The sequence below is a fragment of the Stegodyphus dumicola genome, chromosome 6 (genome assembly GCF_044657685.1).
Source record: "Stegodyphus dumicola isolate Sdum_Otavi_A_Nest chromosome 6, ASM4465768v1".
In the NCBI taxonomy this organism is placed as follows: Eukaryota; Metazoa; Arthropoda; class Arachnida; order Araneae; family Eresidae; genus Stegodyphus; species Stegodyphus dumicola.
In genome coordinates this window covers 168,177,745-168,321,923 of record NC_140773.1, presented here as the reverse complement: position 1 = coordinate 168,321,923, position 144,179 = coordinate 168,177,745, and the positions used below count along the sequence as shown (strand labels likewise).

Below are 144,179 nucleotides of genomic sequence, written 5' to 3'. Positions count from 1 at the left end.
AACGTTTTTATCTCCAGCCATAAAAAATGAACAGAATATATCTGAAAGTTGGAGCGAAACAACATTGTTAGACCTTCGAACACAAAATGCAATTCGAAACCTTTTCCTCCCAGGGCAAATCTGAACTGTGTATACTACATTATTTGAAAATGTGTTTGCTAAAGAGCTACGTTTGGTCATCTGTTTCACGTATGTATGCAGTATTATACAACGTAGAGCAAAATAGTGCTTGGAGCTCATTTTTCCTTTAAGTCAACAAATTATAGAATGTTGTGCTCCTGTGCAATAAATTGGAGTTGTACGTTTATATTTCTTGAAAATTTCTTTCTTGGGAGAAATTCGTTATTACATTTTGCGCAAGCAGATCAAGTAACGCAATAACAGAAATTTTGAAAATACAAATATATGCATGCTGAGATACATAAATCACAATGTAGGGTTTATTTTAATTCCCTAATAGTTATTTTTATTTCATGTCTAAAGTTTATTTTAATTAGCATATTGGTGCTTCTGCGAAAATTAGTCCTATACTCTTATATTCTTCTTCAGCCTTCTTCACTAGAGTATGCAAATGGAAGGCATTGTAAAAAGAATAAAAGTCTAAGGACGGAGAATGAGGACTGGCATTTCTAGATGGTCCTAAAGCGTCTTCTTTGGGTTGTTTTCGAAGTGAAATGTATTTTTCTTCGAGTTGGGGAGTTTCTCTTTGCTGTCGGAACTAAGTGATGTCTCATAAAATTTACTGAGCTAGATGCTAGAATAAAAATTAACTTGTCAATCGTATAAAATTTGAATTTACATTGATTATCAAGAGAAAAGAAAGTGATGTTAACTCTCGTCGAGCGTACAGAAAAAAACTAAACTATGACTGCTCAATGTCGACATTTAAGTCGTCGACTGCACATAGAGAACTATTTTTATTACTATTAAATGATCTCTTACAGATTGTAAACGTAGCATTATAAACGTAAACATTAATCAGCTGAGCTTATCTGTAGTGGTTTAAAATTGAAATGTCAATTAATTTTCATTTTCGTACATACATATGTGCATTTTTAAACATAATTTTTTTATGTCGGCAATGTGTTTTGCAATCTGAACCGCTGTCGAGTTTACAGTGCTTTTTTAATTGTTCAAAATGATAAAAAAGACAACCAAAACACTTAAAAACACAAGTTGATTATTGAAGTTCTTTTTACTAAATAAGAAACTATGTATTATTATTTTTGGAATAATATAGTCCATGCAATACACATTTCTTTCAAATCTCCCTTTTTTTTCTACATCATTGTAATGCCCATAACCCGAGAAGGAGAAGGAAAAGCCTAGCCAGCGAAATAATTAGTCCGACGGAGCAGGTGGTTCGTTGGAACGGAAGGAGAAAGGACGAACAAAAAGACGAGGGGGGCGAAGAGGACTTGGCACCCTGGTTGTCGGACGGGACGGTCGGAGTTTTTTTTGGGGGGGGGCGGATGAGAATCGCCATTTTCTTTCGTCATGGAGAGATTTTTTTTTCTCATCCGGCGGAGACCATGCCGGACTTACCTATTCATGCTTGTACATATAATGTATAATAATCAAGAATTGTTTACTTATTAAAGTTTATTGTTAAACAAACAAAAAATGGGTGTCATCTATGCGTCGATCGACGGTGACATGTGTGAAGCAACTGAACCCTACGCTACGGTTTAACACAACGATGCTTATCTGTCTCGGCACGACTACCACAGTCAACTACAATGGTGGCAGCTTTGCGATCAAATGCTTCATCGCAGGGGTGAGTACTGATTTTTTTTAGTTCTCTGTTCGATCGGATGCAGGGTATTTTATTTTTTTGTTTGGGTACGGCTAAAAGGTGCAAGATTGTAAAGCAAACTGTAGGAGAAATTTTATCTGAAGTTAAATTACTTTTCTTTAAGTTTAAAATTATTCTGCGTCAGGATACAAAAGTTTAGGGGTATCATAACACAGGTCAATTGAAATTCTGGTTTTGGAGCTCCGGAAATGGTGGAAGCTCGGTAGAATTTAAGTGTTATATATATATTTTATGTATGTAAACTTTTGTATGTGTTTTTGTCGTATGAATAATTTAGGGAACTGTGTATTTAGTGAAGAGTAATTTTCAGTGATATTTTTTCTTACTGCAAATAGTATTTACGGTTTTATTACTGTTTCATATCAAATGTAAAGTTATTCTGAGGTAAAGTACTAAAATTTGTTAAAAGGATTGTTGTAACATTTAACTGACAGATGTCATTTTTTGTATCAACTCATAAAGTATGTAAAAGCTCAGATAATTGATTAGAGTGCATATATGCTTGTATATTTAAATTTTAGTAGGTAAAATAATTTTTTTAGAATAACTGGTTGATTTTTGAATATCTCTTTTACAAAAATAAGTGGCTGTATTTATACTTTATGACTTATGTTATAGTAATTATCAGTGAAGTTTTTGATTTTATTGCTGTGCATATTGTTTTAATATTTCATTATGGCATATTTAATGAAAGGAAAGAAGGCCGATCTTGTACTTCTGGCCGATGAATTAGGGGAAGTTGTCTCGGATGATTTAAAAATGATCGAATTAAAAAATATCATTCTAGGAAGTAAAAATTATGAAGAGGATGTAGTTAAAGAGCTGTTAACTTCAATCATTTCCGAGAGGAAAGAGAAAGAAAATATAGAGCTAGCCGAGGGGAGATTACGCATAGAAAGCGAACGGATAGCATTAGAAAGATTAAGACTCGAAGCGGAAAACCGGAGTCTAAATTCGGAAGGTCCGGTGGATTCGACAATGAGTCCCAGAGTTAAAAGTTTGGATGAAATTGTGAAAACTATAAAATTGCTGACGGTGAGGGTTCCCGCAGGGTCAGAAGGCTGGAATTATTTTTTTAACAGTTTAGAAAAGGCCCTCGCGAGTGAGAAAGTAGCGGATAATTTAAAATCTAAGGTGTTAATGTGTTTGTTAGGAGACAAAGCTGCGCATCTTTTAACTTATTTAGAGGAAGAACAGTACGAGGATTACGAGGCTTTGAAAACCATAGTGCTTCGGGAATATGAACCTTCACCTAAGACTTGTTTAGAAAATTTTAAGCGGGCTAAAAGGAACCCGGAGGAAAATTTTACTCAGTTTGCTACAAGATTAAATTCTATGTGGAGTTATTACTGCAAATTGAGGGGAGCGACGGATCTGGAAACTGTCAATCAGTTAGTAGTTGCGGACAGATTAATGGAAACGCTCGATACGGAAACTGCTACTCATATTGGTATTAAGCAAGGTGAAAATTGGTGGAAACCAAAGGAGTTAGCGAGAGAATGCGATATGTTTTTTCGGCAACCGGGAAATCTTACGCTAAGGGTTATAGGAAAGAGAATGATATTAAAGAGGGATTATCACCAGAGAGGATTAAAGTAAAGCCAAAAGAAAGCTATAAACTTGGTCCAGAGAAGCAGGCTTCAACAGTGTCAAATAGAGGCAAAATAAACTCTCCTCAGAAAAATTTCGCATGTTACAAATGCGGGTCAAGAGAACATTTTAAGCGTGATTGCCCTCAAAATAAAAATACGAAGGACAAATTTGCGAAAGGGAACAGAGCAAGTGCAGTAGATAGTGGAGAGGTTATCGAAACTCAAGAGAACAGAGTTATTGTTGCCAAAGCGGGACATTTTGGAAAGGAAATTTCTAGACAATCAATCGAAGAGGAGTTATGCAAATTGGATAGAGTGCAGGTTAGTGTAAACGGTCGGATAATTAATGGATTAATTGATTCTGGCAGTGAGATAACGGTTGTAAAGGAAAGTATAATTCCAAATTTTAGATCTGGAAGCGGATCGGCAATTTATTTGAAGGGGATTTTTGGACCGCCGAGAAGGTGTGAGTTAGTAAAATTACCTTTAGCACTAATTAATGGAAAGGGTACAAATGTGCATCAGGAGATACTTTGCGCGGTGGCGAAATCTTTAGTTGAAGATGTTTTATTACCCCCACAGGTGTTATATATGTTACGGGACGAAAACACTTGTAAATATCGACAGTTCAACGGAGAAGAAAGTAGCAGTGGTTTGTTCTACGAATCGAAGGATTCCTCGAACGTGGGAGAGGCAGAAACACCTCAGGGTGAGTTATAAACGGAGATTCAAAGCCACGTAGCTGCTATCCCAGATGTCGGAGCGCCCTTAGTGGAGAAAACAACTAATTTATCTCAGACAGCGGAGTTTCGTCAGCAACAAAAAGAATGCACTGACTTATCTAAGATGTGAGAAAGAGCGAAAACGGATAAAGGAAATTATTTTGTGAGGGACGGTTTTCTTTTTCATCGGGTCAAGATTTTGGGACAGAGTGCAGAGCAATTAGTTGTTCCTAAATGCAGAAGGAATGAAATTCTAGAGCTCGCGCATGCATCAGTGTTTGGAGGACACATGGGAATAAAAAAAACATTAGAGAGGATTCGTTATTCCTTTTATTGGGAAAACGTGAAAAGAGATGTCCAGGAATTTTGAGAATCATGTGAAAGTTGTCAATTAACAAAGCCAGTGAAAGTGAAGGACAGAGCGCCAATTACTCCAGTAGCAAGACCAGGGTTACCTTTTCAGGTTGTCAATGTAGATTTAATCGGACCTATAGATCCTCCTAGTTCGAAGGGGCATAAATATATTTTGTGCTTGGTGGACCAGCATACTAGATGGGCCGAGGCAGTGCCATTAACCAGTCTGACGGCAAAGACTACCTGCGACGCGTTGCTGCAGATTTTTTCCAGGACCGGAATTCCTAATGTGATAGCGTCAGATAATGGTACCAATTTTAACGCAGACTTAACACGGGAATTTGAGAAAAGATTAGGATCCAGTCCGAGATTTTCGACACCCATGTACCCTCAGTCAAATGGTTTAGTCGAAAGGTTTAATCAGACTTTGAAACGTATGTTGCATCATATTATTAGAGAGGAAGGTCGAGCTTGGCATGTCCAAATACCTTACGCATTATGGGCATATAGGGAAATACCTAACAGTACTACAGGGGTATCACCTTTCCAACTAGTGTATGGTAGACCCCCACAAGGACCGTTATCTATTTTAAAATCTACATGGTTAGGGGAGCATGACGAATTAAAATTCGATCTGAAGCCAATTCATAAATATTTGCAAGATTTGAAGGAGCGGTTGAAACGTGCTGCTGAGCAAGCTGATCTTACGAGTGAAATCCAACAAGGTAGGATGGCGCAGTATTATAATTTGCGCTCTTCGAGTAAAACTTTTGAAATAGGAGATAGGGTTGTAGTCCTCATACCTGATTCAAGCAACAGGTTATATGCTCGTTGGCAGGGTCCTGCAGTGATAAAGGAAAGAAAAAACCCACACTCTTTTTTAGTAGAATTGGCTGACGGGAGCATTAAGCATGTACATCAAAATAAAATAAGGAAATTCATTGTGCGGTCAAATGCAATCAATGTAATGTTTGACGGGGAAGAGTTCGGGGAGGTAGACAATATTCCCTCTACTTTAGACCAGGATAGTAGTTTTGAAAGCAGGTTAAATAATCTAAGTACCACTAATCTTAACAACAAGCAGATTAATGATCTAAAACTACTGTTGAGAAAGTACAAGAACTTATTTTTGAGACATGTTCAACCTGCTAGAGTAGGACAACATAAGATTGATATTATGCCTGGAGCAGACAGAAAAAAACCTCATTGTTATGGCATTCCAATGGCATATCGCAAAGAGGTGGACAAACAAGTCAAGGAACTTCTAGAGCTGGGTCTCATTGAACCGTCGGAAGCGGACATAGCCCACCCGGTTGTGTGTGTGGTCAAGAAAGACGCGACAATCAGGATGTGCGTTGATTTCAGGGCATTGAATTCGATTACTAAAGTGCCGGCATTTCCTATGAAGGATATGCATGAATTAATATATGTGGCTGGGCATTCAAAATGGCTATCAAGTTTAGATATGTGCAGAGGATACTGGCAAATCGGAATGGAGGAATCAAGTAAACCACTGACAGCGTTTTCAACTCACAACGGGACGTTTCAGTGGAACGTCATGCCGTTTGGTTTGGCAGGAGCGTCAGGTACCTTTCAAAGAAAAATGAATAAGGTTCTTTTCCAGTACAGCGATTTCGCCCAAGCATATATAGACGATATTATAATTTTTTCAAACACGTTTGAAGAACACCTGAAGCATCTAGAAACGATCCTTAAGATACTGGAACAGTTAAAATTTTCTGTCAGGCTCAGTAAGTGTGATTTTGCAGCTAAGGAAATAGATTACCTAGGACATAAGATAGGAAACGGCAAACACGGCCCAGATCCTAGTAAGATTGCAGCAATTAAAGTGCTAGAAAGGCCCACGAATAAAAAGGGAGTCCGTTCGGTATTAGGTCTCATGGGATTTTATCGCTCATATATCCCGAACTATGCCGAGATAGCTGGAACTTTGACGGATTTGACGAAAAAGAATGCGCCGAATAATGTACGGTGGGGTCAAGTTGAAGACGCGGCTTTCCAGAAGTTGAAAGATATGCTGTGTCAGGTGACGTCTCTGACCACGCCTGACTTTAATTTTCCATTTCAGGTGCATTCTGATGCATCAGATGTGGCCGTCGGTTGTTGTCTAACTCAGAGAGATGCACAAGGGCATTTTAAACCAATAGCTTTTGCATCCCAAAAATTTTCTGGGGCTCAAAAGAATTGGGCAGCCATAGAAAAGGAGGCCTGGGCAGTGTTATTCGGGCTCAAGAAATTTGATAAGTGGATTTTCGGGGGGACGGTGGAAATCATTACGGACCATAATCCTTTGAAATATCTCACTGAAATTACACCTAGGAGTCCAAAATTAACGCGTTGGGCTCTCTCTTTGCAAAGATGGAATTTAAAAATCACTTATCGTCCAGGAGTACAACATCGAGCCGCAGATGCATTGTCACGATTGGTGTGAATAATAGTAATATTTTTTTTAAAGAAAGGAACCACAGATATTCAGAAGTTCTTAATTCTTGTCCTTAAAATACTTTTCGAGATAACTTGTTTAAATGATGTTGGTAAACAAAAAAAATGTTTGTCTAATGTAGAATGTATTTATGCAGTTAGGTTTAGTGTAATATTTGTATTTGTTAAACGAAAAAAACATGGTAAGAAGACTTTTGTATCCTGATCAGAGTTTGGTTTTTAAGTACCCCCTGCACCTGGTCGGGTAGGGGGCTGAAAAATTTCAGTATCCATGTCAGCCATCAGGAACTTTGACATTTTGTATGAAATCAAGTGTGTCAACTAATAAACCTCTGAACTCTAATTCTGACGAATTCGGAATTGATTAGGATGAACGCTGGGTTTTGTATCTAATGAACTCTACATTATTTCTAATGAACGCTGAACGGTTCGGTTGAACCTGTTGTGAAAATTAGCCTTTAAGAGGCAAATCTTCATCTTGGTGGGGGCGTGTAATGCCCATAACCCGAGAAGGAGAAGGAAAAGCCTAGCCAGCGAAATAATTAGTCCGACGGAGCAGGTGGTTCGTTGGAACGGAAGGAGAAAGGACGAACAAAAAGACGAGGGGGGCGAAGAGGACTTGGCACCCTGGTTGTCGGACGGGACGGTCGGAGTTTTTTTTGGGGGGGGCGGATGAGAATCGCCATTTTCTTTCGTCATGGAGAGATTTTTTTTTTCTCATCCGGCGGAGACCATGCCGGACTTACCTATTCATGCTTGTACATATAATGTATAATAATCAAGAATTGTTTACTTATTAAAGTTTATTGTTAAACAAACAAAAAATGGGTGTCATCTATGCGTCGATCGACGGTGACATGTGTGAAGCAACTGAACCCTACGCTACGGTTTAACACAACGATGCTTATCTGTCTCGGCACGACTACCACAGTCAACTACAATCATTTTTTTCTTGGCCTTTCTGAATCGTATTAACCAAGATGCTGATATTATTCCTAAAACTAGGAATAACAACTAAAGCAGCAATAAATAATAACTAAAGTAGGCAATTCAGGCCTTAAAACTCATTCATTTCATAAAGTATTACAACTAATATTAAAGCAGTTCACAGAATGCAGATTCTAAAGTTACATCATAAAAATAAGGCTTACATGCGTTATTATATCCTATTGATAAACGTATTCGAATATTAAGATTCAAAACTTTATAAAAATAAACCATTATTTGTTTACAAAATAAAAGTCTTAAAACATAAGTTTATTTTAAATTGCTTTAGAAATTTTTGACATCTACAGCTTCAAAACAAAGAATAATTAAATTAATGATTCTGATATTTTCCCGCATTTTCAGATACTGGATGAGATGCATTCCAATGACTTCAGAGATCACGTTAATTTATATATAGCTAATGTAAGCAAATAAAGTCATCATTCTTCTTCTCCTCTTGCGGAATGTATTTCATTAGCATTTTTGCTAGTTGTCAATTCGTATAAACATTGTGAATAGACATGCTGGAAGATCAAAGTAATTAAATAAATATTTGAAACTCCAAGCAGTAACAGTTTTTGCAAGTGTTTCAATCGATATATAAACAATATAGCGAACATAGAAAAAGTATGGCAACATTTAACACTCTGTAAAGATGAACATTGAGCAAGTGACTACGTGCATGGCACACATTTTCGTCTTTTCTGATGTAAAAGGTAGTAAAATTCTGACGAAATTTCGTCTCTCAAGCTTGAACAACTGATTGTTTTTACTTCATGGAAAATGAATTTAACCCTATATGTAAACTAATTACTTGTTGTTATCAATGTGGAGTGCGTGAAAACATGGGAATGTTCATACAGAATGTTACTTGGATTAAGCCTAAATTTAAGTTTATGAAAGAAGAAAGCAATGTTATTTAAAATTTTTATTTATTAATTTAAAAAGCGATGTTATTTAATACATACCCAATTGCATTAATACTACCGAGCTAAAATTTTGAATTTAATTATTAATAAAACCAGTTCAGGCTTTTTTGAAAATTGCATACTATCCCACTTGTATTTTGCTTTATTGAAATTTATAATTAAAAACAAGGTGCTATTAATTCATGTTTGTAGTTATTGCATATACCATTTGCTTCGTTCTTAGTTCGTTGAATGATCAGTAGTATTTTTACAGCTGTTAATGCAATGATCAGAGTTTCACAAAACTTTGAACCTAATGTACATTAAAACGTGTATGGTTCAATGGTTCCATTTCTATAATGTTTCAATGGTTACATGTTTCTATAAATGAATGCAATCATAGAATTAATCAATCGCATGAATATTTTAAAATCTGCAAGCTGTTGTCGCGTTTTGGCCATAAGATTCTTAATTTATGGTTTAAATTTACATCAGTCTCTTGTTTATCAACGTAATAAATTGAGCAATTTAAAAACATTATATAGATTTCTCATTATTATTGTTATCTGTATTTAATATATTGGATTGTACTACACATAACGTATTAAAAGAAATGAATTCCAAGCAACATTTTTTAAATAATTTTTGCAGGTATTGCTAATAAATTATTTATAAATATCGTTTACACTGATATTCAAAGTACCTTAACTGATAAATTTTATAACTTGTACTATCAATGCAATTAATGAAATAACTTTCTAATGTCACATTTACGTATTTCGGTTATGTAAAAATTCTTTGCTTTCGTATAGGAAGGATTTCATAGTATTATTCTATAACAATTTATTTACTGGACAAATAAATATTTAAACAATTTACATTGAATCGCAGTGAAAGAAGCAGTAATTAATAAGGATGAAGAAACGTATTCTGGGATTTTAATCCATTTAACACTTCATGACAAAAATTCCTTGCTGTTTATGAACGTGTAATGGTTAAATAAAAGCCGAATCTTAGACAATTATTCAAGATTTTTCTTTCAACCGAGTAAATATAACGAAAGTTCATTATATTATGAACAAAACTTTGTTAATGACAGTCTTTAATAAAAAATTTTATGTAAAATTTAAAAAAATTGCCATAAAGCCCCTTTCTCTTAACACTTATTTTCGCCTTAAAAATTCCAGCTATAATGTAATTTATTCTTAAAACTTTTATTTAAAACTTTCTTTCTTTTCCCCATGAAACTTATTACTTATTTACATTTACATAAATGACATCTTTACTTTACTTTTACTTCTTAGATTTTTTCTACATTTCGTCCTTTTTTATTTTATATTCTCCATATTACTGAAAGATTTCTATGAGCATACAGAAATTAAATATTCCTTCTTTATTTCTGAGTGTGGATAGCTGTACTTCAGATTTAAAAATTTAGCTGTTAATAAATCTGAAAAAAAAAAAAAAAAAAAAAAAAAAAAAAAAAAAAAAAACCACGTGAATTTTTATTATACGGTCTCTTCTTATATAGATGTCATTAAAAATAATATTAAAGACATAACACTACAGAGAGCAAAAAACGGGGAAACACTGGTAATTGAACGACGGATTTCATTTGATATTCTCTCTCGGAATCACTGCGCTACAAGCATATATTAGAAAATGCCTTAAAATCTTCTTTATTCTTTAGATAAATGCATATTGTTTCATTAGTGTTAGAAGCACCTCCAGACGAAATAGTGGTTCATGAGTTAAACCGTTGAGTTGGCTCCCGACCCAAGTTAATCCGTGAGAATTTAGTTACCAACACAGCAGATGTAAGTCAATATCACTGATGTCAATTACTATCTGCTAGACCACAGCCTCGAGTCTAGTCTGACAGATCAGGCGACATTTCTTCAGTCAATTAAACATAGATTGAACCATATACACAGATTAGATATACATAGATTAAAATCTGAATAACATGTAAATGACATTATGAAATGTGCGATTACTAAATGTAAGTGAAGGATGTGTATGTTACACAGAATCTGCATGTGTTACATGTAAAGCAAAGAATAGACAGGCATATATAATACTCAGAATACATTAATACACAAACACTAGTACTACTAATTACAAATACAACTATTAAATGTAAATGCAGACAAAGGAATTCAACTTCGAGTAGTTTCGTACAGTAGACATAATGCATAAGTTACCATGTGATACAAATACTGGGTAGGCATATATAACATCGAGATACATAAATACATAAACACTGTTATTACTGATAACAAATGCAAATACTAAATAGAAACCCCGAAAAGAAGTTCACATATTTCCGTACACTTGGCATATTTTTGGCACAGTCATTTATTATAGCTTTCATTCGTTAGTGAAGCTAACTATCATACAGAAGGGCATAAGTCTGAATATCGGAGAAGGCATGCACCGGTTTACGCATACAGTATCTGTATGGCAACGGGGCACCGAAAATACATAGCTAGCCGACGTTTTCTCGAGATGTTGGGGGGAGACCCTCGGACCATATTCCCACGGGTGTACTCTCTCGGAATTCAGTTTAGACTGAACCTAAAGAGTTAGGAAGGCCCGCCGATGGACGCACAGGTGTCGGCCTTCCTTCAACTTGTACCTGCACTGTTTGAAGCTAAATAAATAATATCTTTTGTCGGTTAATGTGTTATATGTATTTCTGTTCATCTTATTTAACTCTTCGGAATTCTATATTCTTCAGAGAAATCAATAATAAAAAATAATGAAGCAAAAGTCGGTCTTTTCAAATGTTGATTTAAAACGTTCAGTCGAACAATTGGTTTTTACTTCATGGCAGTGTGTTGTTACACAATTCTATTTCGTCAAACAGTTCTTCTCAAAGAAAATTACAGTTCGAAACAACTACAACTGCTTATTCACAAAATTTGTGAACCTAAGACTATTTTCTGTTCCCTAAACCGAAGTACCATGTCAAAATTCATTATTTAAATTACAATGAAGAATATATAAAACTGCTTCCAAAAGATTAGAATGAGTTCTACGAACTTTTATAAAGGAAACGTACTGCCATATGAACGCATTAAGCGTTATATAGACATATAAGGTACCTTATCTTATTTAATTAACTAAATTTTACATTTGGATCTTTTCTATTACTTTTTCTTTCCGTTAGCCCTCTCTAGGCTACGAAAGAATTAAGGACTATTTAAAGAAAAAACTCTGAATGTAGATATACAGCATATAGCAGCAATCCTTGCAGCTTTACTGACTATCGCCTTTCTCTGCCTGTTAACATTTCCAGCATTAGCGGTTTGCTAGTCGAAGTTAAAAAAGGGTCATTAAAATTTTGACTCAGCTTATTCATGCTAAATTGAGTAATCTCCGTCTACGATATTTTTCAACAGCTTTGAGTTGATATTAAACAATTATAACCCTATAGGCTTAGAAGGATGTCTATTAAATGCTAAGAATGTTTTCTTCAAATTTTCATATTGTACGGACTTTGTGCTGAAAGATTTTAGATGCATTGCGTGTGTGCGCTTGCCTTCCGTAAAACTCTTAATCTGCTACTACGTGATGATTTTAAGTGAATATGTTTTAATCGTCTTTCTTCAAGAATATTTCATCCGAGCGGTATATAAGACAGAGTGAGCAAGAAAATTTTAACTATGAAGCCTTTCCAGAAATTTTGGAGCAAAATACTTCCACAAGTTGTATTACTAGACATTTACAGTATCCTAAATATGGTTTCCCCAAAATAAAGCTTTTTTTTTTTTTAATTCCAACTAATTTATTTCACTTTTGAGCCAAAATGTTTCAAATATATAACATTGTTGCGTTTGTACGGCTTCGTAATAGATTGAATGCACACAAGTCCGTTGAGAGGTTACTAAAATTTATTTTATTCAAATAAACACTTCAAATCTCTGGAATGTTCCGCAGAAATATTCGTACAGGTGTCCACAGTATCACAGAGTACAATCAGTAGTTACTCTTCAAACTACTATAAACATTAAACATAAAGCAATGCAAAGCGCATCTAAAGAGACAGCTAACCAGGAAATATCACCGGTCTCAGGCTGAACTATCAACTCCCAACAACAATAACTACAAAATAACTAAAAGCAGGTGCTTTCTCTCCGGCCTCATATAATAACAAACCGGCCGCCGAGATATTTCTAATACTTTTTGCTTCTCGAAATTATTGGAAAGCAATATGAGGGTCGAATTACGGTTACAGCTAATATAGTGATCAATTACGTGGGTTGTTTTTTTTTTCAACCTCCGATTGCACAGTATGATGGCCAGGTAAGCGACAGGTGGTTTGGTGTACGTAGTAGGCGACTGCGCATCTCCCCCTTCACACGCTCTGTCACTGGCGTATTCAACACGCCATTTTCTGTTGAGTTGTAGTCACGTAAACATGGCTGTCGCTATTGATTCTCCCGCCAAGTGAGAATTGCTAGCTGTCACTCGTTTCTTGCAGGCAGAAGGGAACAGTGCAGCGGAAATTCATCGAAGAATGAGTCGAGTGTATGGAAACAGCTTTATGAGTGATGGCGTTGTTCGTGAATGGTGTCGAAACTTTAAAGATGGACGAACTGATGTGCATGATGAAGGGAGACAAGGACGCAAGTCTGTCGCTACAGACGACATTGTTCAACGAGTTGACCAAGCGGTTAAGCAAAATCGAAGGTTCACCAAAAGTGAATTATCGATGAAATTTCCGGAAGTTTCAAGATCTTCCCTGTACTCTATCGTTACTGAACAGTTGCGCTAAAGAAAAGTTTGCGCTCGCTGGGTCCCACAGATGTTGACTGACGACCACAAAACTCGCCGAATGGTTACCGCGTTTGAGTTTCTTGACCGTTACAATACTGACGGAGAAGAGTTTTTGAAATCCATTGTGACAGGTGACACATGGGTTCAATATGACACACCCGAAACGAAACGACAATCACAACTATGGATGCACACAACTTCTCCAATGAGACCCACAAAATTCAAACGAACCTTTAACAACCGCAAGGTTATGACAACTGTTTTTGGGACCAAAAAGGTGCGTTGCTTGTGAAGTTTATGCAGCCTTCGTTGTCCTCAGATTTAAATAAATATATAATCTACAGAAAGAAGTTTGTTTTAAATAGCTATGCAAATTCTTTCTTTAGAAGGCAAATATATGTGCTAAAACAAAGTAATAAATAATTATATTTTTTTGGTTATTTGGTTATTAGAAACTTTCTTTCAGTACTTCAAGCATAAGAAATAATAGTTAAAAAACGATTATCTTTACTTCCCTGAATTTATATTATGTAAACTTTCAATCCAGGTCTATTCAGTCTTGAGTACCATCCCAAAATAAAATTTACAAATAGTTAAATATTAATTGCTTTATGCCAATCTATCGAGTAATTATATATTTTTTAAGTTAACCTGTAGTCGTTGAGAATTTGCGCAAATCTTCAAGTAGTAAAATACTTTATAAAGATATCTATCTAGCTATGCTTTTTCAGCTCTCGGCCCGCTCTTTGCAGAACCTGCGGAGAGACAATTTTGAAACTTGCGCCGAAATTGGCAAAACAATTGATGAGCCATTCGGTCAGCATATGCAGCCATAAGGTTGAGGTCATATGGATTAACCACGCTCAACTGGAAATTTAGTTAACCTTGTCAACGGGAGCCACCCGTCCTTCGCTAAACATGTAATGAAATACAATATTTCTAAACAGAAGGAAAACATGTGCAAGATATATAGATGGAAAGAAGACTTGATACAATTATATCTTGATCTTGCTGTTTACCAATGTAGACAGGACCATGCCATATTTTTTACTTGCTCTTAAATACCTGTTAATTTACTAAAATGTTATGATTAATTATTGAAAATAATCATGCCTTCATTTTCAATAATATATGTCATAATTTCTTGAAGTCAAACATACACTTTGTAATGTAGAATAAATATTTCGCTAGGATGTTTGTCGAAAATCCTGGTAGATGTTTCGCTCTAACAATTGAAAAGAATAGACATTGGCAAATATAACGTTTGACATCTGCGCTGGTACTCCGCACCTACATCTTACATTTCTTCTTAATAATGGGTGGAAATAAGAAAGAAACTTTCCACGATTTTTCGCTAATTGTACTAGCAAAAAAAAATTTTTTTTTTTTATTTTTTTATTTTTAGGGATACTCGTGGGAAGTTTCCGTGAATGAATCTTCCTATATCTGCCTCATTTCACCTTCCTTGCAATTTTATTAAAATTTGTTTAGATTTTTTTTCTTGATTGAATGTATCAAAATATAAAGATCAGTCACATATTAAAAACAGAATGTAGATATCGAAAACTTAACAGAAGATGCTAACGTTTCACTTAAATTCAACACATTTTTATAGATTTACTACTTATACATTTATTATTACTATGCATTTTCTTACCATTTTAAAAGATATCTTTTTGAAAGCAATCGCGTTTGACTTGCTATAGAAAATGTATTGTATTAAAACTTTAATATTCTGGAATACACTTCTTTATTGCCATAGAAGCACCAAATGAAAGAAAAAAAATATTATTGAAACAGATTTCGGTTTCATTCCTGAAACTTCAGAAATTCGCTATACCTAATAGATGTTTGGAGAAAGCGTGAAAATCTAAGAAAACCTATATATATATATACATATTTTATTAATTTCTCGAAGTTACTTCCTATTTTATGTACGGTGGATATTGTTAAAACGATCCCGCCCCCCCCTCAAAATAATCTTTGACCTCTATTTTTACTATTTCTTCCAAGTAATCGTACTGTAAATCACTGCCTCTTGTGATATTGTCTGCCTGTCTCTGATATAAATTTTTTCAGAACTTTTATAGGCTGCTTATCGATTTCATTTAAAAAAACGCTGATTTAAGCGGTATATTTCAACAGCTTTTAGGCAAAATATTTTACCGCGAGGTGTTTAAATTGTAAATTTCAGCTCCTTTCGCTTTTATGGCCGAGACTACAGCTTTATGGTTTCGCTTTGGGACAGTTTAAATCAAGGGAAGAGAAGATTATTAAAAGTTTTCTGATTACAAATATTGATTTATTATTTACATGCACGTAGAGTAAATAATGCATTAATTTCATTACAATTAGCATAATTTTATGTTTTAATTATAATTATTTTTCGAATATTCAATAAGTTTAATTGTTTGATCTTTAAATTTATAGAAACAATGACCGCATTCTTGTCATCATTTGAGTTGGTTGCAAACGCTTCAAAATTCACAGTAGGTATAGTGAGGTATTAAAAAGAATATGACTGTATAATACCACAAGTACTTTCGTTCGAGGGTTAAATATACCAAACAAATTTTAATACATAAAATTATATTTTTTTATCAAAGATTCATTTTTTAACAAAGCATAAAGCTATTAAGTTTGGTTTTAAATAGTGTGAAATACAGCAGCCAACGAAGAGCATGTTTCTCAATACAATAAAAAATAACTAAGCATTATTTGAATTTCGGTTCGAAGTAAGATAATTACGCTTATTAAAATTATAAAATTATGCATATTAGAAGTCTCAAAATCATACTAACTGATATATTTGCATATATGTCTTTCGCTCACACAGGTTCATGGAGGTCGCTGTGATCCTGACTGTCCTTCCTGGATCATTTGTTGTATTTTTGATCATACTGATCAGAAATCGATCAACGAAAAGTGTAAATGCTTTATCACAGATATTAAAGTAGATTTAGTTAAAATATTTCATAAATATAGCTTTGATATTTATATCGACTGATTTTACTGTATTAGTTATATGCTTCGCTCTATAGCAGGCTGAAATGTAATAATGAATAAAGAATTATGTTGTCCATTAAGACTCCAAGACCAGTAAAATCGAAAGATAATGCAACTAAGAATATTTCACGGACATTTTATATTATGAGTACGAATAATTAAAATTTTAGGTACTTTGACGGATAGAATATACTGATCAGAGTCACATTAACTGATGAGAGTGTCAGACATCTGAACCAGAGACGAGCAGGACTTGTAGCCAAGCACACCTCTGGGACAGTATGAGTATACATAAGGCAAAAGCTCTTTAGACGGTGGCGCGTACACTTATATTTCCTCCATGTTATAACATGCAGAAGCAGAACTCATCTGAAAAGAGAATGTAACGACGTTCATGCATGTATATGCTTCATCTAGAAGCACCAATGCAGCTACAAACACCTGATCTGTATCATTAACATTAGGCAAAATAAAGGACATCGTGTAGGCTACCTTTACCTTCAAAACGGCATTTTAAAATATGTGCAGATATTTCTTGCTTTATCACAGACCATATTTTTCCGCTGAGACGGTAATGTTATGGGTCATTAGCATGTAGAGTTCCTCATTTTGTAAATGCTAATTTACAGTTGAACGTGAAGAATCTTAAGAACTGATAAGCGAATAATCGCTTGAGTTCGTGTGATTAAAAACAACAAGATGGAAGCGTAAATAACCCTTACAGTTGAACGTGAAAAATCTTAAGAACTGATAAGCGAATAATCGCTTGAGTTCGTGTGATAAAAAACAACAAGATGGAAGCGTAAATAACCCTTTATTATTCAAATAAGTTTTAACAGAACTCCGTCTTGGAGTGTACAATAAAAGCCGACAATTGGACTTGAACTTAAGAGGCTAAGAAGTAAACTAAAACGAATCTAAACTAAAGAGATATAGCCGAAGCTATCAAAGTTTTAACGTATACCTTCTCGGTTCTCAGTAGTTGGCCCCTTAAACACGACATGACTGCGAAGCTATCAAAGACATGACTGCGAAGCTATCAAAGTACGGTCGAGCGTAATAACAGCTTTGAGAGAGAGTAGCCAAAAAGGTGGACGCGCGGCTTATCTGAAACTGTGATTCTCTCTGACTTAGCAAGTAGAACAATTTGGTTAAATACCGCTCTTCCTCATTATGTATTCAAACGTGATTCTAAAACTACGTTCTGGCCGGAAGTAGTAAGTTGAAGTTGAGAACTGGACAGGAAAGAGGTTTAACTCAAAATTTAACTGTTAATAAAATTAACATTATCCTTACAAGCATAAGATGTTTGTCCTCTCGGACACAGGTTCATGGAGGTTGCTGTGATCCTGACTGTCCTTCCTGGATCACTTGTTGTATTTTTGATCATACTGATCAGAAATTGATCAACGAAAAGTGTAATTTAGCATTATAATCATCTATATTTGCGATGTCCTTATATTTTCTGATCAAATTCGGACACATGTTGCTCTGCATATTCTGCCCTATAGGCATACTCTACACTCTAGCAAAACGAACAAGGAAGCACGATTTCCATATGAAAAATCCGTTCTCTTTTCTGATTTTTAATAAAATAATTTTTACTTAAAATGAGGGTAAAACAATTACATTTTAAGAAACTCACATGTAAATAAAATTATAAGATTTAAAACCAAATAAACTCTGAATGCGATAATTATATTAAAATTATGAGGGCTTAAGGAAAATTTCAAAGCTGGAGGAATAAAATGTCGGGAGATTTAGATCGAATTTTTATTCAACGTTTCAATGCCACATAACTCTGTAAAAGATTTACTGACCAATTTAACTGTTATAAGAGCCAATATTTAAATAAAATAATATAAATTTGAAAGATGGGTGAAACTAAAGTTAGAATTTTAATAAAGCATTCAAACGCACGTTGAAGTAGAACATCCGTGAGGATGTTTGTGCGCTATTATATCTTGTCTCAGCTTATTCCACAGTTCCTAAATGACCAATAGCATTTTGTTGTAGACGAACTTCTTGTGAAATAAATTCCCATTCCGGTGTAGCTCTACAAAAACCAGCGGCTGAGCAGTACATTCGCTAAACACTGGTAGTTAGATTCAGGGTTCGTCTCTTCAGCGAACGGGTTGGCTTAGTGGGCGTATTCATGTTTTCTTTTTCACGTGTAAAGTGGATACTAGCCAGGTTTCTTTAAAACGTCCTACACGAACGCATGCCTTCCTTTAGGTAGCCAGGCCCACCAGCGGCCGAGCGGTAATGTCGCTGAACACTGGTAGTTCGGTCCGAGGTTCGAATCCCGCGAACGGGCTGGCTGCATGGGTGTTCTCGTGGTTTTCCCCATGTGTAACGCGTATACGAGCAAGTTTCCCTTAAAACATCCTCCACGAAGGCATCCCTCCTTTAAGGCAGATAGCCCTCGAGTACTTTGCCGTAATCTAATAAGCCAAACCAAAACTTTAGGCAGCCAAACTTGGAATGCTTTCCCCTATTCAAACAAACCAAACCAAAAATTACATTTTTTCGATTGCAAAAAAGCAATAAAGAAAATGTTTGGTAAAATGTGTTCTATCAGAAAGACAAGGAATTATTAGACATAAAAAGAAACTGTGGGTGTTTCATTTGGTTGCGCATAAAAAAATATTTTATGGTAAAAAACGTTTCGCCGTAATTTATATCTTCTAGAATGTTGCCGGAAGCACAGAGAACAAGCGAATTTCGAGGTCACGTTGGACAGTATTTCAGAAAGATCTAGAAATGCTTTATTGTAAATATGTGAACACAGATAAAACATAGGTAAACAAACCACTTCGATTCTGCGAGTAAATAATACAGCATAAGCCTTTCACATAAAAAGTCTTCCTTTCTCCGTGAAGAATAGCTTTCTCTCGTCAGTATCAGCAGCCAGAATTATGGTGGACATTTCTGAAACGCCAAAAGGTTGCTAATGATTTTTATTGCTAGTTTAAAAAAAGGTTTACAACAAAACTGTCCCAAAAAATTAAATGGAGCAAATCGAAGCGAAATCGTCCAAGGAAAATTCCTAACAACATATCAATTACCACAATGTATAATTCTTCTTTGGATAGAATTACAGAGTTCTGAAGATTATACTATGTTTCATATTCACCAACTTTTGCACGATGTTTTTTCCATGCAATGATGTTGATAGCTACTTCCTAGAGTGCGATGGAAATATTTTCTTTCAGATTTTGATTGTAATGCATAAACCATGGGACAATACATTGTCTTAGAAAAAGCAGTATAAAAATTGCCAGAAAAAAGCCTTACTTAGCTTATTTCGTATAACCCGTTTTACGAATTACTTGTTTCCTTGCATTTTCGACAAAAAAATCCAAAGAGGTGTTATAAAACTGTGAAATATACCTAATAAAATTATTTTATACTATTTAATTCTGAAAGTAAACTAAACCAATTTTATTAATGAGTCCAATAATATTTTATTGTAAAACAGATTTTATTTCTGCATATTTTCTATCAAATCAAATGCTTAAGTTTCTTTTCGCTTCACATAAACTGCAGGAAAATGAAACTTCGTGCTTGATCACTTATTTGACTCAAATAATTTTGTATTCCTCAACTTTTTAACAATTGTGTAGACACAATCTTTACAACGGAGCCCTTTTATTCATTAGAGTGTTTTTATGATTATTGGAATGTTTAAAAATTAACTTAGATGTAAACCCTTTTATGAGGTAATAAACAGGACTCAGGCTTCAAATGATACACGCGGGTTCACCCATCTGATGTCAAGCATCACTGTCGTTCAAAATACTTTATTCATTGAGCATATGTTTTAAAACTGCTAGTATTTCTGATGCAGCTCGATTGCAACTTTTGAATTACTAACTGTGGCTAATGGGTTTTCCCGAGAATCTGCATGTTAGTCATCATTAACTGTCTGCCCATTATTTGGTAATATCAATATCTTAATTTCAGTAGATAATTTATCAGAATATACTTTTTTAGTTACACTCACATTATCGTCCTGTGCGTGTGTTTGTGGCTTTATGTGTCTGCCGTATTTCTTACAATTACATTTTTTCGAATGGAAAGGTTTCTTTATCTACGAGAAATGGTCGTACTAGGTACTCACACACGCTGTGAATAAATACTGAAGCCATGGTTATCTACCTCTAGGTCCAAGTACATTCATATAGATTCTTTACAAAATGCAATAAGTATTGCCATATCTAACATCGGGAAAGTGAAATAGAAGCGGTTTTAAAACTTTTAAAACAAACTTTTTGTACACAGTCAAAAGAATATAATAATAATGATATTCTGAATAACAGTTTCCAACATGTGTGTTTGTAGATAATTAAATTAAATTCAACGTATAAAGCAAATCAAAATTTAAACAATCTAGAAGTAAGGTGACAAGCTCGGCAACTATGACATAACTGCCAAGCAACTGTACGTTACCAATTTTTCTGTAGTTTATTTTATTTTCTATTCTTTCTCAGTTTCTTCTCGGGTGGATGGTGTGGGAAGAAAAGGATATACAAACTTAAACAAAGCTAATATTTTAATACCAAACTTAGAGGAATCTTTCCTCCTGTTACTCTAATAGAAAATATTAACCGTGTTAATCTCGAGAAGGATTAGTGTTTCCTAAATATTCAGAAAATTAATGAGAATAAAACAGTTTTGACATTAAAACTTTCTGCCTGTTAAGTAGATATCTTCTATCTAAGCTTGATTTTATCTTTTTACTATATTTTTATTCTCTTACCTTACCTTTTACTCTTTAGTGAATCCGATATCCATTGTCCCTGAAAAATAACCTTATTTTGTTTCCACAACATATTTTTATACAGCATACTCCGCATTTTCATCTTAAGAAAGATCTGAGTTTTGTTTTATAAGTTTGTTGCCAAAACGCCCTTCTCAGTCCGATTTTTGCGCTATAACAATTATATCATCATACATTTTTTCAGTATTTTCTGTTTTATATGAAAATATATATTATTCACATTGTAAATGATAGCCCTCCTTAATTATACGACATCCTGAAATATGAACATAAAGGCATATTAAAAGTGGCCTTCCAATATAATTTCATTGCTCTTCGTAAGGTAGTATGAATGCAGACAATAAATCTCATTCTTAATATGTATATATATTATACGAATTGCCAGGTGACTAACTTTGATCTGCCTTTCATTATTGTAGAATCGGAACTTACTGTCTAGGAATATGATGTTTGTAAACTTACTTCTTAGGTGGCTGTCTAGGGCCTAATAAACTAGTCCGATATATGTAAAACTTGAATATTTAATGAAACATGAATAGTTGCTACAAACTACAAAGTAATTACATACGTAGAAGGAAATAGATGAGATTATTTACAGATGAAGAAAAGGAATCGCCTTTACATTCAAACATCTTTCAATCGCGTCATCGTCTTAATGGCGGAATCGTCTGCCTTCTATCATCGGAAAAGGTAAAAGATTTATTCTCACAGCTTGTCGCGTCATCCGATTATAATGAACGATGCCATCCCACAACTGCTCGTCCGTCCTGATGGAATGCGGCCTCGAATTCTCGTAGCACCGCCATCTACATCTAGGGATCTGAAAAATAAAATTAAAAAAAAAAAAAAGTTTTTAGTGACTATTGAGGGAAAAGTCGTCTTAAATCGTTTATTTCAGCCATCTTCCCTTATCATCTTAACATCCTCAGAAATAACGGCTTTAGCTCTTCTTCAACGTTCGTTCATCTTTAACAGTCTATCTGAATGCATGTATTTCCCAAACACGTCTTCCTTTCATGTTGTCTGGAACAATTCGTCTGGATTCGTCTTCGTATTTACGTCTTCTTAAACATCATCTGGATACGTCTTCTGAATGCGTCGTCTTAGATATCTTCAAGATCCGTCATTCGAATGGGTCTTCTCAAAATCATCTTCTTTAAGCCGTTTTCCTCATTATCAAAGATTTTCGATTTTTTTTCCTGGGTCTTCTGAATCTGCATTTCCGCTTCTTTTTTGTCACCTTCTTTAGTTTCTTTTGTTCCGTCTTTGCTTTCTGCATCAGCGTCGTTTTCATCAGACTTTTTAACTGACTACTGCTTTTCAATCTTCTTTTCTTCTTCGGTGGTCTCTGTACTTTCTTTGTCTCCAGTGGTTTCTTTTGCTTGTCTGTTATCAGATATGTTACTGAAGTTTTTGTAGTAGAATTAACAATTAATTCATCATAAGCTCTGACATGAGACTCTTCTTTAGGAACATGCTTCTTTTGAGAATCTCCTTCTTCTGCGTTTCTCCTCGTTGGCTTCGAAGCTAAATGTATTGTGCTTGAGTTTCCTTTTTGCACTAAATTAAATTCATCTTTAATAGCATCAGTTTCACTTATATCAGAATCTGCATCACTCGGGACGTCGTCAGAATTCACAATCAGGAAATCATTGCCACTTGCTTTGATTGTGGATTAGGTATCCTGCTTGATCACATTCTGTACTGTAACAGGAACTATACTAACAGGATCAGTTTCTAGTTTTGGAAGTAAAAAACCATAATTAATGACTTTTTCAAACCCTTCTTCAGAACCATTTCCATTGCAATGAGCATTTTTTTGCTCTTCAGAATCATTCTCAGATTTCTTGTTTTCTGCGATAAAACAAATATTTGATCTAAATGAAGAACCATCGATTTGGAATTCACCTTCAAATCTCTCTATAGGTTTGTTGCCAAATTCCGTTAACTGTAGATCTGCCGACTTAAATTCAGGAGAACCTATCTTCTTATGTATATCTTCTCGGATTAGCGTTACTTGACTACCAGTATCTATTAAAGCATCAATTTGCAAATTACCCAAATTAACAGTTTTATGCATTTCTTTCTGACAAGTCTGAGTTATTGGAGTAACAGCTTTGGCATCTTGGATATATTTAGATGATGTTTTCGAACAATCTACGGCTTTGTGTCCAAACAAATCGCATTTAAAACACTTAAATCCTTTACTCTTATTGTTACAAAAAATCGACTTATGGCCAAAACTTCCACAAATATAACACCTTGGCTCTTTACTCTTATTGGGTATAGCGCGTGCTTTATTTTGTGAGTTATTACTTGAGCAACCCTTATTCTTCGTATGTGGAACCCGAATTTTCTCATAAATTTTTAATTTCTCTTTGAATTCAGAAATAGTTTTACGCCCGTACAAAACAGTTTTATTACTACTCTGATCTGGTATCCCATTGATTACATAATCAAGAATTGATGAATCATCAACAGAACCGCGGCTGGCTATTTCACGCATGGCAATTAAATATTCGGAAAGTGATTCACCAGGTTTTAAGTGTCGTTTCTGTAACAAATTATGAAGTTGTGCACTGTTTATTTTAGAACCAAATTCAGATAAAAGATTTTCTTTTAATTTGTCCCATGATATTATACTCTTCAAAGACCTAATAAATACTTTAGCAGAACCAGTAAGCAATTTTTTAGCAAACACAATTTTCTGTAATTTCGATAACTTAAATAATTTAAAAGATTCTTCTAAATCACCAATGAAGGATTCAACTGGATATGTATCAGTGCCATTAAATTCAGAAACAGTTTCTAAAATATCACGAAAATGTAAGGAAATATTGCTAGGCATTATAATGTTTTCATCCACTGAGTTATTTATGGGAGGTGATTCTGACCGAACAGAATTAATATCATCATTTTTATCAGACTCATAAACACTTTCGTTTTCAGATAACTCATCATCGTCATCACTTTCGGATTTTAAGAGCTTAAAATCACAAAGACTATTCAATATTAAATCACAGTTTTTATCAGGATTTGAATCATAATTAAGATGTAACAAATTACACACATAAATAAAATCATTTGCAGTAAAAGTTTTAAGTAATTTTTGTTTTGTTTCTTCAATATTAAAATCAGATGGAAAACCACAAAAGTTACGCCATCTAGCTCTATTTTTTCGATCACCCAAAGTTCCAAACACAATTTGATGTAAAAGTTTAATTGACTTAGTAGGCCCAGTCTTTAAAGAATTTGAAATTCTAGGAATAGAATTTAAGGTAGTCATCTTAATTCACAGTATCATAGAACACTATTCTTAGACGAAACAATGTGGAAATAATCGAAACAAAACTCACTTCTCTTATTTTGTAATATTCATAATGCTTCTTCCTAGGCTCATACCGGCCTGAGCGCCCAAATCTGTAGAATCGGAACTTACTGTCTAGGAATATGATGTTTGTAAACTTACTTCTTAGGTGGCTGTCTAGGGGCTAATAAACTAGTCCGATATATGTAAAACTTGAATATTTAATGAAACATGAATAGTTGCTACAAACTACAAAGTAATTACATACGTAGAAGGAAATAGATGAGATTATTTAAAGATGAAGAAAAGGAATCGCCTTTACATTCAAACATCTTTTAATCGCGTCATCGTTTTAATGGCGGAATCGTCTGCCTTCTATCATCGGAAAAGGTAAAAGATTTATTCTCACAGCTTGTCGCGTCATCCGATTATAATGAACGATGCCATCCCACATTATTTTATTTAATTCTGAAAGCAATAAAGAACATTTTTATCAACATTCATATGGATATAAATTTCATTTGAATTCACCTATATTATTTTATTCTCATTTAACGCGCTTAATAAACTTAATTTGACCAAGAGAATTAAAATGAACTGGGAGTACTGATGACTAAGATACATTTTATTTTTCATTTTTATGTTTGTGCTCTTATCTTTCGAAATATCCTTCTTCATTGCTAAAATTTCCTGTCAGATGGTCATTCATCTTCATTATGGTTGACTACATTTTGGGGCATGCTGAGCATGAGAGGATTCGTACCTACCCTCTTGGGTAACTTGCGCTCCCCCTTGACTGTGGTTGCCTTCCTGCTTGACTAGCCAGAGTTTTCCCTTTTGTTTTGTTAGTGGTCTTTCTAGAGCTTCTAGTCCCTTGTTCCTCTAGTCAAAGATAATGGCTTCCTTTCAGCAGTACAACTTGGAATGTAAGCTTTATGCATTTTTTCCCTTTTGCCCTTGGTGATCTTCTTTTAATTCCGCTAGTCCTTTCTCTTCTAGTTCGTTCTTTTTCCACATGATTTCTCACTCTTTCTCTACGTTTCATTTCCTGATGTAACTTCTCTTTTGTCCTAGATTGGTGGGTTATCTCTCCTCTTTCAATCAGATGTCATTTCCACTGTGTTGTTCATTTCGTCTTGTTTTCTGTTTGAATGTGTGCTTTCTTGGGCATGAATAATTCTGCTGAACTTGGTCATATATACAACTTATTTTTAAATTTATGTTTGTGTTTCCATATTGAGATCTTTCAAGACTCAAGTAAATTTTTCAAGCTGCCAGCGTTAGCTCAGAACTATAGCATATGCGATTATATGAGTTCTTTCGTTTTGCATTGAGATTCCTGTCAAAACCTCCTTTCTAAGCTATGTGTTTGCTGAGTTTAGGGTCAACAATATTTAATAGGGATCTTTACCTGAAACAGTATTGCTTCGTGTGATATAAATGCATCAGTTTGATTGTACATATTAAAGTAATAAAATCATTCTCAAACTTATTTTTCTTTCCGTTAAAAAGATTACTATGTGCATGCGTTAAATGTACGAGTGTTATCATTGAATGTTTGCTGAAATTTATAATTATATTAGTCAATTTTTATAAGTTATGGAACACGCTCTATGTACATATGATATGCATGTAAGCATATTCTCACGGGTACTTTTGCTTACCGGTAACTATACTGAATTTACTCCCTTTTTGTAATGAAATTAAAACTTGCTCACCAGTGAAGAATCAAAGAATGAATGCACTAATTAATTCATTTTTTAATTCTGATTTATATATACGTTTCCTAACGGGAAAAAATACAAGCAGAAATTATTTTAAACATCTTGAAAAATGCAATCCGGATTCTTTAAAATGACAATAAACATTTGAAAAAATACATTCGACTTAGTAGTAATCAAATTAAAAAAGAGAAATTGGGAACAATTTTCCAACAGATATACTAGATTAAAACTTATTTGACTTTTCTTGGCCAAAATAATTACCGAATGATTAAATTTTGCTAATTACAATTAAATAAGAAAGTAACATAACACTCATTTAAAAAATTTCTATAGTTAGAACTTTTGTAGAATTGGGCTACAGTAAATGCTTTCGATTACAGATTCTTCTAAGGAACATCTAATATGAAAGCAAATTAAATTACTGAATTTAAAAAAGCGCAGAGAAATTCTGCTTTTTCTGCTGTGACAGTAATTATATATAATATCAAGGGCTTTTTCATTAAAACCAATTGATATTATAAAAGTGTACAATGTGTGTGCCACTAAAACTCAGAACGAGTCTCGGCAAATCAAAATCAAATCGTTTCCTGGTTTTCGCAGTATTAGAAGACCAAGCTACTTTGACTGCTCGTTTGGAGATTGTTTGCCCTAAGGCGTAGGTAATTTTAAGAGATTAGGAGAAAATCGCCTCGCCGTAAAAGGCGAAACTCGTGGAAATACTTATACAGTATGTAATTTGATGAATTTTACATGAAAAATATACTTCAAATTCAAGGGAGCTTAGCGGCTAACCGTCCGAGCTGGGAGTTGCTTCAAGGTGACATCGAGGAGGAGATTCGTCGAGGCCAGTCACGTGGGTGGTCACCCACCCAAAGTACTGACCCCGAGAGGAACCGCTTGAAAAAGAATTTTGCATGTAGGCAAAGTTTTGATATTACGGGTCTTTCAGTAGATAAAAGTTTTTAATTTTCTGTTTCTGCTACTTGCATTAAGTATTGGAATATCTGAAATCCTGTTTTTAGCTTCTCTTTTGTGGTTTTAGAGTTTCTTTTAAGATTAGTGACATCAAATTTTGTAGGAGATCGATGATTCCAGCATCTTTGGAAGTTGACTGCAGGTTTTGGAAGGCTGTATTCATATTATCTTCTGTTAATTTGTTCTGTAGTATATTGCTATAGCTTGATTTCTTGGTAGTGTACGTGATATTTGGTTTAGACAAGTTCAGAAGCGGGAAGTTTTCTGCATTATTTTCTGGTATCCGCGGCCGTGGGAAATACTGAGTTTTTTGAGTGGGTTTCTTAGCGATATTTCTTCTATTTATTTCTGCCATTCTAGTCTGATATCAATGCATCCGGTAAATGAACTTACGTGATTTTGCTTACAAAAACGCATTTATGAGGATCTGTCTTCTTTAGATTGCATTCATTAGTTCTGTGATTTGAACCGCATTTACAGCATCATATGGGATGCTGACATCGATGTTGGGTATGCCCATACCGCTGGTATCGATGTTGGGTATGCCCATACCGCTGGCATTTATAGCACTGTGTTGGGCGTTTTCCGCTGTTTCTATACTTCTGAATTCTTACGTTAAAGCTAAAAATTTTGTTTACGTTGTAGTTGCGTTTCCTTCTTCTGAGTTATCAAGTTCGACAAAGTAAAGGGGTAGTTTTTCAAAAGTTTTTTCTTCTCTTCTGGTAAATTATTTGATTTTGCGGACGGGAAATTTTCTATCAGTTAAATTTTGAAAAATTGCTTCAGTGGAGATGATTTCTGGAATTCCTTTAATGACAACCTTCGTGGTTTTTTCATGACCGAATAAGTAAATGTGGTAATTTCTTTTAAGCTTATCAAACATTGCGGTAATATTTCTATAATCTTCAGCATTTTTTGAGTAAATAAAAATAGAATTTCCTTTTAACTGCGCTTCATATTCTTCACAGCATATGAGTTTAAGTTCACTATCAAGTTCCAGCCAGTTTAAGTTTACTTTAGTAATAACGATCGGAGGGATACTGCTACCTTCAGCCTTTGGGGTAACTTCCGTCCGGTTATCCACAGAAACTTCTGAGGGAAAGTTACTGAAGCGATTGCTCTGCAAAATGTAAGAATTAGTTACGTTTCCTTCGGTAAGTCTAGCTATTTTTCTTGGGTAAGTCCATTCGGAGGAATTTTCGGAAGTTTCAGTATGTTTTCTTTCGCTAACGACATCGTGGTAGAAATTGCAGCAGAATTAAAAAAGTTAATACTCACGTAGCGTATCAGGATGACTACCTCCACGTACCAAAGCTGCCGTCAGAATGTCTAAAAGTCCCTCCAAAAATCGGCCCAAAAAAAGTCCAAAAACTAGTCTCGGTACATTCAAGCGTGTTATATAGTGTAGTAGCCCTCTATGTCCCATCCATGAAGAAGGTTCTCGTTTTTACCTGAAGGGCGTGCTTTTGCAGATATTAACTCTCTGAAAACCGAAGACTTCACTAGCATGTATGTTAAAATACCAAACCCTCCGAAACGATTTCGAGAGTCACAGCAATTTTCTTCCCTCCCCATCTAATAACGCACAAAGACATCAAATGACATCCATTCTACTTCTAACAAATAAAGATAAGAAATAAATCATTTTGGGACAAGCTGTCTGCAATAAACTGATACAATGCATTTGGGAAAACTGCACCTGTTACTTCATACATTAGAGAAGGGAAGAAACTTAACATCTGAATTTTGGTTGTTTAGGGCGGTTGTGGTCGTTTGAATGAATGGCCGCCTGGACCGGTATTGTCTTCAAAGAAATAAGGCCTGGAAATTTCGCTCTCTTGAAATTTTTAGAACAGTCCAAAACATTCGAGAGCATTCCATAACATTACAGAACATCCTGGGACATTCTGGAATGTTCGGAAATATTCTCGAACGTTCAAAAATATTCCAGATCATTGTGAAACATTCCAGAATACTCTCGAATATTGTGGAATTTTCTGAAACAAAATAGACCATTTGAAGACTTTTTTGTATTGGTACGGCTGCACATTGGTAGGGTGTATAAAGCAAGATCCGTCGTGGGTTCGAGCGTCAGTTTCTTTTCAGTGAAGTGCAGTGAGTGAATAGACAAAATCAGCGAAGTGTGAGTAATCAAAGTGATACAGTGACTGAATATAAATCGAAAACAAAGTGTGTAAAGTGTACTTAGTGTATTTCTTAATAAAAATGTTGACTTGATTTACATTTTATAGAATGCCCAAGCGTAAAAGAGGAGGATATCTTGCCAGTTCTGACGCAAAACGGCGAAAAAGCGAAACAGTCGAAGGGTGCGAAACACGTTTACGTTACCAATGAAGGAGAATGAGCACCGTTGAGAAACAGAGAAACCGAAGAACAGCGAAAACGAACGAATTGAAGAATCAAGAATTGCGACACAATCTTAAAATAAAAGACTGCGAACGGAATCCACCCATGAAAATATCAGGCACATATCCTACTGATCAGACAGCCTGCCTCATTGAACTCAACAGTGATTTCTGCAATATAGCCACTACTGAAAACCAACTCATCGACCAAATTTATCCAAACATTGTTCATAACTATACCAATCTGGAGTGGCAACTTCAAAGGGCAATTTTGGCAACAAAAATTAGTATTGTCGACGATATCAACTTAGCGTGTGTCAATGTATTCAAAAGAAAATTCCCAGAGAAGAGTTAATATACAAATCAATTGATACGATGATAAACGTTAAAGAAGATGTTAACTTCCCTAGAGAAATTTTAAACTCTTTGGAAGTACCAGGAATGCCATTACACTGCCTTTGACTGAAAATTGGATTTCCGATAATACTATTCAGAAATCTCAACTCACCAAAACTATGCAATAGAACAAGGATGGTCATCAAACAGCGATCGAATAACATCCTCGAAGACGAACTTATGACTGAAGGACAAAGGATACACAGTATTTATTCCCAGAATACCAGCGATATCTACTGAACTGCAATTCAAATTTGAAAGATTGCAATTTCCAATCAAATTAGGCTACAGTTTTACAATTCACAAAGCGCAAGGACAAATTTTAAAACATTGCAGCATTCAAAGACCTCTGCTTTTCTGATGATCATGCGTAGCTTGCTCTAATGTAGGAAATTCGAAAAATTTGTACATACATACCTCGGATAACAAAATGAAAAATATTGTTTATAAACAAGTATTGTGAACAGATAAAATATGTTTTCAATAAAAATACTTCACCTCTTATATTTTAAAGTTTATTCTTTTATTTGAACTACCACACAATCTCATATCAACTCCCTGAGCGGAGCCAATTAAACCAGCTAGTTAAATTATAATTTCCAAAAGTCTTTTTATAATACTTGCAATACTTTGCTAACAGATGTCCTATATTTTGGATGTTAATCAGCCACTAGTTAATTTTTAAATTAAAAATATTAAATTAAATTTTATCTTGGATTGTATCTTGTTGATGAACGCCTACTTTCGTAAGTATTAAGATATGCCTGCTCACGCAGCTGAATTTTCTTCGCCCACGGGTGTTGGTACTTCCCTAGTACCATTTATTTGAAAATATCTTTGCCTAGTGCACTTTAATGCGATCTACTGGCGATCTTTAGTAGTTAATGACCAGAAAAAATAAGTCATAAGTCAATTGTATCTTGTTAACATTAATGTTCTTAGATATTCCGGAATTAATCAGTCAGTTATAAATTAAGTTTCCACTAAGTGGTATTTTTAATAAATCAAAAGAAGACTTAACTTTTTATAGGATAACATGTAAGTTATAATAATTATTTAGTCATCTACTTAATTTGATTTAACTGATAATTAAGATAGGTCTAGGAAAAAATTACAAGGGGTTTCAGCTGCTACAAAATTAAGAATAGGAATAATAACAGAAGCATGTGCAAACGCTTATACATAATTTACCTCTAAAACATTATTATCTAAAAACATATTTACCTTTTATCACATTCTTCAAAATAATTTAAATAAAGTTGTGACCTGATTAATACGATTATACTTTATAGCAACAAGACACAGTTTATATTTTCTTCTTTTTATCTACTTATACTAAAGTCTTGTCTAATTATTATTGTTTGTCATTTCGAGATATTTATGTTAAAAAGTTTGATGAATACTTTGTTTTCATCAAACTGTTATTATGATTTCAAACTTTATTAAAACTTCTCCGTTTCGCAATCCTCACTAAGAATCAAATCAATTGGTAAAGTATTTAAGTCAAGGTTTTGAATGTTTTAGATATAGAGATTTTATCAGCTTCGTCTGCAGTTTACATTACATCGCTTACCTCTGTCATTTATTTCCCCTGTTTTAGTAATTTCGCTAGCCGACGCTGAAACTAGCCATTAAATTACTGAACCAACTTACGTACAGCACTCTGTGTAGTCTCCGATTAGAATAATTTAGTACTAACTTTGTTATTTTTGATAATTCCAAGTGATGGCATTTATTTCAACGTACAAGTTTTGCTTTCTGTATAGTTAAAGATTTAATAAAAAGGTTGTTTAAACCTTTTTATGGGCTATGTTATAATTTAGATGGAGCGATAACTCACTCAGAACCTAACAGAGTCAGAAGGACTTTGATTTAATTTTTATACGGTAATGCCTATAAATTAAATTATTCATTTTATTGCCAACACAAACATTTTGAGGAAGCAATATTTCTGCGGTTAAAACTCACTGAATCCTTCAAATTATATATATATATATTTTTTGCCTTTTTAACTTAAAAATATAAGAATTTACAGCAGAATTTAGGATTAAAAGAAATGCTGACTTGAAACACCATTATACAATATATAATATTATTACTAAATTGCCTGTAAACATCGGTAAGGCAAAATATGTGCAGACTTCAAATGAATCTTGGGAACTTTTAGTAAGTGCAAAAATGTTGCAGAAAGTCGTCAGTCTTACAAATATTTATACTGCATATATTTCTGACAGCTTCCAAAGAGAGAGATATATATATTTGTCACACAATTCTAATTGAAATTCGCGCTTTCATAGGTCTTTTAGATTTTTGTAACAAGTCATCTCATGTAAATGTGCGGGATCTGTGGGCAACAGCCAGAACCGGCTTGGAAATTTTTCACATAACTATGTCCTACAAACGTTTCCTTTTTTTATCAAGATGTTTACGTTTTGATGACATAGGAACTTGCATCGTCAAGAAAAAATCAGATAAACTTGCACCTATAACAGAGATTTTTGAAATTTTGTGAATAACTGTCAAAAATATTACATTTTACAAATATGTATGAATAAAGAATGTACTGAGTTCACTGCTCCGAGTAACACGTGGAATACATTTCTTGCCGCCAATTGCAACGAAAAAGAGAGGTGCACAACTGCATGTTGTAGCTGTCCCATATACAAAATTTCAACATTCTGCATCTACTCGTTTTCAGCTTTGCGAGACATAAGTATATGTACGTGAGTACAGACGTCACAAAATAACTTTTGTGAACCCATTTTAAATCCATTCTACGATCTGTTTTGGAAAAAAAAGAGTCCTTTATTCTGTCCGCAGGCACGCAAATGTCACGCAAATTATCCTTCAAATTCATTCGGAAGAGGTCATAATGGATATTTTCATTGAAATATGATTCCGAAAATTTTCGTGATTACAATATTTTCTTCACAAAATGTTTCACAAAAATTAACACTTTGAAGTAATTTAAAGCGCAGAATCACACAATGGAAAACTATCTGCATGTCAGATCAGTAAAATTCCAATTTGTGTCCAGATAAGTATATTAAAATAATGCTATAAATGAATTTAACATGTGTCGTACTTTGGAGATATAAAAAATGCATCTTGAATTTCTGAAGTCGGTATCGGATTAAAACATTTTTTATACTCACCCACTGTAAAAATCCAACATATTAAACTTTACCATTGTTAAAATTTTTTTTCTAACTGGTTCTTTTAAGCGAGTTTGAATTAAAAGTCATTGTTCAACCTTTCTTGGAAAAATAAGTATAATTTGTAACTCCCTTTGTTCTTTCATTTTTTTCATTTTCAATTTATATAACCAAATAAACTCATTTTCTAGACTAAACTGCTTAAAAATAACGGTACATTTTTAGCATATTTTTTTCTGTTTATTACAAAATTAACTACTTTTTCTTATTTTTTTTAACATGTCCTACCATACCACGGTCTTGAGTTAATTATGGATTTCATTCCCGGGTATTATGTCTATAAATGCGTATACATCTGGAAAATCATATGAAATGTCCTGGAACTTACATTAGCAGGATACATTTTACTATGGACAAAGTTTCTTGAAGAGAATGCTATACATTTATCCCTATATTCCTGAAATTTAAATTTTGTATACCAAACTGTATCCCTCACTCGACTACTGACAAGGCTTTTATACTGCTATTTAGACTGCTGACAAGATTGTTATGTTCCTGAATAAAATTAACCTGTCATTACTACTAATGCCATTCAGGAATCGATACTAATATTTGTAGAAAATTCATGATATTGTCACAATATTAATTAATATATAAATGCCTTTTAATGAGTGAAGTTTTCTTCAGTGATAAGATAACTCGGTGACAATTTATGTATGCTTTAAATGATCGGAAAACAAAAATAAACACGGTTTCGAGTGAATTTTAGCTTACGGAGAACGGAGTTCTATCTTAATGCTGAATTCTATGCTATGAAAAACGAACGTTTTATGAATAATGACTGCAAATAACTGAACAATGTTCGACTTTCATATTAGCAAAATAATCGGATTAGTGATTCTTATATTTATACATTTTTAAACCAGTCAGTGAAACTTCAGTGCAAAAATAAACATAACTTCAACATGGTAACCATAGCTACATCCCAGTAGGTGCACTGCTAGATTAATGCGCTTAAATTTCTGGAGAAATGAAAAAAGAGTACTTAAAGGAGAAAAAATAGCCTTTCGTTTAGTTTAGGCACGCAATGTTCCGGAATAAAAGACCATAAAAATTGTAAATTGATTGTTTTATCATAAAAGATTTAAGCTCCCAGAATGAAGAAAAATACTTTTAGTTTCATCTGAAACGGTTAAAACAATAAATTGGGCAGAAGTGTAAGCTTCTTTAAATTTGTTTCTCCTATTCGCTATTTTTCATTTATTTTATGAAGCGAAGTAAAGTGCAGTTTTGGCCTTTAGAGACAGTTAATAAATAAGGAAATATTTTTTATATTTCTTTATGAGAAAACTGTTGGTTATTTAGAATCTTTCTACGTCTTCACATAGTATGTTAGAAGGAATTTCCTGAAAATCATCATGAATTTATTATGTGGCGGAAACTGCCCCTTATTTAATTTTGGTTCTTCATAATATAAGATAATAAGTATACCCAAAAGAAAAACTGATTCGTTCTAAATATAAAATTTGCTTTTTGGTTCTTCATAATATAAGATAATAAGTATGCCCAAAAGAAAAACTGATTCGTTCTAAATATAAAATTTGCTTTATAATGTAAAGGTTCCTCAAACAATAATCTTACACAAAATTTTAAGGTTTATAACAAAATCATTAAGGCTCAAATCCAGTCATATGGTTTGACAGTACATCTCTCGGACAGATAGATCTAGTGGGCTTTGAGTAACCTAATAAATTCAGTACCATACAAAATTCCTCACGAAGACACCCCAACACCTAGGGTAGATAGCTGTTGTGTGCCTTGCCTTAAATCACATTAAACACTTAACGTAATTAATGTTAAACTGAGTTTATAACATTCAGTTTTGTTTACGTACGGTATTTTAACCATACGAAGCCATGTATAATACCTGAAATGACGACCAAATTGTATATAGTGTAGGTAATAAACTAACAGAACTTTCCTGTTTGTAGACGTTTTCTGATAGAATTCGTAGAGTTTTCGCAATTTCTGATAATTTTAATTTTTTAATTTTAGTAAACAAATTATTTATCATTTGTATTTTTGTTAAATTGTTAAATTTTTATTTTTGTTAAATGTTTTATTTTTTTTTTGTTTTTGTTTTAATTTTGTTATTCAAAAGAGTGTAAATTTAAGTTAGTTCATTGAGAAATTTCTAACATTGAGAAATTGAGAAACATCTTGATAGGAATATAATCTTAACCAAGCCTTGATTAAGCCTGCTTCAGCCCCACGCACTTTTTAGTTGCGTCAGACTAAGTAAGACAAAATGCAAATTAAGTAAAAGGTATCTATGCTAAAAATACTGCGGAAAAATAATATTAACTGGTTATTTTAATGGCCTGCGAAAATCAGAATGAGTCAGAAGAACATACTCATTATTGACGTTAGACGACATGAAAATAGCATGATTTGAAAATAATCAAACGAATGCATATTTGATTTAACTACTTACAAATAATAAAAATATAGCAGGCTGAGAATTTTATGTGCAGATAATAAATTCGACATATGCACACAAAATATATGTAATGCGAGAAAGCGAAACAATAAATTCATCCTATAAATAGTACACAATTTTACGCTTGTTGTTAAAACAGACCATTAAAGTAATGAATTGAAAAATCGTCACTCATTTGATTCACGACAGTGAACTTAGTCTTTAATAAGCGAAATATTTGCATGCAAGTAAAATGTCGTATAACAGGAAATTCTTTTTAACAAATATTTTGCGCATTAATGTTAATGTTCCATTTTCCAAATTTACACACGGTTAAACGAAAAATATAATTCTTCTTTTAAATTTTGTAACCCATTTAAAAAAAAAAAAAAAAACTGAAGCATTGCAAAGAAAACGTACATATGTGCTGTCAGAAACTTTTATTCTTAAAAACACGGAAGGAGATTTAAAACTGTGTGTCCTGAACAACAATGTAAACAGGTAGGCGGCGAAACAAATCTAAGAGCAAAGCAAAGGGGCTTTTACACCTTGAAATATTTTCCACTTTTTACTGATATAATCTGACAGGTGACACAGTGTGTTTGCCAGCCATGCTTGCAATAACAGAAAGACATATGCGAAGGGTGAATGGAAACATCTGACTTTTGTTAGGTCAAGGTTCTGTGACAAGCATCAGTATTACAATAACTATTTTATAGGCTATAAGCATGCATCTGATGTTCGAAGAGACAGCATTTGAAAGGCGACTTAGCATCTGAAGTTCTTACTTCAAAATACTGACGCTTAACTCCTAAAACATAGCACGTTTTTCTCTACACAACAACACTTACACAGCAACACATACGCACAAGTTTACATACATAAAAATATCACGAAAGTATTAAGTAATTGTAAATCCACTTATTGATAACTAGTTGCAAGCATTTTCTTTAATTTTATCAAAAATTTAATAAAAACTTTCATATTTCAACTCTACTTGTTCTTCACACTTGCTGATTTTTCATAAAAGAAAAGGACTGTCTGTGCATACATTTAATGTCCGATATACACTGTTTAAGTATTGATTCAGGAAAAATCACAAAAATCACGATTTCTTAAAAAAATACGTATAAAATTTAATGAAACTGTCCCACAGTATACAACACATAGTAAGATATAAAATATTAAGACAAGAAATTTCTAGGCAAATATGTTTTTTTTTCTTTTTACAAATGGCGGGCTCTCATCCGGCTTCGGCTTGGCCACTACTAAGGCCAGAAGCGGTAGCCACTTTATTATGGAGGCACCCAATAGGTGGGCCGCCTTTGTCTCTTATGAAGGGACGGACAGTTACAACCATGCCAGGATTCGAAGCCGGCCTCTTTGGTACGCAGTTGGTTCCCATAATCACTATATACCGTCTGGGCGGCATTATGGTGTTATAGAAATTAGCATATGTATAAAATGAACAAATCGGATGTGCCAGTTTGGTACAGGAAAATTACCTTCAATATGGGGAATGATCTTCTCTAGAAGCAATACAACACACTCAGCGATATGCGATGCTGTCAATTATGAAGACTATCAGTTCCGTAGGAAGTGAGAACCATTACTCTTGGGAAATAGTTGCAAGCGTGTAAAGGGTCTTAACAGGAGGATTCAGAGCAGCTACTACAAGGCTACCACAAGGCTACTACAAGGACTACCACAAGGCACTTCGCTTTTACGCACACTAATGCCCATCAATTTTGTTTATTTAGCTTCTGTTTCACGTGAACTGTCAGAGAAAATAGAGCAAAATGACGTGAATAAATTACATTAAAAATATCTGAAACATTTTCATTTACTTTTATACATTAATGCTTTTGTGCTCTTTCCTAATTTACATTATTTTAATAATTCAGCATAAAATATCTGTACTATGCAAAGCATGTATCAACCTCCTGTTCTTGTTACCATTGTTAAAGTTTCAAGGATCCAAAGCTGATATGTGTGTTTGAAGTCGGGAAAGGCTATTGCAAGAATAATTCTCATGTAATTCAATATCTATTGCGTATTAAAATGTGATGTACAGAATTTTGTTGATGACATCGAAAAGTATGATTCATATCACACTATGTTAAATTTAAGTTCCAAACTAGTCTCATCAAAATCACTCAGAATTTATTGTAGATATTGATAACTATGTCAGCAAATGTATCAAGAAGCGAATTCACGCAATTAGTTTTTTTGAATTTTCGGGGGATTTACGGAGACTTTTCCAATATTTAAATTTAATGTGACTATTCAATTAATCCGCGAATTTCCTTAATGTTTTAATTTTTGCTGGGACTGCCGGATTATTTTTTTTTCCATATTTAAATCATTTTAATATTAAATTTCTTTATACTATACGGAAAATTTGATACAACGTAATTCTTAAATGGAGTGATCCCTCGTTTTTTGCGGTTAATGGGGACCAGATCCTTCTGCGAAAGCTAAAAAACCGCGAAGTAGGATTTGCCCCTAGGAAATTTTGTGTATGTGGGTAAAGAATGTATTAAATATGTAAACAGTATTTATACTTTATACATTTAAGCTAAAAATTTTAACAGTACACTTATTTACTTAAACGTGTCAGAGCTAATTAATAAGTCTAATTACAAAACCAATTAACCTTATTCAGTAATAAACATTAATCAACATTGCTTTCTGAGAGAGGCGAAGAGTCTTGTGTTGGTGGCGGAGGAGAGACTTTCACTTGACTCGTAGAAGCTTTAGGCTCACTCGGAGACTCTTCTGCTGGAGGCGCTGACGGTAGAGTCGGGAACTTTACCTTGGAGAGAAACATGGTGATGGATGGTTATCTTTGTTTTTCTTTTCCTTCAAAATTCCACTGTACAAGGACATATCCCCGTCAACGCGACTGCTGAACTCGACAGCTCAAACCATATTGTCGTCAATGTCTTGTGCAAATTGTTGCATCGCTCTTTCTATGTTGCAGAATTGTTGTAGATTCCCCAGGGTAAGGCCACGCTTTTGTTTCTTCTTCGTCTTCCTCTTCGTTTTCTTCCTCACTTGCAGACTTTGCATCTCAAGGGGGTCTTCATCGGTCAGTGGGTCTGAGTGGCAATCGATAAGAGGGCTGATGTCTTCTTTTGCCATATCGACAAATCCTTCATTCCTTATGATGTGAGCCAGCCTCACCGCCTTCTCCACCGCTGAATGATGAACTCCTTCAGGAGTGAAGCCTGGATACTCCTACACCATGTTCGGCCATAATTTCTTCCAGCTAGAATTTATGGTCTCCCTTTTCATGTCCTTTAATACTTGCTGAATATTAGACAAACATGAGGCAATGTCGTAACTGTGCCAGTATGCTTTCAAGGTGAATTCGTCATTGGCATCGTCAATTGCCAAGATAAGGCCCTCCATCATGGTGCGAGTGTAGAGTGCCTTAAAGGCACGAAAGACACCTTGATCCATCAGCTGAATTAGAGATGTAGAGTTGGGGAGCAGAAACTCTATCTGCATACCGTCATATTGCATGGCCTCCTGCACAGTTCGTCAGGAGAAAGACCTTAAAGGGGAGCCCCTTTTCAGCCAGATACAGCTTCACCTGGGGAATGAAGCAATGGAAGAACCATTCAAGGGTCAGAGCTTTCGTTGTCCAGGCCTTGGAGTTATGCATCCAGAACATCAGCAACAGAGTCGTATTTTTGTTTTTAATGCCCGTGAATTTTTGGCTTTATTAATAAGGCCTGGCTTAAGCATAAAACCTGCAGCCCCCATTGCCAGACATGATGACAGTCACACGGTTTTTGTGAACCTTGAAGCCTGGCCATTTCACTTCGTCCTTGTTGTTGTGTGTGTGATTATGGCAAAGCGTCGAGGGCTATCTGCCTAATGAGAGGGATACCTTCGTGGAGGACTTTCTAAGGGAAACTGGCTTGTATACACGTTACACATGGGGAAAACAACCGAAACGCCCATGCAGCCACCCCGTTCACGGGATTCGAACCTCGGACCGAACTACCAGTGTTCAGCGGCTTTACTGCTCGGCCGCTGGTGGGCTCACTTCGTCCTTGAAAAGGAATGTGAAAATCCATGTTGAAAACTTGGCCAAGAATGTAGCCTCCCTTACTGATGAGGTTTGAAAACTCTTCCTCCACGTAACGATAAGCAGCTTCATTGTTAGCAGAGGAAGCCTCACCATACAGAGGCAAGTTTCTTATTTGAAATTTTTCGAACCAGCGTTTGCTGGCTGAAAAGCCTCGTTTTCGAGGAGGAGAATCACTCGTGGCAGCGCTATTACTGGCTTGAGGTTCGTTAGTGACTTCTTCAGCCTCTTCATTGTCGTCATCGGGTCGTAGAGAACTTGTGCCTTTATCCTGATTATATTAGTGTCTAAAATCACTGTCTTTTTCCTAAAATCAGCAATCGACGATGATAGTGAAGCTTCCATTTTCACAATTCTGTTATTATGCGGAGTTACCACACGTTTCGCTTCTTTATTGAAGGTTACTGAAGCAGTTTTGCAGATGTTTGCTTCCTCTTTCTTAGTGTAGATTCATCCGGTAATGACGTGCCACAGATGCATAACTTCTGCCCTCTTTGATCACATCTAAAAGTTTCAGTTTTTCGCTGACGGTCATCATCTTCTTCCTCTTGTGTGCCCCGGAGGAAGCTTTCGCAGGGGTACAGCGTTTAGGCGGCATTATAAGGACTTAATTAATAAAAAACGTTATCGCCAACACAGCACTAAAATACAGTATGCGACACAGTAAACATCATGGACAAAGCTGGCGAGATACAATAAGAGAAATATGCTAGGTGAGACTGCGATGATGCGCAGACAATCAACTCACAGAGATAAATTCATTCGTACTCTCATTGGTCGATGTCGCACCGGAAAACCAATCACGCACCTTTATGAGAGCCCGGTATGTACTCTGAGTCAACTCATCTCTTTGTTTGGCTGTATTTTTTCATTTTTATTTTTTATGAATGTTTTGGAAAACCCCGCGAAGCAATGAAGCCGCGAAACTTGAAGCGCGAAGTGGCGACGGAACTCTGTATATGAAGCAGAACTCACTTCACTTCCTCTTCAAATTATGCGAAATGTTGCCGGAAATACCATTTTTCAATGACATCAAAGAATCTGCCTTATCTGTGGTACAGTGAGCACAGATAAATTGCTTCAAAGGGAAATGATATTTGCCCGTAAGCATCATAATATGATTTTTAATAAACAAAGCTGAGTATACACGAAACGATATCCTTCAAATGAAATCACTGCAATTTTAAAACGGTGCTGACACCATGACAGGTTAATAAATCGTCACATACCTGCAAATTTTATTATTTATAATTGTAGCGTTAATAAGTTAATAAACAGCGTTTACATTAAATATTTTTTTTTGTTTCTAGGCTCCGTTAAGTCTCCTGAATATACTGAGCTATTTTTTAAGGTGCTCTAAGTATTAAATTTGATACATTATTCATATCTCTGACAAAATTAACATTATGTAACAAAGCTATTTATTATTTTGGAGTACGTTTGCAAATCAAGGGCAATTTCAATTTACAATGAGTTTATGAAGGTCAGCGTGAGTCATGGAGTGATTTATCATAAAGCAAGTAGCTTTTGTATATTTAGAACGGATACTTACGTTGTTGAAATCACTATTAAAGGTACACCTTCTGTGTTGCACGGTGTTGTAATAAATGGCTCAATAATTTAAGAGCACCAAATGTTATTCCGTATAAACCAGATAAGTTGAAATGTTATAATAAATGCACCAAATGTTAACCGCAACAACCCAGATGAGTTATAATGTAGTAGTATTAAATTAATGGCGGATAATAAGGCAAAGAAGGAATATTGAGATAACAGTACTAACGCTGTGACGATAATAACCCAATAAGTTAGAATATAATGATAATTTTGTGGTGTGCCTTAATAACCTAATCATTAAGTTAAATGAAAATGACTTACTCAAGTATAGTACCAAAATACTCTCGATACAAAAAACAATTTTATTTTTAAAAGTAATTTATTTATTTTACCTGTGAAAAAACAATTTTATTTCAGTCCTAGAACTACAGAAGAAATTTGGTATTACATGAAATTATGGCTTCAATCACAATGGCTTTCGCGAATTCGTCCACAAGCTACACACATAGAGAAGAAAATGAGACTTGATAATATCACTAAACACAGGCATAATTTTTTATCTCACTTAAGCAAGGTCATTTAGCACATGAAGTGGGCAATAAGTTTCCAGCTGTTCAGAAGATCACTTGAAGCAGTTAAGGAACAGTTGTTGATATGTTCTGACTGCATGTCCCTCATAGGACAATTCTGAATGAAGGTAAATCTATCAACATTGTAATGTTACGCTAATTAATATTGTCAGGCTTGGAGTCCGGAATTCATAGGCGTAGATGCAGAAGAGTATTAACCGTGTATTTTAACAGCACTATCATGTATTTGTACAGGCACGATAAGGATATTTCATAATGAAGCACGAGGAGGAAAACTCCCACGCCCGTCACGCTTCATTTTCGCTTCCACTGAGTAGACTAGAAGGTGAGGCGAATAAAGAGCGAGTATGAGTTCCGAGTTCCAATTTAATCCCGCAATTAGCATGCGGCTATGCATGCTTTTTTCCGGCTGCCTTTCTTTATATTGCTTCTATGAACGCTCCAGGTACTTAATGCATCAGAATCGGTTCGCAGGACAGGCTAGCAGCGGAAAGGTGCGTGATCAGTAGTCACGTGGATGCAGCAAGACGTCGTGTTGGTTAAGAGGTTCCAAGGCGATGGTCTGAAAAAATACATAATTGCATGGCAAAAATACTGTAAGAAGTCAACAAAGTATCATTGAATAATCAATAAAGTATCATAATCAATAAAGTATCATATAATTGCATGGCAAAAATACTGTAAGAAGTCAATAAAGGTCATTAATGACCTCCAACCCACTGTATTTATAGTATCTGTTGCGAAAGTTTGTCGCCACTGTCGAAAAGGTATTCGGATTGAAAAGCGTGAATGCTTGCCATCACACACGGAAGCCAAAGCAATAGTTGTTTTGCTCATAATCTGTGATTTCATACAATGTGTAAGATAATGGTTGTTCTCCAGATGTAATTTGACGGAATATACACGTGGTTACTTGGTGCGTAATGCGCCTAGTTCTCTTTTACTCTCAATATGGGACGTGTCTGTAATTTCACTGATTAGGAGAAGATGCCTGTTCTTTTGCAAGGCGCGTTAGATTCCGCACGTTGCTCTATGGCGCTTAAAAGGAATGTAATTTTATTAGTAATTACCGTAAATCAGAACTTTTTAAATTTACCTAAATGAATATTGATGACATCAATGTCATTAATATTTACAATGAAAACTGGAAAACAAGTTGTCTATCCTAAATGCTTTGATCTTAGTAAAACGAAAGATGAAACCGAAGCAGATTATCTTGGCCTACAAATTTACAATGTCAACACTATTACTTTATTCGAGAAAGGAAGACTTTTCAAGTTCAATACAACTGATTTAATTAATTGGAAATATAATATCTCCGGAAAAGTCATTGCTAACACTCTTATCTCTCAAACAAAAAGATTAAAAAATCTTTAATTACAGCAATGATTTTACGAAAGAGCTTAGTTTATTAATAAAAATACTCAAAAATAACAAAATTCCACTCAATTTCATCAAGCAAAGCTAACAAAGACTAAACCGAATACCCATCGTAAACCGAGTAGTATCTGTATATTCATACCGAATATATATACTTGTAATATTTGCACATATAACTCAAGTTTCAACAAGAATTTATTTAGTGAGCTAAATGTTTCTCAGTAGTGATTTTGAAATTTAATATTTAACTATATACCATATAACGCATACCTCCCGCTTTCTTGGCATGTCTTCGTGGTGTGGTGGTCTGCACGCTAGCTACGTATTCCAGAGGTCCGTAGTTCGATTCCCGGCGGCGAAGGCGTTGCTCATTTTTCACTTCTGCTTCCAAAAACTACACTAATATCTCTACAGTGGAGCCCCAATTAAAAGGGTAGTTGATCATGATTCTCCACACCCAGGATTTGGCAACTGGGTCCCCTAAAAGCCCAGTCGCCCTTTAAAAGGGGGAGTATATAAGGTATTTCTCCCGCCTTCTTGAGATGCCTTGATGGTGTGGTGGTCTGCACGCTGGGCGCGTACTTCCATGGTTGGATTCCAGGCGAAGGCGTTGCTCATTTTTCACTTCTCCTGCTTCCAAAAAATAACGTAATGTCTCTACAACCATATTTGTTTAAGTTAAGAAAATAAAATAAAGTAATAAAAATATGTATCTTGCTCAGTAACTAATGAAAATCTATCGAGAAACAAAGTCCTATTGCCTTGAAATGAATGCGAAAGCATGATCTACTAAAATCAGGGTGCCATCGTGTTGAATATGGTAACAAAGGCATGCCAAGATCAGCTTCAAATCGCAAATAAGACATGAATGTATTTAACTTTCAATTATTTCTTCTTGAGCGTCGAAAATTGATGGTTTTCAGGCGTCCACTCTAAGCAATATTGTCGGTCATGAGGTGAATAAATGACTCATAGGTGAGGCCATTCACAACGACTGCTTGAATTATAAACCTGCCGGTTCTTGGAGAAAATCTAGATGCTTATAGTGAGGAGATTATGTAAAATATTTTAAGTTTTTAATTATAACATTTTAAGATGTACCGAAGATCGTGTACAATGAACAATTTTTGAATTTAATAATTATCTGCTCCTACAATTATTTATCTGTAACTGAACGGCAGTTGAGGACTGTAGCGGAACGTAAATGCTACATCTTTTGTTGTTCTCTCTGCTGCCAAATGGAATTATGTTATCAAATCAAATAAAGTTATTCTTCTTAAATAAACATTACATACTTCAGAAAAATAATTGTATGTATTTATATTATTTATCTTTCGTATTTAAATATATACATACATTTTTAATCTTTCATCCAAAAGAAAAAAAAAAAAAAATTTCTTTTTTTCCCGAAGAAAGTGCGATCACGAAGGTTAAAAGGATACCAAATCTTAAAAAAATATTTTCCACTTTTTTTGGCTCCTTTTATGTGCCTTAATCCATTAATCATCAGTGTCATAACACCGATTATTCATAAAGCTCTCTTAACCAAAATAAATGATAACCAATTATCTGGCAGCCATTATATTCCCTGGCAACGATGCAAAAAGATTAAGCTTCCGCTTATTAGAGAAAAAGGAGAAGCAAGAGTAGGAAATACGGAGGATGATTGAAAGAAAAAGATTAGTATTAAGAATAAAAGTATTCAGAATAGATAAAAATGAGCCGAAGTTTGAATTAAAAGACATTTTATTTGCTATTTTTTATTTTGTTTTCTAATAGTAAATGCGGCATATCTAAATTACGCCAAGCTTTGTTTGCGATGATGCGATACATGTTGCAAATAAATAACTCTATAATCCGCGAAATGCTGCTGAAGATAAATATCTAGTGAACATTATCCTCGTTTCTTATTTCTTGCCTGCTTACATCAAAAAATCATTAGTTAAATTCTAAATGTGGCTCTACGCTGCTGGTAAAATGTTTTTTTTACAATCAGATGCGTAATTAAACGATCAAAGAGATATCATAATTCATAAAATGAATTTTGCTACTTAGTATTGCAATTAATTTGCAACGCAATACTACAGCAATAGAAAGACTTTCAAGAGAGACGTTTTCTCGTTCAAAAGAAGTTTATATAAAGTCGCGAAAATCAAATGGAGTTAGAATCTAATTAAATGTATGGCAATAGTTCTCATTGTGCATTGTATCTGTACATTATATGAAAAATAATTTTACTATCTAAAATCATAGATTACGAAAAAATATATTCCCGGTTTATTCATCCTATTATGAAAGTTACGGGAGCTTCCTACAAATCGCTTTATCCAAATTTCATAGCATAATTCTAATATAGGTATTTTGACACAAAATTTGACTTTTCTGAAATGACATCGCAAAATATTTCCATATTTTGTTATGTCATATCTACGACACAAATTATGCCCAAATGCCAATTTTTTTTTTTTTTTTAAATCGCACAAGCTCTTTCTTAAAAATTAACTCTCAAAATATTAGCTCCTCAATGTTAGTTGAATTCGGTAAATATTTATTAATTTCTATTTTTTTAAACTTACCTGATTCTTCCTTTCATATATCGAATAAATTCCAAATAATATTCGCCGATTTTTCTGATGTATTTTTAAAATTTTTATTTTAAAATAATTATTATAAATTTTTTGAAAAATATTTTGAATTATAATCTATAAATGTTTTATCATCATCTAAAGTAGATGTATTTCTAAGCATAGCTGCAAAAAAGTAGAGTTTTTTCTTCAAACTTTCTGAAGATATACACGAATTTATAAAGTGGCGTGTTTTGAAATTCGGCATATTTGTTGAAAGCGATAACAACATCAAATATGGTGTAGGCACTTTTGCTGTAACCGTAATTTCTTTCTTCTTATTGGTTTCCAGAAATCTCGAGAAGCAGAAAATGCGAGAAATATCTTGCGATGCCGCTTAAAACTATTTAAAGCCGGAGAGAGACATCGCAGCTCAGTTGCTTAGTTACTGTATAAATTTTTATTAATCTGTTATCGGACTTGGGCTTTCAATCTACACTCATGTCCAAAATTATGTTTACATGCATAAATTCACGGATTTCTCAGAGACTATGACTTATAATTTAATGAATTTTCGTGGAATCATACATAACATGATGACACATAAATGCAAAAGAAAAAATTGAAGATCACCTCATATGATATAAAATTGTAGCATGAAACAATAAAAATGGTAATAAAGTGTGACAAAGAGAGTTAAGAAAAAAAGGAATGATTCAGAAAAAGAATTAAGTCTTACGAATTTAATATGGAATATGATCTCCCCTGACTTGTACACACATATCACAACGTGTTTTAAGGCTGGAAATAACGTTGTTAACCACAGTTTGGGGAATTAATCTCCACTCTTCCAGTAATGCCGTCTTCAGAGCATTTACATCTCTAGGAGGAGGATGTATACGTGTAATTGCTCTTCCAAGGTAGTCCCATAAGTTCTCTATCGGGTTAAGGTCAGGAGAGTTTGGTGGCCAAGGTATTCGCTTAATGTCTTCACTTTCAAGGAATTCATCAACGAGGTTTGCTCGATGTGGACGGGCATTATCATCCATAAATAAAAAGTCAGGTCCATATGCACCCCTGAAAAGTCTTACATAAGGATCTAAGACCTCATCTCGATATATCTGGCCTGTCACAGATCCGCTGCTGAACACGTGTAGGGGCGTATGTCCATCGATCATTATTCCACCCCATACCATCACACCTCCACTACCGAAACGGTCACGTTCCACAATGTTCGAAGGATCATTTCGTGTTCTGACTTCCTCCAGATGTAAACACGTTTAGAATCACCAGTTAAACTAAACCGCGACTCATCAGTAAAGAGAAAATGGGACCATTGATGTTCAGTCCAGTTTTGATGTTCTTTACACCAATTAAAGCGATCTCTATTTTTCTGTGAAGACAGTAAAACACATACCCTTGGCTTTCTGGCATAAAGGCCTTTTTCATTAAGCCTTCTGTATATTGTTTGCCGTGATGCAACAGTTCCAGTGGCGGCTGCAAGCTCTGAACTTAACTGGCGAGAAGTAGCCTTTCTGTTACGACGGGTAGTTAATGCCAGATACCGATCTTCAGAAGCAGTTGTCATTCGTTTCCGACCTTGTCCAGGCCTCCTTACAACACTTCTATCATTTTGAAACTGTTTCCATAGCTTAGAAACTGTCTGTCTTGAAATATTCAGACATGTGGCTGTTTCCATGATTGACTGCCCTGCTTCTAAACGGTCGATAATTCGCCACTTTACAGATTCTTCCAAATAATACTTCGAAGCCATAACAAACCGCTTTGAGTCCCTACACACTGAAATCAAACGCTATGTTGCAGAAATTCACTCAAATATTCAGTTTGCGCAAAGCGCTTGATTCACCCTTGGATGACGTAACGCCTAGATTTGCATATCACAAACCGTTTGATTACTTTTGATTGGATAATCCTAATTAGGCTTGGTTTTCACACATTCCCTGCAAATGCGGATCACATTGATTCGATATTTCATTGAATATCATCATTTTTGTGTATGTAAAGATAATTTTGGACATGAGTGTATTACGAACCCGTGCGCACGCAACAATATTTTTCAACCATCACCGGTGCACCGTCAGAAGAAGGTGAAGTAATGTTGAATACAGGAATATTGTACTGCTGGAAAATGTTTAAAGGAATAAAATATATCTTCTCCTCTTGGGTAGGTTTCGAGAGGTTTTTTTGAAAAATCCCTCCTGTATTATTTTTTTTTCTAGCAAGTTTGGCCGGGCTGCATGAGAAAAGAATAGTACATATTTTTCTGTGTTTCATTAATTTTGCTTTGTCATATTTTTTTTTATTGAGACCTCTCGTGTTCTTGCATTTAACGGTTTTATATTGCACTTATTGCATAAAAATATTATTAATTTATAACGTCTTGTATGCTTGGCTATCGGAAGCTGCGCTCGACTTTAGAAGACTGTTTAGTCAATAATCACTAATGTCTTTAAAATACTATAAAGTTAGGAGAAGGGTGTAAAAAAAACGGTTTATTAGCTTAAATAAAGTTTCCCGTAGACGCTAACTCGTGTTTACAGAGAGAAACACTTTTGGATTAATTCAAAAAGGTAATGAATAACTTGAAAATAATGAAGTTAAGTATAGTTTAAAGGTCTTAAAAGGTAACTATCGCGCAAGCTGGCTCTGACTCAAAAGTCGGCGTAAACTTGCTTAATGACAAGGATAGCTCAGAATTGTAACCACAAGAGAATCAAAAGTTAGCAACGTGGCTATCAAGCAGAGAGAACATGCTCTGATTTCACCTTCCAAAACCTTCCCTTAAATACTGACTTCCTTCTACGACATCTGGATACATATTAGTTCGAATTCTGGCAAACTGTGAGTTGAATGCAAAAACGATAGGAAGACTGCGTAAACATAAAATAACTGTTAATTAAATTATATAAATCCCTAGAAATTTAAAAATTATATTAAGCAATTTTTGTGATAATGGGATCCTGATTAGGCAAATTAGTTGCTATCGAGCTCCAGTCGAACCTTTGATTATCATTGACTTGACGTGAACTTTTAAAATAAGCTTATCGATTTTCGGGGTGGGGGGGATTTCGATACCGACCGCGTAGGGAACCTCTGATCCAGATAAGTGATATAAATCTGGCTTAACTCTTCTGAACTGATACTGAGCAGGTTTGTAGCCGTATATGTATCTAGTTCATTAAATGCATTTAGAAGGTAGTGCATTCACCAATAATCTAATCAGTTGCCTTATCAAAATCACTGAAATAGCTAGCATAACCAAGATATATGACTAGATCTTTCGCCCCCGTGAATGTTTGAGCATTCGCCATTAGTTTTGAGTTAGTACAGAATGTGAGTCTGGTAGTCGCGCCAAGACTGGTATTAGTATTTGATTTATTATTCCAAATACTAAGATTCGATGATACATTTTAATTTATGCCTAGCCCGATTCTTTGCCTGTCATCCATAGGAGCTAACCGGAGACTATATATATATATATATCCTTAACATGTTGAAAATAAATTTGACGCCTGGAACCAGCAGAGTATTTTAAGTTATTTTCAGTTTCGGTTATTGACCAAAAGCTGTAGCTTCTTAAGAAATATTTTAGCGTTACTTTTCTATATTATAAATTATATCCTTCTTACGCGATTTTTAATAAAGTAAGGAAAAACAATAAACTTCTAAAGTCGAATTGTGTTATAGCGAACACTTAAATAGTTCAAAAGTCACTTAAATATTCAAGAATTTAAATGATTATTACAGTTTAACACTAAATATGAATACCAAAATTTTGATGCAATCCCAGATTGGTTTGATGATAATGGAGAATATGATATTAATAATAACAATAACAACGATGCCAAAAAAGTTAATACGTACAAAAATAACATAATACGCTACGTTCATAACAATGTAACTCTACAATATAAAAGTTTCTTTGATTAATCAACAATTCATTCACAAGAAGCTGTGTTGGGTTTGTGTGATATTGCTCAAACTTTCTGTAAATAAGTATATTTCTTCTCCTATGCAAACGCATATGCTAAATGGGGTTCTTAAGCACAATTCTTTAAAATCACTGTTTCCATTTGAAAAATTTTGATTTTCTTAAAAATAAACTATTATTTTTTGAAAATAATAAATGCTGTGATTAAAATCGCTCTCAAGCTGCAAGTTTTAAAAGTACTTTTCGTCAGCTTGTTTTTAATAAAGAGTTTTCTGTGTTTAATTTACTAACTTGCGAATTACGAAAATTTTTGACTTTCGAACATATTCTGTTGTATCAACCGGGAATTTAGCACCCGTGTCGAAAACATGTTTCCATATCGGAAAAAAAAAAAAAAAAAGAGAATGTCGAAGGCAAGACTAAGTTCCACTGAAAAGCAATTAAATTCCAGTATCCGTTTCAAAGTATTTATTTTATATATATTATACAAATTTCATTTGTTAAAACATAAGAAGCAAACATTTGATTATGTTGAAATTTATCTCTCAGTCGAGGACAAAAGTAAGCTCTGACGGAGATTGCCAAAACAGTTTCCCTATAAGTAATCCTATATGTATCCTCTTCAGAAATTTTTAGACCAAAAGTATATCAGCTCATAAGCGCTATTCGTCTCGAAACGTCATTTTGCGTCGAATCAGTAAAAGCTTTGGTGAATCACTTTTTCCGGCAACAATTTCCAAAGAACTTAAGTAACGAAGAATCTGTATGAGTGTATGCGTTTCTCGCAATAGCGATTAGGTTTCCTAAAAAACCCCAGTCGCCCTTTAAAAGAGGAAGTATATAAAGTTTTTCTCCCGCTTTCTTAGCATGCCTTCATGGTGTAGTGGTCTGCACGCTGGGCCGGTATTCCAGAGGTCCGCGGTCCTACTTCCGCCGAAGGCGTTGCTAATGTTTCATATCTCCTGCTTCCAAATAACCTAATGCCTCTACAAACTTGACGGAATATACCGCGTACTCCACCATAAGTTGGTGTTATGTGTTGCATTACTGATTTGATATGTGTGGCATTACTTTAAATTAAATTCTTATTATAGTATTTCTATATATATTTCCGTGAAAATAGGTAAAGTTCTATCTCCGGCTTATCACATATAGTCAAAATTTAATATGTTGTCCTCAATGCATCCTATATGCGTCGTATATACATATACGAGTTTTAAATGCCACATCTAAGAAGTTTCGGACAAAAATCATATGTGTTGTTATCTTGAAACTTATCTCACTTGCCTGACATTAACGTTAGAACAAGGAATCGTGGCCAGGAGTGCAAGTTTCCGCCAGTCGTTGGGAAGAGCCTTCAACACCCTACAGGTGACAGTAAGACTTTGCTCAATCCCGTACTCAGTTTTGCCCCGGGGGGGGACGGGTTCGAGGGTCTCCCATCCCACGTCTCCTCCCATCGACCTCTCGAGAGGGCTTTCGACATCTTTGCCGAAGAGACACTATACATTTAAAAATCCATACCTTTCACCGGAATTAGAACCCGGATACTTCGGTACAGCAGTCAGCGTCACTAACCACTATCTCGGTTGGGCAGCATCATAATCTATTTTTTCACATGAATCTGTTCAGGTAAAGTACCACTTGTGGCTGAATAATTTAAATTTAATCCAGTATGCAATATGTTGATTCCAATGATAAAAAAATCTGATGTGTACACCACATGACTTCCTTGTACGGAATATTAAATTATACGCATTTTTTCTTGCATTTCATTTAAACTTATTAGATTGAATTAAATCTACTTCGCCTACAGCGCATAAAACACAATAGAATAAATGCATTCTTTAAAGTTCACAATATTTGTTTACCATAGCGACACTCTGGCGCTAGGTTCACTTAACAGTATTATATTTCGTTCATATTATAACTCATAATGCACAAAATTTATATCGTTTAAAGAATTATCTAATCGTTGCCACATTATTCAAATACTATAATAAAGCTAGAACGATGTATAAAAGAAATTAAGCAAACAAAACAAAAAAGAAACAGTTTTTCACAGACGATTGAGTATTTCTCATTCAATTAATTCAGTTCTCACTTCGCCAGAAGGCAAAAATACATAAAAACTCAAAATATCTATATTAAAAATTACGAAGTAAATCTTAAACACTTATTTCCTCGAAAAAATTCCAGAAAGGATTAAGCATGATTTAATTCGCAATAATAAATGAAGGCGTTATCTTTGTTGTTGCGAAGCTAAGTTTCTCTAGATTGGCAACAAATCCACTATTCTGCTGTTTCAAATGTAAACAAGCAATGGCCGCCATCAAAAACATTATTAGGCTTAGCGGCACTTAAACAACTTTAAAATTGTCGATAATTCTAAACTTTTTGCATACAGATTTACTAAAGGCATAAAAACTTCAACCGGAAGATAAAAACAACATAATTCAATCATTTTTAAAGCAAAAAATGTACAATTTACAAACATATAAGAGTAAAGAATCTGAGATCACTGAGCAGAGTAACAGAGTGGATATATATATAAATATATTTATATACGTTTGGAGCGGCTGATCGCAACCCAAAATACGAGGTGAACATCTACATATTATAGCAGTCCTATATACAAAATGTCAACATCTTGAGGCTACTCGTTTTTGAGTTATGCGAGATAGGTTCGTACGTACGTACATACGTTTGTACAGACGCCACGAAAAATTATCTTCAGAATTCATTTTAAAGCAGTTTTATAATTTTTTTTGGAGCAAAAGAGTCTTTTATTCTGTCCTTACGTACAGATATGACGCAAAAACATCGTTAAATTTTATTCGATAGCGGTCAAATTGGATATTTTTGTTGAAATATGCTGCCTGAAACTTTTCGCGATTACGATACTTCCTTTTTACTTCGTACAAGGAAGTAAAAAGGGCTTAAATAATAAATTTGTAAAATTTTGGCTTAGATTTTAAAATAATATTTCATTAAAATCATTATGCTGCACTTCCAGCTAAACATTAAAAACAGTGTTGGCCATAAATATTACTTCCGGTTTTCCAGTTTTATCCTCAGTTTTTTAACTTAATCATCTTTTTATGTGAAAGCCTTAAAACAGAAAATTTTGGAAATTGAACATAAATATTATCATGTATTAGAAGGACCTTCACTCATATATATGCACACAGAGAGAGACATATTGCTGCATTCTTACAGGTTCGTAATAGACTGAATGCGCGCAGAATTGCTTATAGCTTGATAAAATATATTTTACAAAAAGAAACATTTCACAGATCTGGAACTTTCCACAAAATTGCTTGTACAGCTCTTTACAATATTACAGAGCAAAATCAGTAAATTACACTTCAAATTACTAACACATAATGCAATGGGAAGCATATCTAAAAGGCGAAGCTAATAGGAGATATTTCAGTACTTCGTAGTCGACTCTCAATTAGCAACGGAGAACAGATGCTCTCTGCGGTCTTATATAGTTTCACCCGACCGCCAATAAATATCTAGTCCTTCTCCAAATTACTGGAAGACAAATGAGGGCCAAATAACTGGAGACAAATAAATCAGTTTCAGATAAATTTGATAACATATGGCTGTAATGAAAGATTTCCGCTAAAAAAGTTCTTAATTAATAATGTTAGAGAAAAAAACATAAAAGCAGTGCCTTTAGTGAGAGTAGTAATCACCACCCAAATGTATCATTTTCTGCGAACATTTTGGTAGTTTTCGGGCAAGAAACTTTATGGCCGGAGTACAGAAAGAAATCAGCTTCTTTTGGAACATCCTGTTCATAATGGATGATAGCACTAACAATATGTAGCTGCAGGTGTGAAAAAAGGTAGAATTCCGAAGAAACGATGTCGAGGCTATGTGGTGGGTGTGGCAAAAGATCCCATTCGAGTCCGTTCAGAGTCCACCCCGTCATTGCAGACACATGTGATCTTGCATTAACTTGATGGAACGTTACATTTTTGTGCCGGAACTCAGTTCGATTTTTTACCTTAATAGCAACGGCAATACAGACTAGCATCTCTCTGTCCACATTATTTTCGAGAGTTTTACTTTTTCCAGATACTCTTTGTGGATAATACCACGGGATTCCCACCAGATACAAAGCAGGATCGTTTTCTTAGTCAAATTGCGGTTGCGACGCTGCCGACTGTCTCACCGAGTGCAGACAAACTCCCTTTTCGTCCTGTGTTGTTGAAGTAAATCCACCTTTCATCACAAGTGAAGATCCAGTCCAGAATTGTATCGTTGATAGTCGAGCAGATGTGCAGGTGCGAACACATCTGTCCTTATCTGCTTGAGTCAGTTCATGAGGCACGCAGGGATTGAACTTGTACATCACGTTTATGCGATGAATGGCACTAAAGTCTTAACTCCTCAGCAAGATCTCGAGTGATCCATACTGATCTTCTTTCACAAGTTTTCGCAGGCAGGCCTGATTATCAGCAGTAAGCCAGGCAGAGCGCTGTGCTTCTTGAATGCTTTATTCCTTGTTTTTGAACTTTCGGTTTCAAAACTTCACAGCGTCACATTATACAACATTAGTACCTAAAGCTGTACACATGATTTAGTGACATTCTTTAGCTGACATTTTGCAACAGAACTGGAAGTAAATGATGGTTCTAATCTGGTAGCGAGATAATTTCATTTCAGACACGTCGTACTTAACGATAAATATATTTTTTTCCTTACAGATTTCACAAACACAGTGCTCTAAAGCAAGTCTCTGTTTCAAATGCCAAAAAGCGTTTGATAAAATATGATTAAGCACGCTAACACGAACTGTTTGAGCAGACGATATTTGCGGCCGTGAGAAACTTTCGTTAAAACCTGACAAACACATAATTGTATACTGCATTGAATTAAAAAAGGATTGTGTTTTAATTTGAGCTATTATGAATTTTTAGTTTTTAATATAAAAAATTATGATTTTTAAAATTATACACGTTTTTAAAATTTTTAACTTTACTTCTGCTACATAAATTAATTAGATCAATAAAAGAGATCAGATGTTAATTCGTAAATCTTTTGTACATAAGCCTAAAGACACTTAATTGTTTATAAAACTCGTAAGCTTTTTAAAAAGAAGCAAACTCAAAATATCAGTTTTCAGAAGCTTGCATCATCTTTTCTTCTTTCGCCCTTTTCCTAAGAAAAGACTGTGTAATTGTAGACTTGCATCATCTGCATTTCAGCATAATATTAGTTTTAAAGTTTGTATATAGTGCTTCAATTTTCTTTTGATTCTTGTCGTTCGTCTCTAAGAAAAAATAAAGATGTTCGCATTTTATAGAAAATAATAGTCTACTCCATTTGAATTTTAAATGGTTTTAAATATGGTTTGAAGATTTTTGTTACTTTACAGATAGATTTTCATAAATTATTTTCTATTTATACTCTGTTTCTGAAAACGAACTTCATTCACGAAATTTGTATATTTTTATAATGCTTTTCTCAATGATGTTTTATATAACAAGAATGTAAAATATAACATATGGGCATTGAAATCATCAGATTTTGATAAACTTCCGGATATATTGTTAATAAACGTTATCGTTCAGAAACATGATTGGCAGTCTAGAACATAATTATAAATGACTTTTATAAGGTATCCCACTTCCCTAGCGTGCCTTCGTGGTGTAACGGTAGCACGCTGGGCCGGTATTCCAGAGGTTATTGAGATGGTTCCCTTCCCGGCAAAGGCGGTTGCATATTTTTCATCTTTTCCGCTTACAATTAACCTAATGACTCTACAAGTGGCGCCCGAACTAAAAAAGGATTGTGGATGATGATTTTACGCAACCAGGATTTGGCGACTAGGTCCCCTAAAACCCTATTCGCCCTTTAAAAAGGGGAGTATATAAGGTATTTCTCCCACTTCCCTAGCGTGCCTTCGTGGTGTAACGGTAGCACGCTGGCCGGTATTCCAGAGGCCAGTGGTTCGATTACCGGCGAAGGCGGTTGCATATTTTTCATCTTTTCTGCTTCCAATTAACCTAATGACTCTGTACTTTCACTTCAAATAAAGTTTAAGAATTTGATGCATTTTAGCAGTTTAATGAAGAAAGAAGTCTTGTTAGAAAGTTTATTGTCAACTAGGCCATTTAATTATGTAAACAAATCTGCAATCTCGGAAAATTCATTTCATCGGTCAAAAGATCTCGTAATTAGTTTTAACAACTTTTCAAATTCATTTTCTGTTATATGCGGAAAAACGCATTTCATATATGACATTCAATGATAGAAATCATACTGAGAGATTTGAGGTCATCAAGAAACATATGTTCTGCTTAAATGGCTTATTCCCATCTCATAAAGTATCTGAAAGTAGGTCAAAGACATCTTGTTTGCTATGTAAGCATTTTTGCGAACAGTGGTAACTTATTGCACAGACTAACGAGTAGATTCCACACCCACTTTGGGGCGGCCGATCGGTAAAGTCGCAGAACACTGGTAGTTCGGTCCGAAGTTCGAATCCCGCGAACGGGCTGGCTGCATGGGCGTTTTCGTGGTTTTCCCCATATGTAACGTGTATACGAGCCAGTTTTCCTTACAAAGTCCTCCACGAAGGCATGCCTCCCCCTAGACAGATAGCCCTCGAGCCTTTCCCATAATCACATACACATATTTCCACACACACTTTGACTGAATCGTAAACTAAAAAACGCAAGCGAATGTCAAGGTACTGACGCCCGCTAAATTCTTATAAGATACTTTCTTCATCCTTTCCCAGTGCCTCCGTAGTGTAACTAGAAGCACGACCGACGCATACTCGGGGAGGACCGGAGTTTGAATCTCGACGATAGCATTGCTTCACTGTCCTCATATCGAAAGAATTCTAATGACTCTCTATCATAACGATGACAGGTAAAAAGAGAACAGTTTTGCTCTGTATTGCTATCGTTTGCATTCAAGATTTACGTCAACGTAACCATTCTGTAGTTCGAAGTCTTGACTCAGACATTCACTGCTACCCTATAAGTGTTGAATATGCTAATTTATTGAGATAGAAGAAGCAAAGATTTTTTCTTCTATATATAGGAATTCATGGTTTCATTCTGAATATTAAATCAAAAATAAAAGATGAATCAGACTTAAAAAGCAATTACAAATGGAATTAAGGTTTTTTTATCCACAACATAAATAACGGATATTTGTCTATATAAATTAACTAGCATTTCGTTCATAAAAATTCGTAATATATGTTTAACAGACCCTGAAGTTTATGAGATCAGCTAGATCGGGGATAGTTTATTATCTACCTTATCACGGAGTCTAAATACTTGACAGAATACCACTCGGCTGCAAGTGCAAAATCTGCTAGCGGTCAGTCCCTCAGTGACATTTCCTTGAGGGAGGTGTCATAAAAGAAGTCCTCTTTTCCATCATATTAAGGTTTAGAAAAAAAATTTATGGCTTTAATGAGAACACCGAAAAAATATTTCGACCAAGTGAATGATAAGTTCGAAGTCGATCTTGAAAGATTTCACTGACTCTCTGGTTATAGGCCAACACTCTTCAAACCGTTACGTCTATAACAGCACGTTCCCATACTTAATCAAGCAAATATTTCCTCAAACAACTTTTGATGAAGTAAAAGACTTAAGTCTAGTCTCATTCGTAGTTTTAATCTACTTCTACAAGAAAACGATGTCCTACTGGGTGCTTCAGACTAGACTGAAACGGAATTTTCACAGATAGTTGATCTACTTTGCTTGACTAGTCGAATCAAACTACACAAATGGGATGGTAATATTCCTGAGTTAAATGAAGAGCAGTTCAGATATTATCCCTTTACCATACAGCCGAATGAAAAACTGTGTCATACTTAGGAATGCAGTGAATGCTCACATAATGATTGTTGGTCCTTCAAAATGTTTGTTGAACCTTGAAGGACATACATCAAACGGTGTTGTCGGATATAGATCACATTTACAAAACCATGGGGTTGGTTGGACCAATCATTTCCAAAGCTAAAGTTAAGAATACTTCAAATTTATTGGCACGAAGCACTTATCTGTCCGATATCTCTTGAACGGCATAATTTTGTCTCCAGACGCAAAGGATTTTGAGGTTTTAACGCCCAGCAATTTTTGGACAGACGTCCGCAAACATAATTCCAGAACCAGAAACTCTTATACGGGCAGATAAGAGATTAACATACTGGCAGAGGGGAAGGAAACTGTCCAGCATATATATAGAAGACATGGCACAGCGATTGTATCAACCATCTAGAACAAAGGACTGAATGACAATTCTCTAAAGATAACGTTTTCTCTGGCGCTCTTGCATTGTTGAATGAAGTTAATTTCCCTCCCTACAAATGACCTTTCTGTCAAATAGAAGAAGTAAGTGACCGGATTTCGAATGCAGTGGTGCCTAATTCACACCAAAGAAAAATTATGTTGCAACGAGCTCCCGTTGTTAATTATTATGGTTTCAGCCTGCATGGTCCCTCCAATGGTTCTAGGGATAAAGAGGTCTTTCACTGAGGTCGGAATGTGGAAACGTTTGTTTGTAACGTCTGACGCGTACTCTTCCCTCACTGTACTCCAGATCTAGCAAGATTCATCGGAAAAAACAACTTGTTGGCACAGGACACGCTACGCACTGCTTTGCCGTGCCCACTGAAATCGGAGGCGTCTGTGATTCAGCGACAGAGAAATCCTGCGTACAGGAACTCTTATTCCATAGTACCATTGTACAGAAACCGTAGTTCATGCTGCAGCAAACGGCGACGAACCGTGGAGCTAGACAACCCAACAACCTGTTGCCGTGCTCCAAAGTTGTGCTAACACACGATAGGACGCTGTACGACCCGCCGTCACAGCCATATGGATGAGGTGTCTGTCGTCCCGTGGCGTTGTGCTATTGCATGCCCCACTGCCACAATTTTCCCTTGTTTAGTTCTCCTCTGTCCATTTATTAAAAAAAATATAAAAAAAAAATAAAACACGCATCACTCACTGCTGTGGCATTACGCTGTGTGCAGGCTGAAATTGCTTGATACGAAAATTCACCCTCACGCATACCGACGATGTGGCTGTGTTCCAACTCTGTTAATTGTCAGTTTGGCACCCTCCGTTGTTGACGAGGGATATTTATCACTAATTATACGTTCGCAGCAGACTGAGAACGACAAAGAGATGTCAACGCAACTTTACAGTTCTTTATATACATGAAACAAGCGTTCGGTTCTCATTCCACGCATGCGCAGTCGCTTTGTAATTCTATTCATTTGCATGCCTTACCTTACTTTACATTTCGTGTACGTTTAGTTCAATTTTCATAATTTTTCTATGTGTTGCCAATTTTCACAAATATTAGCGTAGTAGCTTCAATTTTCATCTGTTTTATGGCTTGAATTCTTACAAAATAAATTAGTTCACAGCTTTTCTTGTTAATAGTAGGAATATGTTCTTGTTAACTTGCAACTGCCATTTAAAAACAAACAAGCTTATTGTTAAAATTGACGGAAAGCCAAAGTCAATGTATTCATTATTTTATATATCTCTGCAGTAAAATCACTTTTTTCTAATTATTTATGCAGCGAAAACCGATGAAAGTAGTATCACAAGAAAATATATTTTCACTAGTTACTAACAAATGTTTAGAATAGAATTATCTTATAGTTTTAAACGTTATACTTGAAAATTCAATATCATAGCTAAATTAATAAATTAGTTTCATTTTTTTTCAGTGTCACGAAAGAAAGCATTGGCCACAGGTACAATAATCGTTTATTAACAATTGTTTATGTGGATTTAAACGTTGATGCATATTCAGAAGAAACACTACCAAGAATTATCAGTTATCGCAATCCATTGTACAGCCGGAACACTGTTATTTTTAATGAAACTTGAATTCATTCTTAATTTGATTTTCTGTTTCATATGCATTTAGTTGCTAGTGTTAGTTTTCTATCTTGCATTCTATGTCATCATCTCATATATACATAAATATATATATGTTTTTCCTACAGTAAACACTATTTTTATATTTATTATTACAGTTAAACACTATATGCTAAAAACAAAACTATTAGAATGCATTTTAAAAAAGTTAATTTCCTTATTTCTAAAAGAAAAAACATACTATTGCCAAGCTGACGATGCTTTTGACGGCTAATTTTTGTCGCCAAATTTGGTGAATAATATCCAGAAGTTGCAAAACTTGGCGAATATTTTTCCGGTTCCTGTATAACTATAATGGATATTGTAATTGATGCTATAAGCTTTATACGTTCCTCATATGACTTCCAGTAATTTCGAAAAGTGAGGGTACTAGAAATCTCTCGGCGGCCGGAAGAAAATTATATAGCACTGTGGAGAGCTTCATTTACTGAACAGCTTTTTAGTACAGCATGACTTCGGATTACTGCGATATCCCCGTGTTAGCTTCGCTTATTAGATGGGCTTTGCAGTGAGCTGTGTTTAGCATTCTTAGTAGTTTTAAGTGCAACTACTGACTGTATTCTGTGATACTGAGAAGAGTTGCAAGGATATTTTTGTGCAAAATTCCTCTGTTTCGTTTGGTAAAATAAATTTGATCAAGCTATCATCGATTCTGTGTGCTTTCAATCTATTACGAGCTCGTGCGTATGCAACAAGATATATATATATATTATCCGATGAATAAATTTCAAGAACACTTGTTAAAAAGGTCAAATTAATCACTGAAAAACATTCAATCTTTCAGATATTAAAAAAATAGGAAAATAATTTCCAAATTATATTCTCTTCAAATTAAATATATACTAGTTTAATAAATTTTCAAAAGTCGCCGTATTCTAAAAAGCCACCAAACAGCTGCTAGCAGATGTTTACAGCGATAGCTTGTACATGAAAATTAAAATCCTCATTGTTTGGAATTTTTATAGTAACTTTATGTAATGATTAGATAGGATTTTTAGTTTAATGTAGTTTTCTAGGGGAGTTAGAACCTATTAATATAGATGGCATCGAAGTCAGGTAGAAGAATTCAGAAATATGAAGATGTAATTTTGTTGTTATCTTGAAAAGAGAAATTATTTCTTTTCATGTCCAAAGATAATAGTTGTTCTCATGTTAATTTGCCTCATTCAAAGGACTAAAAGGTTCAAAATAAAATGCATATATTAACTTTCACATTACGTGGTTTAAATGAAGGTAAAAAGCCTAAATTTAGCGCTCATAATATTCCTAATTATATGTAATTAAAAGAAAATCGTGGGATGTCCATATAAGAATACTACTGGGACATTAACATAATCGTGGAATGCCCATATAAGAGTAGTACTGCGTCATTAATATAAGAACAGAGTTGATTGCATAGAAATAACATAAAAAAATCGTTATATTCATTTCATTTAAATTTCTCTAAGAGAATTTTGATTTAAACTCTGCTATCATTAGTAACCGCTCTATTAAACATTTAATCACATAAGGTCATGGATACTGGGATTCCTAAAAAATATTTTCACTTTAAAGTGGATTTTAGTCAAACAGTTAAAAAAAATTATCTTTATGTATATAACTATTTCAATTTTTAAAGACTGAGAGTTAAACATGGGTGTAAGGAGGATACAATAAGGATATTTGGCACCTTGGCTATCGAAAGCGCATTTTTAGGTTGTACGTAACCAACGTTTAGCTAATGATTTATCTCATAAAATGAAACATGAGTAAGAATAAGTGAAAAAGTACTTATTAAAATAATTCTTAAATATACAGTATGGTGTTGTACTATTCAACTTAAGTTAGAGTTATTAAATGCTTTTCTACATTTCAAGTCTTAATTTATGTCTAAACTTAGTGAGAAAGAAGTTATACATATATTAATTCTAATTTAAATTTATTATAGTTTCAGAATTTTGACATGTTACAATGCTATTTTAAGAATGCTTATAATTTTTATTAAAGAAATACACATAATGTTTATTTAATAACTTCATTAATTAATTCATTTGCTCATATCCTTGTTATAATAGCTGGTATTAAAAAACTTGCAGTGCACTAAAATTTTTTACTTAGTTTAAAAGTATATGATTGCAATGTATTTAGTAGAATTTAGTAATGCAGCAATCGGTCTTCATTTGATTATACGTTTCCTTTTCTATTCAACGCAGATATGCTTGTTTTTGTTATTATTTTATATGGATATTAAAAACGTTTTTTATGAAAGTTTAATAAATGAATGTAATGCAAATTAGGAAAATAAATTACATATAACAAAATTATATATATATATATCCAGTCATCTATGCATATAATTGTTTCTCTTAGTATACCAACGAAATAATAATGTATTTAAGCGCATGGAAATAGAAATAAAGATCGATAGATGAAGAGCTGAAGTAAAATAGAAAGGTAAACTTAAGGAAAAATTGCTTTCTTTGTTGATTTTTAGTCTAGAAGGATCAATTCAGCTAATTAAGTAAAATGCACTTTGGGCTGAAAGTTGCTGAGCTTGATTAATTACGCTAATTTAGATAATCGCAAAAACGTTCTCTAAAGTGAGTGTTTGTAACTTCAGCTGAATAGCTATCATCCCGAAATATCAATTCACAACATTGCACTCAAATTCCATAAGAAAAAATATATTGCTGCCTATGAATTTATTTGTAAATATATTTTGAAAAGTGACGGTTTGCAATTTAGATAATTATTAATGAAAAACTAGTTTCTTGCAATATTTGGCAAATTTATGTAATTATTTATATGCAGCTCTCTTTAATTAGAAACGCTTTAATTTATACATTCCATAAATATAATGAATAGGGTCGCTTCTAAACTAACTACGTAACTACACGTTGTGCATCCAAGGAAATAATTTTAAGGACATTTCATTTAAAATCGGGAACTGTGAATGCACATATTTACTTTAATTGCATAAAAATAATGACCTTCCGCCTACAGAATCCTGTTATACTAGTATATCAAGATGTCTAGAATGGAAGTGAAATTTTGTTTTAATTTTTGGCTTCTATGACCTTGGAAGATTATTATAAAAGTTGGACTAGGTTATTTCTTGTTCAAATGCAATACCAAAAGTTACTGAATTTAACTGTTTATTCTTATAAGGATTTTGCACTATCAACGTGTTCTTAAAGTGTCGAGTTCGGAACATTTTTGCACTAAAAAAATAGAAAACTTAAATAAATGTATGGGAAGATTTTAAAATGTGAATTAAAAGTCATCTTATTGTACGATGGTAATTATATTTGATAGTACAGCGAAGAAATAATTAGCTCCGCCTTCTACATTTTAATATGTTAAAAAGACAAATTCAGAACGAAATATTTTCATTTTCATTTCATTTTCTTTTTTTAAATGGTACTTTTCCCTCTCATCTGTATCTGCACCTTTTCAAAAACGTAATTTATATCAAACTGACCATACATAAATAAAAATGTTTTAAAAATATTTTTTATTAAAACAGAAAGAGTGTTCACTACTTCCTTTCGTGCAGTGCACGATTGTATTGATGTTTGCATATGCCATTTTTCATTGGGCTTCAGAGAAAATTAGTTCCAAGTAAAGTTTTCTTTGCCGCCTTTCATGGAAAAATAAATATTGTTTATCGTAGTGAGACCTTGTTTGCTATAACTTATCCATCGTAAATCCTTAACTTTTTAATTACCTCCAAATATGTTTGAGTACACATAAAATTAAAAGTACAGTTAAATCTCAAACCCTCTGACCGGCACGAGATTTCGCTAAGGAAGCCCAAATTTTCCGAAACGGCCATGAGAAAGAGTTATTTTCTTGATCTGAACGTAAAAATGCTTCCGAAGCTTTATATCTGAATCTATCTACTTTTAATATATCTACTTTTCTGGACATACTTCAAGATACGCGTATATATACTTTCTTAAACACATCATAAAATTTTATCAGAGGTTCAGAGGGTTTAAAAATGTTAATTAAACCAAAGTTATATTCAGATCTCTATTAGACTTAATCATTAAGAACACATTTTATAAGCAATGATGTTTTATATGCTCCTAATGCTAGAATAAATTTCCAATAATAAGCATTGCAAAATAAATATTTAATAAACAGAAACATTACCAGCCAAATTAAAGTTCAGCATTATGGCTATGGCAATTAAAGATACCTTAATAGAACAAATAGAAGCATTTATTTTCTAAAACGATCTAAAGAGATAGAAATTTACATATTGTTTAATATAATCACTGGAAAGCAGTCTTTAAACATCACGAATAGTTCTAATAAAACACTTTCACCAGGGATTACCTCGATGTCAAGTTTTAGAATTTTCTTTTTAACCGAAAAATACAAAATTTAAAATTAATGCAAAATTCTCATTATGCAGATATATATAAACAAGCCGGTGGATAAAATGTGCGCATTTTGTAACAGTTCTCTACCTTTCCCATTTTTAAGGAAGCATAAAATGTGGCGACGGCAAGCTAGCAAGAGAGAGAAGCCGCGAAGAAATGTATTAATTAATTCTTCAAAGGCTAGTTTAAGAGCTATTTCCCTTTAGTTTTTGTTTATTGCTATTGGGTAATTAATTATTTTTTCATTTCAAATTATAATATTATTTTGGACAGAAGCAAGCTGCAAATACCTGTTTTATTAGCGTTATATGAATATTAAATGACAAAACTAAGTTAGAAATGACGCAGTTTAATGAGAGGTTTATTATAAACATGTTACTACGTCTATAATAAATAAATACTACTACATGTATTATAAATACGTTTCTCTATTTTTTAGAATAGATAAGGAAAGGGCTAACAAATTTACTTGTGTGTAACACTTTAACACTCCGTGTTGCTTATATTGCGTATTTCAAGCAGTTAACCACTTCACTGTTTCCCATGATAGACTCGTCGGTTTGAAATGTGTCTGTTAGGAATGGCAAACACTCTTCGAAGTTAAATGTGGCCTGGACAGTTAACGCCGAAATAGATTCGTGCTTTCTTGTTTTTCAAATCCCCCAGAATGAGTCGAAAATTAAAAAGCGGTCATTGATGGCTTAATTGGTCACGCTTTATCCACAGAAGGGTTGTCTCAGGGATAAGTTCACTTACAAGCAAATGAAATACGAATGCACTTCTGGCTGCCCTTTAGCCAGAAGTCAATCATCAATGAATCAATGAAACATCTTTTCATTTAGCTACCTACTTTTAGGAAATCGGTTTTGTTAATTTTGACATAAAAGACTAACAAACACAAAAGAAATTCTTCTCCTGGCAAGAAGACGAACAGGCGATTTTCTAAGTAGGTCTTGACAGCTGCTGAAAGGTGAAATGAAATATTTTAAGGCCAGTTAACAGGTGCAAAGAATTTCTTCGCGGAGGGGAGGGAAAAAAGGAAAATATTTTGTAAGGATCTTAAGTTTTACTAACGTTTATTTTATTTTAAATCTTTACTATCACTTCTTATTTTCTACTTCCGGCCAGAATTATAAGCGTTAAGGTTTTTATGCAAAGTTGTCTGGCGAACGCCAAGTATTTAAGTTGTGGCTTTTTGCCAAGCGAAAGAGAGGAAGCAGTGAGTTCGAAGCAGGCCGCTTACCTTAGAAGTTACGCAGTTGCTTGTTGCCTTCCAGGCCAGAGGTTTTAATCCTCTTGATAACTTTTAAACGTATTGTAGTGTTCTCAGTTATCTGTACTACATACGCCTTCCTGTTAATATAAGGCAAATCTTCCACGTTTATTATTCTAAAGTTAAATTAGAGTTTAGTTTTATTTTTTATACTTTTACGTTAGACCCCAAGTGGCGGGTCAGTGTATTCCGAAGTACGGAAGTTATTGTATATAGAGAAAAATAAAGGGTTTTGTATACCCTTCGTCTGTATCCTGTCTACTTACCACAATTAGTGAACATAGCTTTAGTAAGCTCTCTGTCCGAGTCAGGTCCTTGTATGTTCCCGAAGAAGGTAAGAAGGAACATTGACCCTGATAATTTGACCTCAGTAATACAGTGAAGTGGTTATTCTTTGAGATGTCAGTTAGGTCTTAAATCCATAGCCATGCGGTAACCGCAGTTGCGTGTATTATGATGTACTTTAGTTCCAAATAATTGATTTGACTTACCATCAGCAGCTTTCCACCATTAGATTTTTGCTCCTTTTCTTTCTTCCTCTGATTTCTATTAAATAAATTATGCATTTTAAAGTTTATTTAATTTTAATTCTGCATTCAAATTAATATACCCAGCAGGCGGATACGTTGCTGAAGATCTCTGACTTTTAACCAAGACAAACGTATCTCATAAGTGAAAACCTTTGGAAATAATATCGAGTGATAATTAAATGGTCACTTTTATTTTAGGCCATTAGTTTTCGTATAAGAAAGAAGTACAAAAATACCACTTTTAACACCAAATATTTTTGTCAATACATTCTTGCTTTACATTCCAATTTAGCCGTTTCAAATTGTTTCGTTTTGTGACATTCCATATAATGAATGCAAGATAACAACGATACTAAAAGGCTAGGTAACGATATTTTGATTTTAACTTCCTGTTATAAATTTTTCTTTCTGAAGAATTTATTTTGTTCTTAAGATATCGTGCGAAATCGCTAAATATAGAGCAATTTTAAATGTAGTTTCCAAGATAACGCACAGTTTAATAAGCGAACGATTCCAAGTTCGAGTCCTATCGTCTTTTTGTTGATAACTACTATACATTTGCGAAGAAAATAATGCAACTTTGCTAATCCTCCAAGATTTTAAATTTTGCAGAAATTTCAATTTTCATTGAGGCATTTCCTATCCATTCGATTCGAGCATTTCGATTGAAACTATTTTTCAGATCTAAACACGATTTATCTATTTTATTGCCAAATGCAATTTCTAAAATTAAATATACTTTATACAATTTAGTCAAAAACTTAATTATATTTAATAAATTTTAAAATAGGGATTATAAATACTTTACTGATGAATAGGTCCATAACAAGAATAACATAATATAGCGGGCAAGTAATAATATGTCAAAATGCCATTTGAGAACAATCGAATATTTATTTAAAACACGCATACTAATGATTCTACATATTACAAGTTCAGATACAGACTAATATACATTTCCAACTATTTTCACTCGATTTTTATTAGATCACGTTTAGTATTGGTGATATTTGCAGGAGGTAATTAATATAAACCACCTTCAAAATAGGCTGATTTTTTAATGTGAATTTCAGTTTACATTTACTTCCGCATTAAACTATATGAATATTTTAAAATTAGCATGTCACAAAAATATACTCTATTCTGAAATTATATTTTTTTTAATAAAAGTGGTAAATATCAGAAGGAGAGCGCGTACTTAATAAATTATTATACAATTATATCCATGATGGAATCTGTTATGAAAGACTTTTCAGTATCTTTCTCTGTTTAATATATCCGCCCAAGGGTAAATAACGCCGAAAACTTCTGTGTTCCATAGTGTAACATCAATAAAGACAGCAATGTCATCCGATGCCGAATAAGGAGGCTTTGAGAAAGTATTCTGTCATTCAAGAAAAGGAACTGAATTAAATGCCTGCAGCTACATTATTTCAAATACTTGAGTTAGCTTGAGCTATTAATAAAAGAGTGGCAGCGAATATATATCAGCCTTAAAATGAAAGTGAAAATGAGAGAGTGGAAAGCATTCAGATTTTGACATTTCCCAATATTTAAAAAGCAATCGAATATGGATTAAGAAGCTCGAGCAAAGGAAAGCCCTCCATTATCCCTTTTAAAACAAAGTTAGAAACCCTGTGATTTTTCTTCGGTGTATGCTATCAAGTGCAGTTATTTTAAAATTTATGTTTATATAAATTAAATTATTTTCAGAGTTCTAGGTCAACCGATATATACTTATTTGGTTTTTATAGGAGCTAGATCTATTTTAATAACTCATAAGTGCAATACAATATTAAAGACCTTATCTTAGTTCCTTGTGATTTTGATTTTGACGGAAGTTGAACCTGTACTTCCGCTCATCTCAGATATTCGGAGGTGTTAATTAGTTCTGAATAATTTTATTTAAAAAATGAAATTAAATGATAGAAGCCTTAAACTTCTTCTGCTTATGATGATTCCAAATGAAATCTTTACACTGATTTATACTTTATAACTGATGAGGAATTCCCTAGAGAACTGCTGTGTCTAGTACCCCTCCTAGTATCTTCTCCTAGTAACCCCTAACAAGCAAGGACGAAACGTGTCAAGTACCTGAACTATTATTTATTATTGTTTTGCTATAGATCGTTACATGCACAAGTATGTTACCTTATTAACTGAGCTACTAGACTTCTTTAATCATTCTAGATAATTTTGATCAAAGATAACTGTTATCATTTCATCTTGGCTTGATTTCACTTTAAAAAGACGGGGGCTTCCTTCAGAGGTTGCTTACAACTTGCCGCTAAGCACTCAAAATAATTGTCATTCCAGTTCGTAGTATGACACTTATTTAATGCACATTTGCGCAAAAGAAGCTGCATAAAATAAGAACAGAGCTAAATATGAGAATTAGTTTAATAACTAATGAAATTAGTGATAACGATATCTGAAATTTTTCGGTATTCCATTCTACATATATAAACAAACAAATCTTAGTAAATGTGTTACAATGACAGGAAGAATACGCCTTTTATCAGAAAACGATTAAATATGAAGCTTTTAAAGCAAACTTCGATCATTGAACATAAATCATTATACTATTATTATTCTAATTTTAAAATTCTGCAGAAGATGTTCAGAACACATGACATTTAAACCATGAAAATCTTATCTTAAAAATAAAATACCAACTTCTTATAAGTTTTGCTAGTCCATCGGTTACACTTAGAGTCATAATAAAGCAATGTCAAGCGAGCGTGCCGAATAGAACCACATGATAAAACTGTAGCACACAGTTAAACTACCAAAAAGAGAAAGTATTGCAATGTGTACTGTCGTAAAAAATGGGTACGAATTACATTGTTATAAATGTTATTTGCAAGCAAAAAATACCAGTTTCCTGCTTACAACTGGCAACGAATTATTACGTAGAAGCAGCCAGGATAAAAACGTAAAGATCTATAAGCTGATTTTGAAGTAGCACAATAACTTCTTTAGCTGATTCAGCCGAATTGACTGGTAAAGTAATTAATGGTAAGATTTAGCTCCATAGGTCATTGGTTGACGAATCAAATACCTAAAAAGGCACAGACGTTTGCAACTGAGTGGACATTTAGAGCTTATCGATTTTATAGTTTACCCTGAGAGACTGAAGGGTAGTGTAGGATTCTCCACTGTGTATTTCTAAGTTACAGTTGAAAGTGAAGAATCTTAACAATTAGTAAGCGAATAATCGCTTGATTTCGTGAGGTAGAAAACAACAAGTAAGAAGGTTGAAATAGCCCTTTATTATTCCAATTAAAGTTTAACAAAATTCCGTCTTGGATTTGTACAATAAAGCCGACACTCGGGCTTCAACTAGGAAAACTAAGTATTAAAACATAACTAATTTTAACTAAAAGTATATAGCCGAAGCTATCAAGATTCTAACGGAGTTGGCCCCTTGACGCTTATTGACTGCAAAGATATTAAGGGACTAAAGTACGGCCGAGCGTAACAATAGCTTACGAGAGAGTAGCCTAAAAAGGCGGACGCGTGCAGCCAGAATATCTGGTATCTCTCTCACTAAGATAGTAGAACTTCGCGGTTAAATTTCGCTCTTCCTCATTAGCATTCAGACGTGATTCTGAAACTTCGTTCTGGCTGGAAGTGTTAAGTTGAAATTAAAAAGTGATAGGAAAAGGAGTTCAACTCAAAATTTAACTGTTAATAAAATTAACATAATCCTTACAGGGGTTAGGGAAGAGAACTGTGAAACCCTCGTATTCCTTAACCTGGTGCTCTTGGTGAAAACTAGGAAGCGGCTTAACAACACAATTTTTTCTCTAAATTAAATAATCACATCCAAATTTGAAACGAAAATTATGGTTAAAGATTTGTACAATTCTATTCGCTTATTCAGTAAAGCATTTTCAAATCCTAGACAAATAGATATAAAAGACGTTGCTGGAAACTACTATTTTACACGGTTTTTCTAAAATGTACACTCGATGAAAAACTAATCGTAACAAATATAGTACTTTATGATTTTATCATAGTCTCTTTACGTATTTAATGCGAAAGAAAGCTTTTACAATTATATCTAAATATATCCATCTTATGCTCGTTAAATGGCGAATTTTTATTTTAGCGCCTCTATTCCATTTTTTTCATGTAAAATAAAAAATCTGATGAGGTCACAACCTGGCTTCTCTGTACGGCTTATTGAATTAGGCATATTTTTCGATGCACCTCATTTAAACTTCTATCCTTGAATTTCATTAGAGACATATTTCTCATTTAATCAATTCAAGTATCATTTCGCAGTAAGGCAACAGATTATAAAACCCCCAAACATTTTTATTAAAAACTGTAAAATGCAGAAAACCCTAAAACACCAAACACAGATAAAAAATAAATAAATAAAAATTAAAATGAATTAAAATTAGAGTTTGTAGACAAAACAAGCAATTCGGCCGAGGAGCAAAGAGACAAAATTTTCGATGCACACAATTTCAAATTTACTTTCGGTGCCACTGGGAAAACGACACTTAAGTTTGTGCACCAAATCAATTAACTCGCTCTTCTAATACGAGTTTCATATGAAACAGATAGAGGCCACGTTAGGCTTAGCGTCACTAACTCTTTTTAAATTGTTGATAATTCTGGATGTTCTAAATGTCACTGTTGTATGTTGAATGACTAAAAGCATAAAAACATTAACCGGAATATAAGAACAACATAATTCAATGACTTTTAAAGCAGAAAATGAACAATTTGCCAAAATATAAGAATAAAAAACTCCCGTATAAGAGAATAGGTGCATATATATGTGTTTTGTGCGGCCGATTGCAACAAAAATAGAAAATACACAACTGGCTGTTATGCCAGTCTAATATGCATATAATTTCAACTTTCTACGGCTAATCATTTGAAAATTATGCGAGAACATACATATGGACGTACCTGTGTATGTGTATGTATGTACGTAAGCACAAACGTCAGGGAAAAAACCTTCTAAATCTTGTAAATTGATTTTAAAATTCTTTCGGATTAAAAGAATTTTTTATTCTGGCCGTACGTACAAATGCCAACCAATAAATCGTTCAAATAGATTCGAAAAAGGTGAAAATGGATATTTTCTTTGAAATAGTATATCGGGCAATTTTCGATATTACAATATTTCCTTGCTTCGTAAAAGGAAGACAAAAGGGAAAATGTTATTAGAGATAATTTTAGACTCATTGTTTCAACCAAATTAAAATGTTTAGTAATTCTATGGGTGCTTGCATTTTAACATTATATTAATGCATCTGAAAAAATTATCTGCGCTTCCTTGTCTCTCAAGTCAGGGGCGAAAGTCATGATCAAAGTGTAATGTACTAGAAATGTATCGAAGTTTCGAAAAAATTCCGGTACTCAATTTCAAGTTCTAAGTTTGAATCTAAAACCGACATTTTGTTGTCTTGAAACAATACATTGTTAAATTCGTATATAACAGTGAACAGCAAAATTTGAAGTTTTTACAACAAGTGCTTTTTGTTGAGAAGACTTAAAATACTGAATTTTATAGTATTTTTTACACTGCTATCAAATCTTACAGCACTTCGCAACGTCTTTGAGTGAAAGATCTTTTATATTTTAGAAAGAAATGCAGTGATTCTACCTACGTAAATTATTAGAATCAACAAAATTAGGTTTCGTATAAAAGTTTAGCTCTTCGTTATATTATCCTCTGAAATATCCTTTTTTAGAATCAAAGAGGCAATCATTTATCTTTTTGGGATAAAATAATTTTATAAGAGTTTTCATTCATTGTATAATATAACTAATATTTTCCCCATACCGCTTCTAAAATCAATGATAGAATGATAAAGTCTGAATTTAAAAAAAAATTACTTTAAGTTATGTGTCACAATCGAGTATTTTAGTATTTTAGAAGTTCCTTAATTAATTATTTTCTGATTTCTCTTTTAAATAAGATATCCGTTTTCATATTTTAAAGAACTTCCATACAACTTATTCAGACTCAATGTATTTATTTTCAAATTCAGGCTCACTCGTTATTTCCTTAATTTCAGAAGCCAGCTAAATATGCTCACTTTAAAGAGGCTTCACTAATTTGGGGCAGTTTTGTTTTAAAAAAATGGAAATCCTGTCCTGTGTCTTTGCCTCACAAATAACGTTTTTATTTGCTAACTTAAAAATGTTAATTACATATTCGGGGGGCATATTAAGGATTCAAATCTACCTTTTTTAATTCCTTACTAATATTTCTCTTCTAAAATTATTGTGACATAATATCACTCCGTCTATCTTACTATCCCACGTATATGAAAAGCAGCAGTCCAAGAAGTAAGCTGTTATTTTCAGGTCTTTACAGGCATGGTATTAGCGTTTCTTCTTACGTGTAAAACACGACTGTATTCAAGCTTGATTTCTAACAATTGAATGAATAATTTTCAGTCTTGGTTATTTTGTTGCTATATGTCAAGTAATGAATCAATACCATTGCAGTATACAAAATCATTCATTTCCTTATAAACCTGTCCTGTACCATTATCTAAAAGATTTAATTTCTTTAATCTTGAAGCCAATCCTCATCTTGATTTTTTTTATAAATTAAGGTCACGAACAAAACCATTTAAACCAGATTGAAAGTTGAGGCTGAAAAAGATAATTAAAACGATTTTTATCATGCATCAAAATCGTCGATGGGTTGTTCTGTTACGAGAATCTGGAATTCAAAAGAAAGATTCTGATTTCAGTATCACAACTACAAATTGCAAAATACCACTGCTTGTCTTCTGTGACTATGGGTTTCTGTAACAAACCCATAACTGATTAGTAAGATATGATGATTATTTAGCATATTTTGTTACTCAATTAAAACTGAACTAATGATGTCGGTATTTTATTAATAAAGATTGAAATCATCAACAAAATGATTGAACAAAAAGATTGAAACAACAAAAAGCAAAATATTGCAACAAAAAGATTGAAATCATCGAAGGCGCAAAATTAATTTTTTAGAGATTCTAATTTGTTTTCCTTATTAACACTGTTGCATTAATAAGTAAACAAACAATTATATTTTGAACTAGTTATACTTATAAAAAATCAGGTTTATACACGCATGCTATAATTCGAAATCAAATTAAGCATACTTATAGTAGCATAAAATTTAATTAAACAATTACAAGTAATTATGTGCATAATTTAATGCGGAATTAATCGCTGCAGTTATGATAATTTATTTCGATCGAGGATAAAATTGGAACTATAGTTACTTAGATGTAGAGCTGTAAGTTTGTTTTGGCATTTTGCTTTCAATGGCACCATTTTTAAAGAAACGTTCACAATTATAAATCATTAACTAATACGAATACATATTTTGCTTGCATTTTTTCAAGCAGGCAACTAGGTTTATCGATTAAATTACAAAATATGTCATCACTATAATAGAATTTCAAAGTTACATCATTTCACAAGTTTGTTATTTCTAATTCTAGGCTTTCGTTAAGTTGTTGCTTTTTTAAGATTAAAATATTCAGAAATGATACATCACACTCATTACTTTCAGAATTATTCAACAAATTTATGAAAATTTTACGACACTCTCTAATGGCACAATATCAACAAGTACGAACAAAAATGTTCCTTTAATAATATATATGCAAATGTTTTGCTTGATTATAGCAGTAAACATTTCAATTTTCTGACTATGGATAATGAGTTCTGTATAAGAAAAATGGGATAATGAATTTTTCATCAAATCACATATCAACAGAATTATTTCAGATTTGAACGCATTTCACACACTAATCATATTAGCGATAAAACAATTTTCTTCTGCTATTTTAAATTTGATTCTTTAAACTTTCCCATTGTATCAACTAAACTAAAATCTAAAACTCCTAGCTTGATTAATAAATTTTTGTTTTCTATCTGCTCATAAAATTTGACTGATGCTAGAATAAAATGCTTTAATTCCTATAAAAGATTAACAAATTGCTTTAGGATTATACCTTTGTTAAGCTGTTGTACTTCATAATGAAAAGTTTATTCAGCCATTGTACTTGTTGAAAGCCTTAATGTTCCAAAGGTAATTTTCAATGATCTGCATTATAGTGCATTTGACTTTTTTGCAATATTGTTAATATTGCTAACAATGAAACTACATTATCAAAAATGATTGTTTTCGTACGTAAATGCTTTTTTTTAATGTATTGGAAGTAATAACGTTAGGGCGTATGGAATCCTGACTGAAGAAGGCGATAAATCAAAATCTTTTACTAGTCGTTACTCGTTCGATGCTTCATAAGTAAACTTAACTTTTGCAGTGATATATTTTTAATTAATAAAAAACTGTTACCAATAATAAAAGCATAAAATTTTACTCTTTACTGCCAATGAAAATCAAAATTATTATATTTATGCCTCGAAACTAATAATAGGAATATTCTTATAACACTGATAGGACAGTGACAAGCAATCAGTGATAAGTATTCTTATACCAATGATATTCTTGCAATAGATTATGTGTGCGGCAGGAATGCTTTTAAAATACTGATGGTAGAAGTTTTCTTGAGATGACTGGTGCTACGGGAAGAAAGGTCGGGTTGGCTTTATGACCCGCCCTCAGTAGTGCTTGCCATCATAAATTTAGCAGAAGTTTAGTGGAAGTTAGTGAGATAGGATAATAGCTGTGCAATAAATAATGGAATTCTGGTGTTTCTAATTTTTTATATCCTGCTTCATTTACAGCGTAGATTGCGAATTTATTCACGAGGTCCCTGCAGTGAATGAGCATATATAAACTCCCCGTCTTATTTACAGGATGTTCGTTCATTAACCCATTAATGGCCGCACTACCTTTCATTTGCTGATAAATAATTTTTTGATGTATTATAATCTAATGCAAAATGAAAAAAATATATTTATTTTTATTGAAGGTATAAAATGTTGATAAAACGCCATGTCAGTCAAAAGCGATTACATGTGCGATAAATAGAAGTCTTTGAAACATTTGCTGTATAAAAACATATCATATTTATTACATAGTCTTATTGTTTGACTACCGCGGTATTTGCATCATTTAATTTTGTTTAGGACGCGAGCAATGAAAGTGTCGGCGCTGTTTTGTCGCAAGAAATAGACGGGCAAGAATGTGTAGTAGCTTACTGGAGCAAGTGCCTGTCTAAGCCGGAGAAGAATTACTGTGTCACCAGGAAAGAGTTGCTCGCCATAGTCAAAGCCGTAGAGCATTTCCATCATTATCTATACGGCAGAAAATTTCTGCTCCGCACTGATCATGCATCATTGACCTGGCTTTTAAATTTCAAGAATCCTGAGGGTCAAATAGCCAGGTGGATACAGACACTTCAGGAATATGGCATCACTATCCGTCATCGTAAGGGGTCATTACACGGAAGCGCCGACGCCCTGTATAGAAGACCTTGCCCAGAAAGCTGCCGATATTGTTCCAGGGTCGAAGCGAAATTCAAGCTGCTGAGTCCGGTAGCACAACAAATTACGACATCAACATCGGCTGATCCGGACCTGTGGCAAGCTGCAACGTTACAACGTAGGCGCGCCTTTTGAACGTATCGCCTTTGATATCTTGGGCCACGAACTGCTGATCGCGACAAATACATACTCTTTGTCATTGATTGCTTCAACAAGTGGCCTGAAGCGTATCCTATACCTGATCAAGAGGCTGTCACAGTAGCTGAGTTGATGATACAGCACTAGATTTCCATGTTCGGAGTGCCTCTTCTGTTACATTCAGATCAGGGAAGGAATTTTACCTCGGCAGTAATCAAAGAACTACTCGGCATTGCAAGCTACTCGGCATTGAGAAAACTCAAACGACGCCATTACATACCCAGTCGGAGGGCATGGTGGAGAGGTTCAATCGAACCATCCTTAATAACCTCTCATTAGTGGTTTCCAGAAACCAACAGGATTGGGACAAGAAATTACCACTGATTTTACTGGCTTACCGCAGTGCTGTCCACGAGACTACCGGCTATTTACCAACACAGATGCTCTTCGGTCGTGACCTTCGTCTGCCTTCTGGTCTCTTGTTCGGTCGCCCTCCGGATGCTCTTTCATCGCCTGAATAATATATTCAAGAACTCCAGGCCCGGTTGGAAGTGATGCACAACTTTGCACGAGAGCGAGTAAACTTGGCGACGAAGAAGATGAAGACCCGATATGACACAAGAGGTACTGAACATCAATTCCACGAAGGAGACAAGGTTTGGTTGCGGAATTCGACTCGACGGAAAGGACTCTGTCCCAAATTACAGGGATAGTCCGTACACAGTCCTAAACAGACTGAATGACGTCGTGGTTCGGATCCGTAAGTCTTCGAACTCTAAACCTAAAGTCGTCCATTACGACAGGTTAGTTCATTACTATGGCCATAGTACGTAGTGTAAATAATTGTAAATAGTGTAAGACCATAGTACGTAGTGTAAATAATTGTAAATAGTGTAAGACCATGGTCCTTTTTGTTTCTAAATGTGTATTTGATTTGATTTGTATTTAGTATTTGATATGACTGATTGCATTTATTGTTCATTTTTTTCGTTATTGTAATGCTATGCTTATTATTGCATTTATGCCTTTAATTGCAAGTTTGGCTTCCTGTCTAGGGATTGTACTGCCCGGGACGTACAGTCCTTGGGAAGGGGGCAGTGTTACGGATTTGGTATTTAATTAGTTAATGTTTGTAGAATTATAAATAAAATTATTTTATTTCCCGGGCAATGCAGCGCGTGATGAATGTTAAAGGAAAGCTAAGCCGGGAAATTAAAAATACAAGAGCACATGCATTTAACATTTAATAAATAAATATCTCTTTTTGATTTCCAGAAAGTCCCAGAAAATTCGCGCGCGTGCTATTTATAATCATATAAAAAGGAGGAAAACCTCTCAATTCAGTAGTCAGTCAGTTAGTTTGTCGTTGTTTTAAGAGTTTGTTTAGAAAACTGCTCTTGTTGAATGTAGCAAATTCGCGGATTAGCTTTCTTTAGCTGTTTTGAATTAAGTTCTCTTGAACGTTTGAGTAGTTAAAAGATAACTACTGTGAGATATTGTAATACTGCACGAATATCGGAGAAAACGTAAGCATTTTTGTTGTTATAATAATAAATTTTGTTCATTTTTCATCGGACTTGTGCATTCATTTCATAACGAACCCGTACGCACGCAACAATATATTTGATCTTTTAGAAGTTATTATATTCATCGTTTTGTAGCTCGTCCTAATGTACTCACTATCATTTATGAATTTTCGGAAACATATCCGGTTAATTCACTGAAAATTTAGCACATTATATCGATAACATGTTGATACCTTTAGAACTGAGCTTTGAAATGATTTCCTACTTGGTATCCACTTTGAAAAGGTAAGTGACATAATTATTCTAGCTGTCATCTTAAAAATTATGGTCTTTCAAAACTAAATTATACATTCCACTAAATTTGAACAAATTCCAGCGAAAAATATGATATAATAAATTGATTTTCATATTATGAATAAATCAGTGAAATCAATGGAAATAATTCAAAGAAATACTCGTATATATTCCTGCATGTCGAGGATTAAAAGTTATTATTACTTTTTATACTCATTTAATTATTAGTAATTACAAATGATGAACAATCTCATTTCTTAGTATGAACTATTAAGCTATGTTTCATACATTACCATTAAATAAGATTAGCTCAGACAAAGATAAAATATTCTAGAATATTTTATAAGAAGAGTAAGTACCAGATTTCCAATTTTCTTTCTTTACATCGTAATTTATATCTGACATAATTAGGGACATGGATATGCATCTTCATTCGTCTCTTTTATTAAATCATTAAACTTTTATAAATCATGCAAATTATTAGAAATTTGAATAACGTAATAAAATAAACCTTATGACTTTTCTACGGTACACCGTTAATTATCGACAGAGAATTTTATCTACGAGATTAAAATCATTTAGCTCATTGTTTGAAGTGAGTGCGCTTATTTAAGTATACGGGTGTAAATGTATCTACATGATGAAAATTTACATTTTAACAAAGATCTTTAATTACATATTAATATAACTTACCATAGCATAACGCAAAATAAAGAGACTCTGATTGAACTGTAGAGACATTAGGTATTTTTGGCAGCAGGCAAGATGAAAAATTAGCAACGCCTTCGCCGGAAATCGAACCACAGACCTCTGGAATACCGGCTCAGCGTGCAGAACACTAAATCACGAAGGCACGCTAGAAACGTGGGAGAAATACCTTATATACTCCCCTTTTTAAAGAGCGACTAGAGTTTTTTAACCCAATCGCCAAATCCTGGGTGTGGAGAAACCTCATCCAACACCCTTTTAGTTAGGGCGCCACTGTAGAGACATTAGGTAATTTTTTGGAAGCAATAGAGATGAAAAAGTAGGAACGCCTTCGCCGGGAATCGAACTACGCAATTCTGAAATACCTGCTTAGTGTGCTGACCACTACTCTACGAAGGCTCGCTAGGAAAGTGGGAGAAATATCTTATAGAACTTATGAGTTATTCACTGTATATGAAATGATTCGTAATTTATTTGAGTAACTATCACTATTATCCGGTAAGAACTTTTTTATTTTTAATTATGTCACATTTTCTATTATACAGGAAACCTAAAACGTTTTAGCCCAAAGGGGTGGTAGACCAGAAGCGCTCTTAGTTTCGAAACGCTCTTAGTTTCGAAACGCTCTTAGTTTCGAAACGCTCTTAGTTTCGAAACGCCATATTGCGTTGCTTCATTATAAATGTCCGTTTCACTTTTTGAATTGTTGAAACCAAATATTATCGCCCTGTATTATATTTAAAGGTATTAAATTATGAAAAATCTACATGAGTGTATGTATGTTTCTCGTATTGTAAAAAAACGACGGTACGTAGAGCCATCAATTTTTAAATAATGCAATCCTCCATCGAACATGGGCACCTGGACGCCCGAAATTCGAATCCGTTTTATTATCTATTTCATAGTTTGTAAAATTTTAACGAATTTTTGATTAACAAATTCAACGATTTCAAAGCGAGCAATGGCAACACTGTGTGGAAAATAGCATTGTTATCGCGGGATATTGTCTATCGGAAATTCTAAATGTATGTTGCTTTTAAGCAATTTTGTGATACTGTTGTTGAATTTTTTGTGTGTCGAAGGTGCTACCTGTCTTCTCGTTCGCGAGACTGCAGTTGACACAATTGATGGTAACTGAGTCACACTTTTGTATCAGGTGACCTTTACCACACTTGGAGCAGGCTGTATCCGACTTGCAGTAACGTCTAAAGTGCCCAAATTCTTGGCAGTTGTAACAACGATTCACTTGGAGACATTCTTTAAAATTTCAGGCGCAAAGTCCAATGTAGATTCTTTTCTTTTATAATAACTCTTCGGCCTGTTTCCTTGCACAACCCACTAGCCAATAACAGGGTTTATCCTCTTTTGGGTAGGAACGAATAGGGAATATAAACTCTTTCGTGTTACTTGGGAACAAGTCGGAGAAAGCCTCTGTGATATCTGTAGTTGTACTGTCCTGTGGCACTCCAAAGACTATTATGGTACGCCTAGGTGGTCTGGGCACTATTACACTTAATGAGTTATCTAATTCCGGAATTTCACTGATAGCGGTCCTGAGTTTGTCCAAGTCTGTCTTCTCATTACACCTGATGAGTAGTTCCTGCGAGCGCGTAGGCCTTACTTGGACGACGTTAATCCCGACTTTCTTAGGCTTAATACTATTTACTAGCTGCTTCTGAACTCTTTCAGTAGTGCGACTCGTGTCTTTACTTTTAACAAGGAGTACGTGGTCAGAAAGCTTTGTGGCTGGAGAAATTTGTTTTAGTCTTCTGAGTCTATTAACCACAACGGTAAAGCCATCGTTTGCTGCTGCTTCTTCCCGCTGCTGCCTGTCCTCTGCTTGCTTTGCTGGTGAAGTTGCTGCTACTTCCACGGTTGCTGCTACCGATGCTAAGGACTGTCGTTGCAAATTTAAATGTCTTGTTAGTTCCAGAATTTGCCCCTATTGGTTAGCTATGAGGATGTCTTGCTGTGAGGCTAAATTCACAATCTCAGGAATAAAATCCTCTAATTTCTCGTGATTCGCAATCTTAAGCCTCGATCTGATCCTGCAGACTGCAAAGTGCTCCCTAATATCCTCCGTAATTGCGTTAATTTTCTCCAATCTTGAGGACATAGACGATGGATTGTCGGGAGTAATCAAGGTAGTAATATCTTTGCCTGAAGTAGAAGAGGTATTGAGTGTCCCCTTTAAAAATGGGAAAATAGCACTGCTTAGTACACAGTTGTAGCAAAAACGATACTCCCTAATCAAAGAAATCTGAAGCTGAATGTATTAAGTACTGTGGCCAAATATGGCTTCAGGTAAATACTGGTACTACTAATATGGAGAGCTGTGGTGAGAGCCGACAGCAGCATTTATAGGAACAAAACCACTATTATTTTGTTCCTATAATTGCTTGTAGCTTATTACTACAGTAAGTTAAATGCTGAGAAACTAACAACAGTAAGTGATATGCGTATATACATACATATATCATATAAAGGGGGTAAAAATAAATTAATACACAAAAAACTATGAAACTAGGTATCAAAATATTTAACAAAGCGTGCTTAAATGTGCTTGTGTTGCGAAATTATCACGAGACCAGCGAAAATAACAGATAACAGAGCACTGTTATCTGAATTGCACATAATACACATAATTTAACTTACTTTACATATACACAGAATACACTCAAGTGATATAAGAAACAAAAGTAAATAGATACACAATAATGAATGATGATTACACTACTTATATGTTGGTACTAACTATCATAAATTAAATTGAAAAAGAAAATTGTGCAATATTAGATTGCAACAGCAAAATACTATGCACTATGCTTTAAAAAAATTAGAGATCGTAAAAACAAGAATTGCAAAAATTAAAAGAAGGGAAATAATAATAATAAATAAATAAACAGTTCAAAAATTAGCAGTGAATGTGCTACAGGAAAAGTGCTTATTGTTGAGAAAGAACTGTATTCAGAAAATGGTAATGACGTGCGACATTAAAAAAGTTCTAAGTTCTGTAAATAAACAGTAGCACGTGGGAAGATGTACTAGCGCAATCCCAAAGTAGACATTACTCTGAGATGATCTTTCAAGGTTAGGTTGTTATTGTTGCGGGGGGGGGGTTGATCCAAGTAGACATTCTGCGCCGTTTCTTCCTCAAGGAACGAAGAAGGGAGTCGGCAGGGAGAAAAATTAAATGCAGACGCGTAAAAACATAGAAATCAGTTAATAAAATTAGAACTATTGTAGCAAAAAATCTAAGATGCACATCAAAATGTAGATAATATAGTGACCTACCTTTTTACTGTTAAAACGCTGACACTCCCAGTAGAAGAAGAGCTATTAAAAAAAAAATTAAACCATGAAAATGGCACTTGTAGAGATACTTTATAAAAACATATAAAAAGCACGGTAAGCCTTGTACCGGAAGCAAGCGGAAAGTACCAGCTTACTGTTGGTATGTAGATTGAAGTTGGATGGCTAAAAGGTGCCGAGAAATCCTATAAATTCGCGTCTGAGCGGCACTTTACTGAGCTGATCACTTCTCACAAAGACAATAGAGATAACATTATATTAAACCATATCTCTGGAACTATTCGGAGTAGCCACGGGTAGTTGACACCAAATTGAAGCTCTCGACGAGATCTTTTCGTTGATATAAAAATTATGCACGTTTTACTTTAATACAGCGTTTTTACCGAGTAAAACGTGGAGCTCACTTCTGCATGCACGCGCGGCTTAATTTTGTCACTGGAGACATTCTACTATTTTTACTGAAGATGTTTTGAGATTTTATGTAGTTTGCTTTACCGCGAAGTGAGAACTGAATTAATTGAAATGAGAAATGTATATCTCTAATGAAATTCGAGAAAATAAGTTCAAAGAAATGCAGCCAAAAATGTGTACAATTTTTAACAGATCGTACAAAAAGTCATGTGGTGTCGAAATCCGATTTTTTAATTTTAATACTCAGCAATGGTTTTGATCAGTGGCTTTGCAACATAAATAAGCTGCGCCACTAGGAAAATCTAGAATATGACGCTAAGCATTTTATTCATTAACCACTGTATTATTGTCTATTTTGCATTACTAGTAAATTTTGATGTTTCTAGCATACTAAAATTTTGATATTTCTTGCATTTTTTTAATTTATTATAAACATATTGCTCCGTAGATATATAATGAACATTAACAATAACCTTCGTATAAATATCTTTATTTAGGAAAATTTAGGATTTAATTAATAAAAATATATTTCAAGGAAAGAACAAAAACATAGAATTTTAATATTTTTACGAAAATGGGATTAGTTGTGCTCTTGCACGTAATAATGTAGCGCTTTTATCAATATATTTCTATATCAGTATGTTGTAATTGCAATTATAAAAAATATGATGTGTACACCACAGGACTTTCTTGCACGGAATATTAAATTATACCTATTTTTTCTTGCATTTCATTTAAACGCATTGGATTGAATTAAATCTACTTCATCGATAGCGCATAAACCACAATAGTATAAATGCACTCAATAAAATTATCTATATTTGTTTACGTCATCTCATCACACAGTGATACTCTGGTGCTAACTTAACTTAATAGCGTTACATTTCATTCATATTATAAATCAGAATGCATATAAATTTATATCATTTGAAGAATTATCTAATCGTTCCCACATGTTCTATTCAAATACTATAATATATCTAAAACAATGTATAAAAGAAATTAAGAAAACAAAACAAAAAGAAACAGTTTTTTACAGACGATTCAGTATTTTTCATTCAATTAATTCAGTTCTCACTTCCCGACAGGGCAAAAATACATAAAAACTCAAAATACCTCTGTTAAAAATCACGAAGTAAATCTTAAACGTTTATTTCCTCGAATAAATTCCAGAGTGGATAAACATGATTTAATTCGCAATAATAAAAGAAGGCGTTATCTTTGTTGTTGCGAAGCTTAGTTTTTCTAGATTGGCAACAAATCCGCTATTTTTCCAGGTTTGAAATGTAAACAAACATGTCCGCCATCGCAAAATTCATTAACCTTAGCTGCACTTAAACAACTTTTAAATTGCTGATAACTCCAAAAATATTGCATGTAGATTTCCTGGGGCATAAAAACCTTAATCGGAAGATAAGAACAACATAATTCAATCATTCTCAAAGCAAAAAATGCACGACTTACAAACATATAAGTGTAAAGAAACTGAGATCATTGAGCTGGTTAACAAAGTGGATATACAGGGGTTGGACAAAAATATGGAAACACCTTTAAAAAAACATGTTTCTTTGCTTAATATGGTGTAGGAAACCCGTTGGCATCCAAAACAGCTTGCAGTCTTCTCGAAATAGATAAATACAGTTCCTGTGTGTTTGCCAAGAGAATATTATACCATTCTTCCTGCAAAACGGTGGCAAGTTCAGATAACGATGTTGGCGGTGGACAACGAGAACGCACTTTCCATTCCAATGTAGACCACAAAGGTTCGATAATATTCAGGTCTGGTTACTGTGGTGGCCAGGGAAGATGGGACAACTCATCCTCGTGCTCAGAAAACCATTCCTGGACAATGTGAGCTCTCTGAACAGGGGCTTTGTCGGCTTGAAAGACACCATCACCATCGGGGAACAAAGTTTGTACCATGGGGTGAACTTGATCGGCCGAAATGTTCACATAAGTCTTGGCAGTCATGTGCCCTGACACAGTTATAATGGGGCTAGCAGAGAACCACGATATGGCTGCCCAAACCATAACAGAGCCCCCGCCATGTTTCACTCTTGGCAACAAGCAGTCTGTATTATAGGCATGAGATGGCCTTCTCCAGCCGTAAACTCGGCCAGAAGTGGGAAACAATGTGAAAGAAGACTCGTCACTGATCTATAGTCCAAGCTTTATGACTTAAACACCACCTTTTTCTGTTACGGGCATTAGCATCACTGATGAGTGGCTTCTCAATTGCAGCACGGCCAGCAATTCCCTGTTTATTAAGCTCCCTTCTAATTGTTTTGGTACTCACAGGGTTCGGTAACACAACATTCATTTCAGCAGTAACTTTTGCAGCTGTGGTCTTCTTATTTTTCGTCACAATTGCCCTTAATGATTGTCTGTCACGATCACTCAGGACACACTTTCGTCCGCGCTGTGATTTAGCAGATGATGTTTTTCCGCTTTTCAAATATGCGGAATAAATCTTCGATACAGCACCTCTTGAAACACTAAACACTTCGGCTACCTTGCTTACGGAAGCACCTACCATACGTGCTCCAACAATTTGCCCACGTTCGAAGTCTGTTAACTCTGACATAATGCAATGACAACCTCACATAACAGTACTCCGACAACAACTGAACTGTTTACCACATTTACGAAGTCGTATGGGTGGCGTCAGTAGTCAAAAATGCCAGCGCCACCTACATATTTCATTAAAATCAATCTTTCTTTTCAAACATGCATTTCACAAGGTGTTTCCATATTTTTGTCCATCCACTGTATATATATATATTACATATATTTATATACGTTTCGTGCGGCCGATTGCAATCAAAATATGAGGTGAACATCTACATGTTAGGCTACTCGTTTTTGAGTTATGTTAGATACGTACATACGTAGTACGTACGTACAGACGCGACGAAAAATTCTCTTCAGAATTCATTTTAAATCAGTTGTATAGCTTTTTTGGGGGAAAGAAGTCTTTTATTTTGTCCTTACGTACAGATGTCACGCAAACACATCATTAAATTGCATTCGATAGCGGTCAAAATGGATATGTTCGTTGAAATATGATGGCTGAAAATTTTCGCGATTACAATACTTCCTTTTTACTTCATACAAGGAAGTAAAAACATATTTTCTTAAGGGTCATATCGGTGCAGGTTATGTTTTGATGAAGGTTTTAATTTGGCATTACTTTTTTATACTTTTTATCTTTTTTAATTACGTATTTAATTGTTTTTAATTTAAAAGAGACTCCAAAATAAACATTACTTTATTATTTTTTCTTATATTCCAAATTAATTTAGTGTTTCTTCCTATAATGTAGCAGTGCATACTCTCAAAAGCGTCATTACGCCAGCATGCTTTCATGTAACGTTCAATATCGCCCTGAAATAACATCTCAACGCGTTGTCTCTTCATACGCAGTCCGTTACAAAATCTGTTTATTTATTCCCCCCCCCCTCTACATTTTTTCATGCATTTTCAAATCATCCTGTATAAATACTGTATAATTTGAAACAGCTTAAATTAACCAAGATTTTGGCTTCAGAATTTAAAATAAGAGTCTTGAAGCATCTTATTTATCTTGGTAGTCACTTTCTAATCGACTAAATAGGAGCGTTGAAACAAAATGCTTGTGAGATGAATGATGCATTGATCCAGGGAGATAATTATCATTTAAACAAATAAAATATATTAAACTCGGATGGCAAGAGAATGAATAATGTACTTCTACGTTTATTTAAATGAAAAGGATCTCAGTTGATGAAGTTTACGAAGTGATTCTTTCTGAATTAATATAAAACGAAGCGTGATATATAAGACTTTTGGCGAAACATTTCTGTGGAGACTAAAAATCCTAAATATTAATTGATTGAAGCCTTTATCTGACGTAAGCCATAGTGGTATCCATACCCTAGCATCTTATAACATAAGACTAAAAGAAACAAAAACATCAAACAGATCAGGTCTGGTGTGTGTGGAATCACACACCAGACAAGGATAAATATTGGAAAACCCTAAGCATACTTGAAAAGCATTATTTGAGTAGCTGAATTGTAAACCCTGGCAGATTTCTATAGTCTTAAGTCCAAGACCTCAGACTTCTGTTTTATATATCTAATAGATTTTCATCGATTGTAACCTAGGAATTTTCTATGCGTTCTTCTACGTAACGTTTTGGCTAATTGTCCCTCTACAGGCGTGAGAGACAGGAAAATTAAAATTTTCTTAAAATTTCTGTCTTGAATTGAAAGCTGCTCTTCGAGAAGATTTTGGCCAATTTTTAATGCTATGGACTACTTGAGAAGCAATTCTATAATGCTAATACCTGCCTTATACTAATATCTCAAGGAGAAATTCCAATTTTCAGTAGAATGTCACTAATTGCAGTTCACAATTAAAATACTGTATTTTATCTATTATTCGTTTTTATAAGTCTTTATCACGTCGATTGACAGCATGTAGATAACAGTTTGTAGTTTAGACTTTTAAAGACATCAAAATACTGTGGCAAAAACCTTTTAAATACATCTCAATAATTTTAATTAAAAATCCTATATAAATAAGAAAGAACAGAGAAGGATATTTGAACAAAATCAATACAAAAACGAAATTGTTAAACATGAAGTCTATCTTTAAATGCAGCCACTTCTTTCGAAAATGTACAAAACGTTTCGAGTAATGTGATTACTAGATCCTAGTTTAATCTCTTGCCACATACACTAACCGCTGCACTTTGCTTTAATGTTTCTCACACGTGCTCTTGGAATTGATAACGATGGAGGAAAAAACTCATCTATCTTTATCGATGCAGTAAGTCCCTTCTAAACGATCAGGAAGAAATGGAGCAGACTAACAAATACCTCATTATGACGGGTGAATGTGCATTTTCGCTCAATTCGTGCTCGTTCGGACCGTTACATAATCAGATCACACGATTAAATGGCTCAAAATTGGCCATCCCTCCTAACAAACGAACAGACTTAAGAGAGCTCAAGTCGTTTTTGTGTCTTTCGACCGTGATCTTTGTTTTGCTGCTCTTTAACTAATCTCAGGATCCTCAAAGCAAATGATCCAAGGTTATTAGTATTACGGAATCGTTTAAGATGATATCCGGTACCCAAAGGAAGATCGAAATGTTGGTATCCTATTCAATGTTATCTTCTTCAGAGATTATTTCCAAACAGGAAAATGACCGGATTAAGGTTTCATGATAATTGCCGAAATTGTGTTTAAATCTTTTGAAGTATGAAAATTTGACTCATGATTGGTCATTTAGGATTTAACAATGGCTTAATAGAAGGAAATAAATATAAATTTGTTATTATTTGTCTAGAAAATTCTAGTTCCTTAAATTCATGGATTTAAACAATGACTTCTGTAAATGGTGTGTTTAACTTTTTTTAATGTACTATTATTAAGCAGTTTAAAACTATCGCTCAGTTATGCAATGGCTGATGCATGGAATACATGCAAAGAGCATCCACAAATATTGAGAACTGAAAATGGTTCTACCACTCTAATGCAAATACCAACTAACAATTAGTTTTATAGTGTCAAAGGTAATTATTTTTATACAACAAATGATTAATAAGAAATTTAAACGTGCTTCTTTTTAAAAGTATCTGTTTACGGAAGTGGACTGCATGGAAAAATGTTTTGCTCAACCTTATGCATTCGAAAATTTCTGCTTTTGGTTCACTGTTGAGTCACTATTCTTGTTTTTGTAATGTGAACCGAATTTAGAGTTTTGCCGATTGACTTTTTTCACTGTTAATAATCCTTCCATATGAAAAGGGGTTCCGATTTATAAATTTGTATCTGATTAAGGAGTTAGAAGAGGAAAGTGTGGTTTTGAATACAATCATTCTACTTTTATGAAACAGAATTTTAATACAATATGTCGATATATTTCATTTTTTATACAGCTGTGGAGAAGAAGCGAGTTTAAAGTCGAAAGAGAGAAATGTGTTTCTACAGGAGCAACTGAGAAACTTTAAAAATGAAAGAACTTACGGCAGCTATCACTTCCTAGGATAAGACAGCGAGCCAAATGCTGCTATAACAATATTGAACCTGCTAGAGTTGAGGCAAAATCTGCGAATGTCCAGGCAAAAATAAAGGAGCTAAATGATCGTCCACGTACAGGATCGGAAAAATATGAAGTATGTCCGACTTCGCAAACGTACTTCATTAGCAACCTTGCTGCTTCTGTGGGAGAGCCATCTGCAATGATTCAGAGAACAAAAAAGGAGCATGCATTGAAGTGTGTTTTAATTACTATAAAATTGAAAAATAAGAACACGTAAAAAAAGGTAGTGCTTCGATCTTAAAACACGCTGCAGGATTTCATGAATTGTGCTCCATTAATACGAGCCACGACGCAATAAATAATTTAAAAAATGAAATACCACGTAATGAATACAAAATAAAAGGTAAATAAATACTTATTATATTCATTTAGTTGTATCGCACTTAATAAATTATATTTAATGACAAGCGGGGAAAAAATTTGGTTTCTAAAATGGAACAAGTATTTCGGTACAATTAAAATACGCCAAAAGGCACGATTTTTTGGATACGAAGGAAGTATAAAAAATTCTTAAAGAATGTAATTTTCGTTATTTACATTTTCCTAGCGTTTATACATTTTAGATGTCTTCCTGAAAACGCAAATTATTAAGCGCAATCAAATCCATTAAAGCGAATGTCTAAGTGTAGTACCCTCAGTATTATTGTGGTCTCCAATACTTCTGAGATCTTCAAACTTTAAACAGAAAAACAAAACATGTAGAAAGAATATAAATTTCAATCTCTCTGTATAATGTGTGTATTTTTGTACATAATCAAGCAATTTTACTTATTAAACTAAAGCAACAAACTTATTTTAAAGTGGAAGATCTTCTTTTTTACGGCATGAGACTACTGGCCTCGCATAAGAACTACTTGTTGGAATTGTAATTTTGTACTTTAACATGTTTTGAATGTGTTGTTCTGAGATCTGTTCTTTAAATCTCTCATTAGCGGTAAGGCTTGGTTTTTAGAAAGGCGGCATTGCCTGTGTCGACTTCACGAGGAATGACCTGGTTGAATCTAAACTTGACGAACTAATATGATCTAAGATGATCTAAGATGACGAACGTGATCTAAGATGACGAACTGTAGCATAAAATAATTTATTAAACTTTCTTACTAACGCTTGTAACTTTCCCCCCTCATCTTCCGACAGGTGGTTCAATTCGCCTTTATATGCTGACCTCGATCCAACTTCTATAGTATCCATCTGCACCAATGCATTTTAAAAAACCTTGCGACAGGTAACCGCACTGAACCCCAGTGTCCAATAAACAATCGTTGGTATGTTATTTAATAAAATTCGAATTTTAGGCAAAGCCGAATTTTGCCCTATCGTGGTATTTAATTTAAGCACAGTGAGATTTGCTTCAATGGATGTGACCGGACCCTCTTCTCGGGCATGCCTAATTAGTTTAAATTCCTTTGTTTTTTCTGCTGCTTATTCTGACGATCGCCAAATATTTTTTCCTTCTGTTCCGCATTTTTGCCGTCGTATATGACTGCTGATAAGGATACTGCTTATTTCTGTGGTTTTTGCTTTACAAAAATCTCGAGTACTGGCTAGACGAACTGTAGCCGAAATTTGCCGTAAGCGTTTTCTCCGAAACTCGCCGGCTTTCGAATTTCACGGCGAGATTAAATAAGATTTCGAACTTGATTGGGTTTCTAACTTCCATAAAGTCCTGTATCGGAGGAAGCAGACGCGGTAAGATTACTTCTGTAATTCTGATGTCTGGTCTCTTTCCGTACAATAAATTAAATACCTAATGTTTGTAGAATGAAGTCCATCAATTTTTCCACCTTCGTCTAGTATTTACTCAAAAGCTCCGCTTCCAGCTTGGCGCGGGCTTTCATTACTGGGAACGCTTTTCCCAGACCATTTTTAAGTTTCCCATTTGTATCCTTCAGAACCTGGTTTCCATAGTAGGAAATTTCCAATTACCTTACATCAATCAGATGAGTGCTTGGCTTCTTAGGTTTGCAGTGGGGATGGTGACTTTCTGTAGTTCTGGAACAGGATGCAAAGTAAAATGAAGTTCCAGGTGCTACAAGGACATAACGGAACCTCTCTCGCCGAAGGAAGCAACCGATTTCATCGCTGCCCGCCAAATCCTTCCATTGCCCCAAGCTTTGCATTTTCCAAAGATGTTGGAAAGATGCGAGGGTTATTCTTATTCCTAAAAGTTTTCAGATTTCGAAGACGCATATCGATAACATTTGTTATATTAGTTTACTTCCATGTATAGGTAACTATCTTGAGAAACTATGTGTGAATAGACGTTAAAAATGATATATTTTCCATCAAGAAACACCAATTCTAATCAAATAACACAAATCACCAAGGTAAAAGATCATTACGAATCACGTTTCAAAACTGCAAAGTTTATTCACGTCCAACACACATTCAACTGGCAATGCCAGATCCAAGAACAAGAAGTATACAACATGAAAGATTTACGCCCTCCTTGGCGATTAAAATATATTTCCACATAAAATTTCTTACACACTGGGCCCGGCTGAACTGTAGTTCAGAACAATCAAGATTATCAGTGATACAAGAATCATTTTCAAGAATCATTATGCATTTCAATACAAATTCAAGTTTTTGTAATCAAAAAATGTCACATAAATATCAAGAACATGTAAAACTTATATATGTTTCAAGAATATCAAGTAAATTTCATCAAGAATTATTGTCGTAACATTTCTGTTTATTTCTGTTTAAGCATCAGGAATTTAAATCAAGAATTTATATAACTCAAGATAATATTAAACAAATGACATTTCAAAATCAAGATTATCATAATTCAACTAAAATACTAGAATTATTACAAGAAACCTGTCTTTTTTCCCCTTCAGATTAAATTTTCTTTATTTAAAATTAAATTAAATTTTAAATACACTTATACATTTCTACAACCTTAAAATTTTCTAATATATATATTTCTTTAAATAGCATTAAGATTACATTTTCAATAAGAAATATACTATCATACAATATTAATAGTCTTAGCATTCTAACTTAACTAGTAATTCTAAAGGTTTTTAAAGTGGATCTGCATAATCCAGTCCTATAACATCAAAAGGATTTGCTTTTTCAATTCTAGATGGAGGTAATGGTACTATGACTTGTCGCATCGGTCGGGAGTTATAACGCTGACACAGTACACAGTTTCTTATAACACGTTTCACATTTTGTCTGGATCTAATTATCCAGTATTTTTCACGGAGGAACATGAGAGTACTAGCTGTACCTGTATGAAGAACTCGTTCATATGCATCATGTACCAGAAGATCTGCAAAATGAGTTTTTGAAGCAATAATTATAGGATGCTTTACATGAAAACTTAAAGTTGATTTTTCTAGTCTTCCTCCTACTAACAAAACTCTTTCCTCACTTAGAAAAGGATTTAGTTCATAAATGTTTGAGTTTTTTTAAATCAACTGTCCAGACCTTAAACTATTAATTTCATCAGAAAAATGTTCATATTGAATTTCTTTTATCAAATATAATTCTGAGGCAAAGAGTTCTTCTGCTATCAAGAGTCCTGTTTTCTTGTCAGTTTTATTTTTCAGATTGTGAATAAATCTAAATATCCATGCAGTCACTCTGATAGCTCTAATTAATTTACTATACTTTTCAAGATTCAACAGAGGATTAGATTTTTCTGCAATAGACGGCAGTATTGTGGTATTATTTATACACCTTTTCTGCTCTAACTCAGCATCAGAAAACTCCGTTGTCGCAATAAGTAGGCCAAGCACTCACTGATTCAACTAACCAGTTTGGCCCAGCCTGCCATAATCATGAAGACAACAAATATTCAGCTGAACATCCTCGAGATAAAATGTCCGCTGGATTGGACTTCCCATTACAATGTCTCCAGTTATTTGGGCAAGTTAATGATTGTATTTCAGATACTCGATTTTTTGCAAACAATTTCCATCGTTCAGGAGCTCTATGAATCCAGTGAACCACTATCACACTGTCAGTCCACAGATAAATATTTTCTTCATGAATTGAAAATAACTCTTTTAAATTTTTAGCAAGTCTTGCCGATGTTAATGCTCCTAGCAACTCTAACCTTGGAAGCGTGAGTTTTTGTTTGATTGGTGCAATTCTAGATTTTACCATAATGAATGTACCTGCCCTTCTTCAACCGATGTAAAATATGCAACTGAACCATACGCTTTAATAGATGCATCACAAAATAAATGAAGTTCAATATCTTTATTTTTATTCAATTTGCCGGGGAAATATTCTCGAGAAATTTCAACTTTCTTTAACTTTTTAATTTCACTGCTCCACTCGGACCACAACTGCGTGCATTCAGTTGGAACTTCGTCAGCAAATTCTAAACCGAACTGCCAAAGGTTTTGCATTATCAATTTTGCATGTAATACAAATGGCGCCACGAAACCTACTGGATCGAAAATAGTAGCAGTCACCTTTAATATATTTCTTTTTGTGGTTTTTCTACAACTATTTGATGTTTCGCACAAGTTATCTATATGTTCAAGGAAATTACATCTTTACTCTTATACCAATTAATCCCTAATACTTTTAAAGAGCTATTTAGTTCATTTTCTGATTTAATTACTCCACAATCATCCCAAAGGATTTTGAGTTTCTCTGAATTTGTATTAAACTGACGCATATTCATTCCGGTATCTTTAAGCAAGCAATAGGCTTCAGTACTTAACTTAATAACCTGTTCCACAGAATCTGCACCATAGAAAACATCATCTATGTAGATCGAACAGTTCAACATCTCAAACATATCTGGATTTTCTAACTCTATTTTCTTTATATGCTTTTTTATAGTACACGCCAGAATGAAAGGGCTACATGACACACCGAAAGGAATCCGAATCATTCTATAATGTTTCAAATTGTAATTATAAAAATATAAAAACCTTATTACATCTCTATCAATTTCAGAGATTCCAATCTAGAGAAAGGCTTTTTCAATGTCTGCTGAGAACGCACGTTTGTATTGTATGAACCGCAATATCAAGTCCAAAACAGAAGGATTCAAATTTGGGCCAGGCATCAAGCAATTGTTCAGAGATACCCCATTTACACTTCAAAGATGCGTCAAACATGATACGTACTTTAGTTTTTGATACATGGTTTCTTAACACTGGAGAATGTGGCATGTAATACATTTTACTACTGCCACAACTTTCAATTTCGCACTTTTCAATTATTTCATTTTTTAACTGTTCGTTTATTATGCTATCATAATTCGTCCTAACCCATTCATCCCTTTTTAGTTTATTAACCAAAGATACTAGACGTCGTTTGGCATTTTCTAAATTATTACCAAAGTTTTCATGATGTAATTTCCATAACAAACGAGCTACATAAATCAGTTATCATAAAGATATACGATACAAAATATTTTGAACTTTCAAGCGCCAGTTTATTTGGCAACATTAAATTAACATTGAAGAAACATAAGTTTAATCAAATTAAATTTAAAACACTGAATTTTCTTTTATATTTAATTTGCCTGGTGCTTGTTAACAAGCTAAGCAATTCAAAATCAATAAACGCAATTCTTCATTTCTTTAATGAATTCCTCAAAATGACACTAATTCGATTTATCAAAAGCATTAAATATTATTTATACTAATTCGATTTATCAGCCTGCATTATTGTCGGCTGGCCGCGTCGGCGAGTAGTTATTTGAAAAGTGAAACAAACAGGAAAAATGACTCGACGTAAAAGAGGTTCGAAAATAACAGCCATTCTCGATTAAAAATATATGGCAACACTTAAAATCGTATTGGAAATTCTGAACACTTGCTGTTTCTAAACACTTTGTGATATTTTTGTTGAATTTTATGTAATGTAATTGCGAAGAAATTGATGCTTAATAATAAACTTAAAAGGCTAGTAAAAGGTTGTGTCATAAAGAGCGAGTTCAAAAGCAGACAGGTATCTGAGAGCATAAAATAATCTTAAGAACCTCTTTTGTGAGATGTTAACATCTAAATCTATTCAGATTTTTACTTTTAATATTTATTTTATTTTATATTACATTATGGTCTTTATTATTTGCTTATTTAATCCTTAATTTTTGCTGTTGTACATTAGAAAAATGGGACGATGCTCCAAACAGGAATAAACACAAGTCACCAGCAAGGAGAAACCGTTTTAATTATATTGATGCATCTTTAGCAAAAAGAAGTGGAAATACCTAAATTAGAAAATCCTATCAGCTCAAAACTTAATTGTGAATTGCAGCGTGCTTGTTTGCAATATTATAATTCGAGTTATTTTCAGGTTCCCCTATGTATATTTAAAAATAACAAACAGCAATGCCTATTGCATTTACCACAGCTGTACTGAAGACAAAATGAGGGAGGCATTTTCTTCAGGTAAAAAAATAATGCAAATATTTAATATAAAAAAGTAATGCACTAATTATTAATACATTTAATTCAAAATTATTAACGCATTATTAATTTAAAAGTAAAGTACTAATTATTATTGGGATAGAGGTCGCAAATTCCCTATTTGATTCCACTGATGTAAAGTAATTGCAAGGTTCCGAGTAGATCAAAACAAGTATTTAATAATGATAATTCTGATCTTCAAGATGACGCCGAAATGAAAAAAAAAACTATATGATAATTATTAGCAAGAAATAAAAATGGTATTTTATTACCTCTCGTATACACAACGTTTATCAAAATTTCGGATATTGAATGAAAAGGACATGGAATCTGACATGGAAGAATAAAAACCGATTAGAAGCACTCTTCTTTTAACATTTGTTCAAGTAGTGAATTTAAAAAATCTAAATGTCTTTGACATTTTTCCTTTTGAGTGTAAAAAACTGCAAAGTAATCCCGTGGTTAAGACTTAAAATGGCGACCGTCATTATCTTTTGAATTTCATGGTTTTACGCTTTTATGTGCCGTCAGTCCACACTTCAACTTCCACTTTTGTCTCAAAATTCTTCCCCTTCTTTCGTACGTTCTTCAAATCACTATATTCTTCTTCCTTTAAAGTTTCGAATTTTTTGTACAGTTTTATTTCTCTTCCCTATTTTATTATTTTTCCCGCCGTTCCCTCCTTTTTATGCACAAGCGAAGGAATAAAAAAGAAAACGCATAGCTTTTGATCGCTTTCGAAATTCTGAGTTTAATTATCTGGCGGTTCTTTTCCAAGAAATGAAGTGAAAAGATCGGGGCAAACACGGTTCTTGCTTTTTTCAATAAAGTAACAGTTTGTTTTCTCGCGTCTTTTTTATCATTCTGTTGCTTTTTCGCTTCTAAAGTAAGAAGAGTTTCTTTCTTTTTTGGTTGCATGGTGGAGAAAAGTGAATTTAGTTTTCATTTTGTGCTTGCCTTCCTGTTTTATTCTTTCTTTTAAATTTAGATCCAGTTATGACGTGTAAAATTTAGATAAGGATAGCTAGTTGTGTTTTACATTTGGAAAACAAACTTGGAGATTCTAAAGAACTGGAAATAGATATCGGAATGTGGTTACAAAAAACTTTGTAATGATTAATACAAAAATTAGATATATAAAATAACTTCAAAATCTATAATGAATAGAGAAATAAGACAGAAAAGAATTTATTTCATAATTTTCATCAAATATATGAATCTTAGACAATGGCAATTTGGGCATGAGAATCAAAACGATCATTTATGAATGCGATTCCTAAGTTGCTGGCGCAAATTTACTATGGTAGTATTATGAAAGGTGCTAATTATATTCTAGAATATTTTAATTTATTATTATTTAATTTTTTCCTGTATAGGGTATTTTTTAAAATAAAATTCTCAGTTAACCTCGTTAGCTTGTACACATAACTATTTACATACACTAACTCGTACACATAACATTTATAATGATTTTATATTTTACAACAATCTATGGATGAATGTTTTAAAACACTGCACTACCACTTCGAATTTTCCCCTATACAGGTACTGACTAAAAATAAAAAATTGATACCAGATCTAAAATCTCAGTGAAAATAATCATATTATATTTTTTAAGTTTTAGTACACCGTTTTATTTAATTTAGTTTCACTGTTTGTTTAGAGCTAATCATGAAATAAATTTTCAGTTACATTCCACATTCCAACTATTTAAAAATTTCTACGCAATGGTATATATATGTTATAATAAAAGCAAAGGAAAAGCCGGAGCAGTGTCGATGCTTGCTTAGATCCATATTGAAGAAGAATTTTGATTGCGTAGTATTTAAAGAACTTGGCAGTCGAGGCAGTTTTAATTCCATTTTTATTTCCAATTGATATTTGTGGCACAATCACTTGGCACTCTAGTCGTGCCTTTCCACAGAAGATTTACATTTTTGATATTGTTGGGATAGAAAGCAAGCCAGCGAAATTACATCTTAGCACAGTAGAGAGCAAAAGCTGAAGTGCGTCGTTATGAAAGATGGAAGCACGAGAAGAGAAAAGTTTTGGTTTACAATTCGGTGATTGGTCGTCAAGATGCATCTGGTATTAACGGTTACGTAAGATCGCATGATTAATTTCAATGACGCAATGCAGATAAGTTATTACGATTTTAGAATAGAGAGGAAGAATTAATCTTTATAGTTATATTATAATTATGATTCATACATTGTTATCTTACATATATATATATGTATCTCACTTACCCTTTCTTGTTTAACACTGAAATTAATCAAAAAAAAAATTTCAGCTTTAGATGTCTGATAGAATTTTTTCGTACTACAGTCAAAACGTTTTGAATTTTATTTTTTGTGATGAATGCAAAATATTTATAAATCTAAGTACACGGACTTTAGAAATGCATAAAAAGGCAGATTTTGTATGTTTTACGAAACTGATTTTTTTAAATTTACAAATGCGAAAACACTAACATTTTCGTGATTGAAGTATACCAACTACGGCCAAATGTTGCGAAAATTAAAACCGGTAAAATCTCTTGCGGACAACGTACGTATGTTTTTATAATGAGTTAACATATAATTTATGCAGCTGTTTTCAAAACAAATAAAATGGTTTTTTAAATGATTTTCGATGTATTGCATCTAAAGAAACGTTAGTAGCTATTCTTTTTATTTCCAAATGAAAGTTCCCTCACTGAACAAATCGAGGTTTTTTTAACTGGATACATGTTACCTAATCTAAGAGATTGCAGCCCTCTGTCAAAAACGTAAGAAAGGTATTATTTCTTACTTTTCAAAAAAAAAAAAAAAAAACTTGGAAGAAAATCGGTTAGCATAATCAAATAACTGCAAATTAAGATTTAGACCTTCATTAAGTACTGTTACCTATTGCACAACTCTGCACGTAATCGAATAAAAGATGTATTCCTTTTCCACTAGCATAGTTATAAAAGTATATATGTTGTATTTGTTGGTTACGTTTTATGTGATGATAAAATTTACATATACCGTTTTATGATGCCCCATGTTGATGACTTTCAAATAAGTTTCGTGAAGAATACTGTGTTTGCTCGAAATTTTTCAAATCTTAGGTGTCAGTTCACTTGGCTTCTTTACCGTCGTTGAATCATAGATTTGGAACGGAAATACATATTCCCAGTTAGTTTCTCTTAAAGTAGGCAGGTCAGATTTACGACTCAAGAACCGCATGTGACCCTTGACTTATGTTTCGGAAGCTCTCTGTTCACACAAATGTTTTCTAGGAAAAATGTAGTTTTAACATATTAATAAAAATTAGAATTCTACCTAATATCGAAGCATATATATAATCATGGTTGCTAAAAGGAACTCTCAAAATGAGCGCTTAGCGCATGCCCGTTGTTTGAAGCATTTTGGTTTATTTTGAAGTAAAAAGCATAAAACGCCAGCAACGACTTCGCTGGAGCTCGATTTGTGAACTTTCTGATTGCTAGGCGGACGTGGTTTTCAGCCAGACCCCTAAATATATATGGTAAATGGAGGCGAAAATCCTTACACCTTTAAAAATTGAATTAAAAGAGTGTGACTAAGTTCTAAAGCAGTAGGTACCCCCCCCCCCCAATTTTACAAATATTTTCCTGCGTTGTCCCTAAAAAGACTCAAATTTGTATCGTGCGTAATTTTTGTATTGAGTAGCATCAGAATGAACTTTCCTCGCTTATGAACTCTCTGGGGAACAAATCCCCAGAGAGATACAGATTTTTAAAGATTCATATGACTTCTGTTCTGAAAATCACTAGTGCGAGAAGCATCTCTCCAGGCATCCAGAATTTCGTTGTAGGAAAAAGATGCCAGGTTTGGGGAAAGAACCAATAGGTATGAGTTTACTATCCAGATTTCATTGTGTTCTCTATTTCTAAAACGGCTACAGTATTAGGTAGGATTTTTTTCGTTTACTCATTATCTGAATATATCATTAAATGTGAAAATGGCATTTTTTCTCTTCGTGACCAGCGCTATTTTGCACTGATACCTAACTGGCTCGCTTTAGGTACTTAGTTTGTATCTAGACATGACTGTTCTAGCCGAACGTTTATGTCTGTAAATTCCATAAAAGTGGAATAATTGTATTGGGAAAGGTATTGTTGATTTGAATGTGAAACTAGCGAAAAATGCTGGCGTAAGAATTAGAAACTTATGTATCATTTAAGTCACGATCCCTATATAAAGTTTTATCATCTCATGAAGTTGATTAGATGAGTACCATGCTATTAGAAATTTGCAAATAATTTCCATGTTCTATAATGCAGATTTTTCGCCAGATTTAAACTAATAGTTAATAACGTCACTGGTTTAGCATATTTGGTATTTGTTTGCGAATCATTCATCTAGACCACGAAAGTCGATCACTCTTGCTTCAACATAAACGTATTCGAGTTCCTCATCAAATCTTCCGTAACAATGGGGAAATATTAGATTATATCTGTTTTTGTCTACTGTCTGCTTTACACAACATTTTAAACGTACTATACTGATATTTTTCTCACCTTATAGAAAATCTTTATTGATAGTCTTCGATCAGCTTTCGAATCCAGTAGAGCAGATATTCATTGTATCAAAACAAAGGAGTCGGGTCTAAGAAATTCTGTCCGTAACACACGATATTTTAAGAAAAGAAAAAATAATGAATGCTGTCAGTTATCGTTTCCAGGTTTGTTGGAATTTGTTAGAAGTTTAATCCTAAAACAGTGTAGGTGCATTGCTGTAAACATTTTACCTCAAAATAATTTCGGTTTCGTTTCGTTTCAGAATTGCATCCGATAGTGTTGAGGTGTCTTCCATTACAGCTATAACCACTCGTATTTGTTTGGGCATGTCTGATTAGAGACAGAACTAATATGAGCACTGAACACTACAATAAAAATTGTTCTGAGACTAAAATGAGTATTTTCTAGACCTTATATATACATGTTTTATGAAATCAAAGCATAATGAACTGATCCAATTGAAAACCGTTGTATAATAATTCGTTTCATTAACACCATTCCTTTAATAAATAATTTCAAACACTTATTCAAACAGAAGAGTCCAGCACCAAACACTATGATGTACTCATTATGCTTAAAACGATTAATAAATACATTTTCATGCCAAGAATTAAGAAAACACATATATCAGTATCTCATAAAAGGAAAGTAAGCAAAAATTAAAGAAAAAGAGAAAAATGTTCGAAGTTCTTTACCAGCTGAAAAGCAGAAGACGTTGATCGCTTTTCCTCCGAAAATGCACTTAAAATAAACAACTAATTCATACCAAGAAACGGAAACGTGCAAAATACTCACATTTTTTTCAAACGCGATTTTTATGTTCTAAAACTAAATTAAGCAAAGAAATTATTTCAAGCAAAAATAAAAAAAGGCGTTGTAAAGTAGCCTGGAAATGAGAGTCTGTCTCATTTTTGTATACACATTTTTAAAAAAATCTGCATTTAATTGGTCTATAAAAGCAATTTACCACTTCGTTTATTTTGGTCTTTCAGAAGGCTCAGATTCGCAAATCTCAGAAACGCATTACCATTTTTTTAGCTGTTTTCAAACCCATTATATATATTATTTTAGCATTTCAGGAGTCAAATCCTTTCTTTAGCAGCTGCTGCTAGCAAGGATAAAATTAATTTCCATGCATTTTTCTGTTGTTAAATAAATGGTGTAATGCAATCTCCATTTCTCATGATAGTGTTAATATTATAGTTCCCGTAGTTCTCAAAATAAATAAAAACTAAATGAGAAAAAAAGCATTTGATGTAGACAACTCTTATTTTCTCTATTTTTATATATAAAAACCAATAAAAGCATGAAATCATCATTTAAAAGGAACAAATATCTGGTAAAAATATTTTAAGTACCCTAATTACTGAATAAAGTGTTAAAATATTTTACATCATAATACATTAAAAAAGAGTACTCCTCCCCCGTTTTTGCTGTTGAACAATAGCTTTTAAGTGTGCAGATAAGAACATGGCGAGTGAAAGGCTCCTCAGTGGGTATTTATTTCCATATATGTTTTTTTTTATTCCTTCATATTTGTTTTATTAATTCTAAGATTTAAAAGATGTAGGATGTTATGGTGGTAATGAAGGGTCTTGATTTTGAAGCTGAATGAAGAACTAGTTTATTTATAAGAGATAATATACTCAGTTAGGAAAATATTCCGAGATGTCATGAGGATGCCGTAGGTAAGGCATAAACCCTCCTAACCTTCCCACATGGACAATGGAACTTAATGTATATTGATATATTGGAATGTGACATTAATTATCCGGGATGTATTTGAGGGAGGGGTTAAGGTGATAATTCAGGATGCCATAAGATGTGCGAAGTAAAAATTTAAATACTAATAACATCCCATACTTAGAGAATGGAGCTTACAGATACACTCTAATTTGGAATTAAAATCTCTCAAGGATATGCACGGAAAATTACTCAGGAGGATATTTCGGTAAGCGCTGATGTTGTGTTCTTATTCCATGAGCAATACCTTCAAAATATCTCTAGGAGATTTTTGTGCTAACTGGATATATTAAGTCAAAGAAATTGAGGTTTGTTTATCTACGGAGGTATGCCATCATTCACACCGAGGTGTGAAACCGAATTGACACACCCCTGTTCATCGATTGTACCTCTCGGTTGCTGTTGGACAAAACCCAAATATGATACAGACGTTTGAAATGATTTTCCCTGATACAGTTGGGAATACACTTTTGATTGTCTTCTGTGGCACTCCCTGAGAAATGATCTGAGAATGATTTTCTATTAGCTTATCCATTTGGTGAGGAAAAAAACCTAACTGAGAAATACCCCATTATAAAATAGTAAAAAAAAAAAAAAAAAAAAAAAAAAAAAAATAGAAATGTAAAAATTACAATTTAGCATTAACATCTACAAGCATCAAAATTAAAAAAAAATATTCATTTAAAAAATGAAAACCACAGAAATCTGAAAATGAAAACAACAATTGGAATCTTTTCTTGTCATTCAGATTTTGGTCATTTGAAGTAATTTTATATTAGGCAGGTGTAACATGGCCTAACAGTTTGTAATTTAATGCTCATAAATTGAAGAACAGAACGTTTTCTACATAAACAGACTGTTCGAAATGGCAAATGCAAAAGATTGTAAAAAATTATGATATTATTTGATAATAAAATATCCCCACGTAGGGACTTCTGCATTTATTTGAAAAAGAAAAGGCTTAATTATTCAGAACGCAACTATAATTTTTTTTAAATAAATTGCTCGCTTCCAACATCTGTTTCACTTGAGTGGTAACATTTTCATTATACCTGGACATAAAGTCCACTAACTGGAAACTTAAAATATCTGGAAGAATTTTATTTCCAAATGATTAGAAAAGTAAAGACAGTTAATTGTAAACGCGTTATTACATTCGTTTCAGCTTTTCGTAAGCGATACCTTAAATCCGAGTGCTAATGAAAAATTTTAGTTATAGTATAATAATAACTGTTCATGCAAAAAAAAAAAAAAAAAAAAAAAAAAAAAAAAAAAAAACAGAAATTGATATTGATAATTTTTATGTTAAACTGCTTTAATATACTAGTAACTTTATTCTGAGTAATCTTGTTTTATTAGAAATTCTGCATTTTTGACACTTCAAAATATTTCTTAGTTTCGATTCCGTTAGCTTTACTGCTACGACATGTTTATCTGACAAGAAGATTATATTGATTTTATTTATTTTGTATTCGTATAAATCTGACTAATATCCTTTTGCATTCTTCTCAAGAGTTACATTATACTTATAAGTAATTATCTGAAGTATATGTTATTTGAAGTTAGTTACTCGAAGCTTTAAGTTCACAAAAGAACTGTTAAAGATATTCCTTCAATTATCATACACTGGTTACCATTAATTGAAGAAAAATCACAAAAATGACGATTACTCAAAACGTTACATGTAGAATTTAATGAAACTGGCCTAAAGTTGTAACAGTTGACAACACATTCTAAGATATAAAATAATATGAAAAGAAATTACCAGACAATTATAGTGGTATAGAAATTAGCATATGCCTAAAATGAACAAATTGGATGGGTCAGTTTTCTGTAGGCAAATTATCTTCAATATGGAGTATGATGCCCCTTAGAAGCAATACAGCACATTCAACGATACGCTGTATTGTGTATTCAGCGATGTGCTGTAGAAGACCTATCAGTTCGATAGGACGTGAAAGCCATTCCTCTTACAAAGCAGTTGCAAACGTGGCAAGAGATACCGAATGGTTAGAAAGTGTTGCCAAAGTGTATGAACCACAGAAGGACTCGCTATTTAACCATCTGGCCACTACTGTTTGACATTGTCTTGCCTCTATTCTCTCAATTGCTCTCCATCGCAGTTCTTTAAGCCTGGAGGTCACTGTTAAAAATTGTCTGTACTAGATTTCTTTTCTCAGAATTACATCGAAATTAACTGGCTTGCTCTGAAACATTAAATTTTATGCTCCTCTCAGATGAGGTATTTCGACTGCAGAGCCAATAATTTGAATACTGCAGTTTTACTCAGCTATTCTTATTTGAAAACATATTGAAATGTTATATGTATTGACTTACTTTGAACGAGTAATAGCTGTTTTTGTTATTTTTTCATTATATATATTGGAAACCAGTATATATTATTATAATTTAAATCGTACTAGAAGTATAAATTAAAATGCCAGAAGCGTAACAATTTTAAAAAAAATGATATTCATATTGTAAATTCAGTAAAGGCCTTGTATTAAGGTTATATACATTTATATAATTAAAAAAACCATTTCTTAATTAAACATTTAAATTACTTTCATGATAATAAGCCCAGAAAATTGAATGACAGCAAATATACGTTCAAATCTAGTATGAACAAAGCATTTTATAATGAAAAAAAAATTATTACCATGCAATAAATCAATAATAGCTCGGCTCATAATTTTCCAGTTTCAAATCCTAACCCTTAAATACTTACACGGTGGAAAAAATAACACTAACCTAGAAAATTCTATAATTCTGCCATTAATTTACCAATCGTTATGACTAGAACCGCCCTTCAATATAGAACCCTGAGCCTTTTAATGTCATTTTTGCATAAATTAGTCAACTGCATATTTTGCTGGAGATTTTGCGAATATACTACCAAAAACTTCAGTATAAATCTTCCTGAACTCTGCTCCCCGTAGCACTCAAAAATAAGTATGTAATGTTTTCTCGTTAGCATCACTCATGGTGCATTGAACTGATCACTAAACACATCTACATTTTTAACATCAACAGCTCACTAAACATATCTGCTAGTCTCAATAAACAAGTAGTTGCAGTCACATGCCTGGTCATACTTCTCTCACACATCAACTGTACCTGTCCTAATTCTAATCAGATCCTGTTGTTAAGAGCATGATTTTGCGAAAATTCGAAAACACTTTTTCCAGAAAAGTTTTATTTTATCCACCACGCACTATGAATAAATGAAAGAAGGTAAATTACTTAGAAATACATCCAGAGTTTTATACTGCAGTAATCAGTGAGCCCTATTTTTGAGCTGCTTTAACAACTTCAAGACAATAATCAAATCCCTGGCATTTTTTCAATTGCATTTTTTCTTTTAGTCTATATAGCATTAACAATGATTTTATTAATTTGTGACCGTTCTACGGCAAAGGATACAAGAGATGTGACATTTCTAACAATTTACCAAAGAGAAATCTAATGTACTCTACACATCGGGGACCTAAGAGATCAACTGTTGAACACAGGTTCATTGTGTCGAATGAGACGTTCAAATCTCAAAATTTCATTTCGCTCAGAAAACAGGATTTTTTAAAGATCTTCGAAAAATAGTAATAAATATATTCCTTTCTTCCCATGCTCATCCTAAACACGTATTCCATACAAAATTTTAGGAAAACTCATTGGCATTGGGGTATAGAATGGGTTTGTAAATATAAAATGGACTTTTATTTATAGTTCTTCTATACCAATCGTTCAGTCAGTAAAATATGGTGCTAGGAAATTAAATGAAATATTTTTCCAACTTTTAGATGTAAAATTCCCTGATATGTGAGCGCTTCGTAACTTCTTTAAGCATCAGAATTGATTACTTTCTTTGTAATTATTTATTAAATGTTAGAAAAATCTTGAAAGAATTATTAGTTTCTTTCACTAACGAGAAATACCTAGCTATCTAAATCAATAAATTTATATTCTAATATTTTAAAAGATTTTAAAGTGTACGAAACCTTTTTGCTTCTTGCATTTAAACTAATAAAGCATAATGAACATTTTGCTAACTGTGTTTTCAAGAGGATAGCATATAAAATTTAGTTTTCTTATTTACTTATAAATTTTAATAACGTGAACAATTTTGTGAACTTCTTATGTCTGTAGGAATATTTGTATTATATTGCCTATTGAACGCTTTTCTTCGATCCTACTACAAAAAAGTTGCATACTAATGAATCCCATCTCAACCTAGAGAATGATTTTTCACGTGTGTAGTTTTGACAGTGTTCACTGATTAAAATTGCGTTGTATAATTGGGTCAAAACGTATCGGAAATAAAACGAGCATATAAGAATATTTTACAGTGTCTTTTTTAGAAATATGCATCGATTTCATATAGATTTGGCAACAACTACCCGAATTCCGTTCCATTTTATTGTTCGCAAATAAATTCACTTTCAATGAAAAAATATTTTTTACTTTAGTAATATCTTGAAATGAAAATTATACATGACCAAAGAACGTTCATCAAATTTTGTTTCTGCAATAAAATGTCTACTATAGAAATATTTAGAATATTACAAATATGATTTAAGGACAGCATTTTATCAAAAGTAAAAGTTCTAGGTATAAAATCTGGACTAGGTATAAAATGTTTATGAAAGACATAGCGTACGTCGAAAACGAACCACCTCAAATAATGAGTGACAGTTGCTCAGAATTAACTCAGTGATCGGGGCTTAACGGTTATGGATCAACAATCAGGTGTATTGTGTAGCATTTTTACATAATTTGGATGATGTTTTGAATTATAGTTCAGCCATATGGAGCATCTCTTCTGAAGGCTGTTCCCAAAACATTGAATGTTTTCGGATAAATGCCATGGGTTCAGACGATCCAAGATATGCTTTCCGAACTCATGTCCATCTTAAAATGTGATATTGATGGTGATGAAATATGGATTCATACTTTTGATACAGGAACGGCTTAATTATAAACAGAATATTACTAAAATAGTGAAATAAAACTGAAAAGACTTCGTCAATGTCACTCTATAAAAATAAATTTAATCATTTTTCTCGATTGCATAGGTGATGAGTATGATGAATTTTTTACTTATCCTCCTGTAATTAGATTGTATATTTACATTAATTTAAAGTGTCTGCAATTCGTAGAACATGAGTTGAGTTACAGTATAACAACTCACGGAATTTGTATCACAGTAATGCAACTTACAGAAGAACTTTTCCTGGAACTTTGGAGTTGCTGAAGGATGGTCTACGCTTTTGCCAAAAGCAGACGACTGGGTGTCCCATTCATTTTCAGATGCAAAAGAAAAATTGTAACTTACCGCCAGAAAGCAAATCTTGCAAATTTTGAAAGTACCGCCGAACGGGCTCTTTATTTGCATGCTTTGGAAAAAAAGCGAACAACCCTTCAACTTATGATCGAATCCTCCGTCATCAACCATAGTCCGTGTATTAGAACTAGTTTCCCCTTTACAAGGTAACATGTAACAATTCCGGGGTTCATAACGTGTGACAAAGCAAAAACATTTTTAAAGAGTCGTAGTTCGGAAATGTTTTGAATGTGTGATACTAACTTATATAAGAGTGGGGGGACATATATAAATGTTTAATTCTGCCTATCCCAATAAAAAAACAGGGAGATACTCAACTAGATGTTACAGCAGTCCCATATACAAAATTTCAACGCTCTATGGCTAATAATGTTTGAGTTATGCGAGGTACATTCATACTCTTATACATATGTACGTACAAACGACACGGAAAAATTCTTTTGAATCCACTTTAAATCCATTTTGGAACAGTCGTTTATGCTGTCTGTACGCACAGCCATCACGGAAAAATATTGCCCATATAGATACGGAAAGGGTCACGATGGATATTTTCGTATAAGTATGTTACGCGATTGCAATACATTCTTCTCTCCGTATGAGGAAGGAAAACGTTGAGGTAGGTGCATAGCAGTCCAGTGGCTTTTAAGATGATGTAACTAACATTAACACATAAAATTGGAATCTTACATTTTAACGATAATTTTAGATCATTCTTGTGAGTCTGCTCATGTGGCCTAAAATTATCGTCATTGTGTTTATTTGTTGCGGCTTACAATTATCGCCATAGTACTCGTATGATTCTTGTTTGAGATAATATAACTTTAGATTGGCTTACATATCTGCAGATTTTCGACATACACGATTATATAATTTTAATTAATGATTATGAAATTTATAATTATTAAATTATAACACATACGATTTTGAAATTATGTTGTAAATACTTAATTACTGATGATCTCGAAACTGTTATCACAAAACTTTCGACACTAATTTGAAAATTTTAAGAAAGGCTAAACCATAGGAAAATGACAACACAACAAAAAAATGAATAGATCATCAACGTTGTCTAGTTTTATATTGATTTTGTCTGTGTGGGTTATTCTTCTACTGAACGATAAAAAGAAATGGTTTCTATAAAAGGAAACAAATAGTAATCTAAATCGCTTTTCTACACCTCAGAGTACTTCCACATCGTATGAACACTAAAGTAAAGATTTTCTCCTCCATTTCTTGGTTTTCATGACACGCTCGTGGGAAAGAAATTGCGTCAGAGTAACACCTGCTTGGTACACTGAGGAGCCTAAGAGAGCGATAAAGCGACTCAGCTCCTTTAATTTGCAGGTAAAGACACAGTTGAGGCAGATTTCCAGCAACTATCAACTCCTCTTATACGCTTTGCAACTTTCCTGCTAGTATTCCCAGAAGAAAGATAGAGAGCTGGATAGAAATAACATCAAAATCAAACAACATCAAGGGAAAAGTGGACAAGAGTTAATTCACATACTATTAAATAAAAGTTCTTTGTGCTTAAAAAAGTGCTTGAGGAAAGTTTACTGTGTGTGATCTGATGAAGAATTTATTTTTCTTGTATCATTTTATAAATTGTATATGTTATTACTTGTATATGCCAATAAGCACCTCTAAGAACATAACGCTGAGGGAAATATTCCTGCTAGTTCGAAGATTCTGCATCGTATATATTTTAAGGTACTACCATTTGGAAGGAAATACATGCTGTAATGCTCTTACGCAAGCGGTTGATTGAAATAAAAGGATAGGTGCTTTTCAAACAATTGATATCTTTTTTTTTTATTGCATAGCTGCCCAAATCTTTTGATATAACAATAGTGAAACATTATCGTTGCATTCTTTTCTTTTTCTCGCGCCATTTAACTTTCCCGATTTTAGAAGCTCTTTTCATCTATCAAACTTTATTTTCTGTCCTTTTATTTGCTGGCGAGCTAATTGTTAAGCCAATCGTAACTATTCAGCTTAAAGTTGTTTGAATAGTTAAACTGAAATCTGAATACCAAGATGAGATTGATATTTATTTTCAAACTTATGATTTCATATATTTTTAATTACTAAGACTGTTTTTTTAACTTTTTGAAACCTTCAGTAGCAACTTTATGTTTTAATTCGGGAAAATGCAAGATCTACAACTAGATATTACAGCCATAAGTCTGCATTTTTAAAGTATTTTCGACCTCCTTATTCTCCTTTGTAGTGTAATCGGAAGCTTGATCGTACTGCTATTAGAAGGTCCGGAGTTCGAATCACGGTGGTCATTGATTCTTGTTTTTCAGCTTTCGAAAATTATATTTCAAAATTCGATTTAGGTTTTTCATTTAATACTAGAACCGACGTTTATAGACCTAACACAGCCTCGGGTAATTGAACCAATCCGGTAGATGCGAATAGGTTTGTCAATTCAGTTCTTTTTTCTTAACATTAGGATATTCAGATCCTTACAACCAATGAATCTTTAAAAATAATTCAAATTACAAAACTCGAATCTTAGTAATGAAGGAAAAAAAAGTAAAAAAGAAAAAAACACAATTCTGGAATAATCACTGTTGACGAAATTTTGCTTTAAACCATAGTTGAACTCAATATTAACACAGTGCACAAATTATTATCGAGGCTTTATTAAATTACATTAAATCATTAAACCTGAAGTTTCTTGAATTATTACAATTATTATGAAAACAACTAAGAGATTGCATCGGATTTCTATTGCCGACAGAGTACCTCGGTAACTTGTTCGTCTGAGAAGGAAGAGGAATTTTATGATTGGTTGTTCCTCTCACTGTGAATTTTTCATTGGCTGAGATGCTTGGCTTACCTCTTAAGGGCCGTTCCCACATGGGTTTATCGGACACAGCTGACGTAGCTGACACATCTCCAAAACCAGTTTTTTCTCATAGGGCAGCAAGTTGAAAAATCTGAACTGTTAGCACAGCGGACCTAGACGACACATGGAACTGACTCCGTTAGCTCAGATAAACGCCAGTGGGAACGGCCCTTTAACTGCACGAGCCTATGGAAATTTGCTTATAAACCTCGACGACTCCCTGATGAGCCAAATCTCACTGATGGGAAGAAAGTCGGTGCTAGCTATCGATTCTGAATTTGTTACTGTACGGAGCTATGATCAAACCTATCTTTATGTATTCCGCTCCAGCTTGAAATATAGAAAAGCGACAGGAAAACGCTTCAGTGTTTTAAAAAAAATGAGAACTAAGAACCATATTTCTCTTTTTTAAACGAACAAGCCAAGTTTCCTCTTAACTCTCTTTGGTGTTTTAGTCAGAAAACAGTGATAACAGTCAGAAACGTATCTTGCATATATATATATATATTTAATTTTGTTTAGTTTTGAGAATACATATCAAAGATATGCCAATGTACTTAACCATGTATTATCAGCAAGAAACGCGGTAAATTCTTCGTTATTTTTGATAACAAATAACAATTTCCTGGCTTATTACAAAGAACCTTTTGAGTACGTTTGCTCGTAAAAATCAACAAATTACAAAATGTAAATGAAGCTGTTTGTATTTGCTACACATGTCATCAGAAGGCAATAGAAATATTTTGCTTGTCAGAAGTTTTGCTTGATGATTATATTAATGTGAACACGGTTTTGAATTTATACGACTAATCCTTAAGCGCAAAGCTTCCCTTAAATGTGTGTGTGTGTAATTATGGCAAAGCCTCGAGGACTATTTGCCTAAGGGGAGGGATGCCTTCGCGGAGGACTTTCTAAGGGAAACTGGCTCTTATATACATTACACTTGGGGAAATTCACGAAAACGTACCTGCAGCCAGCCCGTTCGCGGGATTCGAACCTCGGACCGAACTACCAGTGTTCAGCGACTTTACCGCTCGGCCGCTGGTAGACCTTTCCCTTAAACGAAACAGGTAACATTTGGTACCACAGTTCTAACTTTAGCTCTAACGCTCCTAGGCTTACAGGCGAACACAAAAGCCCCATCCGTACAAAAACTTACACATTGTTTTTCAGTCTAGTTCATACTGTTTGCATACATAGATTTCAGAATTTAAACATTTGTTCTCTAGTTGTACGAGTTGGGGGGACTATGAAAATAACTTATTCCCATTAATGTTACTGAATGCGTAACATTCTTTGATGGATTTTCATGACTGAACTCATATCTGACATAACAAATCAATTCATTAGAAACGTAACATCATTCGAAACGTCTAATGTCTCTTCTATTTGAAGTGGATAAAAGAGACTTCCCTTGTCATACCTTTTAGTTTCGCGGCTTTTGTGTAATCGTTTGTGAGAACTTCATAATATACATCGCACCTGAGGCTTATGTTCGCTTTCATTCGAAACTCCAAGTAGCACTTGTTATATTTACGAAAGCATTTTTGATTTAAAAAATTACGAGTACCACTAGATGTTTTATTTAAAGCTACTGAAATCACATATATTTATATTGTAATCACGCATATATTCTGCGTCGTTACCAATGCCTAAATTAAGCGTATCATCGCAGTCTTTTCTTCCAATTTTCCATTATGCACAATGGGTACCAGGTAACAGAGACAGTTACTAATATCTATCATATAAGACGGATTTGAAACAGCTGATACAGCTATTGGATTAAGAGGTAAGCGATGAATCAGTGATGCATATAATTTCTTATACGTTACTTGTGATTGGTTGCGAGAAATACTGCGACAGATATGGAAGCGAGACGCTTGAGGAGAATCACCGCAGTCGGGACCGGTACTACATTTCATAAAGTACCAGTCTTGGGAGAAAACGGGATGGACGATTACCATATGCACTCTCCAAGCTAGCCGCGTAGATGATATAGAGGTTATGGGAGCCTACTGCGATACCGAAGGGCCGTGTTCAAATCCCGGAGAAGGCACAGAGGCTTATAAATATATAGTTTCTATGCGCCATTGGGGGCATTTTAGATATGTGGCGAGCTGAAAGACTTCTCGAGAGGTTTATGGTCAGGAAAGGCGGGGGGGGGGGACCCTGGGCCTGTCCTCCCGTGTTGCTGTTCTTCAGTATTGGGGGTGGAACTGAGCGAAGTCCTACTGTAACCTGTATGGTGCTCAAGTGTCTTGCAAAGACAGGCGCAATCTTGCTGTCCTTGTCACGACGAATTTCGTAAGCGTGTTCTGATGTTCATGTCAGACAAGTGAGACAAGTCACAACAACATTTCCCAAACTCTAAATTTTTCTGCTGTACGCAAATTTTATTGCTTTTGAAATCTAAGAGGACCACAAAAGCAGGTTTCGAGAACCACTTGAGGTCTGAGGACCACAGATTGAAAAATGCTGAACAAAAGGTTTCCTATAGTGTTTATGGACATATTTTTATTACTTACTGTTGAAATGAAATTAATAAAAATACGTAAAGATAAACGCTCGAAACAGTTAGTTCCGGATCTGATTTCATGTTAATGAAAGAAGCCTGAGCATTGTTTAACGTTTCAAAATGCCAATACTGTTGGAAGATCAAAATAATATAACGTTCAATCTAAAATGTAATTATTTTTGAAAGATTAAAATACTATAGCGTTCAATCAGTAAAAGTGACTTTCTACATAAATCGTACTAAAGTATAGTACATTTATCCCACAGCAATCTAGTATTCTACTGAGTGAAAATTATTGTTGTTCTTTCTTTTTCATGTTCTAATGTTTTATATTTAATAACTGGTTAGATGGAAGTATAAAATGAGATTTATAAGTAAATTATGAAACAAAAAATAATATGAAAATTACATTTTTCTAAAGAAAATATTCTAAGTTTAAATAAATGTAAATAGTACTCGTGCAAAAAAAAAATAATTGCAGTTTAAGACAGTTTTTGGTAAATGTGATTCTGATACAGCGGGAATTTAAATTTAAAAAAAAAAAAAGAGAGAGAGAACGTCTTTAACCTAAACAATTTAACTGACATTATTCCAACATTTACACCCACGTATTAAAAACACATAAAGAGGAATTATTTCTTTCTCCTTTCCTGGTCGCTAAATAATGTGATAAAAAAAAAACTTTTCTAGCACAAAACAATTGATTTTTAATATCACTTAGCTTTCTTAATTTACTTTCCCCTTAAACGCTAAAAGTTTTTTTTTTTTTTGTTCGCATTGACATCAGCTTTTACTTTCATTCCATACAAAAGTGAAAAAAATATGAGATTTAATGAAGCCCATGGGTAGATTGTATTGTCGCATTGTGGATTTCGTTTCCTTCACTAAAAGAAAAAAATATTAACTTTTATTAGAAATTGAGGAAATGAAAAAGAAATCCATTGGGAGCAGATTACTTCAGCATTATTTCGCTCCTTAGGTATTATTTCTCTTCACATGACGATAATAGAGATAAGTACTCTTTAAGAGAAGGAAAATTGAAATGCAATTATTTTGACAATCCTGTATTCATTTTTCGCAATTTGTTGCCAATTTAGTTACATTCTTATTTACAGAATATTAATATCTTGAATTTACCTGGAACAAAAAAAAATTAAGTTCATCAAAAAAGTTTAGTTCGTATTAGCATATTCATCTGTGCTTTTTTTACTTTAAGATAAAATCAAATTTTCAAAATAAATCAATTTCTTTTTTCTAAAGTAAAATATAAAAGGGTTTTACGTAGTTAATATTAGCTTATCTAAAAAATTCTTAGTAATTTTAACGCATCCGTTAAGTGCAAGAATACTCTTTACACTTTATGATTTTTAACAAAAAGAAAATCAATAGTATAAAATAATCCAAATACAAGCTTAAACTGGTCCTTATTTTAAATGCATTTTGATTAACTGTGGAGGAGCCAGAAGACCACTTTTTATGAAGAAGGGAAGAATGCTAGGAAATATATGAAATAAGATAATTTAGTTTTCTTTCAGAAAAGTGTGATGACACATGAATAAATAAATAAAAAACTGATACAACGCAATTTTAACACAGTTCTTTAAAAACTCTTAAGGGTTTATATTTATTTTACTAACATTTATTTTAAGCTATCTTTCCTGTCAAGCCTTTACATTCCCCTGGAATTGCCAATGCCAGAGTATGTAAATTTTAGTAGAACGCGCAGAGTATTAAAATTTTTAGCAGAAGTAATTTTGAGTTAAATAGAAGGGAAACGAGATTTGTAAGTGTGCTTTTTTGATTCACGAGCGTGAAGGTTGCTAGGTAGAAATTTAAGAACTGCGCGTTTCGGCCTGTGTGCCTACTTCGGCAGTTAGTTGAATCTGCCAACTTCTTATTCAGAAAGTTTGCTGAAATCGCAGCTGTGTCTTAGAACGCGGTTATAGAGCCTCGTAGGCTCTATAATATATTCTTTTTTTTAAATTTTATAGAGCCTCGTAGGTAGTGACCTCGTTATTTATTCATCCTGTTATTTATTTTTAGTTGTACTTTTCTATTTTTCTTTAACCGCCGGGTCGGCGTAGTTTGTGAGCGTCGAGTGAACGCAACTGTGACTTCTAAAAGAAATAAAAAGGGAGTTAAACCCTCTTTAAGAGTTTGTGTAATTTCCAGTTCATAGCAGTCACTGTTGCTGTTGCGGACAAGTTGGGGCCACGCAACATCACATTGGCGCCCGAACACTATAGGAACTGAAACGGCCGAAAACTGGATGGAAGCTCCTGTACAAGTCCAACAACAAGAAATGGCGAACCAATTAGAAGGATTTGGATACCTGGTCCAGACGATGAGATCATCAATCAAGCCAAACATCAATTTCGAGGGGAAAAATTCGGTGGCGATATTCTTAGAAGGCCTAGAAAATCATTTCCAGCTATACCCTGTGCCTCAAAGGCAAAAAGTTGCCATTGCCACGTCTGCACTAAGAGGACAGGCCTCCTTATGGTGGAAGAATATAGGGGAATTTTTATTAGGGGAACTCGGAGGCCAAACATATACCTTTGAAAATTTCAAAAGATCATTATTAAAGGCCTTCCCCATAGTGAAAGACCGAGCAAAGCTAGAAGCCGAGCTATATAGTTTTTTTTTTTTTTTAGTAAAGGGACAGTGCCCACGTTCTCCATTGCTTATCGCATATATAGTTTTTATCAATGAAATATAGAAGAGTTGACGGACTTTATTCTGCGAAAAATTAAGCTGACGGATATGCTGTATGGGAAGAAACCCGACGCGGAGATTATTGAAACAATCTCTTACCACGATTGCTACCTGCTGTCCAAGATTACTTCGACATTCGAACCCCAAGCATCTTACAGGAACTCTTCGAGTTGGCGTTCAAGTTCCAAAATCGCAGAATAGCGGAAAAAGCTAGAGGGGCATCGTATTCTCAAGGTCTCCGAAGGCAATCCTCAAATCAACAGACCAGAAATACAAATCGCTCTTATGGGGGAAAGAGCTATCAAGCTAACTCATCGAAGCTCGAAGGTCAGGGCCCATAAAGGAAATTTGAAAACAACCGTCCGCGTACCCAGAAGGCAGAAGTTGAAAGGAAAGCTTTAAACGAGTAGAGGGGGGCCTGTAAAAGCGAGGGTCCAGATCCCAGAAGTTTCGAAAAAACACTCATGAAGATACCTAAATACGGTCGTCGTAAAGACCTTACAATTACCGATTATACAAGTCCTGGTTGGCGATGTATCAGTAGAAGCCCTCATCGATACAGGGGCAGAAGGAATTTTATGAGTGATACTTTTTTTTAAGAAGAATTTTAATAGGTTACGATTATTTAAAAATAAAAACACAGAAATCATAGCAGCGCAAGGACAAACTTGTCAATGCATTGGGAAATTATCATTACAAATACAGGTAAAAGATGAAAGCCTCAAAGTATTAATTTTTGTGGTAAAAAATTTGCAGAGTCCAGTCATTTTAGGCATGGAGTTTTTAAAGGGCGCGAAGGCCAAACTGAATTTTCAGGAAAATTCGATTATGCTGGAAATGGATCGGAGGGTGGTGGAGCAAGTGCAACAACCGCAAGTGGACCTTAGCCATTTGAATGTTCATGAAAGCCAAGCCATCCAGCAAGTGGTGAGTACTTTTTCGAACTTGTTTCAGAACGGCCTGGTACTTGTCAAATTGTTACGCAAGATATACAGTTAACTGCCGACAAACCCTGTAGAACTAAACGTTACCGGTATGATAAACAGAAAGAACAAATAATTGTAGAACACATTCAGGAAATGTTGAAGAACCAGATAATAACGCCCATAAATAGTGAGAACGCCAGTCCAGTCGTACTATGTAGGAAAAAGAATGAGTTCCTTCCCTCGGATGAAAGGGCTTGGAGGTTTGCTATCGATTACAGAAAGCTTAATAGTGTTACTAAATTCCCAGTTTACCCTTTCCCGGTTATAGAGGAACTTATTAGAAAGATTAAGTCTACGAGATACATGACTACGTTGGACTTAACGTCTGGCTACTATCAAATAGCTATGAGATCCGAAGACATACATAAAACCGCGTTTATCACGAAATCGGGCACTTATGCATTTTTCCGCATGCCCTTTGGGTTGTGTGGGGCTCCGTCAACATTCCAGAGAGCTATGGACATTGTTCTAAAGCCTGTCCTAGGAAAATCGACTTTAATCTATCTAGATGATATAATTATAACGAGTAGTACGTTGGAACAACATATTAAAGATTTAGAAGAGGTTTTTAAATTATTAAAAGAGGCCGGTCTTACAATTAACGCATCAAAATGCATGTTCGCGACTAAAGAAATTAATATCTGGGTTATAAAATTTCGCAAAAGGGTATAGAAACTCAGGATTCTAAAGTAAAAGCCATCAAGAATTTCCCACCTCCCAACACCGCCAAGAAACTTTCTTCTTTCCTTGGGTTATGTTCTTATTATCGGTCGTTCATAAAAGATTTTGCGAAAATTGTTGAACCTTTGTTAGTAATTAAAAGAAAGAAAACTAAATTTACGTGGACAGCAGAGGCAAATACTGCATTTAAAAGGTTAAAAAAAGCACTCATCAATGCCCCTGTTTTGAAATTCCCGGAGGGGGACGAAAACCTGGAAATTGCAGCAGATGCGTCGGACTATGCCGTAGGTGCGGTTCTCATGCAAAATAGCCATCCTTTGGCATTTTTTAGTAAAACTTTAAACTCTACGCAAAGAAATTATACAGCTACAGAGAGAAAAACATTAGCCGTATTAATGGCTGCACACAAATTTCGAGTTTATTTCGGCAAAGCGCCAGTAACAGTCTTTTCGGATCATGCGGCTGTTGGTAGACTTTACTCGAGGAAAACCTAACGCCCAGGTTAATACGATGGGCTTTAAAACTCCAAGAATATAATCTCATAATCAAATATAAACCGGGTAAGGAAAACAATGTAGTTGACGCATTATCTCGTATAAAACTGGACGATGAAGGCAATGAACTCAAATGTTCTGTGTTGACTTCAAAAATTTTATATTCTAGAGAAACAATTATTGCTGAATTGAAAGCTGATTCTGAATTTGGAAGTATCTATGCGTATTTGAAAGACCCCGAAAGCTTTTGAACACGCAGATATCGATACAATAAGAAATAGAGCAGAAAACTATGAAATAATAGATAATTTATTGTTTTATACGAAAGCAACAAACGAAAATTTCGAATATAAACCAGTCATCCCAGCCTCGCTTCGATTAAGCATTTTGAAGTAATTAGACGAAGCGAAAACAGCGGGTCATTTTGGGGTCAGAAAGACTTTAAAAATGGTACGTGAGGCTGTATATTTCCCGCAATTATACAAAATAATAACTGCGTATGTCATGTCCTGCAATCAATGTCAGTTAATAAATGATATTAATTACAGCCCGGCCGGGTACTTAAATAGCATTCGCGCTACATTTCCGAATGAAATTTTAGGCATAGATCTTCTTGGTCCTTTCCCCCAGAGCGAGTTAAATAAAAATCATTTTCTTTTAGTAATTGTAGATCATTTTTCAAAATGGACAGAAATTGTTCCACTTAAACGCGCGTCAGCTAAAACAGTCGCAGATGCATTCTTACACAAATCCATTTTAAAATACGGGGCACCGATAAAAGTCATTAGCCATAATGGTAAACAATTCGTTAGCCAAATTTTTGAAAACATTTGCACTGGACTTGGCATACGCCATATCAAAATGGTTCCGTATAGACCACAGGCAAACATTGCAGAAAGAGTTAATAAAAATATTGTAAAAATAATTCGAAGTTATGTTAGCGCACATCACAAGCGCTGGGATGGCTACATAAATGAGTTAGGTTATGGTTTAAGAACAGCAAATCATGATACTACGGGGAAAACTCCAGCAGATATATTTTTAGGACGGAAGTTAATTACGCCACTAGATAAATTGTTCTTTGTGCAACAAATAGAGTAAGAATTCAAACAAAAAGTTATACAGATCTCATTGATCAGGCTGTTAAAAGTTCGGATACGGCAAGAAATAGACAGAAACTGTACTATGATCGAAAACGCCGTGAAGCAGATTTTAAAGTTGGGGATAAAGTGCTAAAGCGGAAATTTTCTTTATCAAGTTCCCCAGACAATTTCATTGCAAAGTTGGCTCCAAAATTTGAAGGCCCCTATGTAATTCAGGAAATCAAGGGAGTCGTATTGTAAGAACGAGAGAGGGGAAATCTGTAAAGCAAGTCTCGAACAGGTGAAAAAATATTATAATCAAAATGATTTTGAAATCCTTAAAAGTTTCTTGTAGAACCCAAGTGCGAAAGAAGTGGAAGGTCCAGAAGTAACGCCACCCGCTCCACCACCCAAGAAGCTGAGAACAGATGAGGAACCTAGCCCTTCTACAAGTCATGCTGCGGTCCCGAAAAGAAGAAAGGAAAATGGTCAGACTCCAGCATTCAAGAAATGCAAGAAATCAACGCCACCGCGTAAAGAATCTTTGATAAATAGGAAAATACCAGTTACTACGTCCCGCAGTAGAAATTCTGCATCGAGGAAACCACTTCCAGGGCCAGATAGTCAGGAACAAACAAGACCGCCGTTCACGAGAACAAAAAGACAGAAGGAGGAACGAAAAGAGTGCCACCAACAGAAGAAATTCAAGCAAGATTCCAAACCGGAGGCCGCCAAGACCAGCCGTCCAGGGGCAAAACGGAAAAGACAGGAACCCGAAGACTACCACTCCAAGAAGCCGGCGTACAGAGGGCGAAAAAGAAAAGTCACCATGAACGAAACTCGAAGAACCCAAAATCGAAGATTGACTTCTATGAATTCCATAACGTGGGATCAATTCTGCCAGAAGAGGATGTCGGAGTTCCAATCATCGAAAACTCAAAGTTAAAATCTTCTATAAATTTTTTCTTTTGTTCCGAAATGTTATGCGTAAATACGAAGCTCTATGTTTTGACGGAAGTCAATTTGTCTCGGTTGAGAATTAGTTTTGTTTTATTTTATTTAGCTAAAGCAAAAGTATTATTTTCTTTAGATGTAAAATCTAAGAGCAAGCAGTTCCTGTTGGTCGAGAGACTAATTCTGTTATGTTAAAGCCAAAATTTGGCCGAAAGTAAAATTACTTCGTATTCTTGTATTAATGAAAAATTTAGTTTCAGTGCCTCCAGAAGTAAAATTTTATTTTTATCTTATTCATTTTATGGTAAATTGTAAAAATCATATATATTAGAATTTTTTAAATATACGTAAATACTTGAAAGTTATGTAAAAGTAGAATTTAGTCTAGAAGCCTAAAATTTTAGATGCTAAAAGTAAATACTCGAAAGAAATGAATTCATTTAAGTATTAAACTGTAGATAAAATCATGCTTTAGAGCGAAAGCCTGCATGTCTAAAGATGAATGAGGGGGAATTTAGAATGAATGTGTTTTGTAGGGTTCTCCACCTACACTTGAATTTTAAGAATATTAAACATAGCTCATCGAGTTTCGTTATTTCGATTAAGGTGTGTCTATTTGGTTGTTGGAATTCTAAGAAATCATTGTGGTTAGGGGAAGTGTTGTAATACTAAAACACGAATATTCCCGTTAGACACCACACATGGTGGAGAACCAGGGTAAAGTAAATTTCATGTTTGAATACTTGAATGAATGTGAATTAAGCAGTTAATTAAGGAAAATAAAAGGATCGAAAACGAAAATTTTATCCAGTGTTAAGAAATTGTAAATCATAATGTATTTAGAAGATACTGATACTTATTCCTTCCAGATGCTGGAAGAAAGAGAAAAGATTGATTCCTGAAGACCAGAAAAGGATCCTGTAAGAAGAGATGGTAATTTTATGTGTCTATAGAAATTATTGTAATCTTATACGAAACAGTTTGTTTTATGTAATCGGAGCTCTTGAGTTTTAGATCAGAATGTGGAAACTTTTTCAACAGGTCGTTTCTAGGACTTACTTCCAAGTTTACCAAATTCTGGCAGCGGCAAATGTATGGTTTATATTTATTTTACTAACCTTTATTTTAATTTTAAGCTATCTTTCCTGTCAAGCTTTTACTTTCCCCTGGAATTGCCAATGCCAGAGTATGTAAATTTTAGTAGAACGCGCAGAGTATTAAAATTTCAGCAGAAGTAATTTTGAGTTAAATAGAAGGGAAACGAGATTTGTTAGTGTGCTTTTTTGATTCACGAGCGTGAAGGTTGCTAGGTAGAAATTTAAGAACCGCGCGTTTCGGCCTGTGTGCCTATTTCGGCAGTTAGTTGAATCTTTCAACTTCTTATTCAGAAAATTTGCTGAAATCTCATCTCTATCTTAGAACGCGGTTAAGTTAGTCACGTTTATAGAGCCTCGTAGGTAGTGACCTCGTCATTTATTCATCCTGTTATTTATTTTTAGTTGTAATTTTCTATTTTTGTTTAACCGCCGGGTCGGCGTAGTTTGTGAGCGTCGAGTGAACGCAGCTGTGACTTCTAAAGTGAAATAAAAAGGGAGTTAAACTCTTCTTAAGGGTCTGTGTAATTTCCAGTTCATAGCAGTCACTACTACCGTTGCGGACAAGTTGGGGCCACGCAACATCACAACTCTGTAAAGTCTTTAGGTTATATTAATGCTGAAAAGTGAAACATATACCACGCCCTAGCTGGTATTCGTACGAGACAACCAGAACACATGTCGACATTTACACCACGAAGGCATACGGAAAGGAATGAGAAAATATCTTGTAACTGTATAGATGATTACAGAAAACAATCAATACCCCATCCATTGAGATCTGCATTATGATTCGTTTTCATTTATTAGCCGAGTTCGAAACGTATAAAACTGATGTCAAATAATGTTAATAATAGATATTCTCAGTTTAAACCTAACGTTTAATCAAATTAAGAATCTCCGAGGGAATACTCAGCTTTTTAAATTCAATACCAAAATATTTAATGAGCATAACATAATCTTTAAACTAAATTAAATCAATTGTTATTTTTATAGCGGTAATCTACTCAGATCAGATCCATGAATTAATGATGGCCAAGAAGAAGATCACCTTTCAATGGTTAGCTTATGACATCTTTATATTTGAAATATTGACTTTTAATTAGCTCCATCCCATTTTAAATCGAAAACATCTTGGGAGATAGAATCCATTAGCCTGTTAAATTTCACTAACACCCATCTAAGGGACTTTAGCTCGACGGTTTAGATGTTCCCATGCTATGAACACATTTATGTCTTCTGAAAAATTTGAATCTGAGTTGCAACCAATTCCGCTAACCATAATACTGAAACGGGAGGCTGCATTAAAAAGAACTGATGAATAAATAAATTTTAGAAAGCAAAACTCACTTCACAAAATCGGGATTTATGCAGCAACTAATAACGAGATGCAGGACTGGAAGTTTTTGATTTAGCTACAAGACTTCAAAATAAAATAAAAACGTGCTACGATTAAAAAAAAGCTACCATTTTCACATCTGATTATTTTATTTTTCTAGTAGCTACTGAAATAGTCTGTTTTATACAACAGAATTTAACAAACACATATCACCATTACTACAGAAGTTCATGATCTTCGACGGGCGCATGCGATTGCATTCAATTTTCACCATCCATACGAATAATTTGTTGATCTATAATCTATGCAACATCTGTTGCGATAACATAATTATTCTTAAATGTTAGTTATTTTTTTCAAATATAAATAATGCAAATACAAGCTTAAACTGGTCCTTATTTTAAATGCATTTTAATTAATTTTTTTGTACTATCAACTATATACTATTTACTATACTATCCTTTGACAGAGAACCTTGCTAGACGGCAGCACGAGACAAAATTTACCAAAATAGGCATGGCGCATTTTTTAAATGAAAAAAAGTATTCGGAGAACGCAATCATATGCTCACATTCTGATGATTACCTGAGCTCATGAAAAGTATGATGAAGTTATGATAATTTAATGCTAATTCCTGATCGACGATAACACGCGTTGAAGGAAAAATGGCACGAAGCATTTTGTATATTTGCCAGCACCATGTGCATCATAACAGCATGTTTACTTGCTGTTATGATGATATTTTCTTCTACTTCTAGACACTTTTTGAACGAAATATCGCAATCATAGCGAGATGTCCAACACGGAAGAGCTCCTTCTCTCACAGTAGCGTCTGTCTAGCGACAGTCTAATATTTTTTTCAATGCAGTTATCAGCTGTTGTTCAATTCACATCTTTAATTTTATAAGGTATTTTCTCTCTCCTTACAGCATGCCTTTGTGGTGTAACGGCAGCATATATAGCGTGTATTTGAGAGGTCCAGGTTAGAGTCCCTGCATCTTTATCACGTCACCTGCTTCAAAAAAAACCTAATGTCTCCAGCATCATAAAGTCTAATGACTCTAAAGTGAATTCTGACCTAAAAGGTGGTGGATAATAATTCGTCACCACCAGGATTTGGCGAACTGGGACTCCTATTACCCATTTGCCCTTTAAAAAAGGAGTATGTAATGTATTTTTTCTTTCATTACAGCATGCCTTTGTAGTGCCTTGGTAGCACACTCTGCATGAATTCGAGAAGTCCAGGGTTGGAGTCCGGGCCAGGGCTTTGCACATATTTCGTGTTTCCTGCTCAGAAAAAAAAAAAAAAAAAAAAAAAAAAAAAAAAAAAAAAACTAATTACTCTACAATTTTATCAGCATACTTTCCCTTTTTATTAACTTCTTGGATCTGATATCGACTTTGTATCAACATTTTCAGAAATATAAAATTCCATTGTTACTAAAACCAAAATTATTTTTACAGATTTTTAAGCCATCGCATCAAGTATGAGAAATATAAAATTTTGCCCAGTTGCTGCAGTGTTAGCCTAGATTGGTCACCTGAAAAATGTGCCTCATAATTACCTCCAGCTGCTGTTCAACGAAAATTCAGAGTTGTCATCTTATACATATTTTTTTCGAGTTTTAGGAATGGTCTTTTCCTAAATCCTACTGCTTTGACTCAAAAATTTCAGGTATACCTGAAACTAATTCCATAATGTCTACACAAGTTAAGTTCTTGAACCAAAAGTAACCTCCTATATTATTCTTGCATCTACTATTGAAATTAAGACCGGTTTCTAGGATTCCTTTGTTTTAAGTAGTGATCTCTAGCTGTAAAATCTTTAATTTTCTAGCTAATTGCTTTCTTGATTAGGAGTAAGCTTCGTGTTAGATTCTTCAACTTCACTTTATTACACGTGTTTTTATTTGAAAAATAATTTTGTTTAGGCAACTTAATTCCTTAACATCTTCCTCGGAACTTCTAACTTTTCTTTTCTTCTGGAAGAGAATAGTTCAGCTATAATCTTTTAGTTGATCTTTACTTTGTTGTTAGGTTTAAAAGTTTTCTTACATGTAGTTGTATTCTTTGCTGAATATTTCTTCTCTATACTACTCAGTCAGGCCAAAGTACACAACCATTTTTTTATTCTTAAGAAGAATTTGAAAGCAATGGCCAATTTCTACCATTGATAAATATTGAAATAAATAGTTTCTAAAACTATTAAATATCTAAATGGCACTAGAATAGCTTTTCTTATGCGTTATGCCTCTTTGTATCAAAAATTAATCTCGTAATTTCAAACTATTAACGTCAATAATTCCAAATTTAATCGCATATTTTTTACAACACCTTTTAGTCACGATGTTTAAGTGTCTTTTTTTTTTCGCAACACTGCTTCATTTTTAAGAACATCACAATCTCATTACGTATAACGTAAGTACGTCGACTGTTTTAATGCAACAACTGTGAAAGAACAAACCTTTGGCAATACATAACAGTCCAATACTCAGATTTCTAGGGAAGTGACTGCCATTAACTATAAAAGATTCCAGCTGTTTCAAACATTTTGAGCGACCGAAATGTTATCATTCAAAATAAATAAATTCATTTTAAAATTGAATACTAACAGAAATTTGTAATGATATAATTCCTTCTTTATATTAATTTAATTGCAAATCAGTAAATGTTAGTACATTTTTGTCTCATCTGACTATAATAATTACAAGGCTATCTCATCGTTATGAAAATTTAATTGTCTAACTTAAGTTAACGGATCATGTGTCACTGTCTTAAAATTATAATACGGAAGGATAAAGAAAAGATTAAAATGTGATTTCAGAAATCTTTGTAAAATCTTATATTTAAAGGATTTCTGCTGAAAAAATATTTTTATTGTAATAATAATTATTATTTATCTTTATTTAAACCCTTTAAAATTTAAATGTATAGAAATATAGCTATATGATCTGTTGTATGTATAAATGTATAGAAATATAGCTATATGATCTGTTGTATGTATAAATGTATAGAAATACAGTGAAAATAATTTTATTATGCTAATTATTATTCATTTAAAAGTTAAAAACATATGCGCAAACTCTCTAGATAAAAATTTGTAACGAATTTTTATTAAAACAAAGCATTCGAGGGCTATTTGCCTAGGGGAACGCATACTTACGTGAAGGTATTTTTAAGAAAACCAACTTATGACTATGTTACGTATGGAGAAAACCATGAACATTGTCATACAACCAGCTGTTTGTAGGGATTTGAACCAGACCGAGCAAACTTCGTATTAAATGGTAGGCCTGTTTTTCTTTAAGGTTCTACATCAGCGAAAGGTGAAACCAGTCAGAGCTATATAAATTCATGTTCTTGGGTCAAACATGAACAAAAGCCTTCCGGCAGGGATAATTTCGTGATTTTCGCCAATAACAAGCAAAAGTCTGGAGAAGCAAAGATTTGGAATTTTGATTTTTCGCGGAAAAATACTTTCTAAAGGCGAGAAATATGTATGGTGAACTTTCCAAAGGTTTTGTTAATGATCTCCTTTCATTCGTATCTGTTTTATATATCAAAATAATATTTGCTAATGTCAGGAAGAAGAAAAAAAATAAACAGATCCTTCGTCGGAAAACGAATAAATATTGGTATTTATCACAGAATTCTATTTTTATTTTGCCTAAATTTATAAAAAAGTACCCATTGGTACTTTAAAGGATGAAAAACGGAACAAAATACTTTAGCTTTCAGAAAAATGTTCAGTAGCAACTACTCATAAGAACGAAGAGAAAGCCGCAAAGTTCGGTTACTCTGCTGCGCGTTTTGGAAACAATAAAGGAAAACATTACTTCCTGTCACTTTCGATACGTATCCTCGAAAAGATAAATAAAATGGCCCAAAATAGCCTTTACCAATCTTCTGAGTCCAGAACCATAACTGCCATTGCCATCGATTGAAGACTGGTTTCTCTTTGGGTAGGGAAAGATCGAGGGGATGTAAGATGAAGGGCTTCAGTATTTGAGCTGTTTGCTTTGATCCAGTCGGAGAGGTATAGAAGACTATGGGCTGGTGTCACGAAGTTCTCTCGGATGAAGAGCCACAATCAACTAGCATTACACAGTTAGAGTGAGAGGAGGTTAAGTAATAGCCAGCTATCGAGTATTTCTGAGTTCGAAATGGTTAAACACTTCACAAATGCACAGACATTAGGAGAGGCGACACAACATTATATTGAATTTAACAAATCAGTAGATCTGAATTATTTTAGTATTTTATGAAGTTTTAAGCTATGAGTTTTATCTATATTTATCATTCCAATAAAAAGGAATATTTCTAATACGATGCTGCTGTATTATAAAGGTAACATAAGTGAAATATATTTAAAATTTAATTGCAAACCTACGTTTTACAGATGGAATTTTAAATGGTAAAATAGACATAAATCTTTCCGCTATCGAAATTTTCATCACAAAATGTGATTTCAAGAAAGTGTCTCTAATATGAAGAATATTTCAAAAGATGACTTCAAGCTTGAATTAATTAAATATTGATCCTTAGCACACGCTTTCATTGGAAATTTTCTTAAAAGAAAATAAAACATTTTATGACATCATTATCAACTCTTTGGGAGAGTTCTGCAAACATGAAAAATAATCTTTTAATTCGTTATATCACAAGTAAAATTTCTAATTTGGAAGACATACACTAAGCTTTAATGAACTAGACAAGTGTCTTACATTTAATCGACAAATTCGCGTAGATATTCAAAAACATATTTTCTGACTTAACTTTTTTCTTAAGTCTGTTTCGGTCCACCAGCTTCCGAGCGGTAAAGTCGCTGAACACTGGTAGTTCGGTCCGAGGTTCGAATCCCGCGAACGGGCTGGCTGCATGGGCGTTTTCGTGGTTTTCCCCATGTGTAACGGGTATACGAGTCAGTTTCCCTTAGAAAGTCCTCCACGAAGGCATCCCTCCCCTTAGGCAGATAACCCTAGTGTGTTTTGCCGTAATTAAATACACCACCACCCAAGTCTGTTTCCAACTAACGTATTTAAATCAATTTTAACTTGAGGGAAACCAAGACGATATCTCTATTTTTCCAGAAATTCTGTTTGCAATTATTTTTTTTCTTTGAAGTCGATATGGATGCAGTTAAATAGTGCGATGGTTCATGTTATGAAAAGAATCTACGGAGTCGTCAACTAAACCGATTTTCTTGTCTCGGCGGAGAGTACGAAGTGCAATTTTTAATCACTAGCCCTATACATTTGCACAAAGAAGCCCGAAACATTTAATTAAGGAGGTGGTCTTTCTGACTAATGACAGGAAAGAAGAAGAATATGTTCGAATTTTCATTTAGTGCAAAATTCATTAGGATGGATATCAATTAATAACTGAGCTTATACGTACTTTTTCTTCAGAACCGAGGTTTTCGATTACAGATCTCAACAAGCATAATAAATGAAATCGAAAGGATATTAGTGTAATTAAGAAACATAAGTATAATTTTTGCTGTTAAAATATACACCACTTTGTTTTTTACCCTTTAAATTATAATTGAAACAATTTAAATCATAGCGAAAATACCAATAAATGAATTTATATTTTACATGATCTATTGCGAAACGTGCCTTCTTGAAAAAATACCTCTTTCCAATTTTTGTGCAGTAGTTGTTTTCATGAAGTTTTCTGTTCAGTTTTAAGACTTATTTTATTGGAAATGTAACTGAAGTATAGGATAAAATTTAGCAAACAAATATTTTGTCCATCTGTATCAAAACTAAGTATAAAGGTATATAAAAATTAAGACATGTGCCACATAAACAGGCGTAAAATTATACTCGTACAAATATACCCGTGCGCATTCGATAATTCAACCTGTCCAAAAATTAGTTAAAACTTTATGTTTGATTCATAGTTCCAAAACAGGTAAGATAACTAAATCTAGCAGTTAGATTTACAAACAATACTGGTATTCAGTATGTTATAGTTTTCAAAAAGCATTATGATATAGAACTATAATTAAGACACAATAACACGCCGAATAAATACTGATTCAGAAGTCAAACAACAAAAATCAGCGTTAATTCACAAAATTTGTGAATTAACGCTGATTTTTGTTGTTTGACTTCTGAATCAGTATATAGAACTATGTATAAAACAAGGAAAAGGTTTAGTAAAAATATGAAGTCTCAGAGGAGGGAAAATATATTAGAAATATCAAAAATTATTGAACTTTGTTTTACTATCTGGAGAAAATGCTGCGGAATTTATCGTTGAAAATAGTTTTACATATTACCTTTTATAATGCTAAAATATATTAAACTCGATCAATCTTAGTCCAAAGACATGCACTGAGGGTTAACAGACTAAGTTCTTGCACTTGATGCAATAGTCCGAACTGAATAAAGCAAAGTTTTGGTTGTATATATATATATATATATATATATATATATATATATATCTTTATGAACGTTTTATGTCAGAATAAATGCCTATAACGTGCCTCGAAAATATCTTAAAAGAAAAGAAGTAAATAAGATGAATGAGAGACAGAAATTGAGTCTCTTTCGCCTTTATGGAAGTAAATGACAGGGAAATATATATCGTCTTCTTTATAAATTTTTTTCCTATATTAGTATTGCCAACAAAATATTTATCCGATGCCAAGTAATAATTCCGGTACATTTTTCTTTCCTTCCTCTTTGTGTTTATGCAAACAAAAATACGATTTCAGATTTTACTTTTACGTTTCTCACTGCATATAATTTAAGTTTACTGTCTAAATGCTGTTAAGCATAAGCTTGTTAAACTTTCTCGTCATTGATATCTAAAGTGAATTTGCTTCATTAAGTTTCATTTTTCTGTATCTTGATATGGCTTAGATTCAAATTTCTCTCCCGGTCTTTGTTATATTATTCGGTCCGAGGTTCGAATCCCGCGAACCGGCTGGCTGCGTGGGCGTTTTCGTGGTTTTCCCCATGTGTAATGTGCATACGAGCCAGTTTCCCTTAGAAAGTCCTCCACGAAGGCATCCCTCCTCTTAGGCAGATAGCCCTCGAGGCTTTGCCATAATCAAACACACACACACTTTGTTATATTATTTATTAATTAATATAAGTAAAACGTACCATGGGAATTCACACCAATGTAGACCTCAATGAAAATCTAACGTTTCAAATGATAGCAGGGTTTGCTATGTATTAACAAAGGTAACTGTGAATTTACCGAAAAGATTCTAGATTCCAGTGTATACAATTAACCGTAGAACTGAAATATTTTTTTAGAACATTGAAGTCTTTCAAATGGATTGCTTTAATTATTTTAAATTCAAAGTAATAGCGTAATTTAAATGTGTATAAGTATTTTTGCATTGAAGTACAGAGTTATTCATAATTCAGCGAAACATTTCTAAAATTCATAATACTATGCAAAATATGTGACACTTTACTATGCACAAACTCGCTAAGTACTTTCTACGCTAAGTTTCGCTAAGTTTTTTTCCGCTTATTATACAAATGCTCAATATGCCCACATTTGCTGAAGTAACATGCACTTTAAAGAAAATACATTTTACAGTCCACCAAAACTTCAGTATTTATGATAAGGTTAAGTAGCATTTTAGGGATTATGAGGAAATGGAGGCAAAGAGTTAATATTTTTGACAAATCCCCTCAAGGGATTCAATCCGAAGACAGGGGTGATTACCACAATAACGTTTTAACTTTGTTTTATATATGTCTTATCTACATTTCTAATTAATTTGGTCAGAGATTGACTTTTAAATGATCTTGGTCTTTGTGGCAAACTTTGATTGAAGTACATGAACAAATCGTCTGGATAATGTCTTAGGCCCATATCACACGAACAACTGTTTCGGACAATTTTTCTGCCTGATTTTCTATTGAAAGAAAGACGCGCGACTTTTTCCCTCCTTTCCAAAAAAAAAAAAAAAAAAATCGCAGGTTGTTCGTTTTCAATCAATTAGCTATCAGCTTCGAATGCTATCAGCTTGTTTGTAATGGGGAACCAGTTTTCCCTGCGTTCATCCCAAAGCGATCTGTGTTGATTGGCTGTTGTGACAAAGCAGAAAAACTGTTCCAAACAGTTGTTCTTCTGAAACAAACCGACGTGTGATAGCGGCCTTAAACTAAATGTTTTACTTAAAGAAAACAGTCATTAATATTTTAATTGAACCAGTAATCGCAGTTTATTTTAAGTATTACTAACATTTAGATTACTGAGTTTAACCCTATGCTTTAATATCTGCTTCAATATTCCAATACTCGCTTCGACAGAAAGCTTTGGAAATTTAATAGCATGTTACATAGTTAAAAATAGAGTTTAACTCTGATTGCTGCGTTTTCGAGTGTTCATCAAAACTCCAATGTTCGTGAGCACTCGTTCGCGGAAGTGTCATTCTGAGAACTAGTTCATGCTAAATCCGTCGGAAGCAAAACGTTTAAATAAATAGCTGTGCGCTTGGTAGGGATTTACAAATACAAAGATAATGTTGACTAATCAAGCTTTAGTTTAAAACTTAGAATTTGTTCTGTAAATTATTGAAATCTTAGATGCCAAGGAATTATTCTCTTTTTTGTAACTGTTTTATGTAAAACATATTTTAAAGTCTGAGGTAAAGTTTCAGTTGTAACCTATAAGAGTGTCTTAATACATTTACAAATATTTCAGTTTTATTCAATTATTTCTTACAATTGCAGTTAAACAGCTATTAACGGCGATTATTTTCAAATATTTTAAATGTAAATATGTTAAATGTTAGGTTTATTTAAGTTAATATCATATTACAGAAGATGTAGTCTAAGTATCACATTACAATGCATTATATATGGCATACATGGCTACTGGACTCATCAAGCGTTTGCAAAATAAGTGAAAAAATTATAAATTGAGTAATTTACTTTGTGTGATTTTTAAAATTGTTTCATATAATTATGAGTATTCATCTATGTATCTTGTCCAATGAGTGATCAAATTAGATTAAGAATTCTGGCGTTGAAAGTTTGAAATAAATTCATTGACTGTTGCTCAGGGACCTGGAGTATCATAATGGCGGATGTAGATGCTTTTACTTACTTATAATTAATTTATTTATTTATTGATATGATTTCCATTATTTTTTGAAGTGAGGCATATAACTTCTCACTATGTACTCCAAGCATACTTAATAAATTTCAGCAATACTCAGAATTTTTCGTTAAAGCTAAATTTAGTATAATCTAATAATTCTGCTGACCAAAAGTTTACTTCGCTACTCAGAATAGTTGTGTACATTAGAACTTCGGAATACGGAAACTTCCTGTCACGAACAAATTGGTTACCGAACAAATTAACTGAATAGAAAATATCTCGGATGAGGATAGGAGTCTCTTGTAACGAACACTTAAGTAGGCAAAAAGGACTTTAAAAGTGTTATGGGATAACATTTCTGACACATAATTAACGCCCAGGAGCTTTTAAGAGCATTATTGTTTTTCTTTTCATTACTTATCGCTCATTGCAAAGGCTGATAGAAAGTGACCCACAGGATGATGTGGTTCGAAGAAAATTACGCCTGATTTTATTGCTATTGTATTTGAAGATTTGGGTTCTTTGAAGGACCTTGAGAGTTACGCGTAGTGATGGGTGTAAACCCGAGGTTCTCTGCTACAGAAGTATAAACTGCACCAAGTTGAAATATTAAACATAAGATTTAGTCCGTGACTTTTATCCTTAAGATTTAACAACACAGATGAATAGTGTCATACTATGACATATTAATGAACTTATACGATAGCTAACGTCCGAATGTACTAGATTGGTATAATGTGACTTAATCCTTATTAACAGTCCTTTTCATATAGGCAGGTATTTGGCGATGTAGATAGATAATCCAGATTGCTTATTCTTATCTCCACTGAGATGTTGCTTATTAGGATTCATTGCCTCACATTTCTGCATCATGCTTGAGAGAATCACAGCTGCTGACTACGTTGGCAAACATCATCATCATATAGGCGTAGCATGGAGGTCAGACCTCAGCACCATCAGAATCGGAAAGACACACTATCCTTTCTGTCTTAGTCTTTCCTCGTCTTCCTCGGCAGGAACATTCCGCACAGCTATGTAGTCCGCCTTTTCTGCTCAGCGCAATCACGAACGGGAGAAATGCAGATTTCTAGTTCTAATAATTGCAAACAACGATTCTGAGGACTATGACATATTTTTTGTCATCTATGATATTTTGTCTCTAGGCAAGGCCGTAGGTTTTGTAAGTAAACAATGCAGACGTGGGAAAGTTAGTAAACGACCAACAAAATAAGCTGAATAAAAAATAACTAAAATAAATTTTTAAAAACAGCAAGAAAAGGCGACTGTGGAGGAAATGCCTTCAGAGAAAGAGAAAAGAAGAGATGAACCTTGTCCTTTCATCCGCAAAATTCGTGCAAGTATGAGTAAGGTATAACGTTTAATGGAATGAAATCTCCATGACAACGCAGTAGCCTGTTATAAGCACAAGCACTTTCTATGATAATTTATGCTTGAATTTAGAAAAATTTTAAATCATGGACAATATTTCAGACAGCTTTTGAGACCGAAGGGTGTCCGATGAATTTCAAGTGGCTATAAGAGCTGAGAGATTCGAGTGGCTATAAGAGTAAATGAAGATATCAAAGAAGGGCAATTACTTGGCAATTTTATGAAACTGGACTTCTCAATAACATTTCTTACTTTTACATTCCTCAGTCTTTCTTACGACACTCGGTGTCCCACATACGATTACGATAAAATTAAGTTAAATTGTAAACCATTTTATTTGTTTAATATCTAGTTTACTTTTTGAATTTTTTTTTAGCACAAAAGGGCCATTAGTCTCTAAACATTATTTTATGTTGTTTCACTTTTTATTCGAGTCTGTTGTCATTCATAAAAGCTAAGATTTCATATCCAATCTGTCTGTTATTTATTAACAAATTAAACTACTTGAAAGCAACAGATGCAGTCCTTAAGAAGATTATTATTTTTATTTTTAGTCTGATTGATTTAAATAGAAATGCATGTAATGCATGATATAACTAAGTAAAAATATTTTTTATAGAATTACATTACATATATTTTCCCTTTTTTAATATACAGAAGTATATAACGTTCTCATGTTAGTTTAAATGCATTCTAATATCTTATAAAATGCTTCACTATTCCAACTGAGCCATTTCTATCGAAAACCTCTACTGATAAATCATATTTAACTTTAAAAGGACCTTTTTAAACAATCGTTAAATTTTGAAACTCTTCAGATTATTTTCTTTCCTTAAGTTTATGACTTTCATTAATTTTGTGTTATGAACGTGTGCGCAAAGTACTTCTGTAAACGTTTAAGTGAGGAAGCACCTCATGTCCAAGAAATGATTAATTTATCTTCCATCAATACTTAAAGAGAAAACCTGAAAGGCTCTTAAATGGATTAGACGGTATAGTGGTTAGGGGTAAGTAACTCTTGTAACGAAGGACGCATATTCGAATCTTGGAAAAGGCATGGATGCTTGTAAATGTTTGCGGTATGGGACTAAATATATGACGAGACGAAAGTCTTCTCGAGATATAGATGTTAGGGAGAGAGGGGTGAGAGACTGTCGAACTCGTCACCATGTTCTCATGTTCCCTAAATCAAAATTGGGGGCGGAACTGAGCGAAGTCGTACTATCAGGTTCTGTGTTCCTCCTTACTTGCTTTGGGAACATTAACTGTCCTGACTCGGAACAGGGAGCTTACTAAAGCTATGTTCAATAAATTTGGGAAGTAGACAATACACACAGGAAGGGTATACGAAACCCTTTATTTTTCTCTCTTTACAATGATTTCCGGACTTCGGAATACAGAGACCAACCACTTGTGGTCTGAACGTAAGAATATAAAAATATTAACTAAACTCTAACTAAACTAACTTTGGATTAATCAAACAAGTGCCTAACTCCAAGATTGGCCGTATATTAACAAAAAGCCGTATGTAGTACAGAGAACTGCTAACACTACGATACGTTTAAAATTATCAAGAGGATTAAACCTCTGGCCTTGAAGGCAACCAGCAGCCGAGTAAAAAACTATGGCAAGCGGCCTGCTTCTAATAGCTCCTTCCTCTCTCTTGCTTGGCAAAAAGCCACAACTTAAGTACTTGGCGTTCGCAAGACAAATTTGCATAAATAAGTTAAAGCTTTTAATTCTGGCCGGAAGTAGAAAATAAGAAGTGATAGTAAAGACTTAAAACAAAATAAACGTTAGTAAAACTTAGGATCCTTACAGTACTGTCACCTGTATGGTGCTCAAGGCTCTTGACAACGACAGGAGCAATCTCGGTCTCCTTGCCATGATGAATTTCGCGGGCTTATTCTGATATTACTGTCATAAGTGAAATAAGCCGCACAACTGGATTGTTGGCATAGGATTTGAATGAAAATAATAACTTGGAAAAGTTGCGGCGTTAAAGGACTTTAAATAAAATAATAAAATAAAATTTAAAAAAAATCTGATTGGTTTCAGATTTTAAATTACGTTCAAAGGGGCGTTTTTAAGGTATCTGCCTACGTTAAAAAAACGATTTCGGCGAAAAAATTCGATTTTTTTTATTGCCCAATTTCAAAGGTCAATTTTGTAGGATTCCGAAAATGGTTCATTTTTACGTTTGTGGTAATTAGAAGAGAAGGTATAGCCAATTAACTGCACTGGAAGTGAAAGCAGAAAGACCGGAAGTGCCATTTAAAAGGCTCAACTTAAAGGTAAATAATGTTGTTATCCTTTTTTTTTTTTTTTTTTTTTTTTTTTTTTTTAAACTGTTTGTGTGTAAAATTGTGCTAAAACATTTCATTTTAATTCTCGGTACTTTTTTTGTTTCTGGCGATAATTATTTGCCTTAATTCTTTGAACTGGGACTGGCAACATTGCGGTTTTTTTAACTGGGTTTGGCAACATTACGATTAGGTATAAAGACTATGTTGCTGGGTGCATATATAGCCGTTTTAATTTTTAATTCAGGGTATCTTGGATTACTTCCTGTGTTTGAACATTTAGGCATATCAATTGAACAAGAAATGATTAAAAATTACTTTGGAATTGGTAACGAAAGAATAAAGAACTCGAAAATTCATTCGTCGCTCATTTCGAAAATAGCCAGAAAAAAATTAAAATTAAATAGGAAATCAAAATTACTTAAGTATAAAGATATGGAGGGTTTGATGTACAAATGTGGAGAATTTTAAGTGTGTAAATACAACAGAACAGATTTTCTGTTAATGTGAAATCTTTAAATGCGTTTTCTGGAAAACTAATTTTTCTAGTGTTTTTACATACAAGAAATGTAATTACTCAAAATGTTCTAAAGATATCTCTATTAAATTTCACTAAAATGTTTTCTATATTATTTATTAGGTTTTAAGCTACAATCTAAGTAATATTTATTAATTTGATTGTTTTATAAGTATTTCTATATAAAACGATAAGAAATATTTTACAAAAAATTGAGTTTTTTCATGTAATTACATATATTTTAGTAAATTTTAGAAATATCATATACATTTTAGTTCATAACACAGATAAGTGTTGTAGTAGTATACAGTATAAAAAAATTGAAATATATGCTGTGAGAAAAAATATACGGCATTTAACGTAAGTGTTAAATTCTCCTAAAAATTTGCATTAAATTGCATATATTTCAAAAATTTATAAAAATATTCCTAAAAATTTACCTATTTTCATGATTTGATATCATATTTTGACTAAATAAATATATATTTCATCAGAATTCTATGTTTTTAAAAAAGAGTGCTCCGAACGTAGGCAGATACCTTAACGTTTTTTGTATTACCTTTATTTATTAAATATCATGTTCTTTGCACTTAAAGAATAAAATTCAGTTCAATAGGAATGTCGCAAAATAATTTTAAAATGAGCCTTAAAATGAGCCTATCTTTAGAATTTCTGATACACAGTTCCGCGCGCTGGAGATAAAAAAGTTTTTATTTTTTCCCGTAGAGTATTGTCTTTGCTCGCTTTGAAATCCGTGAGTTTGTTAATCAAAAATTCGTTAAAGATTTACAAATTATGAAATAGATAATAAAGCAAATTAAAAATTTCAAATTTGATCTTCTACATGCCCATATTCGTAGGAGGGTTATGTCATTAAAATTCGATGGTCTATGTACCGTTGTTTTATCACAATGCGAGAAATATACATACATTTATGCAGAGTTTTCATTATTTAATTTCTTCAAATATAATGCAGGACTCTAACATTTGGTGGCAACGGTTTGAAATGTGAAACGGACATTTATAGTGATTCAATGCAAAATCGCAAAACGAAAACTATAGTCTTTCAGGGACAGAGCCCCTTTGGACTAATAAAAATATGAAAAAACTGATACTCTTAAAAAAACAAACTCATGATAGAATAACACAATGGTAGCTTTAATGACAAACAACACTAAATAATAATCATTTGAAGGCTTAGTGGAAGTAAAAAATAGAATAAATACTTACTTTACCTTAACTTACATTGTCGGAGTACTAATTAGCCTGATCTGAAAACATTATGAAATTAAAAGACTCATTCCGCGCGAATCACTAGAATGTGAATCAAGCGTTAGTAAACGCGTTTCGAAACTGTAGCTGATATATCTGCTTACTACAGAGTTAGAATTTGTAAAATGCAAGTGACTATAAGAAACGCAGCATAACGAAAGGTGGTAGAAAGCGATACACTTGTTAAAAGTCTAAATTTTTAAGAGGAAGTAAATGCTCACAAAATACAGATAATCCCATAAAAAAATATAACTAACGAGAAAACAGAGGGGCAAAGAGTAAATTCGCAGCAAAGTGAGCCAAAGGTCCCTAAGAAGGTCAAGATATTTTCGTGAGCGGCATAAAAAGAAACACAAACAATCAAAGAGAAAGTAGCAGAGATTATTGACACTGTCTTTTCCAGATAACGATACCAAAATAAAGAAAAGAAGAAAAAGCAAACGAAGAAGAAAGACTTCCAGTACGCTAGAAAAAAAGCCCAATAAAAATATGAGATTTCTCTTGCAGAGATTTTCTAAGAAAGGGCTAAGATTACATTTAAGAGACGCCAATGAAAATAATTAAATGCTATATATGAAGAAGTTAGCTACATTCAGTCTTATAAGGTATATTTTTAGGTATTATTTAATAAACATTGCAATAACTAAAAATTACATACTTTCTTTCATTATAAAAAAATTATGTTTTGCAATAAAACTAAATGCCCTTAATTTAATTTAATTACTTAAAATTTTACCTTAGGTGAAATAAATATAACTTTAAGAACAAGAACCGTTTTTATCATTTTTACTTGGTTTTAGCTTATAACTTTATGATTTAATGTTTTTTTATTCATGATCACAAACTCAATTGAGCATAAGAATTTAATTTTGAATTGTTAATTGTGAACTAATTTAAAGTGGGCTCGCATATTGATATGATCCGTTGTAAAATTTACGACATATGTCAGGCATTTTCGTTTCCTTTAAGCAAGAATTAAATGTTTTCTGTTAATCTTTTTTACTTATAATTATGTGATTTTTTGAGTTTAATGTCAGCTGATAAATGCGCTGTAATATGTTATATTTATTAAATGTGCTATCACTTTAAAAGTATGTTAATTCTAGTAAAATTAGCTACCTAGATACAAATTCGTAATAATATATTATTATAAATATATTTGTGTATGAGATTAAAATTACACTATGAATATATCAGTTGTTATTAAGGTGCTATATAAGATAATAAATATTACTATGATATGGAATATTCATTAATTATGGAATCTGAAATATTTATGTACGATTATGAAATATGTATTATTTATGTACTGCGTACTTTGTTGATATGTATCGTAATATTTCACGTAAATGTATATTACTGTAGTTTGGTTTGGTTTATTTAATTACTTACAGCCCTCGAGGGTTATTTGCCTAAGGGAAGGGATGCCCTCCGCTGAAGCGATACTGGCTCGTATACACTTTACATATCGGGAAACCATGAAAACGTCCAAACAGCCGGCCCGTTCGCATGGATTGTTTGTATTATTATGTATTGTTAAATATATTAACATATGTGATAGGTATTTAATGCATGAGCTATGTGCTAATGCATATGTTATGTGCTTAATATTTATCTTACATTATTATTAACTTTGCACTAAGCATTATAACATTTGACTTATAAAAGATAAAATATGTATATCTCTGTATTTCTATAACTATCCACGATTATCCATTATAATTATGCATTATGACGACTGAATCTGTGACTGTCTATGTCTACGGACTATATAATGTTTGCTATTGTTGTTATATATTCAGCAAAACTGTGTACTTACTTGTCGTAAGAACGCATATTTGTACAGAGAGGTATCCTGGTTCATACTGCTCCATGTATTATATAATGTAACAGATAAGACTTCAATAAATATATACGATCGAGATGACTGTGTCTTTGGTTTGTATAAAGACCATAGGTCGGATGTCAACTCTATAGAGAGTAGTAGCAGTAGTAATAGTCAAATACATTTCGTTATTAAAATTAATTTTTACGTGGACTGCAAACCAAAATTAAACAGTATTGCATATTGATAACAAAGTTAGAAAAGAATTCATGAGCCGATATTTGCTAAATTCCTTATGATTTGAAACCAATTTTCAATATTAACGCAGCAGAGATTATTATAGAAAGAGTTGTAGAGACATTAGGTTACTTTTTTGGAAGCTGGCAAGGTGAAAAATGAGCAATCGCCTTCGCCGGGAATCGAACCACGGACCTCTGGAATACCGGCCCAGCGTGCAGAACCACTACACCACGAAGGCGGGAGAAATATCCTCCTTTACATATATATATACTCCTCCTTTTAAAGGGCAACTGGAGTTTTTAGGGGACCCAATCGCCAAACCCTGGGGGAGGTGAATCATCATCCAACACCCTTGTAGTTCGGGCGCCATTGTAAAGACATTAGGTATTTTTTGGAACCATGCAAGATGGCAAGGTGAAATATGAGCAATCGCGTTCGCCGGGAAACGAACCGAACGCGGACCTCTGGATACCGGCACAGCGTGCAGAACCACTACACCACGAAGGCACGCTAAGAAGGCGGTAGAAATACCTTATATACTCCCCGTTTCAAAGGGTGATTGGGTTTTTTTAAGGGACCCAATCGCCAAATCCTGGGTGAGGAGAATCATCATCCAACACTGTTTTAGTTCGGGCGCCACTGTAAAGACATTATAATTTTTTTTTGGAAGCAAGAGAGATGAAAAATGAGCATTCGCCTTTTCCCGGGAATCGAACCACGGACCTCTGGAATCTGCCCAGCGTGCAGAACCACTACACGAAGATACGCTAAGAAGGCGGGAGAAATACCTTACAGAGTCAATTTCATGTCTGGAAATCTTCACTAAATCAGTTAACCAAATGCGTTACATGACATAAGCCAAACAGTTTCTTAAAAATCATTCTTCTATTTTAGTAGTTTCTCATTCATAAGTACCCCATTAAAACATCATTTCAGTCGCTTGCTTTTCAGCGATAAAATTTTACGAGGTATTTTTATTACTCTCTCGCTTTTAAGAACTTTGTGTCTCAGAAATTAAAACATGATCTATTTCCATGCAATATTTTTTACCTGCATGTGCACTTTTGTTAAAAAAATAACCAATTGAGGAAAGTCTAACTCATTATTACTGAAGTTATCGCATCATAAATCCAAACATAAAAAGAAATTTACTTGAATTTCAGCTAAGATATTCATACATTTAGATTTTTAATATAAACATAACATTTCTCGAAGAAGCAAGGACGATACATGAGCATATATTTTTCATGAACAAAGTTCATGCAATGTATGATTGTTGAAAGCATAATGATAAAATGTCATTTGTTTTCCTAACAAATTTGTCACTGGCAGAACATTAACTCCATCTGTTTTATACAAAAATAAACTGCTTTGGCATCGTTAAGAAGGTGTCTTAACGAAAGTTTCTGTCATTTTTCTATCAAGTCAAATAACTGCAGTTTGTGATTTAGTACCGTAATGATTACGATCGTAAGTTTACGATTAATATTATCTGATATATCATTAGAATTACGATTAATATTGTCTTCCTAATTTTAATAAGCTGGTATAAACACAAAATTATTGACCCCTTGTAACATACTGCTAAATTTTTGTTGTAACTTACTGAAATCAATGCAATGGATAATATTACGGATAACTAGCAGATTAAGGTCACAGAACCTATGTGAAATATATTGCAAAAATGCATACACTTATTTTATAAATGTGAGTCGAAATCCTAATTAACAATTAAGAAGCTCATATACTATGTTTAGATTTCTTCTGATGCTTAAACCAAGAACATCTTCAGTAGTAAGAGTGCTTGCTACTGCGTAAGTAAAGCTACAGTTTTGACTTAAAAGATCTGCACAAGGTTCCATATGTATAATCACATTCAGCCTCATACCTCATATTTCAAGAACGACGCCAAAGGGAATGTCAGGAAAATATATTTGAAGTGAATTGTTCTACGTTAGTCTACTTAATCTTAAGCCAGCATGGCCAGTTCTCAAGCGAATGTATTATTCCCTGTCTGGAAGCTTAGGAATAAAACCATTGGTCAGATTTCTGTCTGTTACTTTAAAATGTAACCCTTCAAGATTATTTTACGCCTTCCTATTTCACTCGTAACCACAAAAACAAAACAAAGAACTGCTTAAAAAACGTCGACTCGCTAATTTTTCCCCGAACTTCAATTTCGTTTAGCGTGTTTAAGGTTACACGCTCTAAACATTCTAAACGGAAACAAAACATGCTTTAGTTTAAATATATCGTTTCATTTACATGTATCATTTAGCGTGTTGTCTGGATTTCAAGACTCAATTGACTTGACGAAAATAAATGCTGTGCGGCAATGAGGACCCCAGTTAGGATCGTAAATGGAAGGGGGCATTGACAGAGGCCTTGAAGTGATTATTTTAATGTAACAGGCGACAGTATAAAATTTGTCTGCTGGTTGCAAGCTTATTGCAGAGACAGGGAGTTTTCCAGTTGCTAGTCTAAGCCTAATCTAGTTGACATTCTCTGAAGAGGCGACACTTAATTCACAAACAGAAATATTAGCTCAGAAAAGGTACACACTATATTATGCATGTCCTAGGACCGTTTGGCATGTGCATATTTGCTAATGCGTAATTAAGTACGTTTGTGGAAATAATACTTAATGAATTAATCCGAGGTTGGTAGATTAAGGAAGGATAAGCGTTATCCACATTATTTAATTACTTGAACGGTGTGATAGTAAAATAACGGCATAAAATATTAAGAAATTTTAGATTACAGTGTAGCCTTCATTGTCTCGAGATGTAATGGAGAAAATAATAAACTATGTAATACGGAAGCGCCTATGCAGCATGCCTGAGTTGCTCATGTGTATATACCATTATCAATATTCCTTCCATTCCGCAGACATTAAATTCAGTACTAATGGTAAATTAATTGATCAGTGATAGTTCAGGATTAGATGCTGAATGGCTGGGACAGCACTGTATGTTAAGATGAAACATAGCTCTGTTCTGTCATATAGTATTCGATACTTCAACACTAATAATCCGCAATACTGTGAATAGACAGGAATTGGAAACATTACCCACAATTATGTCACTTTATTTCGACGCTTTTGTTTACCAACACTGCAGGATGAGCTCCAAGTGCACAATGCCTAAAACTGCACATTACATCGCAATGATAACACTGACACGATATAGAAGAATTTTTCGAATGTTTGCAACGCTCCAGAAAAATAATAAATTTTAATTATTCTTTTGCTTGAAACGTAAGATTGGATACATAAACATATCTGAATACATCAGCTTAGGTACGTAAAATATTTTGAGTTGGAAGAATTGAGATAAAATTACTTTTAGTGTCAAATAAATATCATTACTGCCAAAAATATAAGGGAATCTTTCTTTCAAAGTTGGATCAAGTATTGACTGACCGGAGCACAGAGCTATGGCTACCCTTTCTGAAATACTGTTCCTATACATGCGCTATTATGATATTACATTTGATTATTTTTATTCCAATCATAGCTGCTGTGTATCCATTTACGTATCATATATCCATTTACGTACAAATGAGACCCATTCCAGTTTGCTTCGAGGATGATTCATCTCTGCTTGAAGAAGAACTTGTGTGAAATTATCTTGAGAGAGATACAATTTTTTTAAGGATTCGGGTTTACCTCTCTTCAAGTAATTAACTGCTAATAATTCCAAATTCCACCATATGTCACTGTGCCACTAATTCTTCTGTTAATGGATAAGTACCATGACTACTTACTCCAATCTCTTTCGCAGCATGGAATGTCAATGGCCTAAATAATAAGGTACGCGAATTGCAGAATTTTTCTACATTCATTATAACCATTTTGAGATTATAACCGAAACACATGCCCAGCTGCCTATCCTCAATTATCGAAATTATCGGTGTGATCGTACGAGTCACCGCGGAGGTGGCGTAGCGATTTACGTCAAGCATAACTTTCAATCTTGCTTAATGAACGAATGCAGAGATAATAGCTGTGAACTAATTATTTTTTCACCATAGGCCAGTTATAGTTTTGTCCTTTCCTCATATTTATATCTTTGTATCTTTAGATTATGTATTTCTTATACCTGCATGTCAGTTTTACTTTAATTGAGCCAGATCAAAGCTAGTTAATTACCCTAGCTACTCGCGGCATAATAAAGTCATGTCATGTCATGTCATGTCATGCAATTTTCCGTTAATGCTGTAGAGGCATTAGGATTTTTGTGAAGCAGGAGGCAAAAAAAAATGAGCAATGTTCTCTCCGGGACTCGAACCTGGACTTCTCGAATACTAAGTCTGTTCGCACATTTTTAGACGATTTTTCATTGTATTTAGAGAAATATTTTAGCCAACATACTTGTGTTTTAAATGTTCCATTTGATAACCCTTATTCTTCACTATCTTTTCACACCGTAATTTCTAAGACAATAAAGTAGTTGTCCAAGACAATTTTTAGTAATGGAAGAGGTATTTTATACCATTCTTTTTAAACAGTTTCCAAAGTCCAAGGAGGTTTGTAAGTCGTCGTCTGGACAACCCGCTTTTTAAAGGTCTAAAAGCGAAACAATACGTGAATTGTTTTGTTATCCAAAAGCGAAACAATCGTGATACATAAGGAGATTTAGTAGGGATGTGAATGAATGGTATGCAATGATATGACCTTGATATACGTTTCTTGTTCCACTTTTTCCTAGGAAATTAACAGTGGATTTTGATGTGCGCTTGCTTCCTTTGTCTTGATACAGCTCTATCGATTGATGCCACTGTAGCTAAAAAGAGCAACAATCATAAATCCCTTTGAAAAACCTTCTTTAGATTAAAACACTCATACGAGTGTTTTAATAAATGTACGCGAAATACAAGGTTGTTATTGCGATTTTGATTGTCACATTTGCGTGTTTCTCTTCTATTCTATTTCTTTAGATTCTTTGCACCATGTTCTAAGATATTTTTCTTCTCTTTGATGATAATAAATGGATCTCTTTTTATTGCGGTCATTTAAATATATCCAATATTCATCGACTGTGATAAAATTTTTCCAGTTTTGTCCGAATAATTGTTTCTCATAGAAACTTCTACAGTGCGTTCTGCTTTTCGCGATATGTCGTGGAGAAAGAAGATGAACATAACGTTTTTTCGTCTTTTTAAGATTCGGATCAGTATTAAGCACTTTGTTCATAGTTGCCACTGAGCATTTTAATGATTATACACCTGTCCTTTGATATGCAAGATTTTTTTAAGATGTTACCTTTGCAACATTTGAAACATTCCGTTTTTTCCTTCGACACGTATTTTGTAAAATTATTCTCCTTGAAGCCAAACTTTCACGTTTTTCCCCCTTTCTTATTGACAATATTATCTATCGTTGCTTTAGACACCGATAAATCATGGCTTTCACAGAATTTTTAGTAACTAAATAACAATTCTCTTCGGAAAGAGAGCAAACATAGCCTTTCATCCACTGTTTCTTTAAAAGGGTCATTTTGCATGAAAACAAAATTTTGATACAGCATACCATAATTTATAATTTCAGAAATATAGTTGCAGTAAAATAATTCCAAGCACGCGAATATTTTTATAGCAAAGCGAAAGCCGTCTAAAAATGTGCGAAAAGTCTCTGTATATAATTTTCCAGCTTTCTTTCAAGTTATCAAAATACTAATTCAGAAGTCAAACAACAAAGAATTGGTATTTATTCGGCGTGTTATTGTGTCTTAATTATCAAAATACTGTTTATAGGCAATTGAGCTAACTCTTCTCCAAATACGCATAACATAAACGAGATGTTTTAAAACCCTCGTCTTTTCATGGTCATCTCAAGCTTCAGAAAAAGAAGAAACAACAAATGGGGATAATTTCGGAGCATATGGTGGATTATACATCTTTGCAATTGAATGCTTAGATGCACACAATGATCTATAGGGTCTAGCATTATCGAGTAAAAAAGCATTACCCAGAAAAAATAGGTTCTTTCCTAACATGCTTCCTGTTGTTCTTTCCTTCCTGTTTCTTAACTGAGAAAGAAACTCCTTGTAAAAATAAATTAAAAATGATACATTTAACAGAAATGATACATTTAAATAAATTTAAATGATACATTTAAATACATTTAACAAGAATGATACATTAACAGGAATGATACATTAAAATAGCATTATAAATTATACATTTTACAGGAGAAATAACCTGGGAATAAGTCATTTCTAATCAAACAAATGCAATCAGCAACGCCTTTGTCTTTCATTTCAACATCCGTGCTTTTTCTTCGTATGAAGGATGACGATTTGTTCCACTGTGCACTTTATCCTTTTGTTTCTACATCCTATTGTAGGCCACAGGTCTCATATATCTCTACTATACCCTTTAAGAAATTATTGTCTGGTTTGAAAACTTCAGCAAATTTTCACAGCAAGCTTTTCTATTGTCTTCGCTTTGCTATTCTGTCTAAATCAAAGGCACAAATCTAGCATAAACGTTCCTCATTCTCACAAAAGGATACAAGATTGCTTCAATGCCTTTGCGAATTAGCTGAATTACTGGGTCTTTACATGTAATAGATTTCTGTTGACTTCGATTCTGCTCACACTTACATGAACCAAAGGAAATGAGTTTTCGAAGACGTATTCGATCACTTTCGATATAACGCAAATTTCTGGATATATTTGTAATTCTAGTTCTGATACTGAGGATATAATTGGCTCAGACTGATATTGTGACTTAATATCAATTAACATAATTTACATATTTACAATGCAACCTATAAGTACACTTCATCCATTTATGCTTGCAGTTGCAAATTGCAGCGGTGTTAAAAGCATTGAAGTCATCTACATTATCCGACT

At 33.8% G+C, this 144,179-nt stretch overlaps 1 long non-coding RNA gene across 2 annotated transcripts; it reads right to left on the bottom strand.

Moving 5' to 3' along the window:
* Nucleotides 1-41,820: 41,820 nt before the first annotated feature.
* On the bottom strand, nt 41,821-135,490 carry LOC118199813 (uncharacterized). Of its 2 annotated transcripts, none has more exons than XR_015041497.1 (4): nt 135,216-135,490; nt 87,908-88,117; nt 81,464-81,505; nt 41,821-42,623 (listed from the first exon to the last, which is right to left on the bottom strand). It is a non-coding gene; the product is annotated as an uncharacterized LOC118199813 (long non-coding RNA). The 2 variants fall into 2 exon arrangements; XR_015041498.1 differs by having other exon boundaries at nt 135,221-135,490.
* Nucleotides 135,491-144,179: the final 8,689 nt, after the last annotated feature.